Below are 126,076 nucleotides of genomic sequence, written 5' to 3' on the forward strand. Positions count from 1 at the left end.
GACCTCCAGCTTGCGTCCTAAAAAATAATTTAAAAACCAAGGTTCAAGTCAGTGTATGTGCCACATTTGGTGTAAGAAGAAAAGGGGGAAAAGAAGACACACACTTCTTTTCACAAAAAGGAGTACTTGAACGGACGGCCCACAAACTAACAAAAATAAAAAGGCTTTAAATTCTCCCCAGGGGGAGGGAAGAGCGAGGAAAGTACATGTAAAAAGTCCAGCTTTCATGCCATGGAGATATTTCACACATTCAAAATATGAGTTCCCTTCATGGCACAGCGGAAACGAATCTGACCAGGATCCATCCATGAGGTTGCGGGTTCGATCCCTGGCCTCGCTCAGTGAGTTAAGGACCTGGCATTGCCGTGAGCTGTGGTCTAGGTCGCAGACAAGGCTCGGATCCAGCATGGCTGTGGCTCTGGTGTAGGCCAGCAGCTGCAGCTCCAATTAGACCCCTAGCCTGGGAACCTCCATATGCCATGGGTGTGGCCCTAAAAAGACAAAAAAAAAAAAAAGTTAAAACAGGAGTTCCCGTCATGGCTCAGTGGTTAACGAATCCAACTAGGAACCAGGTCCTTAACCCACCTCGCTCAGTGGGTTAAGGACCTGGCGTTGCCTTGAGCTGTGGTGTAGGTCGCAGACGCGGCTCGGATCCCACGTGGCTGTGGTTCTGGTGTAGGCCGGTGGCTACAGCTCCGATTCGACCCCTAGCCTGGGAACCTCCATATGCCGCGGGAATCGGCCCTAGGAAAGACCAAACAAATGAAAAAATGAAAAAATAGAAACTGAAGTTGGAAACAAGTAAAACCGAAGAGAAAAAGCTAAACCATCTATCAAATTGGTAGCACAACACACACACACACAAAGAATTGCTTCAAAGAAGTCTTGAACGCACAAAGAACAGCAAAGAAACATTCAGCTTTTCTCTACTTTTATTTATAATCTTGAAACTTTGTAACTATATGGTAGAATAAATCAAGTAATGAATGTTTGTTTACACAATCAGGATTTCAGATGCTCTGTGCAAAAGAGATACAAATATTATTTCAAAGAATTGGGGGGGGGTCTGCTGTCAGAAACACGGACAGAAGCTCCCTGCACGCACAGAGCGGCGACAAGTGACAGCGGCCCTGGCCCCAGCCCTGGGCTTTTCCAGCCCTTTCTAAAGACCTCTCCTCTAGGCCTGGGCCCAGCGCACACAGCACACAGCAGAGCGCTCCCTGCCAAGCAGGACAGCGGACAACCAGGCCACCGCCTCTGGAAACCTCACAGAGTGCCCTCGCCTTACGCTGCCCGCAGACCCGTCCCAGGTGCAGCCAAGACAGACACCCACCGTGGCACGTCCCCCCACCGCAGCACGGCTCGCCACCACCCACGGCAGGCCTGGAGCCCAGGCCTGGCACACGGCTGGCCCTAGACTCATCCCGAAGAACAGGTGCATGTCCATTAAAATCACCAGGTCCTCACCAGAAAACAGCTAAGGATCCGGAATTCTGGAAATCAGGAGACAGCGTGTCGGAGGGCCCCACAATGACCTCTTGGGGACGCAGACACAGGTCCTTATGTAGTTCTTCCCCAAGCGCCTGCGTCTTTACCAAATTTTCTATGATGGGTAAGAACTGACAGATCAGATGTCACTGGTTTGAAAGGACAGACTAATAAGTAAGCTATACCTTACAACGGCCACTTCTGAAACGGGCAGGCCCAGAAGAAACCCCATCGGATCTGTGGGTCAAGTGCACAGCCAAAGGCCAAGCCCTGACAGACCCTCCACATTCTCTTCCACTGGAACAGCAGCAAGACAGAAACACCCGGGGTGGTACCTCCAGCCTCTGACCCGCTGCTCACAGGGCTCCTGGGTCCAGGCGCTTCTAACACAGCGCGGCCAGGAAACGTCCCTGTAGCTCATGCAAAAGGCTACCAGGGCTCTCCCCGCTTCAAAAATAAGAAAAGCGAGGTGAAGCAGCCAGTGCCAGACCTAAGGGGCAATGGAGGGATGCAAGGGGCGCTGAAGCCCAGTGCCAGCCGCCTCCTCGACTGCACCCTGGCTCCAGGAGACGGCAGACAAATAAATGCGACCACAAACTGTAACTCCCCAACGGCGCTTCTCCCAAAGCGTCACGCAGCACCGCGGCAGGAAGACGTTGTTTGCACGGCTTTACCAAAACACAGTTTACAAAGAACAGAACACATCCACTTTCTTCGGCGGGGAGGCCCACCCCCAAGGCATGCAGAAATTCCGGGGCCAGAGAGCAAACTCCAGCCACAGCAGGGACAACGCGGGTCCTCAGCCTGCTGCGCCCGCGGAGCTCCCCCGAGACGCTCGCTTGACGTGCACAACCCGACGCGTCCGGACAGAAGCGCAGAGCTGTGTGACCACCGCGCCATCGAGACGTAAACATTCCGCCAACTTAAAACGTCTCCGGCATCACAGCGCCCGCACCCCTGGTCCAGGCGACGACGGTTTGATGGCTTAGCTTCGGCCAGGATTCCCATAAATGGATTCCGCCCACAGAAGGTCTCCTGCCTGGCTCTGCGCTCGGAGGGCTGTTCTGAGACCCCCGCGGACCCGTGAGGCTCGCGGAGCACAGGCCTGGGGGGCGGCGTGCGGGGAGGAGCGGGGAAAGCGCCCCTCGGATGATGAACAGGGCGCTGCCCGACAGGCCGGGGTAAACCGCCGTGGAGACGGTGTGAAGAGGGGTATGACTGAGTCACTCTGCTGTCCGGCAGAACTAACGTCACTTTCTATTCCAACCCGCTTCAATGAATCTTGAGAAAAACACCACAACACAGGGCGGCTGCTGACACGCCCAGCAGGGCCCGTGTGCACCTGCCGCGCTTCTCCCGGGGCCGCAGGGCCGAGAAGCCGCCCGCCCCCCGGCCGCACCTTGGGGGCCGCCTGCCGGCCCTGCCCCGCCTGGGCTGCCGCGCCCGGGCCTCCTGTGCTCCCCGAAGCGCGGCCTTCCTCCCGCGGCCTCAGGGCCGGCCTTCCGTCTCCCTCGCAGCGGGCGCCGACCCGCCACCGCGCTCCCTCGACCCCAAGTCCCGGTTACTGCTCTCCTTGGATGGCCTGTGCCACCCGTGTCCCAGGAAATCTTCTCCCGACCCACAGGCGCCTCCTGCCCCCTCTCTGGGTTTAGGACGCTGACCTGGGCGTGGACGCTGCGGCCAGGGTCTGCCGGGACCCAGCGGGCAGGGACCCCGACCCGGGACCCGGCAGCCTGCTCCGCGGCCCAAGACGCCCTCTCCGGAGGAGGCTGCCGCGCCTGCAGGGGTGGGGCCCGAGAGGACCCTCACCAGCCTCAGGGGCCATGTCCTCCGAGGGGTCTTGGTCTGAAACCACAGAGACACCGCTTCCGGGATGGAATCTGACTTGCTAGCGGGGGAGGGACGGCCGCCCCAGATGCTCAAAGACGGGCCCTGTCCTCTGCTGTCGGCGGGGCGCCCGCGGCCCCCCACGCCCAAGGCCGTCGCCCTGCAGCGGAACGGCTCGGGCGCTGCCGTGAGCAAGCGGGCCCGGCTCCCCGGGGTCAGCGCGGACAGGAACACCCGCCATCCAGTTCCCACCCTCAGTGCGGCGCCGGATTCCTCAGCAGGACCTCCGACACGGGGCCTGCCCGACCGACACACGGCCCAGGACCCTGGGCCCGTCCCTCCTCCTCCTCCACACCCTCCACCAAGGCTCGCCCGCCTCCTCTCCAGCCGCAGCGTTCGGCCCCCTGCCCACCCTCTCCCCGGAGCAGGGTGCCCCTCGTGCAAGCACCAAAACTCACCCCTGATCACCCCTCGCGTCCCAAGGCTCCTGGGGGGCTTGGCAGGACCAGGTCCTCAGGCAGAGACCCTGGCACTGGTTCACCTGAACCCCAGGCCGAGGGAGGGGCTTGCCTTTCGGGAGCCCGGGGTTCCAAAACGCTTTTCTCAGAACGCTGGACTCGCTGGGGACGGGGAAGAGCGACAGTCCCCCCGGAGACTGGATGGGGCAGGACCCGCCTCAGGCTTCCCTGCCTGGCTCTCTCCAGCCTCCCAGAGGCCGCTCCTGACAACTCTCCCCAAAATACCCCCACTCGTGCGAACAGCTGCCAGTAAAGAAACAGGTGCGCTTCCTCCACCTGATAATCGACAAACAAGCAACAGCCGAGCGCGTCCACTAAGATCTGCACAAGGACGCCCCCTCCCCACTGCTTGTCAACTGCAAGCCCTGACCAGCACTGAAAAAGAAAAGGAAATAAAAGGTACGCAGACTGCAAAGGAGCAAGGAAACCTTTCTTTATTCACAGATCACATGCAGAAAATTCAAAAGAACGGACCAAAAAAACCCACCGCACCGCACAACTCCCAGCACCAATACACGGTTACGGCAAGGTCGAAGGAAACAAGGTTAATACACAAAAGCCACCTGCTCTCCTATAAACCAGCAACGACCAGAGAGAATTTGAAATTAAAAACACAACCCCATTTACACTAGCACCCAAAAGCTGCAATACTTAGATATAAATCTAACCCACATGCATGTGTACAAACAGGCGTTGATGAAGGAAACGCAAAGGGGAGCTAAACCAGGGACGAGGACGCCACAGACACGGTCCCGGCCGGGGACACAGCGCGGTCAGGACGCCACTTCTTTCCAACTTGGTCTACGGGTGCATTGCCTTCCCAGTCAGCCCCGGAAAGTCGCCGGTCAGTATCAACAAGCTGCCGCTGAGGTGCACGGCGAGAGGAGGCGAGGGACCCAGAAGAGCCGACTGACTACGACGGGAGCAGAGCAAAGAGGTCGGACCACCTGCCTGAAGACCTGGCGAGGAGCCGGTGGAGCAGAGGGACCCCAGGAGGGAGCCGCCGCCTAGAGCCAGCTGACCCGTGACAAAGCAGCCAACGCAACCCCATCGAGCAGGGACGGTCTCCGCGACAAACGGAGCTGGGACCCCTGGACGGCAGCCACGCCAAAGACGAGCCCAGACACCGACCTCGGCCTCCGCGGAACGAACGCAAAATGGAGCGCGACCTCAAGGCAAAGCGCAAACGGTAACACCCTCAAGCATCACAACCCCCGGCCCAGACGGCTTGGCCCCGAAGACCTCCGCCACCACACCCGAGGCGCAGCCGGCGAAGAGAAACCCGTCGGCTGACCCGCAGGGAGATTAAAACATCTGCTCTGCAAGAGCAGCGACGGACAGGAGGAAACACCCGATAAAAGCCTGTCATCCAGAACACACAGAGAGCTCCTGAGCTCAGCTCGAAAACAAACCACCCATCAGAAGTGGGCCAAAGACGCAGCCGACACCTCGTCCAAGAAGAGACACAGGCGGCCCGTAAGCACAGGAAAGACGCTTTCCATCAGGCATCAGCGGGGAGGCAGAAGCGAAAGCAACGGGCCGGCGCGGTGGGACTCTCGGCCAACACCCGCAGCCCCGGCAGCACGGCCGGTGAGGACGTGGAGCGCCAGGGACCCTCGGTCACGGCTGCTGGGGGCGCAAAGCGGTGCGGCCACTTGGAAGGCCGCTGGGCAGTCGCTTCCGAAACCAATCCCGCTCTCACCATACGACCCGGCCACTCCGCTCCGTGGCGTCTACCCAAAGCAGCTGAAAATTTACGTCCACACAAGAACCGCACAAGGATGTTTACAGCATCTGTGGTCACAGCTGCCAAAACTCGGAAGCAAGCAGGATGCCCTCCAGCAGGTGACGGATAAACTGTGGAGCACCCAGACTGCGGAATGCTGTTCGGAGATAAAAAGACACGAACTACCAAGCCATGAAAAGACATGGTGGGGAGTGCCCTGGTGGCTCAACAGATTAAGGAGCCACTGTGCTCACTGCTGCGGCTCAGGTGCGGCTATGGTGCGGGAACTTCCACATGCGGCAGGAGTGGCCAAAAAAAGACACGGTAGAAAAACCACCAAACTGTGCGACTCCAGCTACATGATGTTCTGGAAAAGGCAAAACTACGGAGACGATGAAGAGGGGAGTGGTTGCCAGGGGCTGAGGAGGAAGGACAACCAGGAGGAGCGCAGAGGACCCCAGGGCGGGGAGACCACGCCGGTGACACTGCCACGTGGACACGCACCCTGCACCGCGTCCACATCCACAGCAGGTCCAGCACAAGAGCGAGCCCTCAGGGAGACTGGGGGCCCTGGGGACAATGACGTGTCGGTGCAGGTTCAGCCGTCACAACGAGGCCCCACCGGGGGGGGGGGGGTGCACGATGGGAGACTGTGGGTGGGTGGGCTCAGGGGGTATATGGGAAATCTCTGGGCTTCCCTCTTAATTTGCTGTGAACCTCAAACTGCTCTAAAAAGCAAGTTTCTTTTTTTTGGCGGGGGGGGTGCTTTTTAGCTCACACCCAAGGCATATGGAGGTTCTCAGGCTGGGGGTTGAATTGGAGCTATAGCTGCTGGCCTACACCACAGCCACAGCAATGCCGGATCCTGAACCCACTGAGCAAGGCCAGGGATCGAACCCCCGTCCTCATGGATGCTAGGGAGACTCGTTTCCACTGAGCCACAACGGAACTCTAAAATAAGCCCGTTTTTTTAAAACCTGCGTTTGCTGGTACGTGGAGAGCGCGGGGAGGTGGTGCAAAGCCCCTGAGAAGCAGCTCCTGGGTGGCCGGCTGACCAGGGTCTCTGCGAGACCACGCAGCCAAGTAAAGGAGCGAGAGAGGCACCAGCCCCAAGAGGAGGGGGCCAGACGCGGAGGAGACGGCGCGGGACGCCTCGCCAGGTCAGGAGGGGACGAGGGCGGCAGGAGGGGAGCCAGAGGGGTGGGCCCAGCTCCGTCAGGGGCTCCGGGAGGGATGTGCCCGCACAGCGACCGCAGACAGCAACGGGAGACCCTCTGGACGGCACAGTGCAGGGTGTGTCCAGGCTTTAGACGGAAGAACTAACGGCCAGAAGGTCCTTTCCCATGAACCTGAAGATGCTCTGGCAACAAGAGGGCCCGTCTGGTCCCACGTGCCCTCCCAGGGACAAGGGGTGCCGGGGCCCCCCTGGCCCCCACCCCTGCCACGCCCTGCACAGGGGCCTGCACACCTACTGTGTGCTAAGTGCTGTGGGGCACCGAGCGTCAGGGGGCTTCCCTTCTCAGGAAGGACCACAAACCAGCAGGCACAAGGCAACCCCTGCCAGACCAAAGAGGTTTCAGAGGGGTCAGAGGTGGACGCGCCAGGAGGGCCCCCACCATCCCACAGGAGGGGTCCTGAAACACGACTTGCACGGCCCGGGCACAGCTCTCTTGACACAGTTACGCCAAATCTGACACTGTCAGCCACGTCCAGGAAGAGGCCACGAGCAGGGAGAAAAGGGGAGAGAGGTGGTGACCAGGTGGCAGGCGCCCCACTCTCCGGGAGGGGGCACAAGAGCTTATCAGCCCATCAAAGACCACGTGCAGGGACGGAGACAACTTCAACGCTGCACCTGCAGGCTGCCCTCCTCCAGCCTCCACCTAACCAGGGCCTCCCCCAGGCTCGGCCGTCTGCGGAGCGGACAGGCCACAGACACCTCCGGGACCTGACTCAGCCACGGCACCCATGCCACCGAGCGCCACGCCGCCGTCCCCGTCAACGCCAGGCCAGCACGAGCCCTGCCCCCAACACAGGCGCCCTGCTTTGCTGGCAAAACCGACAGGTAACCCACAGGTAGCCCCACCTGTCCGGGCTGAGGACCCACGGAGAGGCCCGGGAGACACACAGTCCCGAGGAAAGCTGCCGGGCCTTGGGGCCCTCCTGGAATCACCTGGACGACGCACAGAAGTGTCAAGAGCGAGGCTCTCGGTGAAGGAAGGGGTGCCTGACATAGGTGCTGGCTGCATGCACGTGCGGAGGTCAGAACGTGACCCCTGCGGGCAGGAGCCCAGGCGCTGTGTCCTAAAGCACAAAGAGCCCCTGGAGGCTTCAGCAGAGCATAGGGAAGGGGGTGAAACAGGAGCAGCTGGGTGGCCGACGCCACGCCCGCCAGCATCCAGAGTGCCACCCGGACGGCTCGCGACACCGCACTGAGCATCCGCCTGTGGCTGCATCTAGAAGTCACCCTGAAAAGTCTCAAAACGCACCCCAAGGCAAGAACAAACGCCCAGGGGCCTGCCACCCAGACAGGTGAGGTCGGCAAGTGTGACGACGGCTCCGTGGCCCTTTATGACTAAACATTAGGGACAGAGGTGAAGGTCCCAGCCCAGGCACAGACCCGGCCCCACCCCCAGCAGCCACGTCCAGGAAGCGCGAGTCCATCCTCTGGACAACCTCACACGACACGGGCAGGACACAGCGACCCCGGCCGTGCCCCTGGCTGAGGCTACCCCAGGACACAGCAGCTTCTCTAGGACCACAAGTCCCCAGCAGGGCAGCCCCTGAGGCCACCAAGTCAACGCCATCCCCAAGCACAGCCTCGGAGCCCCATAGAGGAGCGTCTGGACTGTGAAGCCCCCACAGGCCCCGAACTAGGACCCTAGCACCAGGCAGTGGGTCTCAACTGCCCAGCATACAAGGAGGGCAGGGCTCAGGGCTCAGCCCCTGGGAGCCCAGGCCCAGGCCCCGGAGATGGGAAGCCCTGCCTGGACCCTGCTGAGCTCTGGCTCAGGGCTCCTTCCCGCCTCCCTGCAGCCCCACCAAAGGCTGTCTTTTCTGGGAGACCTGAGGGCTTTACGTGGACATTCTGAAAGGTGTTTCTTTTTGGGTTTGGGGTCTTTTTTTTTCGTCTTTGTAGGGCCGCACCTGTGGCATGTGAAGGTTCCCAAGCCAGGGGTTGAATCGGAGCTGCAGCTGCCGGCCTACACCACAATCACAGCAATGCAGGATCCAAGCCGCGTCTGCGACCTACACCACAGCTCACGGCAACGCCGGATCCTCCACCCGCTGAGCAAGGCCAGGGATCGAACCCACAGCCTCATGACTACTAGTCGGGTTCGCTTCCGCTGCGCCACGACGGGCGCTCCTGAAGGGAGTTTCTTAACTGCCAGACACACACTAGGCGACGGAGGCCTGACTTAGCTCATCAGCCCAGAGCGGCAGCGAACAGCCTGGAGGCCCAGCACCGCCTCGGCCAGACAGGCCGCCTGCGTGGAGAAGTCACGCCGTGTCGCCCGCTGCCACCCTCACGTGCCCCCCTGCTCGGTTCAGAAAGCAGTCCTTGGGGACAGGACCGTCCCACTGCAGCACAGGGCCCGTCTCGAGCCTGGTGCTCAGTTAACACTCGCTGACCCACAAGCGACCCGACCCCAAAACCGGGGCCCTGGCCTGAGCCACGCGGCCAGGCACAGCCCCGGGCACACCCTCCCGGGCACCAGGGTCCCGGGAGCTGGCAAAGCGCCAGCGGCGGGCCCAGGGGCTCCGGGAAGACGCGCCCCAGGCACCTCGCTCCGTGGACGTCCCCCCCGAGGCCCGGTCCCCGGGTGGCGTGGCCGTGCGGGTCCCAGCCCCTCGGTAAGTGGGAGCGGCCGCTGGGTCCTCGAAAAGCCACCCACCTCACAGGTCCCAGCATGTTCACCGAGCGAGGTCACCTCTGAGGGACCTGCCCCGGTGGCAGGAAGTCGGGGACGTGCAGCCCGGGCCCCACGCCGTTCTCAGCCATTTCCATAAACACGACGGCAGAGGGGCCGGCAACGTCCATCCATGACAAACCCCGCGTCACAAATCACTTACTTTCTGCCCCAAAGAGCCAGCGGCCTTCAGGGCGGCACCCTCCAGGCACTCTGCCCGCCACGTGCCCTGACAGGGGCTGCCCCCTCCCCACGTCCTCCCCCGAGGCAGCCCTCATGCGTGGGGGCCGCACGGAGCCTCCCTCAGGGCCTTAAGTCCCGTCAAAGGCCAGGATCCCCTCTCCCCAGGCTCCCGCCTGGCAGTCAACCATCAAGCACCTCTGATGTTCCCTCTGGAAAACGCAGCTCGAACACTGTGTGCCCCACAAGTACGCGGGTCCCCACCCCCGCTGCCCACCGGGGGATGCTCCACCTTCCCCCGTGTCGCCGCGCCCCCAATCTCAGCCACCCCCAGAGGCCCTGTCCTCACCCCGTGCTGGAACCCATCAGCAAGTCCTGCTGTGTGTCCTCAGGCTCCACCTCCCGCCCCATCCAGGCCCGCGCCCACCACCACCCACCCTGCTGCCCATCCTGCGGCGGCCACCTCAGCCCCCTTCCAGTCTGAACACGGGGCCCTGAACACCGCGCTGAGCCCTAGAGGCCCTCCCAGCACCTGGGATAAACCGGGGCCCTCGGCCCACTGGGCACAGTCTGGTCCAGCCCCGTGCCGGCTCCTTCTCTGCCAACCCAGGTCCCGGCCCGCGCGGCCTGGTTCCGCGGGCCACCCATCCCTCACGCCTGGGGTGAGAAACCGTGTCGAGCGCTGAGGTCTGCTCCGCCTGGTGCCCGGCCCAACGGAGCCCGCTGACGGCAGGTGCTCTGCCGACCGGGCAGCCAGGCTGCAGCCCAGCACCCCCGGCTGGCTCAGCGGCTCAGGACACGCCTGGAAGGCACAGTGCAGTGGGCCCTCGTCTCCATCAGCAGCCCCACCGCCGAGAGCTTCGCCCCAGCCGGGGAAGAAATGCAAGGTAAACCTGGACACGACCTTCCCAGGGCCGTCGTGAAGCCCGCCTCGCTTTCTACAAGTCGTATTTGGCGGTGTTTCTAAAAACCACGCTTTTAAAGGGGTCAATGGTGGAGCCCCTGGAAGACAACCAGTCCAGTACCAAAGCCTTGAAAACGCTGGGCCCAGCAGACACACACAGAGGGAACACAAAGACAGCCACCTAAGAGTCACGGTGACAGACCCGAGGACGGCAGCACAGCAGCTGTCACAGGACCTGTGTCGGAGAGCTGGCTGGAGACTGGGGTGCAGGGGGGTGCGCCTGAGACAAGACCGGCCACACACGCCAGACCCCAAGACCCTGGTTCTGCCCAAGGCAGACGTCCTCCCGCACCCTCACAGGGGCAACGACACCCCCACCCGTGAACCATCAACAAGGCGGGGTCACGCCTCATCTCACCGTCCGCCTCAGTTTCCCTTTCTTTCCAAACACCCCCAACGAATGAGACTAACTTCGCAGTCAGAGCAGGTGGGAGATGTCGTTTTCAAGTGACGAATGATTTTCACGACAGTTACGTTTAAAAACCAAAGGCTGCTTCCCTTTCCACGTCCCTCTGCATAAGCTTCATGAAGACGGCTCCTCTGAGAGGCGGAAAAGCCCCTTTAAACACCTTTCCTGAGCAGGTGTCCACATGCCTGAGTGCAAAGTCCGAGAGCGGAAACAATGCCTTCGCCCTGCACCGCCTCCACCCCCACGATGCTGGACGCGGGTGGCACGTACCCCCCCCAGAGCTGTCTCCCGGCTGTCCCCACGGGCCTTCCCTGCCATTCCAACAGCGGGGCACACGGCTGACAGGCCGCCCCAGCACTGGGGAGGAGGGCTGAGGACTGCTGGACTTAGTGCCCACTCCGTGCCCACTCAGACCAATGAGCCCCCAAAACACGTCACCTCGGAGGCACAGGCCCTTCTTACGGCTTTCCCGTAAGTTCTCAAGTCTGACCTCCAGTTTGATGGGGTCCTAAGAACTGTTCCAGGATTTCTCCAACCTCAGAGCTGGCAAACATCCAGACACAGGGCCCCCGGGGGACGTTCCCTAGTGTCAGTGCGGAGGTCTCCACCCCTCCCTTCACCGGGTCGCAAGCCTCACACGTCTGGGGCTCAAAATCCGTGCACATGGGGTTCCCTCCCAGGCCACGGGGAGGAGGCAGCAAGGCTCCATCGAGGCCGCAACTTCGGGAGGGAAGACAAAAGCCCAAGTCAGGCTCCCGGGCCTGCAGAGCTGTGGGGGGCTGGGGGCTCGGGGAGGGCGGGGCGGAGGGGGGGGAAGCAGCGTGGCTGGGGGGCAGCCAGAGCAGGAAGGAAGCCAGGGAACAGGGGCATCTACAACTTTTCCGATCAGGGCAGGGGAGGAGCCTGAATTGGAGACCCCTCTTCTATGGCTTTGCCGAAGCTTTCAATTTCTTGGTGGAACTATTCAAGGATATGTAAAAATCAAAACTTGTCATTCGAAGCACTCGTAGGCCTACCCTAAAAACAGCAAGTTTCTGAAGTTCACACCTAACCCCACTCACTCGCTCGCTCGGCTTCCCGGCGTTTCAGAGCAACCACCCTGAGGGAGCCGCTCGGAAGGGCGCTGCTGTGCGGCTTCCAGGCCGGGGCTCAGGCACCTCCGGCCCCGCAGGCAACGGCGCGGGTCCGTGGCACCGGGCACTCAGCACCCAGGACGGAAGATCCCGCCGCAAAGAGCCCCCAGCTCCGGCTTCTCCTCCTTAAACTGTTTTACGGCCACCAAAGGCCTGAGGAAGGAAGGGGCTGCCGGCCTCCTGCCCAGGACAGACTTCGGAGGCGAGAGCCCTAGACGGTGACGGACTCCCCGGACGATCCGGAGAAGCTGAGACCCCAGCTCTCGAGCGACGGAGGACAAGGAAGAGGGCATCCGGGAAGCAGGCATCACCCAGAGCAGGGCGAGCTTCCCCAGAGCCCTTTCCAACCTCTGCGCCGAGACTCTCAACAAGTCTTACGTACGTTCTGACCGACGCGCACACGCCCGGCGACGTCCAAGGAGGAGCCTTCCTCACCCTCGCGCCGCCCCCGCCCGGCCCGCTGCTGCCCCGACGCTGCCACGGGCCCGTCAGCAGCCGCCTTCCTCTGCCGGCAGCTGCGAGGGCACAGGTGCGCCCGCCGCCTTTCTAGGGCAGGGTCTGAACTGGGTCAGCCCTGCTCTGAGCGGGCACGGCTGCCGGGCCCCGCGCCCACCTGTCAGAACCGCGGGGCAGGTGCGTGGGGAGCCCTCCCCCCAGGCCCGCAGCCAGGAGGCCACGTTCCTCAGCCAAGCCCTGTGCACAAGGCCCTGGAACCTTCTCTTCAAACGGCGCATCCCGCCCTCGAGCACGACCCGCAGTGATGACCCGCAGTGAGGGGGCGCCCGCCCGGGAGGGTCTGAGGGACCCCTCCTGGTTGCGGCGAGCACGTGAGGAGCGTGGGGGTTCCCATGCGGGAGACGTCACCCCCGTCCACGTGGCCTAGACGGCTGGGTCCACCCGGGACGACGGGGCCGGCGCTGCTCACGGCCGGGGCCGCCTCCAAGCCGGCGGGCAGCAAACTCTGTCCTAGGCGAAGCGGCGCCAGCTGGGCAGCGCCCGAAGAGTCTCTTTCTCTTCTCTGTCCAAACGCCACGGTTACCTCGTGTATCAAGAGGAAAACCCAGCCAAGGCCTCGGCCTAAAGTGAGGTCCACCCTCCCTGCAGAGAGCTGCGCCCCCGTCCCCAGGTCTGCCACCCACCTGACGGCCTCAGCGACTTTCTCGAGTACAGACCAGGCTCCTCGGTCACTGAGAACCCATCCAATCTGGGGCTGGTTTTGTGGGTTTTTTGGATTTTTTTTTTTTTTTTTTTCCTTTTTCACAGCTGCAGGTTCCCAGGCCAGGGGTCAAATCCGAGCTGCAGCTGCCGGCCTACACCATAGCCACAGCCACGCCAGATCCTTAACCCGCTGAGTGAGACCAGGCATCAAACCTGTGTTCTCATGGATCCTAGTCAGGTTCTTAACCCACTGAGCCACAGCGGGAACTACTGGGCATGGTTTTGATGGGAATAAAGCTGTCTTTTAAATTCTGCTTCTTCTACAGTGACACACTGGCTGAAAACAGGTAGAAACAGAATGGAACCCAAATGGCAGGTGAAGAAAAGCTACTTGAGAGCAGTGGGCACCCTCAATCCCAGCACAGCTTCCCAAACACCCAACCACCCTCCAGCGGGGAGACTGGGGCCCCAGGGAGCCAGGTACTCTGTCTGAGGCCACAAAGCTAGAGTAACCTCAAGAAACGAAACCCAGAGTCCTAGGGACACCCCTGTGCCAAAGCACCTGCTGCCAACACCGGCACGAGAACTTCCTGTGCCTGCCTCTGCCGCCGAGCGCTCCACCTGCGCCTCCCACCTCGGGGCCCACCCTCCCAGAACTCAACCCTGACCAAACAGCACGCTCAGCTCCCCCAGACTCTCTGTGGGCACCCCCCAGCAGATCCACCCAGGCTTAGACTCCGTCCTCCCGAGCCCAGCGGGCTCAGGAGTATTCACTTCACGTCAGCCCCATGCAGTGGTTCCCGAAGCCCAGGCACCCGGGCAATGATGACGAAAGGCCTCCGGCCCTGGAATGAGACCCACGCTTGGGCCAAAGCCGAGAGCCACAGGGGAACAGGTTCTCTGCAGAAGCAGAGCAGAGGCAGGCTCCTGAAGATGCAAATCTGCCAAAAGATAACCTTTAGAAATGAGCATCTCGAACGCTAACACCTATCTGAAAAGATCTCTTAAAACCATTTACGCACATGCTAATTTTGGTGTCATATCGCTTTCCTCTACTTTCAACTATAATCATAATATTACCTTGATGTTAGGACTACTCTAAGCTGTAAAGAGCTAACTAGGGCTTTCCGGTGTTCCTGGGACCACTGCCTTTGCTGCAACATATCTCTCTGAACACTTACGTGCTCGGGTGATTCCCAAAAGTAGATCAAATCACAGCTCTGGTACCTCCAGACAAGCAAGTTAATTACAATCACATAAACCTCTCTTTACAAAACTGCCCTGACCAAGAACGTCAAGACTGAGTTTGCTGAAGCCAAACTCAACACGAGCTCGTGGCGGGCTGTGAGGGTGAAACACGCAGGCCAGACTGGCCCTCCGACACCTGGTGAAACCCCTGTCCCTGTCCCTTCCCCCTCGGACCCTGCCCTACAGGAAGGGAAGGCTCTAGAAGGGGCAGGCCTCGACCCCAACTGCCAACAATCCACTGTTACTCCACTTGACCCCTCTGTGTAGCTCTGAGAACCCTGCCTGCCCCAATCCCAGGTCGAAGTAGGAATGACCTCTCAGGCAAGCAGCACTTACTTCCCTAAGTTACTTCCGCCTCCGCTTTATACATCTTTGCGACGAGATGGTTCAACAAAGAGGAGACATCAGGTAGAATTTAATATTCTCTGGTCCATCAGCTACACGAATGTAACTAGAAAACTCTCGGTCTATCATTTACAGAACAGAGTTAATTTGTACTAGTTGAAAGACAGTACCATGGGGCACTGGTACTAGTTTTAACTGCATCCTCTTCTGCTTCTGCTGTTCCTAAGAGAAGCAAAGTAATCAATCAAGCTCCGAATCAGCAGATCAACTGTGGGGGAGGGGCAGCATGAAATGAGGGATGTGAGCCTCATTTTCTGGAAAGCATTTGACCCCTTCAAGGCACAGCGCTCAGCATTTGTCACCCAAGTGTCAACCTGTTCTCTGCTCTCACATACACAGAACTCCTGCAAAGACTCAAGGGAACTCGTGCCAAGTCACCGCTTTTCAACCTTTCCAAGGGGTCGCCTACATGTCACACAGACCTCCCGAACACAGATGCTGGGACAGGAGGTGAAAGCGAGTCCAGGGTCAGTCACGACAAAGAGAGCAGAGGGGCCCTCCCCGCCCACGGCAGCCTCCCCGCAGAAGAAGAAAGGCAGCGGGGGCTTCACCTGCGCAAAGGCTCAGACCAAGGGGATCCCGTCAACCCAAAGCACCCCGGGGACAGGCAGAGCAGCCCGGGCGTCACGGCCCCACAAGCCAGGCAGGGCGCCAGCCTGGGGCCCTTCGCGGACAAGCTCACGCCAGTTTCCAATAACAAAAGGGCAGCATGGGGCACCACCGGGAGGGCGTCTTAATAAGTAGCTAAAAAGTATTTTGACACCTTACATAACGTGCTACAACGACGAATTCCATTTTTTTAAACATTACTAAAGATCAGCCGTGTTTTCCACTAAAAGGTCAAAATACACATAATGAGCAAAACAGAACCTTGGATAAATCACTCCCACAAACTTGAGAACAAACGGAACGGAAGGGGCTCCCCACCCGGTCAGGTAACTTATTCGACGTGGTCTCCTCCTGGGGGGGGGGGCACCATCACCCCAGAAACTCAGTTCTCAGCTGCAGCCTTTCCTCCTCGTGCCCAACTTCCCCACCGCTCCGCACCTCGTGTCACTTTGATGGGGAAACCTTCCCCCCTAAGACGCTGAAGTCCCTGCAAGGTGACCACGGGCTCACCCCAATGCACGAGGGGACACAGACAGAGGAGGTGCTGTTTCTACTACTTGCGCCACCGCAGCGGCCGCTACACCAGCACATGTTACTACACGCGGGGAGGAGCGCTCCAGAGTCCACGCAGGCGAGCCGGGGATGGAAGGGAAAACACGGAGCCGGGAATCCCGACACAGAGCGGCGTGACGCAGAGGGCCGGCGGGGACCTTTCGCGAGTGAACCTGAAGAGCCCCAAGGGGACACCGAGGGGACAGGAGATGGAGCGTGGGATGGAAGACGCTCCTTGTCCGCCTGCACCGGCTGCACCCCCGCGCCCCACTGATCACAGGGCACGTGCCCCCCCCACCCTGACTCCAAGGTGATGAGGACCGGGGTGACCCGATGACACGGTGGAGGAGGACACTGTGAAAAGTGACACTGTGGCTACGGGAAGTGCTGAAGCACGGCTGCAGAGCAGACGTGAGGCAAGGGCTCCGACCAGGAAGGGCGTGAGCCCCAGGACTCCTCCAGGCTCCCCTGGGAACCCTGCCATCCTGGCGTCCAAAGGGAAGCCAGAGCTTTCCAGGCAGACCTGCCCAGCCTCGTGGAGGGGGCATCTCTGCGCTGAGCTCGCCAGGAAAGGGGGGTCCCTAGCTCATCATCAGGGGAACCAATCACAGCCCAGAATGATAAAACACAGGAAGGTAGAGCAAGGACACAGACCAAATGCCTGACCCCAGGAACCAGGAGAGGCAAAGGCCCAGCGTGGGAAAGCCAGGGGCCCGGTGAGACCCCAGCGAGTTGTCCCCGCAGCACCGGCTGCCACTGCTCCCCAATGTGGGGACTGGGCAGCGGCACACAGGGGCCGGGAAGCCGGGAAAAGTCCCACTGGCCAGGCCGAGAGCCTGGCAGAGAAGCTTGGCAGCCCTGCCCCAGGTCCCATCGCATGCACGCTCGCACTCTCTCTCTCACCCCGGGACTGTCCTAAGCCTGGACAGAGGTGTGCCTCCGCTCGCGGCAGGCCACTGCGAGACCCGTGCCCCCCGCGTCCCGCCAGCCCTGCAACTTCCTGGACTCCCAGCTGGGGCGGCACACACCCGCCGGCAGGCAACGCAGCCACTCACCTGGGGGCAGCTGGAAGTTCTGGACGTTGGTCGGGTTCTGCGGCGGCTGCGGCAGGCGTGGGGCTAGGACCGTGGGCGTCAGCGTGGCCCGGATCCCGCCGGTGGTGACCGAGGGCGTCCTGGGCAGGCTCTGGGTCACCGCGCTGGCCGAGCCCTTGGGCAGCCCGGTGGGAGTGCCGGGGGCCGGCGGCGGGAGGCCCGCGGCGGCGGTGGCGGGCAGCGCCCCTTGCATAGTTGGCCCGAGGATCATGCCGGCCCCCGCGCCGGCCGGGCAGCTGGCCGCCAGGGTCTGCGGCGGCGGGGGCGCCGGCTGCAGCGCGGTCTTGGGCGAGTCGGCCTTGGCCACCTGCGCGGGCGCGGCGGCGGGGCCGGGCTGACTGTTGGCGGCGGGCGCCGGGGCGGGCGCGGGCGCGGGGGCCGAGGCGGGCGCGGGCGCGGGGGCCGGGGCGGGCGCGGCGCTGCCCCCGTTCTGAGCGGCCGCCGGGGGTCCGGCCGGGGGGCCGGGCGGCCGGGCCAGGCTGGCGGCGGCGGGCGGCGGCGGCGGCGGGGCGGCGGCGGGCGCGGGGGGCGCGGGGGGCACGGCGGGCGCGGGGGGCGAGGGGGCGCGGGGCGCGGGCGCGGCGGGGGCGCCGAGGAAGGGCGGCGTCTGGATGACAGTGGCGGCGGCTGGCTTGGGCGGCGGCGGCGGCGCGGGCGCGGGCCCGTTGTGGAGCAGGCTGACAGCAGGTGCGGCGGCGGCGCGGAGCGAGTTCCCCAGCGCGGCGCTCCCATTCAAAGTTTGCGCGGCGCCGGGGCCGCCGGGCGGGCCGTTGCGGGCGGCGGGCTTGGCGGCGGGCTCGGGCGCGGCCGCGGCCCCCGGCGCGCAGGCCCCGGCCGCGGCGCCCGGCCCGGCCCCGGCCCCGGCCGCGGCGCCCGCGCCGGCCTCGAGCGTGTTCAGCTTCGCGGCGGGCCCTGCGGGAACAAGCGGGCAGCGCGGTGAGGACACAGGCCCGGCCGGCGGCCGCCCGCGCTCAGGCCGCGCCGCGCTCTACCTGCGGGGGGCGGCTCCGGCGCCGCTGCGGGCGCGCCCTCGGCCGGCACGGCTCCGGCTCCGACATGGTTCCCGAGCGCGCCGGCGGCCGCGGCCCGCGCCTCGGGCGCGCGGGGCGCGAGGTGGTGGTGGTGGGCCGCGCTGGCCGCCAGCTGCGACTCGAGCGAGCCCACCAGGTCGCTCACCACTTTCTCGTCCACCTCGCTGTTGAAGAAGACCTCGTCCAGCAGATCCGAGCCCGCCGCCATCTTTCCTCCTCGGCCCGCCGCCGCCGCCGCTCGGCCGGCGCTGGGCGGGGAGGAGGCTCCGCGCGGGCAGGCGGGCGGGCGGGCGGCCGCGGGGGCGGGCGGGGGGCGGCGCGCGCCGGGCGGGGCGGGGGCGGCGGTCGGGCGGGGGGCGCGGGCGTCCTGGCGGGGGGGAGGGCGGCGGCGGCGCGCTGCGCAGGCGCGGCGGCGCGCCCGCCCCCGCCCGCCGCCCGGCGCCTCGCCATTGGCCGCGGCGCCCCCCCGCCCGGCCGCTCGGCGCCCGGCGATTGGCCGCGGCGCGTGCTTAAAAGGCGCGGCCAATGGCTGCGAGCGGCAGAGGACGGGGCGCGGGGCGGGCGGTTGGGGTGCGGAGGGCGAGTGGGCGGCGGGCTCCGGCGCCGGTGGGCCGGTGGGGCTGTGGGGGTCTCCGCCGCCAGGCGGGCCGCATGCCGACAGCCGGGAGGATGAAACGGGCGGGGACCGCGGCCGGGGCCTGGTGGGGCGGCGGCCGCGATGACTCGCTCTTTGTCTCCGCTCGCTCCAAAATGGCTGCGGTCGGAGCTGATGGGAGCTCCAGGCAGGCGAGGGAACGGGGACGCTGTGTTCCCCGGACCCCGGTGCCCCTTAGCGCAGCCGCCGTGACTCGCAGGGGCAGGGCGCCTCGGGAGGGCACGGGCGAGGTCCGGGGCCCGGGGCCGCCGGGCGACCTGAGCGCCGGCGCCACTGCTGCGGGCCGGGCGCGGGCCCGTCCTCGGCTGGCGCCCAGGTCTGCCCGAGGCCCGGCGTCTCGCGCGGTGAGGCCGCTGCTCGGGCGGCGGGGCGGGGCGGGGGTCGGCGCCCAAGGCCGCCGGAGCCGCGCCAGGGTGACTCACTTCATCCGGCGGCGCGGCCCGGGACGCGAGTGCCCTAAATTACTGGGTGAGACGGCGGCGCCGGCTAGGACCCGCAGCTCCTGTAGGGAGCCGTCCGCCTGGAGCTGCTCCTCGGGTCCTTGTTTTCCGCTCTGTCCTTTTGACAAAGTAAGTTGTCGAAAAGAACCGTGCGAGCACCTTCTCTATAAAATGAGTTCAGGTAAAGTTCTCTCCTGTGTTTTTTGTGTTTTGTTTTCACCGGAAGATGGTATTCTGGGACATCCCTAGTGGTTTCCTTTGCTCCGCTTTTTTGGGGAAACCCAGAAAGGCCTCCCATCTCCGGCTCCTGCGGGCGAGGCCGCGCCGCGGTCGCCCAGACCTCCGCACAATGAGGGACGCTGTTGACACAGAAGGGTTCTTTTCTGGCCGCCTGAACAAAGGAGCCCGCCGGCCCCCGCAGGCCCAGCTCGCGGGGCGGGTTCTAGACAATGAGCGTGGGGCGTGGAGCCTGGAGAGGGGCTTCCCCGGGGGACGCAGCAGGGGGAATCCCTGCAGAGGGAAAGTCGGGATATTGCACCCCAGCTTGGGTACCCAAAGACGGGAAAGGAAAGGAGTGGAACAGACCTGGGGTGGGGACCTCGCGGCCCCACTGCGCCTTGAGCCCAGCGTGGGCGGACAGCCTGGTTTTCCAACCAGAGCAGAAATGTGCAAAATCTCCTGAATCATGCAATCGTCCAGTGTTGACAACCCCTTAAAAAAGGTTAAGGTAGACCGAGCAAAAGCGTCAGCAGGCTGACTTCAGCCCCAGGCGCGACCTGCGTAGTGGGGAACCGTCTACGCGCTCAGATGGGATCGGGGGTAGCGCCAGGCAGATGACTGCATGCCCGAGACGGCAGGGCCGTGAGACTGCGGACGAGGTGGCCCCTCACGTCCGCCCCTCCAGCCACTGAGCTTTTCAGCCAAGGGGGCTGGTGGTGCCATCTCCGGCCACGCCTGTTTCCCCACGGCCTTCTCCGGAGGCCTGCCAGGGCCCCCCCCGCCCGCCCGCCCGCCTCGCCCCGTGAGTGCGTCCCCCGCCACCGGCCTCCGCGGGCGGGGCTCAGCGTGCGCCACCCCGCGCGGCTGTGACATCACCCCCAGAGGCCTCCGGGGCACCCTCCAGGCCAGCAGGAAGTGTAGGAGGTGAGGCGACGGTGCGCCGCCGGTCCCCAGCGCCCCTTCCAGGGCTTCGGTGCCCCCCTACCCCCCCTCAGGAAGGTGGGAGCTGCAGACAGCTGAGACGGCTCCCCGCGGGTGGCCGCAGCAAGGCCCGCCCTGGGGGGGGGGGGGCGGGGGCGGAAGCCACGTGGCTCCTCCCCTCCTCCTGGTGGGGGGCGGGGACGTGCTGCCAAACTGTTAACCTTGGGTTCCCTGGGGACGTGGAGCATTTTCTTTGAACGTCTCCGAGTGGTTTTACTTCTTTCCACAAGCAGCTGCGACTTTTGCCGCTTGAAACAAAAATCCCACCCAGCATGAAAAGAAAACAGGGACTCGAAATGAGCGTAAATATAAGCCCCGGGTTTTAACACAGAAAAATGTTTGCCGTACCGCGCGCAGAGCGCAGAACCCCGGACAGGGCCGCCTCGCCACCTGCAGCCGTGCGAATGTGCAGCACCGGGAGCTGTGAGGGACGTTTAGGCTTATTAAGCAGGGTATGTTTTCAATAGAATAGAGACGGCATCAGACGCTCCCTTAAACATAAGCATAAACATAACCTGCTGTGTTCCTGCCGTGATGCAACGTGGATCCGCGGTGTCTGGGGAGCGCGCTGGGACGCAGTTTCCACTTCCCGGCCGGGCTCCGTGGGTTGAGGATCCGGCGTTGCCCACAACCTCGGCTTAGGTCTCGACTGCGGCTCCTATCAGTTCCCTGGCCCAAGAATTGCATATGCTGCGGGGCGGCCGATAGTACTAATAAAGAATAAGGATAAACCACGGGTCGATTTCAGTGTTGCTCTGGCTATGTGAAAGCTACTCAATGTTTGTTATGTCACCGATGCTTTTGTTGTCTCCCAGAAATCTTCATAATAAAAGAATTTCCAAAAAAGACTGTCAGCTGGTGGCCCTGCCCTGTCCCCAGTCTTATTCACCCGGCCCCCTGCCCCAGCGCTGCAGACTGGGCTGTGTGTGCAGGGTCAAGTTTGGGTCCTCATCCCAGAGGGCAAGATCAGGAAGGCAGAACCTTCGTAAAGGCAGGTTCATTGGCTTGTTCGGCGGGTCATAACGTCACCACTAATGGGGTTGAAATAACAGAAAGTGTATTGGCGGGAGTTCCCCTTTTGGCTCATCGGGAATCAATCTGACTAGAATCCACGAGGATGCACGTTCGATCCCTGGCCTTGATTAGTGGGTCGGGGATCCGGCATTGCCGTGAGCTGTGGTGTAGGTTGCAGACATGGCTCGGATCCTGCGTTGCTGTGGCTCTGGTGTAGGCGGGCAGCTCTAGCTTGGGTTGGACCCCTAGCCTGACAGCTTCCTTATGCTGTGGGTGCGACCCTAAAAAGCAAAAAAAAAAACGTTATTGGCACGGTTCCAGAAACCAAAAGCCCACAGTCAAGGTATTGGCACTGTCACACACCTCTGGAGGCTGAAGGCGAGGAGCCGTTCCTGCCTCTTCCAGCATCTGGCGCCCCAGGCATGCCTCCCGACTCTGCCTCTGTAGTCACAGGGCCTCAGCCTCCTCCCTGGGTCCTTTTGGATTTAGGGTAAACCCTAAATCCAAAGTGACTTAATCTCAAGTTCCTTAACTAACTACATGCACAAAGACTCTTTTTCCAAATAACGTCACGTGCGGGTCTAGGTGGACGTGAACTTGGGGACATCATTCACCCCAGTACCCCACATGCCCGGTTTGTCGGTGCTGTCATCTGCCCGGGTGGCACCAGTCATAACCAAACTGACCCACCCGGTGCTCCCTCTGCCCCCGCTGAGCCTGTGCTGCAGACGAGGGAACTGACGCTCGGGAAGATCCCGTCCTTGGCCCAAGGTCTCTCCTACTGGAGACGAAAACCCAGGACTCCAACCCTAAAGCCGTAGGCCTGGTGCCGCTCTTTCCAGGCTGCTGTCCACGCAGCCCCCATCTACACAGCCCTTGAGCACCACGGGTCAGATGTCCACTCCTAAGCTATAGTCAGAGTCAGGCCTGCCGCCTCTGCAGCGGGGCTGGATCTCCTGGAGGGGGCCTCTCCACCAACTCTCAACACATTCCTTTAGAGCCCCGTCTTGGCCGACGCCCATGGAAGGCTAATTACAGCCACTGTGGATGGAGTCTACTCAACCCAGAGAGGAGACTGTATCAGAGTTCCGGCAGGAACTTCCCTCTCCAAAAATCCCTGGACAGGTCAGCCTTCCTGCGATGTCTCCTTTGCCAGCCGACCCTCCCTGCTAAAACGGTCTTACTGGAGTTCCCTCTGTGGCTCAGCAGTAATGAACCCGACTGGTATCCATGGGACACAGGTTCAATTCCCTGGCCTCGCTCAGTGGGTTAAGGATCTGGCGTTGCTGTGAGCTTCAACGAGGCTCAGATCTGGCGTGGCTGTGGCTGTGGTGTAGGCCAGCAGCTGCCGCTCTGATTCGACCCCTAGCCTGGGAACTTCCATATGCCGCAGGTGCAGCCCTGCAAAGCAAAGGAAAGTAAGTCTTGCCTTCACGTGACAGGAGCCTGGGGGCGTCTTGAGTCCCCTTCCACCTGGAAACCCGCACACCACCAGGCTCTACTTCTAAACACGGGCACATCTGGGTGGGTTCTGAGAATTGCTTCTTTCTTTGGTTAATTAACCTCCAGCATACCTTGCCCCTCATTCAGCTCAAATGCTTGGTTTATAAAACCCAAGCCCCAACCCCTGAAAACCCACCTTCTTGAAACCTTTAGCTGCATTGCAGGTGCTCTGGGAGAGGCAGCAAATTACAGGTTTTGCCGTTGGGAAGGTTCATTCGGTAAGCAGTGACTGATGGGGTGTATATACAGCTATTAGGGCCCACTGAATGTCAGTTACCAATGAAAAAATTCAACTTTTCCAATGACACCATTTATAAGAGCATAAAAAAAAGCAAATACTGGAGTTCCCTAGTGGCTAGCAGGTTAAAGACCTGGCATTGTCACTGCTGTGACTCTGGTTTCCACTATGGCTCGGGTTCCACCCCTTACCTGGGAACTTTCACATGCCACGGGTGCAGCGAAAAAAAAAAAAATGGGTTAGGAGACTCAGTATTGTGAACATGTCATTTCTCCTCAATGCAATGTACACATTCAACACCAGTGGGTTTTAAGATCCCAGGCACGATTTTTTCACCGAAATGGACAAGCTAGGCTTCCGTTTCCAAGCTGTAAACTCCTACTGAACTAACCTCCCTTGGACGGTACTGTGAACTCTGGACAAAATACAAAACAAGGCGCTTAGAGTCATCAGTGTGAGCACAGGAAGATGCTGGAGAGGAGTGGGCACTTGGAAGAAGGGTTCAGACGGTGAGCTTCCTGCTGTCCCAGGTTCTAGCCAAAGGACAGGCCTGCAGTTGGACGAGCCCGGAGATGGAGTTGGGGCAATGACACCTGGAAAAAACTGGGGCATCCCAGAAGGGAAGCAGTGAGAGAATGGGAGACCCAAATTCTATTTATAACCTGGGCCTATGTCTCCCAGTGACATTGGAGCCCAGGCACAGGGCAGACTCCAAACAACTTGGTTAAGAATAAAAGAACAGAGGCGTTCCCACTGTGGTTCAACGGGTTATGACCCCCGACTAGTATCCATGAGGACTCAGGTTCAATCCCTGGCCTTGCTCAGTGGGTTAAGGATCTGGCATTGCCGTGAGCTGTGGCATAGTCTGGCAGCTGCAGTTCTGATTTGACCCTTAGCCTGGGAACCTCCATATGGCACGGGAGTGGCCCTAAAAAGCAAAAAAAATAAAATAAAATAAAATAAAATAAAAGAACACTACTGTCCAAGGGATGGCGTTTGCTATCTGAGCCCTGGCAAGTCCTCTGCCAGGTGCCAGCACACGGAGGTGTTAAAATCAAAACTCAAAACTCCTAGAGTGGATGTAAGAGAACAAAACAACACAAGTGTTCAGGATGCCGTCCGAGACCCCTAAACAAACAACGAAAGGCGAGCTCTAGCCATTCTCCAAAATACGTAAATAAATTAAAAAGTAATGGCAATTGACCCCGGTATGACCCAGATGATGGAACGAGCAAAAAAGATATTAAAGTAACCACCGTCAGTTTAATCACTCATGAAAAGAAAAATAAACCTTTTCCTTGCTTTTCAGGGCCGCACCTGCAGCATAGGGATATCAAACAGGAGCTGCAGCCGCCGGCCCACACCGCAGCCACAGCAACTCCAGTCCAAGCCGCATCTGCAACCTACGTCACAGCTCACGGCAATGCTGGATCCTTAACCCGCTAAGGGAGGCCAGAGATCCAAGCTGAGTGCTCATGGATGCCAGCTGGATTTGTTACTGCTGAGCCACAATGGGAACTCCCAGAAAAACATACTTTTAGGAGTTCCCGTCATGGCTCAGCGATTAACGGATCCAACTAGGAACCATGAGGTTGCGGGTTCGATCCCTGGCCTTGCTCAGTGGGTTGGGGATCCGGTGTTGCCATGAGCTGTGGTGTAGGTCGCAGATGCGGCTCGGATCCCGCGTTGCTGTGGCTGTGGTGTGGGCTGGCAGCTACAGCTCCGACTGGACCCCTAGCCTGGGAACCTCCATATGCCGTGGGAGTGGCCCTCGAAAAGACCAAAAAAAAAAAAAAAAAGAAAGAAAAGAAGAAAACATACTTTTAACAAGTTGAAAGGCTGGAATTCCCATTGTGGCTCATCAGGTTAAGAACCCCACGGAGTGTCCATGAGGATGTGGGTTCAATTCCTGCCCTTGATCAGTAGGTTAAGGATCCGGTGTTGCCACAAGCTGCAGCATAGGTTGCAGATGTGACTCAGATCCCGAGTGGCTGTGGCTGTCGCGTAGGCCGGCAGCTGCAGCTCTGATTTGAGCTCTAGCTCGGGAACTGCCACATGCCGCAGGTGCAGCTGTAAAAAGGAAAAGAAAAAATGAAAGGGTTTTTTAAAAATTGCAGCAGACAAGTGCTCTGGTGGACTAGTGGGCTCACGCTCTGGTGTTAGTGCTGTGCCTCTGGTTCGATCCTTGGCCTGGAAACTTCCACAGGCCTCAGGTAGAGCCAAAAAAAAAAAAAAAAAAAGTCACAGGCACAACGCTGTGGGACCTTACACTACCAGATATCATGACTGATAGTAAATGGATGTTGGGAAAAGAACAGATAAATGAGAGTCTGAAAAGACTCGGATACACACACACAACTTATGTGTAACAAAACGGACAGTACCCTGCCGTGGGCGGAGAATGGTCTTTTGGACCAACTGGCCACCCAAAGGGTGACACATAAATCTTGACCCAAACCTCACACCACACAGAAAACAAACTCCAGCTGATCGAAGACCTAAAAGTAAAAGATAAATTAATAAATGTGTAGAAAGAAACATGTTTATAATCTCGGCGCCGGTAAAGATTTTTTTAAATAAGCACAAAAACTGCTAAACCTTTCCATAAGGGAAAAAAATTGACAAACTGGACTACATTAAGAACTTGTCATTAAAAGACACCATTAAGGGAGTTCCTGTTATGGCTCAGCGGGTTACGAACCCGACTAGTATCCAGGAGGACGCAGATTCGATCCCTGGTCTCACTCAGTGGGTTAAGGCTATGGCGTTGTGGTGAGCTGTGGTGTAGGTCGCAGATGCGGCTCAGATCTGGTGTTTCTGCGGCTGTGGTGTAGCTCCAATTCGACCCGTAGCCTGGGAACTTCCATATGCCTCAGGTGTGGCCCTAGAAAGCAAAAAAAAAGGACACCGTTAGGAATTCTCTCTGAGGCGCAATGGGATCAGCAGTGTCTCTCCAGAGACAAAGGTTTGATCCCCAACCTGGTGCAGCAGCTTAAAGGATCTGGCGGTGCTGCAGCAGCAGCGTATGGCTCAGATCTAATCCCTGGCGCGGAAACTCCATGTGCCGTCGGGTGGCCAGAAAAGAAAAAAAAAAAAGAATGGCGAGGAAAAACAGGTATGTCACTGTGATGGATAGAGAGGACGGTCGGGGTGTGAAAGGCACCCAGCCTCATGGGTCACCAGGAAAATGCAAAGTGAACCACTGCAGACCCGCCAGAAAGACCAAATTCCAAAGGACCAACAGTCCCCAGTTGGCAAGGAGGAGGGGCAGCTGCTGTGAGAGTAGGAACTGGTTCACCCGCCTTTTCATTCACCGGCATTAAGTGGTGTGTTTGGTTGGTGAGAGCGTGTTGTGTGTAGTTTTTGGTAAATGTCACACTGGAGGGAAAGTCGGAGAGGAAATAAGTCCGGCTCTGGGCATCCTCAGCTTTCTGAGCTGCAAAGCCCAAATCAGGGCCCTCATCCTCTAAGGTTAGGAAACTGGCGCCCAGTGACGCCAAATGACTTGCCTCCAGGACCGGACAGTGGGAGCGCACAGCCCGTATGCCACGTTGCCCGACTTCCTGCCAGGGATCCCCAGGAAAGCAAGCTCCTCTTGTCAAATCCTTTTTCTTTTCCTTTCTTTCTGTCTTTTTGTTTGTTTGTTTTGTTTTGTTTTGTTTTTGCTTTTTAGGGCCCGTACCTGCAGCATCTGGACATTCCCAGGCTAAGGGTCTTGCTACCAACCTACACCACAGCCACAGCCAGCGGGATCCGAGCTGCGTCTGCGACCTACACCACAGCTTACGGCAACACCAGATGCTTAACCCACTGAGCGAGGCCAGGGATCGAACCTGCAAACTCATAGTTCCTAGTCGGTTTCGTTAACCACTGCGCCATGACAGGAACTCCAAAAAAATTTTAAATAAATAGAATTTGCTTGATACCTATTAAAATAATCGATAACAGTTATGGATTAAATACAGAAAGCAAAACCTCAGCAGATACAGAAAAGCAGAACAGGTGGCATTCCTGCTGTGGCACGACAGGCCGGCAGCTGCAGCTTTGATTAGATTGACCCCTGGCCTGGGAACTTCCATATGCCTCAGGGGATGCTGTAAAAAGAAAAAAAAAAAGACTCAATAATAACCATATAAATACAATTTTCTGATGCCTTGTCATTGTTTATTTTTTATTGAAGTATAGTTGATTTGCAATGTCGTGTTAGTTTCATGTGTATAGCACAGGGGTTCAATTATATGTGTATGTTTATACATGTATATCTCTCTCTATATATAGATATACATAGATTCTTTTTCAGATTCTTTCCCCTTACAGGTTATCACAAAATTCTGAGTAGAGTTCCCTGTGCTATACAGCAGGTCCTCGCTGGTTATCTATCTGATACAGAGTCACGTGTAGATATTAATCCCAGCAAAACACACAAAAACCCTCAACAAGATAATAGCAAGTTGAATCCAACAATAGATTAAAAGGATCATACACCATTATCACGTGGGATGCAAGGATTTTGCAATATCCACAAATCAACCCGTGGGACACACCACATGAACAAATCGAAGAATAAAACAGCATAATCATCTCAGTAGATGCAGGAAAATTTTTTTTTTTTTTTTGGTCTTTTCAGGGCCACACCCACGGCATATGGAGGTTCCCAGCCTAGGGGTTGAATCAGAGCTACAACTGCCAGCCCACACCACAGCTCACAGCAACGCCAGATCCTTAACCCACTGAGCAAGGCCAGGGATCAAACCAGTGACCTCTTGGTTCCTAGTCAGATTTGTTTCCACTATGCCACAACAGGGCCTTGCTCAGTGGGTTAGGGATCCGGCGTTGCTGTGGCTGTGGTGTAGGCCGGCCGGTGTGGCTCCAATTCGACCCCTAGTCTGAGAACCTCCGTATGCTGCAGGTGTGGCCCTAGGACAGACAAAACAAACAAACAAAGAAAGAAAAAACTCTCCAGAAAGTGGGCCTAGAGGGAACAGACCTCAGTGTATAAAAGCCACATATGAGAAGCCAGCAGCTAAATGGTACCCAGTGGAGAAAAACTGGGAGCATATTCCCTCTATGAGATGAGGCGTGACACAGGGATGCCCACTCTCGCCCCTTTTACTCCACGTAGTTTTGGAGTTCCAGCCACAGAGCAGAGAGAGAAATGAAAGGAGGATGGCCCAGCGGGTTAAAACTAGTCTCCATGAATACGCAGGTTCAGTCCCTGGCCTCGCTCAGTGGCTTAAGGACCTTGTGTTGTCACGAGCTGCTGCGGAGGTCTCCGACGTGGCTCGGATGCCACATGGCTGTGGCTGTGGTGCAGGCCGGCAGCTGCAGCTCCAGTGCAGCCCCTGGCCTGGGAACCTCCGTGTGCCGCAGGTGCGGCCCTAAAAAGAAAAAGAAAAAGAAAACAGGGCTCGGCCTTGTCAGTCAGTTTGGGCCACGGCTGCGGCCTGGGTTCCATCCCTGGCCCAGGAACTCGCACAGGGTGGGGCCAACAAAACACAAATGGGCAGAGTGGAATTGGCATGTGGAGAGATTTGTAGAGAGCCCGGGAGTGACCCTGACACGCGTGGGCAAAGGATTTCTGAGACGGCGCCGTGATGATTCACTGGGGAAAGGAGAGTTGTTTTCTTGTTTTGTTTTCCCCAACAAATGTGCGGGGAAACCTGGACACCCATTGGCAAAGGAAGGAAGCAAGACCCCATCTCACACTAGACACAAAGTTCACTCAGAACTGGCCAAAGACCTAAATATGAGGGCAAAAACTGTAAAACTCTCAGAAGAAAACCTCATATAGACCTTGGACTGGGGACGACTTTTTTTTATTTTTATTTTTTGGCCATGTCCTTGGCCTGTGGAAGTGCCCGGACCAGGGATCAAACCTGCACCACAGCAGCAACCAGAACCACTTCAGTGCCAACACTGGATCCTTAACCAGCTGTGCCACAGGAGAACTCAGGTGATAGCTTTTTTGATATGACACCTAAATCACAAACAACATCAGCAAAAAATACAAATTAGACATCATCAAAATTTAAAACTTCAGGAGTTCCCGTCGTGACTCAGTGGTTAACGAATCCGACTAGGAACCATGAGGTTGGGGGCTCAATCCCTGGCCTTGCTCAGTGGGTTAAGGATCCGCGCTGCCGTGAGCTCTGGTGAAGGTTGCAGATGTGGCTCGGATCCCACTTTGCTGTGACTCTGGTGTAGGCTGGCAGCTACTGCTCCAATTAGACTCCTAGCCTGGGAACCTCCATATGCCACGGGAGCAGCCCTAGAAAAGGCAAAAAGACCAAAAAAAAAAAAAAAAATTTAAAACTTCTGTGAGTTCCCTGGTGGCCTAGTGGTTAAGGATCCAGTGTTGTCACCACTGTGGCACAAGTTCAATCCCTGGCCCGGGAACTTCTATATGCCTTGGGCTTGGCCAAAAGAAAAAAAATTAAAATTTCTATGCTCCAAAAGACAACATCAAGGTTTCTTTGGTGGACAAATAATATAATTTAAAAATGGGGAGAGGGGAGTTCCTGTTGTGGCTCAGGGGGTTAAGAATCCGACTCGTATCCATGAGGAAGCAGGTGGATCCCTAGCCTCTCTCAGTGGGTTAAGGATCCGGCACTGCCACAGGCTATGGTCATAGATGTGGCTCGGATCTGGCGTGGCTGTGGCTGGGGTGCAGGCTGGCAGCTGCAGCTCTGATTCAACTCCCAGCCTGGGATCTTCCATAAGCCACAGGTGCAGCCCTAAAAAGAAAACAACAAAAAAAGAAATTTTAAAAATAATAGCAATAATGGGCAAAGGGTTTGAATAGACATTCTCCAAAGGAGATAACACAAAAGACCAATAAGGACAGGACCGCTGCTCGGCGTCTGGGCGGGACCCAGGTGCTCAGAGGAGGCGGGAACCAGGCAAGAGTCTCCCAGAGGCGGGTGTCACTCTGCCCAAATCGGCCGAAGTGAAGGTGCCGAGGGCTGTCCCAGAAGGGCAGGCTCCACAAGCACTGACACTCTGCGCAGATGCAGGGATGCGCCACTGCCCAGCCGCAAGGAGCAGGGGGTCCAGGCAGCCTCCAGCTGGCGGCTTGGAGCCCAGGTGACACCCTCCTCCGGTGGACAGCAACCTCTTCTCCCTGTGAGACCCCTCCGAGGGTGGTGAGCGTGGAGCTGCCCACCAGGTGGGCATATTGCCATCCCTCCTACCCAGTCCTGTGGCCTCCTCTTTCCCTCCTGCAGGTGTTTCTCGGAGGAGCCTTTGCCTCCTGAGCTCCAGCTCAGCTTCTACTTCCTGGAGAAGAGTCGGGGGGATGAGAGAGGGGGAGGTTGGGCCGGGGAAGCAGGCAGTGAGGATTCGCAGACTGGATCACTCGCCACCACGTCAGGGAGGAGAAGGCCGTCCCTGGCCCGAGGCGCAACTGCCAGCACTTTCCCTGGGGGACTCTTGGAAGGAGCTGGTGGAAAGGCAGCTCTGGCCGGCAGCCCGCCCAGCAGGGCTGATTCCAGCGGATTCCCTTGTTTGCAAAGCGGAGGCGGGAGGAGATAATGGGGCCGGAGGGTTGTTAACTACGTTGCATTGACTTAGAGAAGCTAATGACAAGCTGAGAGCAATTAGACAATCGAAAACTAAGTGTGAGAGCCAACAAGTCTCATCAGCAGCTTCAAGGAAAGCCTCCGGTCTGGCAGAAGCGCAAGGAAAACCCAAGTTCAAATTCAGACTTGAGAGCCCGAATGGCTGAACGTCACAGACGCCTGAGCGCTCAGCTGGGGGCAGGACAGTGGCGGCAACAACGTCAGGAGCCTGGTTGGGACCCCAGGACCCCCAGGGGGCAAGGACTCCTTCAGAGAACTTTCACCGCCTGAGCCTGCAGCAGGGAGAGCCAGCCTCCCCCCCCCCCCGCCCCCCGCCCCAGGGAAGCCATGCAGAATTCTGCCCCCAAGAGACAGCAGGTGTCTGTCCCCATACCGTCCCCTCCCCCTTACCAGCCTCCATGCCTGTAACCAGAATTAAGTCACAACACAGCTGGGACAGTTCTGGAGGAAAGGGGCTGCCTCTCAGAGGAGCAGCAGGGCTCAGCGGGCATGGGCAGCAGAGGCGGGGAGGGGTGCCTGCGGGGTTGGTGCCCGGGTGCTCCCTGCATGGCTGTCGCCGTGACTGGACTGAGCAGCTCCCCTGGTCTAAGAAGGAACAGCAACGGGGCTCAGACCTTCAGGACCGAGGGTGTGGGTCACACCCCCAGGAAGGTCCCTGGGACCTGCAGGTGACAGCTGAGGAGGGGAGCGGGCTGGACAGTGGAGGCCCGAGACCAGCGGCACCAACTGGGGAGGTACGTCCGTGGACCTCCTTCTGTCTCCCCCAGGATGACGGGCTGGGGTCCCCCCCCACATGCAAGGGAGGGGAACCGTGGGCACGGGGACGGGGCGTGTGTCCCAGGGAACTCCCTGCCAAAAGTGACTCCATGGGAGTTCCCTGGTAGGCTAGTTGTTAGGATTCTGCGCCTTCACCGCTGTGGCCCAGGCTTAGCCCCTGGTCTGGGAATTGAGATCCCACATCAAGACGCTGTGGCCAAAAGTTAATTAATGAATTAATGAAAAAAAGAGAGACGCTCTGCCCAACACAAGAGCTGGGCTGACAGCCCCCTGCCATTGGCTCTTGGGGTCCACCCCAGGTCTCAGGGAGCTGCCGCAGTCAGCCGCCAAGCGAGGCTGTGGTCTGAGGCCTTGCGTGGCCCTCCCCCCGGACTCCAGAAGTCCCCTGGGAACCCTTTGGAGCCTCACTCTTCGAAGCATCTGCTTCTCTGAGACCGTCCCACTTGGCTGCTCTGTGATGACAGGCAGGCAGGCAGGGAGGGTTGGTTCGTTCACTCTGCGAGTATTTGGGGAGGCACGCTGGAGGCCAAGGCCACCCCATCCCGGTTTGCACCTGGCTCTAGTAGGATGATGGGCATGGTTCTGAACTGCCCTGTCCTCGCCCCCTGTCCAGGCAACGGGATCATGTAGCGCTCGCTCCAGAGGGCGGCAAACCACTCTTCGGTCCAATTTAAATGACTCCCAATTGTGAATCACTGCTCTGGACGGATAGAGAGCCAGGTGACAAAACGTTAGCAGCCCTCAAAGCACCAGACCCAGGTTTTAGAGGGAAATTCTGCCAGATGTTTGAGAAACAATTAAAATGGTTATTTAAAATTTTCCAGAACATAGGGAGTTCCTGTTGTGGCACAGCAGAAATGAATCCAGGAGTTCCCGTCGTGGCGCAGTGGTTAACGAATCCAACTAGGAACCATGAGGTTGCGGGTTCAATCCCTGGCCTTGCCCAGCGGGTTAAGGATCCCGAGTTGCCATGAGCTGTGGTGTAGGTTGCAGACGTGGCTCGGATCCCGCTGGCTGTGGCTGTGGTGTAGGCCGGCAGCTGTAGCTCTGATTAGACCCTTAGACTGGGAACCTCCACATGCTGTGGGTGTGGCCCAAAAAAGAAAGAAAAAAACCAAAGTGCTTTTCAACCCCAAACTCAGCATGTCGCATGAGGAGAAAGCACTTGAAGCCCATCAGACATGTGTGCGTAAACGGCTCAGCACGACGCCGCGCACACACTCAGCAGCTGTGAACTTCCGCTGATGTCCTTTCTCCTCCGAGGGCTCCTTCAAGATGTTAGCTGATGGGCTTTGCTCTTCTCTGCAAAGATGAGAAGAGCAAACACACCTCGTTTCGCTACGCTTCGTGGGACGAAAAAATTGCATGTTTGTGCACGTGGACGTCCTGTGGCAGCCCCACGTTTGGCGAGACCATCAGCGCCATTGCCCCAACAGCATTATTTAATTTCTTCGTTTTGTTTTGTTGGTGGATTTTTTTGGGGGGTGCTCACACCTACAGCATGTGGAAGTTCTCAGGCCGGGGATCAAACCCGAGCCATTGCAGAGACGATGCTGGATCCTTAATTCGCTGCACCGCAGAACTCCAGCAAGTGTAACTTTTACATACACTGCGAAACCAAAAACCGTCCCATGACCTGTGTGTCAGGACCTGGATGGTGAGGACGGGCCTGAAGATCCGGAGCAGTGAGATCTGGGGACCCGGCTGCAGGCCTGTGTCTCACGAGCAACATGGCTGAGAGGAGAAAAGCGGGGCCCCGTGCAGAGCAGCCCCCGCGAAGCTGCCAGGAGCCGGCCGCCTGCTCCCCCCAAGGCCTGCCTCCTGCTCACCTGAGCTCCCTGGGTGACTGCAGGATGGGGGCCTGGACTCCTGGGGCCGAGGCGGTCATCTGGGCAGAGCAGAGCCTCTCATCCCCGAACGAAGGGACAGCCCAGCTGGGACACGGACGCCCTGTCCCCAGAGAGCATCAGTGAGGGCGGGGTCCCCTCGCACGTTGCCGTGGGCGCATAGGGAGGTGCGGCCACTTTGGAAAACAGCCTGGTGGTTTCTCAGCGCTCAACATAGACTCACCATATAAGCAAGCAGTTCTCTCTCTCTCTCCCTCTATAATTTTTTTGGGTCATGACTGCGGCATGTAGAAGTTCCCAGGCCAGGGATTAAACCCAGGCCACAGCGGTGACAACCACTTAACCCCACTAGGCCAACCAGGGAACTCGCCGAGCAAGCAATTCTACTCCAAGGTGTGCACGGGAGAAACGGCCGCATCCATCCACACAAAACCTTGTACACGGTGTCGGAGTTCCTGCTGCGGCGCAGCGGCATTGGCAGCCTCTTGGGAGCACCGGGACCCAGGTTCACTCCCCAGCCCGGCACAGTGGGCCAAGGATTTGGTGTTTCCGCAGCTGCGGCTTAGGTCGAAACTACGACTCAGATCTGATCCTTGGTCCGGGAACCCCATAAGATGTGGGGTGGCCAAAAAAGAAAGAAAAAAAAACCCCCAAACCTGGCACATGGCGTTTGCAGCAGCTTCATTCAGAAGAGCTGACAAGTGGAAACAACCCAAATGTCCTCGGCTGGTGAGTAAGTAAGCGACATCACACGGCGGAGTATCATTCAGCTATAGAAATGAAGTCCTTGTCCAGGCTGCCGCCTGGATGCGCTCTGAAAACATTCAGAGGCATTCCCGCTGTGGTGCAGGGGGTTGAGGCGTTGCCACAGCTGTGGTGGAGGTTGCAGCTGCGGCTTGCATTTGATCCTTGGCCCGGAACCTTGCATATGCCGCTTCCATGCGGCCACAAATGGGAAACATTTACAAATGCACACAGAGCGAAAGGAGCCAGGTTTGAACGACTCCACGGATGAGGAACATCCAGGAGAGGCAGACCCGCAGCGGCTGCCCAGGGCTCAGAGGACAAGGCAGCAGGGAGTGCCCACCAATGCCTGCAGGGCTTGGGGGGCTGTGGGGAGAAGGCTCTGGAATGAAGCAGTGGTGACAGCTGCTAAACACCCTGAAATGAACACCTCAAGTGGGTGAGTTGATGGCATGTAACCATGGACCTTAACCATGTGGCTAATGCAACAGATAAACGAAGGGACAAGCACGAGTTTGGTCCAGCCCGGCGTGGAGAGAGACCGCACTCTGGCCCCGAGGTTCCAGCAGCTGAATGCCCTCTGTCAAGACACTGCCCCCACCGCAGCCAGACGCCCCAGGCGAGTGTGGTTTCCGAGTCCAGAGCTCGGGAAAGGCAAATATGTACTCACACGACTGTGCTCTCCGCTATGAGCCACGAGCCGTGGGGATGTGTTTTTGGCGCCGTCCCCCACCCAGCTGCCGGAACCTCCTGGGAAAGCTGGAAGCAGCTCTGGACCCAGAGGCCGTCTTCCTGGAATAGAGCTCCCTTCTCAGCCCAGCCACACGCTGCTCCTCTGGCCACTCACGCCCCCGGCCACCCTGCGTCCTGTGCCCTGAGCTCTGAGTGCACCGGGCTTCTTGCCACGGAGCCTTTGTGTCTGGAGGGTGAAGGCCGCCACAAAGGTTCACGGCGGTGGCGGTGGCGGTGGCAAGCTGGGCCTTCACGTGAGGATGCGACACCCCAGCCAGGTGAGAACCTCTGTGTGACAGGGACCCTCAAGCTGGAAATTCCTGGGCCGTCACTACAGGTGATGAGATGCTGGGGGGCGGCTGAACTATCCCTACTGCTTCTTCTGCTGCTTCTTTTTTTTAACTTTCTTGCTTTTTAGGGCAGCATATGGAGGTTCCCAGGCTAGGAGTCCAACCAGAGCTGTACCGCCAGCCTACGCCGCAGCCACAGCAATGCCGGATCCAAGCCACCTCTTTGACCTACACCACAGCTCACGGAAATGCTGGATCCTTAACCCACCAAGCAAGCCCAGGGATCGAACCCACGTCCTCATGGATTGGAGTTGGGTTTGTTTCTGCTAAGCCACAACAGAAGGTCCTCTACCCTTCTTTATTTTTTTATAAATCTTTTTTTTTTTTTTTTTGCTATTTCTTTGGGCCGCTCCCACAGCATATGGAGATCCCCAGGCTAGGGGTCCAATCGGAGCGTAGCCACCGGCCTACGCCAGAGCCACAGCAACGCCGGATCCTTAACCCATTGAGCAAGGCCAGGGACTGAACCCGCAAGCTCATGGTTCCTAGTCGGATTCGTTAACCACTGCGCCACAATGGGAACTCCCCCTTCTTTATTTTTTAAATTTTTATTTACTTATTTATTTATTTTTGGTCTTTTTGTCTTTTTAGGGCCGCCCCTGTGGCATATGGAGCTTCCCAGGCTAGGGAATCAGAGCTGTAGCTGCTGGTCTATGTCACAGGCTCAGCCACGCCAGATCCAAGCTGCATCTGCAACCTACACCACAGCTCACAGCTACACCAGATCCTCAGCCACTGAGCTAGGTCAGGGGTCGAACTCGCAACCTCATGGTTCCTAGTCTGAGTTGTTTCCGCTGCTCCACGACAGGAACGCCTCTACCGCTTCTTTATTTACATGACTTCATTCTCAGGGCTGTGGTTCTGCCAGGCCGGAAACTTGTGCTGTCAGGCGGGTGCAAACACAAGGGCCTGGCTTTGGAGCTGACCTGGAGTTCACATCCTAAGATGCTCCCCAGGGAAGCCTCTGGGTTCTATGGCAACTCCCTGCACCCTGCACCCTTTGGGTGGGGTCCAGACAGGACAGGAGGAAGTACCTTCCCCATGGCCGGGCTTCAGCCCCAGCTCAGCCTGCATCCGGGCTCCTGGAGAGTGCGAGCTCCTTGGCTGAGAAAAGCACATCCGGTCTCTCCCAGGGCTGAGCAGGGAGGGCTCGGAGGCAGGTGTCCAGGTCAGCAGCCCAAAACTCGACTGGAATCCCAACAAGGCCGCTTTCTGGCTGTGTGACCCTGGCCAAGCAGCTGGCCCAGGCTGGTCTCCTCACCATTAGGTCCCGGGCGACTGCAGAGAGGACAGGGCTTTGCCCCTGCCTCTCTTGCCCTGGTGGCCCTGTCTGTGTGGCCAGTCTGGTCTGTGCAATGCCCAGACCGGTCCAATCTCCTGCTGGCAGTCACGGGGTTCAGCTCTGCTGTGAAAACATTTCAGTGTGTGCTGGGTCTGCTGCCAAACAGATATGCATGTCACCACTGGGCTCTGAGAGCCATCTTGTATTGATAAGTAAAAACGACGGAGTTCCCACTGTGACGGGGTGGCTTAAGGACCCAGCGCTGCTGCAGCTGCAGCACAGATCACAGATGTGGCTTGGATTTGGTTCCTAGCCTGGGACCTTCCACGTGGGTGCAGCTGTGGGTGCGGCTGAAAAAGGAAAAAACAAGATGTGTTACAGGAGTTCCCTGGTGGCCTAGCAGTTAAGGACTCGGCATTGTAGCTTCTACGGCTCAGGTTCAGTCCCTGGCTCAGGAACTCCCATAAGCCATAGGCATAGCAAAAAAAAAAAAAAAAAAAAAAAAAAAAAAAAGCTTCCACTACGGCACAATGGGATCATTAGAGTCTTCGGAGCACTGGGGTACAGGTTTGATCCCCCGCCCAGCACAGTGGGTTAAGGATCTAGCATCGCCGCAGCTGTGGCTTAGGTTGCAGTTGTGGCTGGGATCTGATCCCTGGCCTGGGAACTCCATGTGCCAAGGGATGGCCAAAAAAAAAGAAAAAAAAAAGTGGTCTATTTAAAATAATGGACCACTACTCAGCCATAAGAAGAATGAACTAATGCCATTCACAGCAACACAGAGATTATTAGATTAAGGGAAGCAATCAAATCGCTTTGCTGTACAGCAGAAATTAGCACAACCTTGTAAATCAGCTGCTCCTGAGCTCCTCAAGCCCTCAGTGTCCAGAGGCTTCATCCTCGCCAGGAGAAGAAAGCCCACAGGCCTGTCCACTTTCCCGTTTCCGGGATGTTCTCTAGGCACTTTCTCCCTGTTTCTGAGGGGCTGCCATGCTGCACTCTGACCCCGGGAACCTGGTGACGGGTCAGCCAGCCATCGACTCTGCTCCCCGCTCCCATCCAGCTGCACCTGGGAAGGGGGGCCGAGGCCCGGGGCGGGAGAGGAGCCGCAGAGGTGAGGGAGGGAAAGAAGTGGAAGGTGGGGTGTGTGGGGGGAGGAGATGGAGGAGGAGGGACGGGGGAGAAGCCAGAGAAGGGGAAGGAGGGCCAAAGATGTGGAGCCTCAGCCCACCGTGCTTGGGAGCGCAGCTCCTCGGGCCCCGGGCGGGGGCGCAGACCTCAGGCAGAACCCGGCTGGGCAGGACCAACCGTCCCCCCTCCTGCCCTTACTCCCAGCCCCTCAGTCCCTGAGCACACCTGCCTCGGGCCTCGCAGCCCCTTACCTGCCCGGAAGACCCCTCGTAAGAGTCCCTTCAAAGCCAGCCCTGCCCAAACTGCCCGCACTGGAGGAGGGGAGGGGACAGGGGAGGTCCTGCCTTGCTGGCATGTCCCCTGCTTTGGACCACAGACTCAACTGCCGCTTTATCTATGGACCACCGAGCTACTGTTAGCATATTTTGAATCAAATCATCTTTTTTTTTTCCTCTCTTTCTTTTCACGGCCCCACCCGCAGCATATGGAAGTTCCCAAACCAGGGCTGAATCGGACCCGCAGCTGGGGACCACGCTACAGCCATGGCAACACCGGATCCTCAACCCACGGATGGAGGTCAGGGATTGAACCTGCATCCTCACAGGGACAGCGTCGGGTTCTTAACCCGCTGAGTCACGCCGGGCACGCCATCCACTCACCCGTCTTGTTTGGCTCCTCCTGAGCACTGATACCTGTGAAATCAGCGGCCGGGCTGGCATTCCTTCTCGGGTGCACATCAGAGTCACGGAGTGACTTTCTGGGGAGCTGGGCCCCTCGTCTGCCACAGGACACTAGAGGTGGTGGAACCCCAGGCAGAGTCCGGTGTCCAGCCCTGCACACCTGTCCATAGTAAGGGACACGCTCCCCACACTCAGCAGGGTCTTAGTAAGTGGCTCACGATTGCAGTGGGAATCTGGACAGCTGCTTCTGTCATCCTGCACACTGGCCGTCTCCCGTGGCCAGGCCCCCAGCGCCTCTCAAAATCCCATGGCCAGTGTCACTTTCTGGGTCCTCACAGCCACTGGTGAGACGGGCAGGACAGCTGCAATCTCCCTCTGGCAAAAGGAGAGATGAGTTCCCGTCGTGGCTCCGCAGAAACAAACCTGACTGGCATCCATGAGGACCCAGGGTCGATCCCTGGCCTTGCTCAGTGGGTTAAGGATCCGGCGTTGCCCTGAGCCGTGGTGTAGGCCAGTGGCTACAGCTCCGATTCAGCCCCTCGCCTGGGAAGCTCCTTGTGCCGCAGGTGAAGGAGAAACGAAGGCAGAGTCCAACTTGCAGGGGTTTTCCAGCTTCTCAGCTCCTCTCTCTGCACTCCCAGGCTCAGTGATGCCCAAGGTGGTAGTACTGGAGGTGTGCGCCCTCGCCTGGAAAACAGACAACAGCAATGGACTCCTGGGCCACGCTCAGGTCCGCACACAAGCACCCCCCAGGCCTTTCGTCAGTGCCCTCCGCTTTGGGCAGGTCACCAAGGGATGACCAGCAGGGCCAGCGTTCCTGGACCAGTGCACCGTGTACATTTTTAGCCTCTGCCCCACCTGGATGTTTGCACTGTGACTGACGCTCTCGGGGAACCACCCAGCTGCAGCCCTGGGAAGCTGGGGGCTCAGAGGTCCTCAGGAATTGCCCGGTGCCCTGGGCCTGGAGCTCAGGCTCCTGCTCCCCTCCCAAACAGAACCAGCTCCTATCAGGGAATAAGGCATCCCCGTGCCTGGCACACAGGGGCTTGGGGCGGGAGGCGTAAGGTCCAGATCCCGTGATCTTGAGCAAGATCTAGACCGGGAAGCGGGGGCAGGGGAGGACCTCGGCTGTGCAGGGGACCACCTGGCCAGATGGCTGCTGAGGTGCTCAGGACTCCTGTCGGTGCGCCTGGGGAAGACTGCTAAGTGACAGTCCTAGCTCACGTCCAAGGACAGGGCCCCCCACCCAGGCGCTGGGCTCACCCAGGGGTGCTCCCCTCACCAGCGCATTTCCCAGGAGCAGAGAAGCAACTGGAGGAGGCCCAGGGAAAGCTTGGCAGAAAGGCTTTTCCATCTTGGGCTTCTTCTGTGCTCCCTTTTCTCAAACTCAATACCACTTCCTTACTGTTTTGGGGTGCTGGTGGGACCGCAGGGGTTCACAGAGGGCGGGAGTCTGGAGGGTCTGCAACTTGCCTGTGGGCGACTGCCCTGTGCTGGGTGGGTTTCCTCTGCAGGATTTTGAGTCAGGAGCGTCAATGGGTCCCTGGGCTGAAAACAGCTGGGATCAGCTAAGCCGAGCCGATTGGGCCTGGCTTCTCCTTAACACTTTACGGGAAAAGTTAATGGTGGGAGCTGAGCTTGGCCCAAGCAGAGTGATAAGATGAGCATGCCAACCACTCCTGGGGTCAAGAAGACCCCGCAGTTACACGTGCGCAGTAAGACGCCTGGGGTCAACGAGGGAGGGGCGCCAGAACATAAGAAGTCCTTTTTACTTTTGCTTTTTAGGGCCACCGTCCTGGCCTGTGGAGGTTCCCAGGCACAGCGGTCTAATCAGAGCTACAGATGCTGGCCTACACCAGAGACGCAGCCACACGGGATCTGAGCAGCGTCTTCCACCTACACCACAGCTCACAGCAACACCGGATCCTTAACCCACTGAGCGAGGCCAGGGATTGAATCCGCAACCTCATGGTTCCTAGTCAGATTGGTTTCCTCCGAGCCACAGCAGGAACTTCCATAAGAAGCCTTGATACCGTCCCAGAACCCCTTGCTCTGAAAACCATCTTTGCCAAAGACCTGCACACATACTGGGGAGAGTCCGGTGTCTGGTCAGGTGTGAGAAATAAAACAAGATAATTGGCCAAAGAAAGACAAAGACCTGGTAGAAATGTCCTACACAAGGGATTTCCATCACTCCATGGCCTCCTGCCCCTCTTTTCTCGAGTGTGTGCTACTGCTCTGCTTCTACTTTAAGTGCTTCTCTGTATTGAGACATTAACATAAACTTGAGACCAGTTTTCACAGTCTCTGCCTCCTGGAAACATTCTTGCTTTCAACAGGGGGCAAGAATCACGGCAATTCTGCTACTAGCCTCTAGCTGGTCTAGTGGCTGGGATTCCTGGTTTCCACCCAAGCGGCCCCAGGTTCAATTCCTGAGCAGAGAAGTACCATCTCACTGCGAGCCATCACCCACTGCTGTCTCTCCAGATCAAGACGGGGGGGGGGGGGTCAGAGGTCTGTGTGCGCAGCGCCACAACTTCTCTACAGTGGCTTGTACTTTTTTTTTTTTTTTTTTTTTTTTGGTCCTTTTAAGGCCACACCGTGGCATGTGGAAATTTTCAGAGCTACAGCTGCCAGCCTACGCCCCAGCCACAGCCACTTGGCATATGAGCGGCGCCTGGGATCTACACCACAGCGCATGGCAACGGCAGATCATTAACCCACTGAGCGAGGCCAGGGATCGAACCGCGTCCTCATAGACACTAGTCTGGTTCATTACCGCTGAGCCACGACGGGAACTCCCAGCTTCCACTATTTCCTCTGGCCCTTAAAGCAAGAAATACTTTACACCTTGATCAAGTACCCATTTCAACACATCTAAGTGAAATAAACGCTTCACAGAGCAACGGCACTCTATGCGGTGAGCTCTCTGCTATTTCTCTCATTCCGGTTCATTTCTATAAAATGCTGGTCACCCTCCCTGTTTTTCAGAACCCAATGCTGATCCCTGATCTGATGTCAGGAGGGACAGAGAGACAAAAAGCAAGCGCCCACGTAAGCGCTAATGGAGTAAAGGGCTGTGCAGGGCAGAAGACGGTCTGGCGAACTGGAAAGGGACGGTCTGCTTCTCCATTTTGCCGCGAGGCCTCTGGGCTGGAGGCAGCAGCGAGCAGGCCAGGTCAGGCGGCCCTTGGAAGCCCTGGCGGGGCGGCTGGGATTTATTTTAAGGGACAGGGAGCGCCACCGCCGCTTGGGGGAGGGGCGGGATTCAATGAGACGATGCGCTCAGCACATTATATTTAGCGGCTGACGCGCCGGGAAGCGCTAGTTCCCCGCAGTTACTACTGCGCCCCACCGGCGGAGGAACCCCTTCCAGCCTTCACCACACCGGCAGGGACCCCCGGCCCCTGCCTTTGCCCCCCCGGACTCCCGATCTTCACTCCACGGATGGTGACCTCGTGGGCAGGGAGTCTGACCCGCTGCCTTCACCCCCGCCCTGGGCAAGAGACCCCTGGGGCCTCATTTTCACCCCAGGCGCAGTGACTGAGATCTCCGTGGGCAGGGACTTCGCTCCCCGGAGAAGGGACCAACCCCCAGCCTTCGCCCCTGGGGGAGGGGAGAATTGGGGCACACGCCCCAATTTCTCCAGCCAGGGCGGGGGAAAGCTGCCGGGCACACTTTCGTAGGGGGGAAACCTAAGACCCGGGAAAGGCGTCTACAAGCTCCCGGAGCCTAGGTCCGGAGCAGACGAGCGCGCAGAGCGCGCGGGGCTTCCCGTCCCCGCCCCTCTCCACACACACACGTGCGGCTCGCCCCCCAGCCCCGTCCCCGCCCCGCGCACGCGCACTCCGCCCCAGTCGATTCCCACCCCTCCCCCCAGGCCCGCCCGCCAAGTCTCGTGCTCCCACCCCGCGCGGAGCCCGACGGGAGCGGGCCGAGAAGTGGGGCGGAGAGCAGGGGAAAGCCCGCCCCGGCCGGCGGCGCTGGGTGCGCAGGCGCGGAGCGCGGGCCCGCCCCCAAGCCGGCGGCGCGGCCATATTTAAAGGGAGGCCGGCGCGGCGAGCCAATGGGCGGCGAGCATGCGGGGGCGGGGCGTGGCGGCGCAGGCCCCGGATGTGGCTGCTGCGGCCCCTCCTCCCCCGCGCGTCTCTCACAGACCCCGGCCGCGCGCTGCCGCCGCCGCCGCCGCCGCTCGCTCGTTCGCTGGTACCCGCGCAGGCCCTCGGGCGGCGGTGAGGCGGCGCCGAGGCACAGGGGCGGGCGGCGAGGCGACCGCGCGGAGGCGAGCGGGCCGGGCCCGGCTGGCCGCCGCCATGAGCGGCTCCTCGGGCACCCCGTACCTGGGTAGCAAGATCAGCCTCATCTCCAAGGCGCAGATCCGCTACGAGGGCATCCTCTACACCATCGACACGGACAACTCCACCGTGGCGCTCGCCAAAGGTAGCGGCCCCGCGGCCGCCCCAACCGCCTGGCCCCCGCCCCCCGCCAACAGCCGGGCCTGCGCCGCCGTCCTCCCCGCCCCCGGCGCGCCCCCTCCCCCGCCCCGCTCCCCGGGCCTCCGCGCGGCAGCCGCCGCGGCCCCTCGGGGCTCGGCCTGCACAAAGGGCGCCCCGGCCCCCGGCCCCCGGCCCCCGGCGGCGGCGTTATTGTGCTCGGCCGGCCCGCCCAGCCCGGGCTTGGGGTGGGGAGGTGGGGCGGGTCCAGCTCCCGCGGCGCCGCCTCCTCCGCGGCGCAGCCCACCTCTGCAGGTGGGGGGCCGGCGTTGCCCGGCCGCCGCCTCCCCACCTGCCCGCGGGCGGAGGGGCCAGCTGGCGCGGAGCACCCGGCCCCTGCGGGGGAGGGGCGGGGCGGGGGGCCTGGGAGTCTCCCTGGGGCCTCCCCAGAAGCCTGGGGTTGGGAAAGCCCGACTCCTGCAAGCTTTCTGGAACCTATTAAGCGGCTGGGGCCTTGAGCCTGAACAAATACCACGTCTTAATGGATTCTCCTGCCAGGGTAGGAGCGTCGGCTGGCGGCTAGGAGCGCCCATTTAAATAGCTTTCCTGCCCTTATTCAGACGTTCCGCCTGCGGATTCACCGTTTTGTGGCCGACCCCTCCCTGCAGGGGCTGGTGGCCGCAGCGAAGTCCCTGGGAGACTAGAGGAAGATGGCTGTGTTGAGGCTTTCCCGGAGTCCAGTCTTTCTGAGGGTGTGGAGGCGGGAGGTGGCCTCAAACTTTCTTTGTCTTCCTTCGGGGAAGGGGGCTGGTGTCATTCCCCGCCTTTTAGGAGCACCGAGGGCAGCCCGGTCTGCAGAAACCCTGTTTGTCTACCGGGGCTTGTCGGGCTCGAGACGCCGTGCTGGGCTTTTAAGGCTCAAGGCACAGCACACAGGCTTCTATGTCAGAGGGAGTCCCAGGCCTTCGGGTCGCAGTTCGTTGCCAGCTCTGGGAATGGCTCGTCCTAAAGCCTGGTGGTGAAGTTTGGATAGACTGCGTTGGTCCGGGAGAGTGTAGCTCTATGAGGGAACGTGGTCGTGTGTAGTCTTGCCTTTTGACTGCATTTGGCTTGAGATCCTGGCTGGAGAAACGGAGGCCCGGAGTAGCCCCTGGTCCTCAGCAGGAGTGTGTTCAGACTAGGTAGAGGCTGCCTGGAGCCCAGCTCTGCCCCAGAGACCCGAGAAGGAGATGCTTGTTTGGGCTCCTTGAACCCTGCCGATTGGGTCAGTAGCCTGGAAACGCGGCCCCCACCCCCACATGGGCGCTGGCGCTGCGGGGCCCCGTTCACAGCCCCTTCTCCCGCTGTTTCCGTCGCGGCTCCTCCCAGGCTGGTTGTGGGCAGAAGGGCAGGGATAGCACGACGTGCTGGCTCTTCTCAGAAGGAAGCAGACTCCTCGGGGGTGACGTGTGGTGAGGTTTCTGTCAAAAGGCAGCCCTGGGGCTGTTGAATCTGCACAGTCAGATGTGCACGGGGTCTGCAGAGCAGCTGTTGTTTGGCTGGGAGCGCTGGTGGCCGTCTGTGTTGGGACGTGAGAACGTTGAGCTCCGTGCGACTGTCAGGCTCTGAGTTGACCCGGCACCTTTTGGAGCTTTGCCCGCCGGGGTCGCGTAGGGATCGTCCACTGGGCGGAGCCGCTGCGGGCGTGTCGGGTGGCGAAGCCGGTGCCTGGGGGCCAGGACCGGCTCCGGGAGGACAGCGACTTAGCCCCTTTTTCCTCAACTCCAAAGTGAGGTCCTTCGGCACTGAAGACCGGCCCACGGACAGGCCTGCCCCGCCGAGGGAGGAGGTTTACGAGTACATCATCTTCCGGGGGAGCGACATCAAGGACATCACGGTGTGTGAACCCCCGAAAGCCCAGCACACGCTGCCCCAGGACCCCGCCATCGTTCAGGTGAGTGCAGCACCTGTTCTGTCCGTCGTGGGCCTTGTCTCGGAGGCACGCTGGTTTCCAGGTGGAACTCGGTGTCGTCTGGCCAGAGGGCTCCTCTCGAGGAGCAGCTCTTCGAGAAAAGGGCTTAAGTTTTGTCTGGGCTGTTGGGGGGGGGGCAGTGTCTTTAGTCGGGCAGCACCCGCGCTGCCAGGACGGTGTTTGTCCTTTGGGGTCGGCTGAGCCTGAAGCCCCTGTGGCATGCTGTGAGCGGCAGAGATGCTAGCGGGGACTTGGGACAGCAGGGTTGGCTCTCCCAACTCCGTCCAGCTGTTAACGCGGCGGCGTGGGCACTGAGTCTGCAGCTCCCACCACAGGCCTGCCTGCTGTGCCGCGTGCTTGCCCGGGATCGCTCGGGAGTCCAGGTTCATGCTTTCATGACTTGGACATTTGGATGCTCACTGGCTCCTTTGCGGTTCGCCCTGCAGGAGGCTCCTGGGCTGGGTGTCCCCCCCCAGAAGGTGGGGGCTTGTGCTCTGGGGGCACCTGGAGGAGCCCCAGGCCAGATGGAAGGTTTGGAGTGAGGGTCCTTGGGAACTTGAGGAAAGTACCAGAGCCGGGGCTTGGGGGACAGAGGGGCCTTTCTGTGCCTGAAGGCGGGGGGCCAGAGGCAAGGGGCGTGGGAGCAGTTCCCAGGCTGCACGGCCACGCCCCTGCGTGTCGGGGCAGGGTCACCGTGAGGGTGCCGTCTTCGTGTCCTCTTCAGAGCCTAGCCGACCTGATGAGAGATGGTGCGGAGCCACCGGAGGGACTGAGCTAGAAGTTGGAGCTGAATCACCGGGGCAGGTGGGGAGCGGGGGTGGAGTATAAAGACGGCGGCCTTGAGCGCCCGAAGCCATCCCGGAAGCTCCCGCGCCTGCAGTGCTGGCTGGCGGGTCGGGCAGGGGGACAGGAGGGCCTTGAGCTGCTCTCACGTGCATGTCTCGTTGCTCAGTCTTCCCTGGGCTCGGGCTCGGCCTCCTCCTTCCAGCCACACGTGCCCTACAGCCCCTTCCGAGGAATGCCGCCCTACGGCCAGCTGGCCGCCAGCTCCCTGCTCAGCCAGCAGTATGCCGCCTCCCTGGGTTTAGGTGAGTAACTGCCCCTCTCCGCCAAGCCGCCTGTGCGGTGACATCCGGGCGGTGCGCCCCAGGCCCTGAGGGTGGGGACAGGGCGCTCTTGTCCCATTGGGCTTGTAGTGGGCTCAGCGCCTCATGCAGCGCACCTGGCTGGTCAGGGCGCTCAGTAATGACTCAGTGGAGGGCGAGAGGGGCAGCGGGCCGAGCTTCGGAACAGGTGCATCGAGTCGGAGTTCACTCACGGGGTCAGCTTGGGTCTGGGTGGAGGTTGTGGCACGTCTGCTTCAGAGGAGAGATGGTTGGTCTGCAGTTTCAGAGGGTCCTCGCCACCCGTGCTCTGCGGCGGACGTGGGAGTTCTCGCCCGCGGCCGCCTGTCCCGTCCTTGGCTGTCCTCCCATCAGGGCCCGGCTCAGGAGTTGAGTCTCCCCGGGGTCGAGTGACCCTGGAGTAAGGTCCTTGCCGCCACGTGTGGACGCTCACCCTGGCCGGAGGTTTGCAGTGTGTCGAAACCACGGAGGTGTAGGCAGCGCCCCCTTCGCTCACTCAGTTATGTGCTTCTAAAAAGCGCATCGTCTTGGTTGCTGCTCCTAGGCTGCAGGGGCCTGTCTCAGCCTGGCTCCCAGTTTCCGGAGTAGGTGTGGGTGAGCAGAGTGTCCTAAGAGAGGTCGCTTGGCTTTTTCCAAGCCTGCTGCGCACGAGACGAGTTTCTCACGACTCATCCGTATGCTTTCTTTTTGCTCTTTCTCCTTTATCTTCTTTTAGAGAAGTTGGTAAGCCCCCCAGCCTCGGCCGCGGCTTCCAGCCCTAGCTCTTCTCCGTCTCCACAGCCCGTTTCAGAGCTTGACTTGTCCTCAGAGCCACGCCAGCTCACTTCCAAGGGTAACAGCAGTTTTGGAGAACTGCATGCTGTCTCGCGAGGCCTCCTGAGAGCGAGGGGTAAACCAGTAGACCAGAGGGCCAGCAGCCGTAGCAGATAACTTGAGATAATGTGTCGAGCCCGGGCCTCGATTAAGCTGCTTCTGTTTGGTTCTGCGTGTGTCCCTGACTGGCTCCCGCGGCGTAAGGAGGGTCAGAGAGAACCTGCAGTGGCTCTGGTCCCTCTTCCTGGGCCCAGGCTGTGCTGTGCCCATGCCGCGTGGGCGACCGGCCTCTGCATGGAACACCATGTCGCGGGGCTTCTGCTGCCCTGCGCGCGCTCCGGCTCGCTGGCTGGGGAGGGGGGGCACGCACGATGCTCTGGGATCCGTGTGGCATGTTCCTCACCCATCCGGGGCACAGAATCGGGCACTTCGTGTCCTTGTAAGCAAGGCACCTTCTTCAAAGTGGGCAGACAGGCCTGAGCTGCTGACCCGGTGGACAGCGGGCCTGACCCCCGGTCTGTTAACGCGGCTGTGTCCAGCTGTCTGCGGGGCTCGGCTCGGGGGGATCCCTGGCCTTCTCTCACCTTTGCGGAGACCGTCCCGGGGATCCCTGGGGCTTGGGTTGTGGCACTCGGCTGCCGTCAGTCTGCTCTGCACGTGTCGCTGTTCTGCCCGGAGGAAGAAGCAGTGAGGTCTCTCCCCCCGAAAGATCTAGGAGGAGAGCTTCTTGTTCTTAGGACTGTTTACGTAAAACCGCCTCCAGGGTGACAGAGTTTGTTTTAACTGGTCTGTTTTTACAACAAGCCGGTGAGCCCGCGGTCCCCGCCCTGCTCAGTGTGGTGGGAGCAGGAAGCAGCTGCTGTGTCTGCGCAGGGAAGGCCCTGCCGAGTGAGGCACTGGGCCAGGGACGTGCCCCGAGTTAATTAACCCCCATCGGAGGGACACTTCCGAGTACCTCTCGGTGTGTAGACCCTGCCCCGGGGGTTTTCGATCTGGTTACGAGAAGGCTGCCAGTCTTTTCTCTGGCTTGTGTCCCGGGTGAGGAAACGGGTAGAACAGCCAGTCTCCCCTCGTGCCAGGAGGCCCCTTTAACACAGCTGCTCCACAGCCAGGGCTCGTCGCCAAGCTCTGGGCACCCCCACCCAGCGCCAGGTTAGACCGCGCCCCCAGATCCCGGAGCAGGGGAGGCGGCTGCTGGGATGGGGCTCCCTCCGTCTCTGTGGCGGCTGCCCGCCGAGCGGGACGTCGGGCCCGGCCCGGGCGCCTTCCTCGCCGGCGCGGCTGGGAGCCCGCCCTTGCCCTGTGCGGGAGTGCAGGCCGCTGCCTCTCTGGCCGGCTCTCATCATCACGTCACCCTCTTGATTCTGTGGTGCCTGGAGCAGAGACGGCGGGGTTCTAGAATTTAACCTGAGAGACTGACCACTGCGTTTTGTGGAAGGTGCCGGACGGGGGTGGTTCTTGTCCAGCACGGACCAGAGGGAAACGTGTTCTCAGACGGTGAATTGGCCAGCATCTTGGGACTGTCGAGCCCCGTCGGGGTTAGAGCTTCTGTGGCTTGGGGCGCTGTTTCCAGACAGCTGAGAGGGGCTCGTTGGGGCGGGGAGCCTGCCGGCCTTTTGCTGCTGGGCTCGCGCAGAGGGCTGGCCTGGCATGGCGGGGGGCGCGCTAGCCAGGTCTGCTGGACCCTCTCCGGGCGCGGTGGCGTGTCTCCTGCCAGGCGCCCTCGGGGAGGGAAGGGGCGAGCCTTTCTCCTCTGCTCTGCTCTTCAACGCCTCCTTCTCCTCGACTCAGGGGCTGGTTTTCCGTCCGTCTCGGTTGGGAAGAGCCCCATGGTGGAGCAGGCTGTCCAGACTGGCTCTCTTGACAACCTGAACGCCAAGAAGCTGTTCCCCAGCAAGGGCCCGGCGGGGACTCAGCTCAGCGGGCGCGCGGCCCCGCCCAGCAGCAAGACGGCCAGCGGTACGGAGTGCCCGCTTCCTTGGGGTCTCCTCCGCGTTCTCGACGTGGCTCACCGCTTCCGGGGCTCCTTTTTCATTTGAAGTCCCCCACCCCCCGGGCCCTGGGCCCTGGGCCAGCTACAACTGCCTGTCCCCGCGGTGCCGCCTGCCCCCCTCGTTGGGCTCTGCTTTGGGGGCGCTGGCCTTACTCCCCCTTTTGCACCTTAGATGCAGTTCAGCCTCCAGCTGCGCAGACTTCAGGGCAGGTGAACGACGAGAACAGAAGACCTCAGAGGAGGCGATCGGGTGAGAGCTGCTGCCTGCGCCCCAGGGCACCGAGCACCACCCAGGCGCGCTCTGCTGGCCGGGGCTGCCCACCTCCCAGGCCGACCGTGTCCGGGCCAGGCTCGGCGGCTGCTTCCACGTGCTCTGCCCCGCTTGTCTTCTGTCCCATGCGCGGTAACGGCCAGCCGTGGCTGTCCTTGCTGCTCACAGGGAACAGACGAACAAGGAATCGCTCCAGAGGGCAGAGCCGTCCCACTAACGTCAAGGAAAACACAATCAAGTTTGAAGGCGATTTCGACTTTGAGAGCGCCAACGCCCAGTTCAACCGGGAGGAGCTGGACAAAGAATTTAAGAAGAAACTGAATTTCAAAGGTCTGGAGTTTGTCCCCACCCGGCAGTGTCCATGGAGCGGGTCGGGGAAAGACGGCGACGGCGGGGAGGCGGGCTGCTGGTCGGTGGGGAGGCCGCGCCGGCCCCGGGGGGAGTCTCGGGTGACGTGGGAACGGTGCTCGGGGCTGGGGAGCACGGCCCAGGGACGGGCTAGAGAGGTGTCCGCTGGCACAGGCCCCTCCGGGAGGTTCCCCTGCGCCCGGGGCGGTGGGGGGCTGCCGGGCGGGCCCCGCGAGGCCCTGTCCCGGCGGAGGTGCTTCGCGGGCCCCTGGCCTCTCAGCGCCTTCTCCTCCGCGCAGAGGACAAGGCGGAGAAGGGGGAGGAGAAGGACCTGGCCGTGGTGGCCCCGAGCGAGGAGGCCCCCGCCGAGGAGGACCACCTGGGGCCCAACTGCTACTACGACAAGTCCAAGTCTTTCTTCGACAACATCTCCTCCGAGCTCAAGACCAGGTCAGGCCGGGGCTGGGGACGCGCGCTCGCCTCTGAGCCCCGAGGCCGGGGCTGCTCTCTCGAAGACCGAAGCCAGCGCCGACGCTCAAGGGCCACCGCTTCGGGTCCTGCTCGCGTCTTTCCACAGCGGTTAGATTGGGCCCGGTGCCAGCCGTCGGTGGTGGCGTGGGGAGCCCTGGCAGTCACGGGCTCTTCGTGCTCAGCGGCCCCTTCTGCGTGAAGCCTGGGCCCACGGCCCCCCGCGGCGTGGCCACCTCCACATTCGGTCCTCTCGCGCCCGGCCCTGATCTGCTGCTTGGTCTGAGCCTGGTGGCCCGAGGCCCTTGTTGCCTGCGGCAGCATGTCCGGGGTACCTCCTTGGTAGAGGCCGGGCCCTCTGTCATGGGTGCCCGACCGCTGGTGCCCACATGCTGCCCCAGAACAAGCTGGACAGTAAGCAGGGTCTGTAGCGGGGTCTGCAGTACAGAAACTCGGAGCCGCTTGTTGTGTGAGGGCAGAGGCAGGCCCAGTGTGCGGGACACGGAGGGCACAGCCGAAACAGCCGGGGTCCCCTCCGCCCTGCCCTCCATGGGCAAGAGGGACTAGAAGATGCGTGCACAGGTGACAGTGTGTGAGGGAAAACCGGGCCGGGGGGTGGGGGGGTACGGAGAGTGGCCCTGAGGTCTCGGGAGGGTTCGGAGCCAGCACGCGCAGAAGCGAGGGGCGGGGCGGAGGCCGGGTCGGGCAGGGGCCTGACCGCGGGAGGGGTCCGTGCCAGGTTCTGTGGGTCGTGGTCCCTGCTGGCTTTCATCCATGAGCCTTGGGGGCGTCGTGACTTCTGCAGTTTCGTTGCTGGTAGTTGAGAACACACTGAGATGGGGCAGGCACGAAGGCCGAGTGGTCACATCAGATGCTTTTGGGGGGCGCCGGGGAGGAGGAGGGCTTGGCCTCAAACGTGTGCTTCAGGTGGGCTGCTGGTTTGCTGGTGGGATGTGAGCAGAGCCAGGCTGACCGAGGGCACGGTTGCTGCCACCTCAAGCCAGGAGGCCCGGGCGCGGCAGGGCAGGGGTGGGGCTGGGTGTGTTGCCTGAGAGTGGCTTGTGATCAGCCCCGGGACACCCAGCGCTGGCACAGGGGGGGCTGCCGCGCGGCACGGGGGCGGGTGGTGCCGAAGCGTCGTGTTCCTGGGGACCCTGTCTGTCTACCCCGCCCCTCCTCAGCTCCTAGAAACTTTTTGGAGGGGTCCCCCATCTGCTTCAGGTCCTGGAGCCTTCCCCGTCGCCGGGGCTGCCCTTGTGGCATGCGGGTGGCACATGCTGGCCTTAGATGACGTGGGTGTGAGAGTTGCACCCCAGCAGCCCTGTCCAGAGGGAGGCAGGCCTGGGTGGGAAACGGGGCTGGAGCCTTTGCAGTACCGGGTCCTGGCTGTGTGGCCCCCATCCGCGCACCTGTGCTTTCTTCCTCCCAGGCGTGTGGGAGGGTCTGGAGGGGGTGGCTGCGGTCAGGTTCACGTGCTCTGTCTGTGGTTCAGTTCCAGGCGAACCACGTGGGCAGAGGAGAGGAAGCTCAACACGGAGACCTTTGGGGTGTCGGGAAGGTTGCTCCGGGGCCGTAGTTTCCGGGGTGGATTTCGAGGGGGCAGGGGCAACGGCACAGCCCGTCGTAACCCAACTTCCCACAGAGCTGGGACCGGCAGGGTGTAAGGAGGCGGCTGCTGGTGAGTGAGGGGCTTCCGGACCTCTGGGGAGGGCGTGGGGATGGGGAGGCCCCGGTCGGAGAAGCCGGGAGGTGTTGAGGCCAAACTGAGGTCCCTTGGGATCAGCCAGTGGGGGAAGGGGGGCGGCGGGCTGTCCGAGTGAAGGTGCAGGTGCCAGGGGGCTGGGTGCTTCCTACTGGGGGAGGTGGTTACAGCCCCAGGGGCCCAGGCCTGACCCAGGGTCAGCATCTTAACCGGGTCCAGGGACACCCGTGTGCCTTTCAGGGTCTGGGTGGTAAGCGGGCTCCAGGGGTGCCCGGTGCTGCCCTGCCCCCTGCCAGGTGGTGGGACCTGGAGCTGCCTCCCCTGAACCACCGCGGTGCCTGCGGGTTGCGACGGGACGGTCCGCGAAGCCCTGGCCGGGCGGCCCCTGCTCACGGTGTCGGTCCCCCTCGCAGGTGCTTGGAGCAGCGCGTTCGCGGGCGGTGTCCGCGAGGACGACGAACGCTGCGCTTACGGGGCGACGTGCGGCGCTTGGTTTTCCGGGTTTGGAAGATTTTCATGCCACGACTTACGTTTTGGACAGAACTGAACTTGGATGTGGGCTGAGTGAGCACCACGTGTTTTGGGGAGAGCGTTCATAGGTAACCTCTTTGAGGTTTCTTGGCCTCTCTCCTTTTTAGTTGCGTACAGCCTGATTGTACGGTTTTGGTATTTTGCAGACAGGTTTCTAGAGCGAAAGTTTGGTCCTCGTTTTGTGACCTTTTTGGACAGCTTTGATTTTTAAAGTGGAACCAAATTTCATTTGGCAAATGCAGCAACCAAGCACATCTCTGTAACCCATTTGGCCGCTGGTGCCACAGGTGGGGCCCAGGAGCCAGGCCTGGGCAGCGTGGGGGCGCGTGGGGGCGGGCGGGCCTGGGGCAGGGGAAGTGGGGAGCCCCGCGGATCATGTTGTACCAGCCGAGCTGGCGTCGAGGGAGGGGCTGGCGGGTGGGGCTCCTCCAAGGGTAGGAAGGGCCTGCAGCGGGAGCTGGGGGCTGTCACTTGGAGCCTGGCTTCCAGAGCAGTCAGGGTTGAGGGTGAATGCCTAGGACCAGCGCCCCCGTGGCCTCCCTGCCCCCGCTGCCCACCCCTGGCCCAAGCCAGTCGCTGTTGGCCTCTGGCAGGACACTGTTCAGTGTCCCATCCACTTGGAAGCGAGCCAGTCTTTTTTTGCAAGGTCGGTTGACCGAGAGCTTCTTTTCTCAGTTGTAAATAGTTGTGTGTTTTTGTTTGACTGGTGGGTGGCGGGAGGCGGGGAGTATAAATTCGCTGCATGAGTAACGGTCCGACTTAGTAGAAGCATGTGCCCTCAGGTGACAGGGCATCGCGGGTGAGAACACCTTGGTGACTAAATCCCTTCAGTAGCTGTAAAGGTTTTAGTTGTGCATTGATTAAGTTACCGTAAAAGCTTAGGTTTATTTTTGCAGCACTCAGTGGCTAAGCGTTAGAGCATAGCAGTGGGCTGCCCGGTTGGAGTCGTGTAAACTTGTAATTACAAATAAACATGCAAACCTTGGAGACTTTCTGCTTCGAAAGTGCCCGCATCGCCTCCCGCCTGACACGCCCTCTCAAGGGGGGTGCTCCTCAGGCCTTGAGCTGGTGGGACTCGGGACGTCTGGTGTCCTGGAGCGAGGCCTCCAGGGGTGACTGCTGCTGTTCTCCAGACTTTGGACATAAACTAGCTACAAAACCGGTTTCAGAAGTGGCCCCTTTGCTGCTTCAGTGCAGCGTCCACGCTCCCCAGAGTCCTCACGTTCTGATGTTTCAGGACCCGTCAGGGGCGGGCAGCAGGCCAGCGTGGGCCAGCCTCGTGTCCCGGCCCGTCACCTCCTCCCCGCAGATCCTGAGCACCGGCAGTAGTTTCAGAATTTGACTACATTCTCGGCAGCCTTTCATCTGGTGAGCTCTAACGTCCTGACCCAGTCAAAAGAAAAGCCTTCCATAGTTTAGCTGCCACATGCAGTTAATCTTAGGTAGGTGATGCGGCAGCTGAGCGAAGCGGCTGTTTCCCTGCTAGAGAGTCTGAATACGTTAACTCCTAGTTTACCTCCTGTGACTAACCTTGCTCTTGAAAATGCAAACTGATAGTCACATGGACAGCTAGACTTTAAAATGTATGTGGGCCTTTTTACTCCTCTCCAGAAGCCCGAAACCCAGAGCAGGAGGACCTGTGGGGAGCAGCAGGGCCCTGAGTCCTACCAGGGTGGTTGGAAGAGACAGGCAGCCCCAGGGCCCAGGAGCCAGAAAGCCGCACCATCTCCAGCCGCAGGGCCCCAGCTGTGCAGGTCAAGGGCTGGTTAGGGTTTTTTTGTAAAGGCAAAACGCTTACCCTGCCCCTGGGCTGGAAGCTAAAGGGTGATCTTGCTCATTTAAAAAAAGCAAGGGCGGGGAGTTCCCGTCGTGGCTCAGTGGTTAACGAATCCGACCAGGAACCACGAGGTGGCGGGTTTGATCCCTGGCCTTGCTCAGTGGGTTAAGGATCCGGCGTTGCCATGAGCTGCGGTGTAGGTCGCAGATGTGGCTCGGATCCCGCGTTGCTGTGGCTGTGGTGTAGGCCGGCAGCTACAGTTCAGATTCAACCCCTAGCCTGAGAACCTCCATGTGCTGCGGGAGCAGCCCTAGAAAAGGCAAGAAGACCAAAAAAAAAAACCACACCCAAAACTTAATGGAAACAAAGACTCCACCTGTCCAGCTTCCAGAGCCACGCAGAGAAGCTGCTAATGTGCTCTGTCTGGTGCAGTGGCCGCCGGCCGCAGGGGCCCGAGCACGTGAGATGATGGCTCACGGAGAGGAAGGGGACGCTTCCTAACTGCATCCCTTCCACTCAGGTGGCCCAGTGGCAGGTGCCGTCCATCCGCAAGAGTGGCCCGGAAAAAAAAAAAAAAAGGTGGGAATTCCCGCTGTGGCTTCTGTTCTTGCTGATGGCACTGGTGGTATGTGATGGCACTGGTGGTATTTCAGGAGCCCTGGGATGCAGGTTCGATCCCCAGCCCAGCCTGGACAGCTTGCTGTAGCTGTGGCTTGGCCCTGACCTCTGACTTCCACGTGCCGTGGGGGCACAGCTAAAAAAAACAAGAGGCAGAAACAGCAGGAAATCTCAAGGCAAAGCGGTGTGTTGACCTGATCTGCTAAACCAGAAAATCGGGACTGGGCTGTGGCTGCTGCTCCGCACATGAATTCCAGGGTTTAAACCGAGTGCTGCTTGCCGTGACTTCGCATCTTCATTAAGGACGTGAGCAAAGGCCCACGAAGAAGCATGCTGCCCTGGTCCTCAAGGAGGGACCCCAAGTTTCGGCATCCGCGGCGCCTCCGCCCGCAGCAGGTGGACCCCGTGAGGCCCTCTCAGCCCCCAAGGAGGAGCCACGCTCACCCTCCGCCGTCTAGAGCCTGGCAATACGGGCCAGAAGGAAAGTGCCAGACCCCAAGGGAGTGCGCTTTCTAAAGGACTGTCAGCACCTCAAGGACTGGACGCTGGAAGAAAGGTTAAAAACGTGCAGGTTTATTGTAGGGCACGCGTGGACAGTAAGACGGGAGGGGAGACGCCTGCGTGTCATTCTGAGAATCGCCCATGATGTAAATTTAAAAATCACTGCGAGCGAGCTTCCATTCATCACGACGCCTTCTTCTGCTTCTTCTTTTCGTTCTCTTCTTTCTCTTTTTCAATCTCAGCAACGTACTTCTCAATTTCCTCAGGATTTAAAATCTACCAAAAAACGGTTTATGGTTAGCTCCCCAGGCCACATGGGGGCCCAGAGAGGGAGCCTGGCTGCCCCTCCGGGAAAGTGACGCCACCACACCTGACCCCGGGAACAGCAGGCGCTGAAGTGCAGGTGTTTGTTTGAAGAGCAGAAGTGAAGGTGCACAGTGGTTTCCGCTAAGAGGTGGACACGGGATGATTTTTGTTGTTGTTCTTTTAGGGCTGCACCCGCGGCATATGGAGGACCCCAGGCTAGGGGTCGAATCTGAACTGTAGCTGCCGGCCTACACCCCAGCAACAGCAACGCGGGATCCGAGCCGCGTCTGCGCTCTGCACCACAGCACACGGCAACACCAGATCCTTAACCCCCTGAGCAAGGCCAGGGCTTGAACCCGCAGCCTCATGGTTCCTGGGCGGGTTCGTTTCCACTGTGCCACGACACTGGGATGAGTTCTTTTGAACTCGTGTTTGTGGGGTTTCCTTGGAAAGAACTTTGATGCAGAATGGCCTGTCCCCACCCCTGCCCCGACCACAGGCACGCACAGCAAACCACGTCAGCAGTTACCTTGAGGGGCTGATCTCGCCGCATGACAGCAAGTTCAATGTTTTTGCCGCCTGACTGCACCACCTGGGACGGGAGTGAAGGGCGTGAGAATCAGCTCAAGGCCCAGTGGGCTAAGCCTGCCCTGAAACGCCGTGGGCAGCCCAGCCCCCACGCCCCCCACAGCTTGTGTCCCAGCTGCACGTCCATGTGCCAAGTTCTCTGCGCTGCTGGGCCCGTCCTGCACGGCGGGGATGCGCCTGACCCTGCAGCCCGGACCCAGCGTGGCCTCCCAGGCACACCCCCGATGCTGCTTTGCTTTCACCCACCAGCACCCCCAAGTCCAACCCAGCTGCCCCGTCCAGGCCGTCCCTCCGCCCAGCCCAAGTTCCACTGCCAGGGCACGGGCGTCCTCACCGTCCTGCCCAGAGCCCAGACGGGCACTTACTTCCAGCAGGGCCTTGATAACCAGCTTAATAGTCAGACCGTCCGTTTCAATGGCTTCGTCGGTGTAATTCTTCTCCAGAAACTCACGCACAGATTTGGCGCCCCGGCCTATAGCATTGGCCTGGAAGGGGGAGGTGCCACGCAGCGTGTGGCAGTCTGGAGCTGGCCCGAGAACATGCTGCCCACCCCCCGTGGGCCACTGCTGCCCTGCTCCCGCTCTGCTGCCATGGGCTGAGGTGAGGCAGCCTGGATGCCAGGCCCTGCCCTCTGGCTGCTTTTTGCAAAGGGCTCATTGGGGCAGTTCTCCATGAAGAACGAGCCGCTACTGATGAAAGACGCGTACCTTGCACCGCGCGGTCCCTTTCTCCCAAGTAGCACACCTGCTGACCACAGCTCCCATGACAGCTAGTGTGTGCACACACTCACCTAGGCCAGCTCAGAGCTGCTGCTACCGGCAGGATGGCCCGAGGGCCCCTGCTGCGCCAGGGACTCACCTTCCAGGCGTGGTAGGTCCCTGAGGGGTCCGTCTGGTAGAGTCTGGGGGTGCCGTCAAAGTCAAAACCCACGATGAGGGCGGAGATCCCAAAGGGCCTGCGACCGTTGCTCTGTGTGTAGCGCTAGTGGACAGACAGACACAGGACGGTTGTCTTGGCACAAACTCCCCAGACGACCCAAGTAAAACACACATGGTGCTCCCAGACACTGGGTTCAGGAAAGGGGGGGCCCTAAAGCAAGCCCACATGCGGGTTGTTCGCAGTTCAGGTGAGACATGACACGGGCCAGCGGCTTTCAGCATTCCTCACACCCTGGCTGCACGTCCCCCTGGAGCACGGCCGGGGCAACCTGGGGCTACTTTGCCGCAGACACACTCAGTTCACAGGTGACCAGAATGTCACCAGGGTAGGGGGACTGTCAGCGCCTCGCACCTGCCTGGTGACTGATCATTGGGGAGGGCATGACAAAAGCCACAGCGTTTCCCTCCAGAGATGAGCCAACATCACCTCGTAAGAAGAAAATTTCAGGTACCACTAGGCGAAGGATGGGAAGTTACACGAGGCAGGCGAGGACCACCCCGTGAGGCTGCTGCTGAACCCCTGTGACGCACCCGCAGCAGGACACTGACTGGTGATGGCCCCGTGACGGGAGCCGACCCAGGGCAGGCGGCGCCTACCTGCTTCAGGCTGGCGATGTAGCGGGTGATGTACTCCACAGTGACCGGGTCCTCCACGGTCAGCCGGTGGCTCTGGCACTCCACCCGCGCCCTGTTGATGACTATCCGTGCGTCCGCGGTGAGGCCTGCGGTGACCGGAGAGCTAGCCTGAGCCCCACCTTCCGGTCAGTGGTCCAAACCAGCAGTCAACCTCTGGCAGCTTCTAAGACCGGCTCCCGGTTCCCAGCGCGGCGCCTGAGTGACTGGCGGCGGAAGCAGCAGCCCCCACGCGCTTCTCTGAGAAAGCTGGGCGGGCGACCAGCACGCGTCCCGGGACAAAGCAAGTCAACCTCTGGTTTGGGTAAACCGGGCGCTCCCTGCCGAGGAGGGAGATGAGCGGAACCACAGGAGCTGACCGCACCTGACAGCAGAGCGCCGGACGGCCCCACCTTTCCCACGGCGACATGCCGCTGAAAGCACGGGGCCACCGCACAGCCCCTCACCCCGGGGCGTCTGCTGAGAGCCTGTGCGTCAGCCACCGGAGAGGGACCCTCCCGCCCAAGAAGCGGGCCGCACCTGTTTCTTGGAAACGGTCTGTTCCCCGGCGTGGGCGTCCCCGGCAGCGCTTCCCCGGGTGACCCTCGTAGGAGGCAGGAGGAGAGCCCCGGCCCCAGGCTCACCCGCGAACGCCATGCAGACGTTGTCGTCCAGGGCGCAGATCTTCCGCACGGTCCGCTCGTCCTGCAGCCTGGCCACCGACTTCTTCTCCACGCCGAGGACGACGATGTCCCTTCCGCGGACGCCAACCTTCAACGGGCATCACCGTGGCACTTAAACGTGTGACGCGATCCCAGCCCAGAGCACGAAGAGCGGCTGTTGCCGTGGCCCCATGACCACTGGGGCAGGGGGCACGCACAGCCTGCAAACCGTGGGGCTGGATCCGCTTGTGCACAACTACCTCAGGCGTCGCCAGCCAGGTGCCCACTCTTGGGCCTTAGGCTTCAGTTTCAGTTCAACTGAAAACCACCACCGTGTGTGACCCACGTGTATGTGCCCCTTCAACCCCATGATTCGGAATTCGGCGTAAAGCCTTTAGGCCTGAGTCCTTAACACAGAAATAGCTGTCCTGAAAGCAGTGTTGCGTGGCTGTGAAGTCACACCCAAACCCTCCCCGCTCCCGCACTTCGGTAACCTGTGTGCACGGCAGTGGGCAAGTGCCTGATGTGACCAGGTGGACGTGTCAGCTACCCCCGGGAGGCCACTGGCTGTTTCTGGCTGTCGCTTCGCAGGTAGAAGGATGTCTTACGCACATGGGGAAAAAAATCACGATTGCCTGTCGACAGCCCTCAATGGGAACAGCAGCCGCTGGCGCATGAGACGGTCACTGGGCAGAGCGACATCCGCCCGAGCCCAGAGCAGGGCTTCTGAGCCTCAGGACGGTGGGCACCGGGCCCGCCAATTCTTGGATGTGAGGGCGGCCCGGCTCACTGAAGGATGCTTACCGTCCGCCCGGCCTCTGCCTCTACAAGTCTCCTGGCCGTTGCCAAACGGCCCCTGGGCTGCAGAGAAGCCCTGGTCGGCTGTGTTTCCAAGTTTCAAGCAACTTTCCTACAAACTGACCTGGTCTTTAAAGCTCCCAAAGACAAGAAGGCCCTGCTCAGAGGCGCTGGTTAAAGAAAGGTAGCCTGCCGGCGGGCCCCACATGCAATGGGGGCGGGGGGAGACAGGTGTCAGGCGACTCCCCCACTAGTCTCTAAGCTGAAATAGGTCGCAAGGTGGATTTGGGGCCCCCATTGCAGAAGAGGTTCAAGAGATGAAAATACTTCCAAGATTCACAGAATCGTGTGTTTTCTCTCTGGCCAAACCTCTGACACACCAAATAATAAAATAAAAACCATCGTACAGTTTAGCCAATAAGCAAACTGCCAAGCGTACTGAAGGCACCATTGCATTTACGTTTCAAACCGCGGCCTAAACGACAGCCGCGCTCAGGTGCGAGGGGACGAGGGGGGCGGTCACACCCGGAGGGGCCTGCCAGCTGCGCCGGGCTGCCCGGGGACGGCAGGGCTGCTGCTGAGCCCGGCGGCCGCCCTTTGTCCTCGAAGCCGGCCCACTGCTTTCCTGGTCGGGGAAGCCCCCTCACTGGGAGCGGTCCGCATGCCGTTCGCGCAAGTCATTTGGTGCCTTAAGGCGCGTTCCGGGTAAGGGGCTGGCCCGCCGCTCGGAGCCCCCCCCACCCGCCCAGCCGCGGCCCCCGAACCCCCAAAATGGCGCCGCCGGCAGGCGCGCTCGGCTCCGGACACCGGAGGAGCCCCAAGGCCTGCGGTCTGCAGGCCACGGTCCGCAGCGCCCCTTCCCGAAGCAAGCCCCACGTGACGGCTGCCGTGCGCCCCCCCGCCCCTGTGCTACCCGAGCCCGAAGCACTCGGCGCCGGTCAGCGCGGCCTCCCCAGCCGCCCGGGCCCTGCCCATCCCCGGACGTGCAGGCCCCGCGGGGCCGCCGCTCACCGCAGTCGAGCCCTTCTTCACGGCCTCCTGCGCGTACTCCACTTGGAAGAGGTGGCCGTCGGGCGAAAAGACGGTGATGGCGCGGTCGTAGCTCATGCCGGCGGGGCGACGCGGCCGGACCCGGGAAAAGCGCACACTCACGGCCCGCGCAGCCCGCGATTCACGACGTCGCTGCGCCCGCGCCCGCGCCCGCGCCGCGCGCCCGTCCGCCCCCGGCGCCGCCGACTGCGCTGCTGGCGTAAGGCGGGCGTAAGGCGGCGTCGGGCGACGTGCGCGCGCCGGGGCGGGGCCGGGCCGAACCACCGACGGCCGGGCGCGGGGGGCGGTGCGGCGGCGGCGGCCGCGGCGGGCCCGGCGCGGAGCGCGAGGCGGCCGCCCGGGGGCGCCGCGCGGAGCTCGGTCTCAGGCTGCGGCGGCGCGCGGAGCGGCGAGGCGGCGGGTCCGGAGGCAACGCGGCGACGGAGGGGCGGGCGAGTCCACGGCGCAGCACCCCCCGCGCCCCCCGCCCCCCAGCGACTGCGGAGAATGAGCGCCTCTGGCCGCCGAGCGCAGCCGGAGAATAAACCCCGATGATCTCGGGCTGATCCTGCGCCCGCGACCATGTCGGTGGCCTTCGCGTCCGCCCGGCCGAGAGGCAAAGGGGAGGTCACGCAGCAAACCATCCAGAAGGTGGGCTGGGGGCCGCGGTCCCGGGCTGGGGGCCACGGGGTGCGGGCGGGCGCTGGGCCGGGTCGAGGGCAGCCGGCGGGCGCGGGGCGCGAACAAAGCCGGGGCGCAGCCGACCGCCGCGACCCCGCTGGGGCCCCGCGCGCGCTCTGTGGCCAGCGTGCGCCAATGTGGGCGGGGGTGCGCGGGGGCGGTGGGTTGGGGCGCAAGGCGGCGCGTGGGGTGGTGTCCTCGGAGCCCAGCCCGGAACGACCCCGGGCCTCACCGGCCACAGTGGGGACGCGCCGTCTTCTGGGCCCCGGGCCGCGGGGCAGGAGCGCAGGGCGGCAGGACCGGGTGCCCGCAGGGTGGTGTCCAAGGGATGTTGTCTGCAGGGTGATGTCCGCAGAGCCAAACCGGGGACGACCCCGGGCCCCGCCGGGGACAGTGGAGACCCGTCGCCTTCGGGGCCGGGGTGCGGGTGCACGGCGTCCGGACCGGGCGTCCGCAGGGTGGTGTCTGCGAGCCGCCGGGTGCGCCGAGGGGACCCTCCTGACTGGGAAAGTGGTGACGCTGCGCCGTGGGCGGCCCCCCGCCCCCGCGCGCAGTTTGGCTGGTGGAGGGCGCACGGGGCACATGGGGCGACGGGGATCCGTCCCAGCCGCCGGCCCCGCCTGCCATTTAGGTGCTGGCATTACGAGGCACAAAGAGGTGCATCCAGAGTGAGGGCGCCGGTCTTGCAGCCCCGCAGCCCTTTAAGGAGCGCTCCACGCCTCGGGGCCGGCTGGCCGGCCGCTCTTATTGGAGTGTCACGCTGCTTTTCAGCCTTGACACTTCGCCAGCCTCTTCACCTAACAAAACTTTACAGACTGGTTTTACAGCCTTGCCTGCGTGCTATAAGTTTGGCCTCGTGGTTTCCTAGACATAACCTTCACGTGGGTTTGGGGACATTTTAATACAAGTCTTAGGTTTTGAAATGGAAATTTAAAATTTTTACTGCTTCTGTTTAGAAGATAAAGCTCAGGAGAAAGTGGCTCTCGACTCTTCCCCTTTGAGTTCCTCGATGTCGGGTAGCCAGGTTGCTCTCCTTTCTAAGCTGGGTTCTCCGAAGAATCCCTGGGTTTCCGGGAACCTTTTATGTCCCTCTGGGATTCACCTTCTCCCGTGATGATGTTTCAGGGCTTCTTTTTGCTGTGACTGGTTTTGACGAATGAGGAGCCTCTGTAAACTCTAAATAAAAAGCAGTAGAAACACGAGGGAAAACGTGGGGCGTTTTCACTTGTTTAGTCCACACTTGAGTGGTGCTCGCTCAGTAGGGGCCCGATTCTCTGGGCCGGGCCCATCTTGATGCGCGTCACCGCTTGCAGTGGTCACTCTCATCCGCGGCTGGTGGAGAAGGAGAGCGGCAGAAGGAGGCCGAGTGCCTGCGGGTAAGTGCTGGAGCCAGGAGGCCAACCCAGACAGTGGCTCTCGGCTCGGGTGGGCAGCCCGGAGCTCCTCTGGGGACCCTGGATTTTTAGGTGAGCATCGTCCCTGTTCCCAAAGCCACCTTGGCATCAGTACTCATCCACGGAGCTGCACTTGGCGCTCGCTCCCTGTTGAAGTTCCCCAGATTCTCTGGGCCAGAGTGTGTGTGGCCACGCTGGTCCCAAGTATCCGAAAGCCTGTGTCCCAGGGCAGAAGGTCTGCCAGCTGGCCAGTGGAGAGGAGTCTTCAGCTTAGGCTGTCGTCTCACGTGCTCTGAGAGGGCTGGGCTGGGTACTCACTTCGATGTTTGGAAGCGTTCTCCTACTGGTGTTCTGAGAGCGCGTGAGAAATGTGTTCTGTGCTCGTGGGAGCTGTGTCCACAGCCTGTGCTCATGCTCAGAGCATTGAGAAAAGCCAGGGGTTCTACAGCAGCCTACTTGGTAGTGGCGCAGCAGAGAGTATACACTTGTCCTGAGAGTACATTTGGATGGGAGCCTGTCAGGCAAACTCCTACTCAGCCTTCAAGGCCCCACTGAAATGTCCCCTCCTCATGCCCCCGTGGCAGTCACGTGAGGAATGCTGTGCTTTGACATGTCCCTTGGGCTCCCAAGTGTTTGGATCATGGACCTGTTCTTGTGTTGCCAGGCTGGCACAGTATCTGGCATAGTTAGTGCTTCGTACTTGCTGGAGCATCTGTGACCCTGGTTCCATCAGTGGAAATTTTGGATTAGGCAGGCATATTTGTCTCCTGTGGCTACCGTAACAGATGACCTCAAACGGAGTAGTTTGGAGCAGCAGAAATTAATTTTCTTGCAGTTGGGAGGGCCTAGAAGTCCAAAGTCAAGGTGTTGGCAGGGTTGGTTCCTTTCTAGGGTCCTGAGGGAGAGTCTCTGTGTTTCTCTCAGATTTGGGGGGTGGCTGGCCGTCCTTAAAGCCCCTGGGCTTGTTGGCTTTAGACGTGTCACCCCAGCCTCTGCCTCCGTCTTCACGAGGCTTCTCTCTGTCCAGTTTCCCTCTTCTCCCAAGGACACCGGTCAGAGGATTTAGGGCCCACTCTAATCCAGTATGACTTCAGTTTCACTCGGTTACATGTGCAAAGACCTTATGTCCAGATGAGGCCGTGATCACAGATGGCGGCTTAGGACTTGAACTTGTCATGGTGAGAGACACAGTTCAACTTGTGAAAGAGGATGTGGGGGAGGGGTTCTGCAGACAAGGAGAACCAGGGCGGGGGGCTGGGGGCGGGGGTGGGGGGTGGGAAGGGGCTCAGAGATTGAGGACATCATGGGTGGTCCTGCAGGAAGCTGGTACAGGCACCCAAATTGTCAGGGCCCCGAAGCCAGCCGGAACTGGGGGACCTGGGCCACGCGCGAGAAGTTTTGCTTTTGGGGACGGAGCACAGCGCTGGTGCAGGTGACACAAGGCTCTGGTGGGAACCCCAGGGGATGTGAATTTGCCGGCGGTCCTGACGTGGAGGTGGGCAGCGTCCCAGCAACCCTCCCTGCTTTGGGGCCGGGGCCTGAGCCCCCGCGCTGCCAGTGGACTGGGCTGCGGGGCTGGGCCGAGGCCCGTCGGAGAGGCCCCTGGGCGCCCAGCCTCTGCTGGCAGGCAGGTGCCTCCCTCGCCCCGTAGTTGCTTAATAAAGTAGTAGTTTCGGCGTCACCGATGGTGTTGGTTTCGTCAGCTGGAGGGTGGGATGCTCTTGTCCTTGGCCGGGGAGGTGGCCCAGGGGGCTGATAGGCAGGTGGGCAGCGGCGTGTGTGCTGGCACGGCTCTGGTGCTGGAGATTGAGACCAGCAGGCGGCTGTCCCGTCCCCGTGTGCTGCGTGCCCAGGGGTTGAGGTGGGGGGCCCAGGTGAGGGGTGACCATCTGGGTTGGGGGTGGCCTGTGTGCAGTCAGACCTGAGACTTGTCTTAAAGAAGGTGGCTGGGGGTTCCCGTCGTGACGCATCGGTAACAAAGCCAACTAGGATCCATGACCATTCGGGTTCACTCCCTGGCCTCGCTCCGTGTATTAAGGATCCGGTGTTGCCGTGAGCTGTGGCGAAGGTCGCAGACCCCGCTTGGATCCCGCGTGGCTGTGGCTGTGGTGCAGGCCGGCAGCTGCAGCTCTGATTCAACCCCCAGCCTGGGAACCTCCATATGCCACAGGCACAGCCCTAAAAAGCAAAAAAAAAAAAAAAAAAAAAAAAACCAACTGGCCAGAAGGTCCCGCTGTGTCACTGTGGGGTTGGAGGCATTTTGGGAGCGCTGGGCCGCAGGTTCGGTCACCAGCCGTGCACGGTGAGTTGAGGGTCCGGTGTTGCTACAGGTCCTGCCTAGGTTGTGCCTGCAGCTCCGACCCAGTCCTGGCCTGGGAACGGCATGTGCCACAGGGCGGCGAATAAATCCCAAGACGGTGACTCATTTGTCAGGGGGATGAGGGGCCGTTTTGAAAACTGGAGCTGTCCTCACAAGCGGGGACGGCCTGGGACGCTGAGCCTCCCCTGACCTGGCGGGCAGTGGTTCCTGGAAGCGCTGTCCCTGGGAACAGAGGCCTGGAAGGCTCTCCTGGGAGCTGTGGTGGCCTCGCGCTCCGGTCCTCAGGCCCGCCCTGGGGCGGGGGTGGGGGGGATGGGACCCCATGGAGCGTCAGGGGCGCCCGGGCCAGGGTGCTGCCCTGAGAGCACTTGGAGCTGAGTCCTGGAGGCTCTGAGTGCAGGCCCCCTGGGGTGGGGAGGGCACAGCCCCTGCCAGGCCTCCGGCGGCGCTGCTCCGGAGCCGGCGGCGTCCCGGGAGCCCTCTGGTGGAGGGTGGGGCATCTGGACCAGCTCTGCCCTCTCCTGCGCTGGGAGGGCAGGAGCCCCAGGCTCGCAGGGACGCTGTCCTCCGGCCCAGCACACGGGCCCGTGCTCAGGCCCTGAACCCCCGGCGCCACGGAACAGGCTGGGGGCCTTGAGAGCCGTGGTGGGGACGCCTGCAAGGGAGCATCACGGAGCAGGAGCCTGCCCCCCTGCCCCCCGCCTCCAGACCCCATACACAGCTACCACGTGGGCACCCCCCCACTCCCGCACCCTCGTGCTGTTTTCATGGCTAAACCAAGTAGCTACATTTTTTTAAATTAAGGAATAGTTGACTTGCGCTGTGGTGCCACTTTCTGCCGGACAGCACGGTGACCCCATCACATGGGCGCGCCCGTTCCTTTTTCTGCATCGTCTCCCGTCGTGTCCCTCCCGGGAGACGGGGTGTGGCTCCCAGGGCTGCGCGGCGGGGCCGTCGCGCCTCTGTGCTAAAGGCGCCCCTTAACCCCAGACTCCCTGTCCTCCCCGCGCCCCTCGTCCTCTTCGTTCTTTCTTTATTTCTTGGCTGCCCCGAGGCGCGTGGCGTTCCTGGGCCAGGGATGGAACCCCAGCCACCGCAGTGACACCGCCGGATCCTCAACCGGCTGAGCCCCAGGGAACTCCAATCCTTCTCTTCCTAAGCGCGTCTCACCCGTTCCGCGCAGCCTTTCTTCTGGCGGCAGGAGCCTCCTCAGCTCAGGTGTCCGTCGGGGTCGTGGCCTCAGGGCTGCTGTTCTCGGGCCCCCCCCACCACGTCCCGGATTCTTCAGTCTTCTGCGCCGCTCTGAGGCCTTCCCTTCCCCCTTTGGCATCTGCTGCCTTGTTCGGGGGACCAGTGCTGTGGGGGATCCTGAGAAGAGGTGTGTGAGGCACGGACGTTTAGAAGAATCCTCTTCCCTTCCCCGGGTCCCCAGGTTCCCACGGTGCCTCGGTGGCTCCCGGCGCCTCTGGCCTGTGTGTAAGGGCTGGTTTTGCCGGCGTCGTTTGCGATTAAGGTGCGGGCATGATACGCCTTCACTCCCCACGTCTAAAGATCGCTTTCCTGAAAACGAAGGCGTAACCGCGGCACGAGCGCGGAGTGCGGGCCGTGGTCTGACCCGCAGGCCTCCCTGCTGCCCCGTCCGCCCCGTCTGCGCTTCGTGGCAGAAGGCCCGTCACTCGCTCCCTCTTCTCTCTCTAACGTCGATGCTCCAGAAGCTCATGGTTCAGCTGGTGACCCCCTGGGTGGGAGATGCGTTTCCCGGTCTGTGTTGAGGAAGCGTGTCGATTCCCACGCTTTCCCACCGGCGGCACAGCGGCAGCGGTGGCGGCGTCCCGGCAGCGGTGGGACACAGGTACGCAGGTTCCATCCCCAGCCCAGCGCAGTGGGTTAAAGGATCTGGTCAGTGTTGCCGCAGCTGCAGCGAAGGTTGCAGGTCTGGCTGGGCTCTGCTCCCGGGCCTGGGGACTCCATCTGCCGCAGGGGCAGCCGAAAAGGACCAAGTATGTTCGTTCCACCTTCACACCGCCTTGGGGTCAGGCGGGGTCCTAGCCCAGCGTGTCTCCGCGGGACGTCACACAGGCCCCGGCGTCACTCCCGCGGGTCCTCCCGTGTGGCTGCTCGGGGCTGGTGGCTCTCCTCCCCTCACTCCCAGGACCTTTCTGGGCCCCGGTGTGTTTGTCAAGCTGGGCCTTCCCTCCTGGAAATGCGCGTTCTTCACGGTCTGAGCCGTCTCCGTAGTTCCTTTAGGGCGCTTTGCCTGCTCGCTGACGTTCCCCAAGTCCTGGAGGGGTGGGTTGTGGCCGCAGGGATTTGTCTTCTGGTCTCACCACCCTGTTTTCTATCGGTCTTTGCTTTGCTGTCGGGAACTTTTCTGCCACTTCATCAGCCCTTTTTTGCCGTGGTCACTGTATTTTAAACACCCCAGAGTTTTTTGTTTTCTCTGCTGTGTTTAATAGTGTCTTTTTTTCTCCCCCCACCGCCCCCCGCCCTGGCACTCACAGCATGAGGAAGTTCCCGGGCCAGGGATCAAAGCCATGCCGCTTCGGCAGCCTAAGCTGTTGCAGCGACAGCGTGGATCCTTAACCTGGTGAGCCACCAGGGAACTCCAAAGGCATCTTTTTTTGTTTTAGTTTTTTTTTAACGGCTGCACCTGCAGAAGTTCCCAGGCCAGGGATTGAATCTGAGCTGCAGCTGTGGCAACGCTGGATCCTTTAACGCACCTCACCTGGTTGGGGGTTGAACCCTCCACAGCAGCCTGAGCTGCTGCAGTCAGGCTCTTAATCCGCTGAGCCACAGCAGGAACTCTGCATTTTTTTTTTCAGATAAGTCCAATAACTTCTTTAATTTTTGAGGGTATTAATAGTAATTATGGTTTTCTCTCTTTTTGTATTTAAAGGGTTCTTCTTGTGTAATCATTTCCCCAGCTTTTGGCTGCTTTTGCTTGCTCCGATTCACGGGCTTCCTGGGTGGGCTGGTGTGGTGGCCCTTTTGAGGACCAGGGCGCTAGTAAGAGGGCACTGAGGTCTCGGCTGCCCACGTGTCTGGCACTTGCCTCCCAGGCCGGTTACGGTCCTTGAATCCCCTGCCGGGGTCTCCACCTTCTGAGCCTGGTGGGTCCCCAGGGTGGCCTGTGTCACAGCTGGTGCCGTGGGCACTGCCCAGTTACTGTTCTGACATTTGACTTTGCTTCTTGAGCCCGCTGCCTCTGTTCTGTCTCTGTTCTCTTGTCCCTCGAGGGGCTTCTGTTCCCATCGCTCGCTCCTGAGGGGTATCTGGAGCTCAGCGGGTGCCCAGTCCGCTCTTTCACCCACGTGTCCTGGCCTTTTCACGCCACTTTACTGACCTAGGACTTTGCTTAAAAACCCCTAACAGAGTAGCAGTTTCTCCTGCTTATAAAGACTACACAGATGTCCGTGATGGCTTGTTAGCACCTTGTCCCAGGGTAATGCCGACCTGTTTGCATCACCCCGACATTAAGCATCTGGCTTCCCCCTGTTTTGAACTGTTAACGGGTGATGCCAACATGAAAGTCCTGTGCTGGAGACGTCTGCATACCTAGCGTGTGTCCTTTGGGGAGAATCCCTGCCAGCCCCTGGAAGTTCCCTGGCCAGGAACAGTGGTGACCTGGGCCACGGAGGGACACCACCAGACCCTTAACCTACCTCGCCTCCAGGGAGCTCCGAGCAGGAGCGGGCACGGTCTGTTGTGGTGCCTTCCTTTCTGAACCTGGACGAGTCCTCCCTGTGGTTTTCATCAGCTGCTGCAGGTGGACTCTGCAGGCTGCTCCAGGCCCGCAGCGCCCCCGGCGGTTCTCCGTCTGGGGCCGGCTCCTTGGCTGGGCTGGGCATTGCTGGACTTAGGGCATCGGCTCTGCGGTGCAGAGAAAACGGTAACGCGAAGCGTTCAAAGTTGTAACTGAGAAGTCACAGAACAAGAGAAACCAACTCTGGAGGCTCAGGGGCCGAGGGGAAGATGTGAGGCTGGCGGGGGCTGCGCTTCCATCTCCCTGCGATCAGGTTGGGCCCCGGGCTCCGTAGGCGCAGGATCTGAGGTCCGAGCGCGGGAGGACCGAGAAGGAGAGTCTCTGGGCAAAGGCCCTCTGTGGACAGCAGCGCGGCCGCCAGGGCTCTCCATCTCCGTGCCGCGTGCCCCGCGGCCTCCGCGGGCCTGCCAGGTGCCACCCCCCAGTGGCTGTCCGGAAGAGGTGCCTTCGTGGTCTTGGAGCTGCCCGGGGGCGCAGGCTGCCTCCCCCAGGACCCCCCCACTCCCTGTGGCAGTGACGGAGGGTCTCGCTCTCCACATGGGCTCCGGGGTTCACGGGGGTGGGGTGGGGGGGGTGGAAGGTGCCTGGTCCTGCTGGCTGGGGCTGAGAGCCGCCCGGCGCTGACGGCCGGCCCTGCCGGAGGGATGAGCAGCAAGCCAGGGCCTTCCTGCCGGGCAGGCCGCCTGCAGACCGGGTCCTGGCACTCACGCCCGCTTCTCCTTCAGATGCTGGATGAGAACCACCACCTGATCCAGTGTATCCTGGACTACCAGAGCAAGGGCAAGACGGCCGAGTGCACCCAGTGAGTGTCCTCCTGCCGCCCGCACCCCCGACCTCCCCTGGGCTGGGTGGCCTGAGCCGTTGGGCCGCGGGGCCAGCTGAGCGGCCATGCTCCCCCGGGTCACCCCCAAGGAACAGTGGGCAAGTTTGTGGGAAGCCCAGGCCGGCCACACCAGGGACAGCAGACCCCTCTAGGTGTGACCTTGGGCGACTCCAGGGCTGGACACAGAGTGGGCGCACGAATGGCCGTTGTACCGCCAGCGTGTTCCTCCACTGAGCTGAGCCTCCCTGCGTCCTCCCAGTGCCTCTTCAGAGGCTGAGGCTCAAGGTGGCCCAGTGCCCGGGCCTGGAGGAAGCTCAAACCCTGGCAGCCCCTCCTGGCTCTGAACAACCCACCTCCCGTCTCTGAACAGACCCTGTGTTAGCGTCGCCCCCCAGCCCTGGCCTGTCCTGGGTGCCTTACCTCACCTCACCTGCACCCTCGCCCGCAGGTACCAGCAGATTCTGCACCGGAACCTGGTCTACCTGGCCACGATCGCGGACTCCAACCAGAACATGCAGTCCCTGCTGCCCGCCGTGAGTGGCCACCAAGCCCGGGGCGGCGGGGGGGCTGGGGGGGGGCAGAGGTGTAGAAGCATCGTGCCACACCTTCGGAGCTGCTGTTTGGTCCAGATCGGGCGGGGGGTCCTGTAAGCTGCTTCCCCTCTACATCCCGTGGCCAGAGGTGGGCCTGCGGGGGAGGGGGAGGAGGAGGGCCCCCGCCCCAGGAATGTGCTGCTAACGCACAGGACATGCTGTGCAAGGGCCCTCGGACCCCGGGGTGGGAGGAACAGAGACCACCAGCCTGCCGAGACCAGGAGGGTGGGAGGTCTGTGCCACAAGCCCATAAGGACACAGCTGGTCGCCAGCAGAGCAGTCCCGAGCTTCAGGAAAGGGGGCCCAGCTTTGAACCTCCGCGCATGTGTTGACAAGCTTGGTGAACACGTGGCGTGTCCCTTCCATCCTGGCCAGAGGTGTTCCGGCTGGTCACTGGTGGTCCGGCTAAGCATGAAAGTGGGTCCATCTTAGAGGCGTTTGCCAGGTGCCCATGAAGTGTGTGGCTGCAGGTCTTGGGGCGCCTGAGCCCCGGAGTGGCTTCTGGTGGCGGTTCTCCGAGTTAGCCACCCGCTCAGCAACCTTCCCTTTGCCACAGCCGCCGACACAGAGCATGACGCTGGGCCCCGGGGGGCTGTCGCAGAGCGGCTCCAGCCAGGGCCTGCACGCCCAGGGCAGCCTCGGCGACGCCATCGGCGCGGGCTTGCCGCCCTCCTCCCTCATGCAGGCCCAGATCGGCAACGGTGAGAGGCCTGGGTGCAGTGGGTCGGGGCTGGCTCCGGGGCGCAGGGTCACTGCCGAGGGTGACAGTGGCCGGCTGCCGCCATCCATGGGGGACCTCGGCCCCCTGGAGGTCCTGCTGCAGGTGCATGCGTGCAGTGAAACATGGGGGCACAAAGCCGTCATTCCAGGTCCTCTGCTGGCACGGCAGGGCGGGGGCACGTGCGGGCCCCTGACAGGAACGGAAGTGTTCTGTCCTTGGGTTAAGAACCATTAACAGGCGTCAGGAGCTATTAGCAGCAGCATCGTGGGGAGCAGGCAGCTGCCCCCCTCCTGCCCCCGTCGCAGTCACGTGCCGGATTCCCAGCGCCCTTGACCGTGGTCAGCCTCCCTCCCACGGCGGCCGGAGGGAAGCGAGCGAGCGTGAGCGGAGGCAGGGCCGCCGTCAGAGGGTTCAGATGCCCCCCCCCCCCCCGCCGTCCCGCAGGCCCGAACCACGTGTCGCTGCAGCAGACGGCGCCGAGCACGTTGCCCACCACCTCCATGAGCATGTCTGGCAGCAGCCACGGCTCGGGGCCCGGCTACAGCCACTCGGGACCCGCCTCGCAGAGCGTGCCCCTGCAGGGCCAGGGCACCATCAGCAACTACGTGTCTCGGGCCAACATCAACATGCAGTCCAACCCAGGTACCGCCCTGCCCGGCCCCACCACCCTCCCGCAGGTGTGCAGGCAGCTGCCCCGGGGACGGAGCCCGGGGGCGCCGGCCAGGTGGGTGGGGGGCTAGGTGGCTGCCCGTGGCGGCTTCGGGGAAGGCTCTGGGGAGGGGTGGCATGTGCCCCACTGGGAGGACAGTCTGGGGCTCCCATGGGTGGGGAGCCGGCGTGGCCAGAGTGCAGGAGCGGGAAGCAGGCAGGGCCAGCTGAGGGGCCAGGGGGAGCCCCGTGAGCTGGCTGTCCACCGTGGCAGTGGCTTGGGACCTTGGGCATTTGGGAAGCATCAGGTCCAAACGGGGATGGCCCCGAGTGTCAGGCAAAGTCCAGAGAGGACCTGAGGCGCCTCCTTGGTTTATTGAAAGCGATCTACTTTGGATACGTTGAGTTGAATAAAATATGTTGCTGCACTAGCTTCCACCTGTTTCTTTTGGCTTCTCTTTGTGGCTCCTCTCCCGTTGTGCTGGTCGGCCCTGCCCTAGAGGGTCCTGAGCAGGGGTGACAGGAAAGGACAGGCTGTGACAGGGCCCCTGCCAGGGGCCTTCGAGGCCCGGCTCTGGGGGTGGGAGTGACACACTCCTCGGGGACCAGCCTGGGGGAGTGAGGGCTGGCATTTCACTCACGTTTTATGAGTCGCCCAGAGGTGCACTGGCCGGAAGGGTGCTGTGGCCTCGAGAGGCTGGCCTTGGTGGGGGGGCCCAGGCCGGGGAGGGAGGCGCCGCCCCGGGAGCTTCTCGGGGTTATTCGGGGTCTGTCGTGTCGCCCAGTGTCCATGATGCACCAGCAGGCGGCCTCGTCCCACTACAGCGCGGCGCAGGGCGGGGCCCAGCACTACCAGGGCCAGTCCATGGCCATGATGGGCCAGAGCGGGCAGGGGAGCGGCATGATAGGGCAGCGGCCCATGGCCCCCTACCGGCCCTCCCAGCAAGGTAAGGCCCGCCCTCAGTGCCTCTGTCTCCGTGGGAACCGGTGGGGGGTGGCACAGAGCCCTGGGCTGTGACAGAAGCCGGTGCCGTCCCCGGGGTGGGTCAGGTGCGAGCCCCCGTTGGGGGCGTGTCCATGGGGGAGCGGGGCCGGGATGCGAAGTCTGGGGTACCAGGGGCTGGATGGGTGGCAGAGGCCTGGGGTCCCCTGGGCGGGCATCCCCCAACTGGTGGCCCGCTGGGGAGATTCTCGGGTGCAGGAGTTAACTCCCAGTGCTGTCTCCCAGGCTCGTCCCAGCAGTACCTGGGTCAGGAGGAGTACTACGGCGGCGAGCAGTACGGCCACAGCCAGGCCGCCTCGGAGCCCCTGAGCCAGCAGTACTACCCCGATGGTGAGCTGCGGCGGTCCCAGTCCAGACCCCGTCACCCCAACACCCGCTGGCAGAGCTCACAGAGCCCCCTTTGGGGCTGGGGTGGGGGCGGCCACCCTGCGCTGGGGGGTGAGGTCCTTTGAGTGGACGGATGGAAATGCCTTAAAAAGTGGACATAAAAGTTGTGAGTTCCCTGGGGTGCAGCAGCATCTGCAGTGTCTTGGGAGTGCTGGGACGTAGGTTCAATCCCTGGCCCGGCACAGTGGCTTGAGGATCAGGCGTTGCTGCAGCTGTGGCCTAGGTCATGTCTGCGGCTCGGATCTGATCCCTGGCCCGAGAACTACACAGGCTGCGGGGCGGCCAAAAAAAATTGTGCAGCGCCTTCGGGACGGTGACAAGCCTGAGCTGACTGTCCCGTGTCCCTCACCTCCCAGCTGCTCGGTCAGTCTCGGCAGGCTCTTTGCCTTTTCTGGGTCACCGTTCAGGCATCTTTAAGTAGCCTCGGGTTTTGTGGAGGTGCCATTTAAAGTGGCCGTAGAGGCTGGGTGGGATCTGGGGAGGACCCCAGGCAGGGAACGGTGTGAGCTGGCCGGCTCTCGGTGTGGGTGGTAGGGAGGTGGCTGAGGCCAGTGCCAGGCAAGCCGTGAGCCCTCCGTGTAGCAGTGACCAGGCCTCGTGGGGGTCGTGTGCTCCTGATGGGATCCCACAGAGCAGTGTGGGACAGTGACCACGTAGTGACGTTAAGAGCTGCGGACGCCGCCCTTATCCAGCTTCACGCGGCCCCGGGAGCAGGGGGGCCGCGTCCAGCTGCGACTCTCCTGACCCCAGCGGCTGTGTTCCTGGCTGTCCCTGCCAGGTCTGGGTGGTCAGGGCCCTCCGCTGACTGCAGGGTGTCCCCATCTGCCCACAGGACACGGCGATTACGCCTACCAGCCGTCGTCCTACACAGAGCAGAGCTACGACCGGTCCTTTGAGGAGTCCACGCAGCACTACTACGAGGGCGGTAAGGCGGCCGCGGGCTCCTAGCCGGGTGTGCCCGGGGTCTGGGGCGGTGTCCGCCAGTGCCTACGTGTTTCTGAAGCAGGAGGGGCCTCGGAGTCCAATCCACCACCTGGTCCAGGCTCAGCCTCCTCGGTCAAGGCCATCCGTTGTTCTAAACTCGGGTGGGCGGCCGGCAGGGACCCAGGCGCCCTGCCCCCTCTGGACCCGAGCCGCTGGCACGTGTGGGGGGGTGTTGCTGCAGTGGGTGTGGCCTGGGCATTGCTTCAAACACCTGCTGGCCGATAAGGCGCATCTGGGGGTGGGGGTCGTCCGGTGCAGGGTCAGATGGAGGTGAGGCCACGACGTGTTGGCCGTGGCCGCCTGGACAGACAGCCCTGCTCGGTAGTGCTCGCCCATTCCTCTGCCGTAAGCGCTCCCAGCCCCACTGACCTGAAGCCGTCCAGGTGACGTCCCTAAACATAGATTTGGGAAGAAACAGGCACAGGCGATTCACAGCCGCTGCCAGCTGGCCCGTCGGGTGGAGGGACTTCCCAGCGTCCTCAGGAGGCCCCCGAGAAGAGGGCATGAGCGCCCAGGGTGACGTGATGTCCAGGTACCCACCTGGGTGTCGGGAGCGGGGAGAACGGAGGGGCTGCCGGGGGTCCTGGAGAAAGAGGACAAACGGTCCATGTGGGACGGGTGCCTTGAAAAGTCGCGTTTGACTTCCGGGGTGATGTTTTCCTAGCGGTAAAATCGCAGAACAAAACCGACCGTCTTAACCATTTTAAGTGCACGGTGCAGGGGCGTTAAGTGCGTTCCCATTGTTGTGTCCGCATCCCTGCCGTGGTCTCCGGAACCTTCTCAGACCCTGGCCCCCGCCTCGCCCCCGGCCCCCGCACTCCTCTGGGTCCCTCGGTGGGGGGGGGTCACACAGGGTTTGTCCTTTCCCTCAGCAGCACCTCTCCAAGGTCATCCATGTGGGAGCAGGTGTCAGAACTGCCTTCCTTTCTGAGGCAAATTGACCACATTCAACTTGCCCCTTCATCTGTTGATGGGCCCTTGGGTTGCTTCTCCTTTTGGCGATTGTGACTCGTGTTCTAGGAATGTGGGTTTACAAACATCTCTTCCAGGTCCCGCTTTCGATTCTTTGGGGTGCAGGCAGACCTCTCAGATATTTGGCTCGAGACCATCAGGATAAATCAGAAGTTGCAATAGAGAAAGTCACCTGAGTTTTTTGGTTTCACAGTATATACAAAACTAAAAAAAACCCAATGTATTTAACTTAATTTAAAAATAGAAACCCTGGGAGTTCCCATTGTGGCTCAGCGGTAACGAACCTGACGGGCATCCATGAGCATGTGGGTTCGATCCCTGGCTCTGCTGAGTGGGTTAAGGATCCAGGGTTACTGTGAGCTGTGGCGTAGGCCGGTAGCTGCAGCTCCGGTTCAACCCTGAGCCTGGGACCTTTCATGTGCTGTAGGTAAGGCCGTAAAAAGAGAAAAAGTAAGAAGTGAGAGTTCTCGCGCGGCCGGGGTGCTGGAGGTGCTCTGCCGAGACCCTCTGCACCCCTGCGGACGTGGCGCTGCGAGCGGCTCGGCGTCTGCGGGCTGCGCTCTCCCACCTGCGCGCTGTCTCTGCGTCCACAGCGCCCCCTGCCTGCCGCGGCCGCGGGGGCCGCAGGCGGGTGCTGTCCGGTGGCTGCACCCCGGCCCCGCTCTGCTCTGCAAAAATCCACAGACAAAGCTGAACGGAGAACAGCGGAAAACGGCACTGGAACAGGGCAGTGAGCAGTTTTGCACAGGAAGCTTTGGGAGGTGGTGCCTGAAGCAGGGACAACGCCGAGCCAACAAGGGGAGTTTGGCGCCTTGGGACGTGTGAAGGCTGCTAGTGAAGGCTCTTCCCCTCTCTCCGGGGAAGCAACTGAAATGAAGGAAGCTCTAGCAGAAGCTCTAGGACTTGTCAACACATCTTGCTGTGAAGATGGGTGGCGGGTCTAGACGCCACGCAGTAACCCTTCAGAACTGGATGAACGAAGGGGTGGAGACGCGTAGGAGAAACACACAAGCTCTCTCGGGAGTGAAAGGGGAGCCCTGAGTAAACAGTTTGAAACAACTTAATCCGGCATAACTGTCTTCAGTTAGTGGTGGATAGATGTTTTAAAAAGCAGCTTTTGGCAAAAGAAACTACGTACAGGGTTACCAGAAAAAAAGACCCTTGACTTCCTAATGGCCTCAGGCAGACACTGTGCACCCTTTGCACAGCCCCCTGTGAGGTTTAGGCTCGGCTCCGGTCACAGTGTCCAGAATTCTTGAAATTATCTGGGGTATTATCAGGAAATGAGGTACCTCGAGGACACCCCTGTCACCTCAAGCCTCGTGTGTGTAACGTGGTAACTTGCTCCCAGCCGTCCTGGACCTGGGGCAAAGCTCTTCATGAGCTTCCCGCCGGAAATAACGGGCTGTGGAGAAGAGTTTGTGTTCGTTGCACGGTATCGACAAAGAGTGTTACTGCCTTCGTTTCGCACTATGCTGTGTTTCTGCTGCTACGTTTATACAGTGAAGCAACAGCCTTGCAGATAAACAAGGACAAGTTTAATAACAAAATACTCAACTTAGTTTTTAAAAAAACCCAAAAAACGAGAGTTCTCTTGTGGTGCAGCGTGTTAAGGACCTGACGTTGTCCCTGCTGCGGCTCATGCTGCTGCTGTGGCTCGAGTTCCGTTCCCGACCTGGAAACGTCGCCGTGCCACAGGCATGGCCAGAAAACGCACGAAAATGAAAAACAACTAAAATCATTACAATGGTCACATCAGCAGTCACAGGTCACCATCGCAAATACAATGAAAAAGGTGACTCAGAGACACGGCGTGAACAAAAATGCTGCCAGGAGAATGGCCTCGGCGGGCTCGCTGCAGACCTTCGACCGTCGAAAGACGCCGTGTCTGCACAGCCCGGTGAGGCGCGCTGTGCCCCTTAAACCCAGAAGCGGAGCGGCCGGCTCGCGGGGCGATCCTCTGTTAGTGTTTTCAGGAGCTGCCGTATCGTTTTCCACAGCAGAACGGACGTTTCGGGACGCGTGATGGGAGATCACAGACAACTCCGAAGCCCAAGGGACGCGGCCCCGGCGAAGCGGCGTCTTCCCGCCTGCGTGGATGGAGACCTGGGCTCGGCCCCGGCCTTCTCGCGCGGGGGAGCCCGCCTGCTTGGGTGGCTCTGCAGGGCTGGGGGTGCTGCAGCGGCCGTGGCCCGGCGTCACCCTGGATGCACGAGAGACATCATGACGGATGTAAGCCAGGGAACCGCGACGGCGCAGGCTTCCCCAGGTAGACTCGCCCGCAGGCAGCTCGAGGGTCCCCGTTACCTTTGCACACTGACTGTCCGTCCTGGCGTCGGCTGAGCTGCGTGAACGGGTGGGGCTTCTTCCCAGCCTTTTCATGCCCCGCGACGTAGGCGTCGTCTGTGTGACAGTCGGTCTTGCTTGTCTTAGGACCAAAACGGACACACCTGTGGTCACCTGGTCCTCGCAGTGACTGGGGCTTATCTACCTCTTAGTCCTCACGGTTGGAAGCAGGAGTCAGTGAGGGAGCCTTCTCTGCATGTCACCTACCTCTGGCCTTGGACGCCTCTCCAGAACAGTCCCTGAGACAGGACCCGGGGCCACGGCAGCTTTGTGGGCTCAGGAGGTGGCACTGAGGCATTTGTGAGGCTTGAGGGATCGGCGGCCCGTCGGGAAGAGAGGCAGCCACCCCTCAGCCAGCTTGACCGGGCGGCACCTGGACGAGGGCAGGACACCATGCAGCACGGCTCCTGATGGCAGGGCTGCCCTGAGGCGTGGGCAGCGGGAGGCTCAGCAGGTGCCCACGCAGGCGCACCCTGCGGGGCCAAGAGTCTGCTTGTTTGGGCCATTTTCAGAAGGGTTGCACATTTGAAAATCAGAGTCTGCTGCCAGGGGCGTTTGCGCTCCTGCGTGTCCGTGCTGTGAAGAGAAAGCGCCCCGGGGACCGGCGGCCAGCGGGGCTCGTCCCCTCCAGGATCGTGGGCCCCCCGGCCTGCCCCCCACGCTGCTCTGCTGCAGGGAGCCCTGCGGAGCGCGTTCGGCAGAAACGCTCACCCGGACAAGCTTTTTGAAGTCTGAAGTGTATGTTTTGTACCCTCGTTGTGGGTGACGCAGTCTTGCCTTCCATAATTGATGAGAAGTTTGCTAAAACATTCAGTGGCTTCTTTCAAGGCAAGCGTGGCAGATGGCGCGGTTTCCTCCTGGCGATGGCAGTGCTTTGTTCCACCTTCTTGTTAATGACGCCTACACGGGACCACACCTGTGTGACATGGCACCAGTCACCCCTCAGCGGGTGGCCTGCCAGGTCTTGTCTGGGGGGGGCATGCGTGCCCTGCGGCAGGGACGTTGGGTGGGAGCAGTCAGGGGCGGGCTGTAGCCGACAGAAAGACTCGTCCCCCAGGGGATGGGGAACCTTGTGGGGCACGGCTGGCCGGTGCTGGGGTTGTTCACAGGCGGTGGCACCCGTGGGGTCTGTGGAATGACAGGGTGCTGGCGTAGAGGCCCAGGGCCAGGAAGGGGCCGGGCAGGACAAAGGGTCGTGGGGGCTGCCCCAGCAAGTGGGACCCGGTTGTCGGGGGGTCCTGGGTGCGGAGCGCTCCGAGGCAGCCCGATCGTCCCGATGGCACTTCCCTTCCTCTCCGTGGGGTTTGCAGGAGCCAAGGCTGGACTGAGCCGGTGACCAGCGTGACATGTCCAGGGCACTAACATGGCAGGTCCCCCAGGTTGTTGCCAAACCAAAGCCGGGGCTGCTGACCCGCAATCGGTAAAGCCAGTTTCCCGACACGGGGTCGTGGGGAAGGAAAGGGCAGTGTTTAGATCGGGGACAAGCGAGCGGTCCAGGCGGCGGGTGCTTAAAAGGCCGAACTCCTCGAAGGCTTTCGGGAAGGGTTTTTACAGACGGGGTGGAGGCGCCGTGGGTGCGAGATCAGCGCGGGGCCCTTCCGATTGGCTGGTGGCCAGGGAATCAGGACAGCGTTCCTGGTTCCAGCCTGTCGGGCTCCGGGTGGGCAGCTTATGCAGGCAGCTTCTCCCCCTGGGCGGGGGTCTCGGTATCTGCAAAATGCCTCAAGGACATGGTTCAGAATATTCTCCGTAGCCCCTGGCTTTGCTTAATGGCTAAACTGTAATGTCTTGCTTGACTGTTTTGCTTTCTTCATTTTCTCCCTTCTCTGAACGTATTCTTTGATGAAAGATCTTCTGTGGACAAAAGGCAGGAGGAGGACGTGGGGGGGGTTCTGGGAAGGCCCCCAGGTCCTGCTCGGCTGCAGGTTTCCTGCCAAGGGTGCGGGACCGGTGTGTCTGGGTGCTGCCTTCTGTGTAAAAGCAGAGGGTGCCCAGGGGGCGTTCACACGCATGCTGGGAACAGACGGGAGAGATGCCCAGGACAGCGCTGGAGATGCCGTGGGGGCGATGAAGCTGGGCTGGCGGGCCGGGCACGAGGGAGGCCCTCCCCCAGACCTCTCCGAGGTGGGCTTGCCCTGTTTTTTATTTTTTAATCTTTTTTTGTGTGGGGAGGTGCACCCACGGCACGCAGAAGTTCCCGGGCCAGGGATTGAACCCACGCCACAGGAGAGACAGTGCCGAATCTTTAGGCTGCTGCGCCACCAGGAAACTCCAGTTTTCACCTTTTCAGATCTCCTCAATGTATCTGGGAATTTAGAAGTCAAACTTGAAAATGTTAAATATTATTGGGTATCACTGAAAATCAAAGCCCAGACCCATCCACACCCCTGTGGTTGCAGCCTGTGGTTGCAGCACCGCTGTTGGGGGCGGGGGGGTCCGCCTTTCTCTGGACAACGAATGGCAGCCGCCTGGGGGTGGGCACTCGGGACAGCGGAGGTGATTCCACCTGAAACGGCCACCCCGCGGGTCCCTGAGGCCCATCCTTGCTCGAAAACTAGTTTTTTTAGATGAGTCTTTTGTGCATTTGCCCCTGACTGTTTTGCAGCCGTGTTCCTGCCAAGTTTAAATAAGCAGAGCATTTAATGACAACATCGGCCTCTTTCACAAACAAGTGGTTCCTTTTTTCATGGCTTCGATTCTTTCTTTTTTTTCTTTTTCTTTTTTTTGCGAGCTACACCTCAGCTGTAGCAATACTGGATCCTTAACCCACTGCGCTGGGCCGAGGATTGAACTGGCGCCTCCACAGAGACAGTCTGAATCATTAACCCACTATGCCACAGTGGGAACTGCACAGCCACGAATCTTTTTTTTTTTTTTTTTGTCTTTTTAGGGCCATACCCATGGCATATGGAGGTTCCCAGGATAGGGGTCTAATAAAGCTACAGCTGCCAGCCTACACCACAGCCACAGCAGTGCCAGATCCAAGCTGCGTCTGCAACCTACACCACAGCTCACGGCAACGCTGGATCCTTAACCCCCTGAGCAAGGCCAGGGATCAAACCCGCAACATCATGGTTCCTAGTCAGATTCGTTAACCACTGAGCCACGATGGGAACTCCGCTCCTACTTTGTTCTTTTCCTTCACAACCAAAACCGCAGTTGACCAGCTGCTCGGATGCCCTCACTGGGAGGCAGGTGCTTCAAGCCTGGTCCTGTCCTGAGGCCTCGTAACAAAGTCCCCAGACAGGCAGCTTGGAGCAACCGAGATGGATCTTTTCGAGGTCCTAGGGCCAGAACCAAGATCAAAGCGTTGGCAGGGCTGGCCCCTGCTGGGGGCTCTGAGGGAGGGTCTGTCCCAGGCCTCTGTCCAGCTGTGGGAGATGCTGGTGGTCCCTGTGCCGGGGGCGTGCAGACTGGGCCCCATCTCTGCCTCCGTCATCACACGGCCTTTGCCTGCGTCTGTGTCTAGATCTTCTTCTCATAACGACACAAGTCCTTGGATTGGGCCCAGGACGGCCTCCCCTTAACCGATCACATCTGCAAAGACCCTATTTCCAAATGGGGCCACGTTCCCAGGTTCCTGGGGTCAGGACCTCAACATATCTTGTGCGAGTTGGGGGACTCACTTTACCAAAACTGGTATTGGTCCTTGTCTTAATTGCATTAACCTTTTCATTTTGGCTCTGTGTTTGTATTCCTGTAAGGTGGTAAGAGAAAGTGTAATAAAATTTTGAATTGTGAAAAGAAGAGGTAGTGAAGCAGCGGGCTCAGTCGATCCCAAAGTGGCCCATGCCTCGCGGCACGTCAGAGCTGCCATTGCTCCCTGGAAACGAACTCGTGTCTCCTTCCCTCTGCAGGAAACTCGCAGTACAGCCAGCAGCAGGCGGGGTACCAGCAGGGCACGGCTCAGCAGCAGACATACTCCCAGCAGCAGTACCCCAACCAGCAGGGCTACCCTGGGCAGCAGCAGGGCTACGGTAAGGGGGCCTCCCCGTGCAGACCGTGCAGTGACCCCGGCACTCCGTAGGTGCAGTCGCGGATGTCCAGAAAAGTTGCCTGGAGGGTTGAGGGTTCCCCCGTTGTTGACCTCGTCCTTTTTCGGGCTCCCATGGTCACAGCTAAGAAGCCAGTGGTGGTGTGTGGCCATGGCTGTGGCAGTTTCTTCGGATCTCGCTGGTTTGCTGCAGGTCCAGGACCCCGTGTAATGTCGGCCCCGCAACTCCCGGGGCTGCTACAGTTCCTCGGACTTCCCTGGTCTTTCTTGACCTTGGCACTTTTTTTTCTGGCTGCACCTGCGGCATGTGGAAATTCCTGGGCTAGGGATCAAACCCGCACCGCAGCAGTGACAACGCAGGATCCTTCACCTGCTGCTCCACCAGGGAACTCCCTGGCCTTAGCGCTTTTGTGCAGGGCTAGCAGGCACTTTGAGGACCCTGCCGTGGTTTGAGTTCACCTGGCCTGGGGTCTGGGTTTGCAGAAGCAGCCCACGGCGCTGCACTGCCTTGTGGGCGTGACTTGCCTCTGCTGAGGCTGAGCTCGCTCGCGCAGTCAGGGATGTCTGCCTGGCCCCCGCTGTCAGCCTCGCCGCCTTCTCCAGACTGAGAGTCACCAGTCCAGCCCCACCCAGGGGGCTGTGTCCACTTGGACTCTCTGGTCCTGTGGGGAGGGTGGGGCCCTCCTTGCCCCGTCAAGTAGTCATCGTTTGCTTGTGCCCGGGGAGGGGGGGCTCGTGGGTGTTATTTTCGTCCTCCGTTGCAGTGCAGCTCGCCTTTATCTTGCTTGGGCTGGCTCAGTCCTCCTCTCGGGAGCTCAGTGGGGGCCTGTGCCCCTGGGCACACCCCGTCCTTTTAGTTTTAAGAACTTTCTTATTTTGGGGACTGCAGTGTTTTCCCAGCCGCAGCCCTCAGAGCAGCCGTTTCTGGAGAATGACTCGGCCTTTGTCAGTTCTCCCCCTTCCCCATGGGGTGGTTGCTGTCTGCAGTGACCGCTGTGACTGGTGCACCCTGGTCCCAGGAATCGGGCGCGCAGAGAGTGTCCCCCAGCCCCGTTCCGGTGGGGCGGGGCCCTCCCCGCACGGGTGCCAGGGTCTCAGGGACTCAGGAGGACGGGGCCATCAGGGGGGCTCAGGGCTCCCGTGTGTGTTCCAGGGCCTGCCCAGGGCGCCCCCTCGCAGTACCCCAGCTACCAGCAGGGACAAGGCCAGCAGTACGGAAGCTACAGAGCGTCTCAGACGGGCCCGTCCGCCCAGCAGCAGCGGCCGTACGGCTACGAGCAGGCAAGCCTTCTGCATGTTCCCAGACTCGCCGTGTGTGTCAGACGTGACCAGGGTGGCCTCTCTGGTCACGAGCAGTAATGAGACGGGTGAACTGGCACCCAGGGCCCTTCCAGAACGTCGATGCTCGGCGCTTGTGAGGTTTTCAGAAATTACCCGTGTGTGCATGCTCCCGTTGGCCACTCACAGCTGGCACTTTGTGTCCTCAGCTATTGCCTCTGGAGCCTCGTCCTTTGACTTCAGGGGTTCCCCATGTGCCCGGTGGCGTTGTGGTCCACTGTGGGCTTGGGGGACAGTGACCAGACAGAGCTTGGGGTGTGCGTTTCGCCCAACAGAGCCTGCAAGCCAGGAGGGAGCCGCGGCCAGTGGTTCTGGGAGGAGGCCTCGGGGGCAGAGGGACAGGGCAGCGGGTGGCATGGCTGGCTTAGACCTGCGGCCCTCCCTCAGGTGACAGTGAGCGGGCCTGGCATCACTGACAGGGACGGGGCAGCAAGGGTGTCCGACCTGCGCAGAGCTGTTCCTCTGCCAGGACGGCCTGGCCTCGCCCACCCCAGGACCCTGGTGCCGGCAGAGGGGCTTTCAGCGAGATCCGCTGGTGACTGGATGTGTGGTGGGCGGCAGAGACGGGTGGGGTGACCCCCAGGATTTCAGCCTGGGTGGCCGGAGACAGTCTGGGTGCAGAGGAGAGAGTCAGGGAGGCAGAGGGTCAGATGCCTCTCAGACACCCACCGGGAGGCGCTCAGAAGGGCCCTAGAGCAGGAGTGTCGGCCCTCCTGGTGGGAGAACCCACGGGGGGCAGAGGGGGGAATGAGTGCCGGGGGCGCCTCAGGGGAGGTGACCTGGGGCCAGAAACGAGGATGAGGGTGACCCAGGGCAGGAGGAGGCTGTGCAAAGGCCCTGAGGCAGCTGGCCTGGTCAGGGTCAAGTGCCTGGTCAGGGTGGGGCCTGTGGGGAGACCCCGTGGGCCGAGAATTCCCCTGGGTGTCTTGGGAGCGTCCTTTGCAAGAGGTGGTTGTCCACTGGTGGCCTCCTGTGCTGGGTCAGTGGCACTGAGCACAGTTTACAGGCCAGTGAAACGTCCAGGCACCGTGTGGACTGTGGCTGCTTTTCTCAGGTAACTCAATAGGTAAGGTCCGGGATTTATTCATTTACGTATTTATTTATTTTTATTTTTTATGTTTGTTTTTTGCTTTTGAGGGCTGCACTGTTGGCACACGGAATCTCCCAGGCTGGGGGTTGCATTGGTGCTACAGCCGCTGGCCTACACCACAGCCACAGCAGCATGGGATCTGAGCCCCATCTGACCTACCCTGCAGTTCACAGCAATGCCAGATCCTTGACCCACTGAGTGAGGCCAGGGATTGAACCTGCATCCTCATGGATCATAGTTAGGTTCTTAACCCGCTGAGCCACAACAGGAACTCCTGGTATTTTTATTTATTTATTTATTTATTTGCTTTTTAGGGCCGCAGCCACTGCATATGGAGGTTCCCAGGCTAGGGACCAAATTGGAGCTGTAGCTGCCGGCCTACGCCAGAGCCACAGCAACGCAGGATCCCAGCCATGTCTTTGACCTACACCACAGCTCATGGCAATGCTGGATCCTTAACCCACTGAGCAAGGCCAGGGATCAAACCCGCATCCTCATGGTTCCCAGTCGGATTCATTTCCGCTGCACCACCACGGGAGCTCCTGGTATTTTATTTTTAAATGCTTCTCACCCTGTCCCCTAGAGGGAAAGGATGGCCGGTTATACTCAGAGACTGAGTTTTCAGCACAGAGACCCAGGCCCAGGGATGGGTGGTCTGAGAAGCAGAACTTCTTGGCCGTTGAGACAGCGGATTGGCACATTCTCAGGACGCCGGGCTTTTGGCAGCAGTGCCGAGGTCGTTTGTGACGGGGCAAGGCCCCGGCAGACCTCGCCGTTCACGGCAGGGCCAGGCTGGGCTGCAGTGCCGCACACAGTGAGCCGCTGGGTGACGGTGTGACCTCTGACCCCCTCTGACCCAAGCCAGTAGCGAAGCTTGGATGGAGGCTTCCAGAAGGCCTGGTGGAAACGGGCAGGAGCTGTTTCCTTGCAGGTCCACTTCCATCTTATCCTGGGTGTTGGCTGGCGGGGTGGGGGGTCCGTCTTACTTGGGGGCGGGGGCCTCTCCCGCAGGACTGTGGAGGTGCAACCTGTGTCTTGTTCTCTTGCAGGGCCAGTATGGAAATTACCAGCAGTAAGGGACAAGCGTCCGTGTGGAGCCTCGCGGTGGCATGACTGTCCGGGGACGGACAGGCTGGTGACAGTTCTGACGAGCTGTGACCCGTGGGTTGCGCCTTCGCCCCACACAGCGTCTGCATGTGAGGCGGGCACATTTCATGCTGGGTGTGACCGTGAGCGTGCACCGCGGGTGCCAGAGGCGCTTTGATGGTGTGACGCATTTGGTGCTGTGTATAGTATTGTATGTCCGTACAACGGAGACGTCCTCCCTTTTTGTCCCCCCGCCCCGGTGTTTCTAGCTAGCTTTAGGGGTCCTTTGGTCACCAGAGTATTCGGTGCCCAGTGGTGGACGCACCCACACGATGCCACGGGCCACGTCCTCATAGAAACAGACCCTGTCGGACCGTGGGTCGTGAGCGTGTCTGTCACTGGCCGCGCCGCAGCTGGGCACGTGTGCACAGCCCCGGGGTGGGTGGCAGCCCCTTCTGTGCCTCGATGGGGAGGGGGCGAGAGGCATCCTCTGTGAGTTGAGTCAGTTCCTGGTACACGATGGAAGGATTAACAGGCTTCATTTGAAGAGGCTCTGGACGGCTGTTTCCAGAGCGCCCGCGTTCCCTGTGTCTCTCACCGATCCCGTTTCTCCGAAAGGTGACGTGTTTTTGTACGAAAAAGTAAAGCGGGGTCAAAGACTGTGGTCCAAATGCGTGTGAATCCGTGACGGCAAAGCGGGACGAGCCTGAGCCGGGGGGAGGCTCTCTGAGGGCAAGAGAGGGCAGGTCACTGGAATTTCCTCGGCTTGGGCCCTTGTTTAGCTAACGGTCATTTCTGGGACTTTAGTATTTAATAGGCCCAGTTCTAAATTTACAATTTAAAACGTAGACACCCAGTTTTCCAGGCAGTTGGCAAGCGTCTGTTTCGCACCCTCTCATCCAGGACGGCCGTGTTCCCATCTCCAAGCAAGCGCTCTTTTTCTTTTAGGGATGTCTGAGATTCACATCTCATTTGTAAACAGAACAGCGCCGAGTTTTACAGTGTTCTTCCTTGAGAAGGAAAGGTCTTTTATCAAGAAATTCGAGTCATTTTTTACATTCCTAGGACATCACATCCCATTTAAATTCTGTGCAAACATTGAAGACAGCTCACGTGGAAAAGTCAGGTCAAAGAAAAATTCTGCGTTTCACTAGTAAGTCACATGGACATTTCATCACCCTGCACTTGGGCAATAATATCCCTGTTTACTGTGACGCCGTCAAAACGTGTTGGGTAAATGCTGACCTATTTCCAAGACAACCAAGAAAATACAAGAACTCTCCACTTCTTGGTATATCAGCTCTACTGAAGGTGATGGTTTTAATCATTTTAAGTTTTACGTTTTAAAATTTTAAAGTCGTTCTTTATCCAGAGTTGAATGCTTTATGGTTAATAAGACGTTTTTCATGTGTTTTTACTGGAGTGAATTCTGACAGTCCACCTGGGAATGTGGAGGCAACTGTGGTTGCCGTTCTACAGCTGAAGAACCGAGGCTCAGAGGACAAGGACAGCCCGTGTCGCCTACAAGTCCTGCTCTAGGACCTTCTCCCCGCTTCTGTGGAGACAGAATCACACAGACATGGGGATAGAAGTGGTTATTTTGTAGACATACGGGTTTTAGAAAAACCCTTAATACTGCTAAGGGCTTAAAAATACATATCTAGATTAAATTACTGCAATGAGAGAGTCCTTAATTGCTAAATGACACAGACATTAGCAGTTTCATTTGGGGAGTCATTTCCCCTGATTTTGTTATGTTCTTTCCTGACAATTTTCCTAGAACTAATTTGCAAGTTCAATTGGGGATTAAAATTTTCCCTTGAAAATGTTAAACATTTCAGGTAACTGAAAATAGTTTATTTGTATTCCTTGCCAATCTGGGAATATGCCTTTTATTTTTTTTAAGTGCTGTATTAATACTTTTTGAAGGAAAAGGACGCTTAAAATTTTACCCCGAAACTTCAATCTGAAATGTCTTACATTAAGAATTTCTTGAATGTTGTGTATATATTTTTAAAAAAGCACTTTGTGAAATAGTTTGTACATTTATTTCCTAATTTATACATGATTTTTGGTGTTGATATATTTAATGATTAATAACAAAATGTTTATTTAATGTGTTGTCCATTCTTATGTAATATTGTGGGGAAAGTGATGCCAGCAGCTCCTTTTCGTTCTCTGTATTATATCTTCTCTTCTGTAATATGAATGTCTGCAAAGCTTAGGCTACAATGAGTTGTCTGTGCAGTGTGCTTGGTGGTGCTTGTTTTTGCCACTGCTTCGGCAGAAGGCCGGGGACGGTGGGAGCAAGCCTGCAGACGACGCTCCTACTTCCTGCGCTTGTCCGGAGTCTGACACTGACCCGCCAGTGTGCAGAAGTGCTGACCTGTCCACGGGGCGGGCGTGCCGAGGACCGGGCATCCGGGCGGGAGCGGGGCCGGAGCCGGTCCAGGTTCGCACGCGGCGCGGCCGTGGGGCGTCCACACAGACCCGCACAGAGGGCGGCCTGACTTTCGGCCGTGGCTGCACCTCTGGGCGGAGTAAGTCAGACGGGCTCATTCGTGAGCGCGGTAAAAACCATCCTTCTTGGTTCGTTTCTTTTTTCCGTCGGAGTTTGGCGTCGAAACCGTTTATGCTTTTGGTGTAATCTGTCAATAAACCGGTTCTTCGAAAACCACCCTGGAGACTGTTCCGTGCGGCAACGCGGGGAGCCGGGAGCCTACTTTCCGCGTGGACGAGGACCTGAAAGGGGTCCCGCGCGCGCTTGCGCGAGGCCCCGCCCCCGCGGGCCCGGACGGGGCGGTGGTCCCGCCTCCCGCGCATGCGCGCTGGGGACCGCCCCCGGAAGTGGTGTCCGGCGACGGCCCAGGCCCCGGAAGTGACATGCCCTCAGGTGGGTGCTCGCGGGCGGTGAACCCCGGGACCTGGGGATCTTAAGGAGGGCGGCGGGGTGGAGGAGAGGCGCAGGGCTGAGCGAGAGCCCCGGCCGCTGGCTTCCTGCCTCCTCTCAGCCGTCGTGGACGCGCGTCCAGGGGGCCCCGAGTCTTCCCCGGGCGAGGGCCGAGTGTTACTTCCTCCCGGAGGTTGCTTTACACTCACGAGTGGTGCGCGGTTGCACGGAGCAGCGGGCCCCTGTGGGCGCAGCTCCGGCCGGGCTGGCCGTCCCCCGACGGGTCCTGGTCCGCGGCGGGCTTCGCGGGCTGAGACCCGCTCGGTACCCGTCTGCGTCGCGGCGGCTGCGGACACAGCGGGGTGTCCTGCTCCCGGGCTGCAGGGGGGGGAAGGCCTGTCCTTAGGGCCACGTCACTGAGTGTAAAGGAGAGGTCCTCTTAAGAGAAGATGCTTTGAAGTGCAAGTTAGTTCTCGGGCAGGTATGTTCCAGCAGAGTCAACATGTCAGAGGTTAAGGAGCACAAAATGGGTTCTTGTAAAATGACGCTTGTCTTGGTTCTCTTGGATGGTGGTCCCGTGTACATACGTCAGTTTGAAGACATTTGGTGTAAAATACAGCGATGCCCAGGGGGCACTGTGTGACAGCCTTTCTGAGCCTCAGCCTCCACTGCTTTAAAGTGGGCATAAAAAAATGTAAGGGTCAGGAGTTCCCGCTGTGGTGCAGCAGCTAAGGATGCGGCCTTGCTGCAGCTGAGGCATAGGTCACAGCTGCGGCTCAGGCTCGCCCCTCCCCCAGGGAACCGCCCTATCCTCTAAAAAAGGCATATGGAAGATGTGTGGCTAAAAAAAAAAAAGGGTCAGAAATCACGGCACTCTCACTTTAGGATAATTTAAGGAGGGCTTGTAAAGGCCCTGCTTAAAAGGGAGCGTGTAGTTCGTGCTTTATCCTGGAGCTCCTTGTCGGTGGAGTTGCTTCTACCCCTGGACCAGGAGAGGGCTGTGTCCGTGGCTTCTAGGAATCTGAGGGGAGCAGGGAGCTCAGCATCTGGCCCTCCTGCTCCTCACCAGACTCTGCCTGAGCGCAGGGTAGCTGAGGGCAGTCTCGCAGGGCAGGCTCTTGACACTGAGCAGGGTGGAAAGTGGGTCTAGAGAAGCAAATGAAAAAACCAGCGAGCAGCATCGCCCGCACAGGCTTGTTGTAAGGAATACATTTTTAAACTTGCATAGTAGCATATGGCTCCAGGCAGGGAGTAATGAGTACGACCAGCAGAACTGAGCTTAGCACTTTCCTGAACAGATTGGCGCCTGTGCTGTGCACTGAGCACCTTCCCAGCATTTCTTAAAGTCCTCGTCCTGTGATGGTGAAGTCTGTCTGACTCTGAACCCCGGGCTTTCACCACTGTCCTGCTTTTTATTTATTTATTATTATTATTTTTAAATTTTTGTCTTTTTGCCATTTCTTGGGCCGCACCCGCAGCATACGGAGGCTCCCAGGCTAGGGGTCGAATCGGAGCTGTAGCTGCCTACCTACACCAGAGCCACAGCAACTCGGGATCCGAGCCACGTCTGCAACCTACACCACAGCTCACGGCAACGCCGGATCCTTAACCCACTGAGCGAGGCCAGGGATCGAACCCGAAACCTCATGGTTCCTGGTCGGATTCGTTAACCACTGTGCCACGAGGGGAACTCCTGTCCTGCTTTTTATACTCTGTTAAACTGGGCCCAGGAAATGAATGCTCGTGCGAAGAGTTTGAGTTCGCTTCTCTGAGATCCCACTGCACAGGGCAAACCAGCACTGACCAGTAGAACCTTGTACATAAGTTGCACCCTCTACACAGGGGTGCAAATCTGTGCTCTTCAGTGTCGTACCCATTGGCCATGTGTGACCATGAGCACTTCAAATGTGTCTTGTGTGATCAAGGGACTGAATTTTTACGTTTAACAAGTTTTTAGGGAGTTCCCGTTGTGGCACAGTGGTTAACAAATCTACCTAGGAACCGTGAGATTGCAGGTTCAGTCCCTGGCCTTGCTCAGTGGGTTAGGGATCCGGCGTTGCCGTGAGCTGTGGTGTAGGTTGAAGACGTGGCTCGGATCCCGCATTGCTGTGGCTCTGGCATAGGCCGATGGCTAAAGCTCCGATTAGAGCCCTAGCCTGGGAACCTCCATATGCTGCGGAGCGGCCCTAGAAAAGGCAAAAAGACAAAAAGACAAAAAAAAAAAAAAAACCCCACAAGTTTTTAAACTCAATCCTGTGACTATTGGTTACCTTACTGCCCAGTGAAAGTAAAGCATTAGAAGGAAAACAAAGACCAGGAGTTCCCGTCGTGGCTCAGTGGTTAACGAATCCGACCAGGAACCATGAAGTTGCAGGTTCAATCCCTGGCCTCGATCAGTGGGTTAAGGATCCAGCATTGCTGTGAGCTGTGGTGTAGGTCTCAGAGGCAGCTCGGATCCCACATTGCTGTGTCTCTGGAAAAGACAAAAAAAAAAAAAGACCAAATAGTGTGAAACACAATTGAACTTGTCCACCTGGCAAGGGAGAGCCACTGCACATGTTCAGCAGGGTTTGTTTTTTGTTTGTTTGTTTTTTTTTTTTTTTTTTTTTTGTCTTTTTAGGGCTGCACCTGTGGCATATGGAGGTTCCCAGGCTAGGGATCAAATCTGAGCTGTGGCTGCCCGCCTACCCCACAGCCACAGCCATGTGGGATCCAAGCCGCATCTGCAACCTACATCAGACCTCAGGCCAACACCAGATCCTTAACCCACTGAATGAGGCCAGGGGTTGAATCCATGTCCTCATAAATACTAGTCGGGTTTTTTAACCACTGAGCCACAACGGGAACTCCGAGTTCAGCAGGTTTTCATGAACAGAAACTGAAAATATGGAAGTTCCTGTTGTGGCTCAGCAGGTTAAGAATCCGACTAGTATCCAAGAGGACGCAGGTTCGCTCCCTGGCCTCACTCAGTAGGTTAAGGATCTGGCGTTACCATGAGTTGCGGTGTAGGTCGCGGATGCAAATCAGATCTGGTGTGGCTGTGGCTGTGGTGTAGGCTGGCAGCTGCAGCTCCAATTCTACCCCTAGCCTGGGAACCTCCGTATGCTGCACCTGCGGCCCTGAAAAGGCAAAAAAAAGAAAAGGGGAAAAGGGGGAAGTACTCCACGTTAGGCAGCTTCAGGGTTCAGCCTCCGGTTGGCTTTGCCGTGGATCCTGTTCGTTTGCGTTCCAGGTTTCCTGTTGCCAGTGTCCGAAGCCTAGTTTTGAGCACAGCAGGGCCGGATGGCGTGACTGCCCCGGGCTTAGCTCTAGGTGGGCTTGTTTGCAGTCAGACGGTGGGTCTTTCCCTTCGACCACCTGCGGTTATGCGCCCCCCGCCCCTCCCGTCTGAGCTGTGCGACCTTGGGTCCGTCGAATCGCCTCTGCCTCGGTGTCTGCACCTTTCTCTACAGAGTTGTTGTGAGAACTAAACGCATTAATCCCTTGGAAATAGAGCAGTATGTTGCCAGTAGTGAGGTAGAGGTCTTAAATGTTCACTGCTAACCTTATTTCTAGATGCTTGTTGTAATTGGCATCACCGGAAATGGGATTGTTCCCTTAATTTCATTTTGTTTGCTGCTCATAGAGAAGGACACAATCGATTTTTTTTTTTTTTTTTTTTTTTTTTTGGCTGAGTCCACGGCGCGTGGAAGCTCCCTGCTGCAGTGACAACCTGGATCCTTAACCCGCTGGATCCTTTTTTTTTTTTTTGCTTTTTAGGGCCACACCCATGGCATATAGAGGTTCCCAGGCTCGGGGTCCAATCAGAGCTGTAGCCACCAGCCTAAAACCACAGCCACAGCAACGCAGGATCTGAGCTGCATCTGCGACCTATACCACAGGTCATGGCAGCGCTGGATCCTTAACCCACTGAGCGAGGCCAGGGATGGAACCCGTGTCCTCGTGGATGCTAGTCGGGTTCGTTAACCACGGAGCCACGACGGGCACTCCAGGATCCTTAATTCTTAACAGGCCTCCCCACAGTGGACTTGAGTGTATTAACCTTGTAACATGCAGCCTGGCTCCTTCCTGTACTAGTTCTAATCTCTGGCAAATTTCCCTGGGATTTGCTGAGGAGACAGTCGTATCTTCTGCAGTTGTACGTCTCCTCTTAAACACGTGTCTAAAAGGCAGTGTTCCGTGGCTGTGGGGGCACCCCTGCCTTCTTTAGGCCTTCGCTAGATGCCCTTTCTCAGGTCGGGCACCTTCCCCCGCTGCCCCGGCCCCCAGTCTGCTGGGCGGTTTCCTTCCCCGGCCCCAGGCGGGTGCTGCCTTTTGTCAGGTGGGGGTGGGGCCGGGGGTGCCCACTGCGGGCGAAGCCTTGGGCTCGGCCTGGCGTGTGACCCTCCCCACCGCCGGGCTCGGGTGGAGGCTCGTTGAGGACTGGGCGCCTTGTTGAGGGACGTGGGGCTGTCGTGTCTCGTTTCATGTTGTCAGGTTGGGGCGCTGGGCTTTCACGGGCCTCAGAGGGTGAGGTGGGTAGGGATCTCACGCCTTGAGTCCCTGGGACGTTTTGTGTAAGGTTTGGCTCTGGTTTCTGCCTTGAATGTTGGATAGAATTTACCAGCAAGCAGTCTGAGTCTGGAGTCTTCCTTCTGGAATGTTCTTTCAAAACAAATTCAACTTCTTTAGTAAATGCAGCGCTTTTGAGATTTTCTCTTTCTTCGTGTGTTTCTTTGGCAGTAGTGGTTTTCAAGAAATTTGTCCTTGGGAGCTCCTGTTGTGGTGCAGTGGAAACGAATCCGACTAGGAACCATGAGGTTGTGGGTTCGATCCCTGGCCTCGCTCAGTGGGTTAAGGATCCGCCGTTGCTGTGGCTATGGCGTAGGCCAGCAGCTGTAGCTCCTATTTGACCCCTATCCTGGGAACCTCCATGTGCCCTGGGTGCAGCCCTAAAAAGCAAAAAAATAAACATTTTTTTCTACTTTTATCAATTGGATTATTTAGAAGGGTGTTTAATTTTCAGATAGTTGTTTTTTCTAGGTATTTTATTTTATTTCATTTTTTGGGTTTTTAAGTCTAGGGGTCCCCACTGAGCCACAGTGGGAGCTCCCCTTAGGTATTTTGTTGGTGGACTTCATTTCTGTTGTGGTCGGTGCATACACTCGCGGTGACGTTTATTGAGGCTGGTTCATGACCCGCGGTCTGTTCTGTCTTGGTGAATGTCGCACACGCACCTGCAGATGTGTGCGCCCCGCAGCTGCTGGGTGGACTCTTCTGGAAACGTCGGTTAGACCGGCAGCGCCGGCAGCTCTGTTGACATAGTCTGTGTCTTTGCTGACGGGGGTGGTTTTGTTTTTCAGCTTCTTGTTTGGTCACTCCCCGAGAGAGCGGCATCAAAATTTCCCGCTCTCGTTATGGAATGGTCTGTTTCTCCCTTTAATTCTGTCACGTCTGCTTTCTGACTTGGAATTTCTTCTTAGGCTCACGCACATTTTTATCTGTTAGGCCTTCCTGAGGAGTGGTCCCTGTTGTCACTGTCACATGTGTGGTAACGCCCTTTTTCTGGAAGGCCATTCATCAAGTTCCGTGTGCGGTTAGGCTCAGGGACACTGTTTTTATTTGTTTTCTGTTTGTCCCTCTTTTTTGCCGCCTTTCCTTTGGATTGTTGGGAGAGTTTTCAGCGCTCTGTTTCGCCCATTCATTGGCCCTCGGGGTGCGTCTCTGACTCCTGTTTTACTCGGCCTCGCGGAAATGCACGCAGACCCAGCCTCTCAAGGCCGCCTCCGTTTAAGATGGTGCCATTTCGCAGAAATGCACAATTGTTAGGCTGTCACCTGAAGCGGGCGGCCCGTGGACAGTGGTGTAGACAGTCTCTTCTTCCCACAGTCGTACACGTTTTAAGACGAACAAGGGAGGAAGCCGCCTTTTCTATTTACCAGTTCTGCTGCTCTCCTCTCTTTCCTAACGATCAGGGCTTCCCGCTGGTGGCATTTTCTTTCGAGCCGAGGGGCTTCTTGAGCCCTGCTGTAGAGACAGGCCCCTCGTCTTCCTCCGGCCAAGCGGCTCTTACTTCCCCTTCCGTCCTGAGGGATATTTTCACTGGCCGTGTGATGCTGGGTGGACTTTTTTCCTTTAGCACTTTAAAAATATCTTTTCAGGAGTTCCCATCGTGTCACAGTGGAAACGAATCCGACTAGGAACCATGAGGTGGTGGGTTCCATCCCTGGCCTCTCTCAGTGGGTTAAGGATCCGGCATTGCCATGAGCTGAGGTGTAGGTCACAGACGCAGCTCGGATCCTGCCTTGCCGTGGCTGTGGTGTAGGCCAGCAGCTGTAGCTCCGATTGGACCCCTAGCCTGGGAACCTGGAGCAGCCCTAAAATAGCAAAAATAAATAAATAAAAAATAATAAAAATATCTTTTCAAGATGGCTTAATGCAGTGTGGGGTCCTGGAGCAGAGGAGGGATATTCATGGGGAAACGAAAAATCCAAACGCCACCTCTTGTTTAGTTAATTTCCCAGCAGTGTTGGTTTCCTGGCACGGAAGATGCTCGTATCAGTGGAACCGAACACGATGTGTATGGTAACATGGCCTTTTCTGTAAACCTACAGTCATTCCAAAGTAAAGGTCTGTTTAAAGAATGCATGTGCAGGAGAGGACAAGAGGAAGGTGCCCCCCTGGCAGGGCGGCTTAGCTGGCGGGGAGAGCCCCCGTGGGAGGAGGCGAAGGTTTGAGCGAATGAGCAGAGGTGTCGAGGATACAGCAGCCGGGTTCTGACAGTCTGAGCATGGAGTTGCAACGACGGAGAACATTAGACGGGCCGTGTGGTGCTGCACTGGAATCGGACAGCGGGGGTGAACTCACAGTGTGTAGAACAGGCTGCTCCGTGCCGTCGGTGGACCGATCGGTGCAGCCGTGGCTGCAGAGGTGCGTGCTGGGCGTGTGCGGGCACTCGCCTGCGCCCGTGCCCGGCTCTGTCCACAGAGGGACCTGGGGCGTCGAGACACCACTCCTCTGAAAGAAGTAAAGGAGTGGAGGCTGGTTTCAAGGTCCGAGCAGAAAGTGCTGGGTGAGCCTGGACGCTTCGTGCCTGGAAGCAGGGGCCTGCTCAGAGGTGACCGGCACTTGTCTGAAGGACACCGAAGCCAGCGTGCTGGGTCTCCGCTGGCCACACTGGAGACGGCTTGAGCGTCACACTAAAGGATAGTGGCGGAGTGCAGCTCCCCGAATAAAATCGGAAACCGAGCTGGTGGCACGAGCAAAGGGGTGGTTTATGGTGAGCGGATCTTGCTGGGTCTCAGGGCGCATCCCGCGAGGTCCTCATAGCTGCATGGGGAGGGAGCGCCCTGACGGCGATGGCGGGAAGCCGGGCAGGGACCCCCTGGGCAGGGACCCCCTGAGCCGGGACCCCTGCTAAAGATGCATCGCCTGCGTCTTGGCCCCAGGGGCCAGCGGGCGGGAAAAGTGAGGCTGCGCTGCAGAAGGCCTGTCCCGTGACCTTCCCGGCGTCGAGGGCACGCGGGTCAGGGAGCGGCTGCAGAGGCGCCACAGGCAGGTGCAGCGGGTGACCCTGAGCAGCGGCCTTTGCGTGGAGCCGCTGGGGGACAGTCAGCCACAGCCGGGCTCTGAGTGTGGCCGCTGGCCGCGGACGGGGGGTGAGGGGGGCGGTCCGTAGGGGACGCCCCTGTCCGCAGGGAGGCAACTGCACTGTCCCGGGGGGTGGGGGTGGGGGGCGTCGTGTCGGCCGCTCAGCCTCCAGATGCAGGGAGACTTCCCTCTGGTGGTCTTCCCACATTGCGCCAGCTGTGACTGTTTCCGAAGGACAAGCGGAGCTTCTGAGTGCGGCGCCGGCGCCGAGGGAAGAGCTCCCACCAGGGGGGCATTTCGGCCGGGGGTCCGGAGCAGGTGCTCACAGCAGGCCTGGAAAGGGAAGGCGAGCTCTGCTTCCTCACCTGCTGTGACGCTTATGGTGGCCGTGTCACTGTTTTTTAAACAATGCGTGTGTGTGTGTATCTTTCTGTACATCTAACTTAGACCTAAAAATGGGCGGGAAGCCTCACTAGTTTCCTCGCGTGTGGCACACGTGTGCCCCGGGAGGGACATCTGGAAGTGGGTGCGTGTTCGGTACAGAGGAAGGGCTGTGGTTTCCTGCAGGGCGGGGTCCTAGACGCCCCTCGTTGACCCCCCACCCCACCCCTGCACCTGAAAGATGCTTAATTGTCACCCACTGTTTAAGGAACGAGTGATAGTGTAAACTTTTTTTTTTTTTTTTTTTTTTTTGGCTGCATCCGAGGCGTGGGAAAGTTCCTGGGCCAGGGATTGAACCCGGGCCGCAATAGTGATGCCAGGTCCATAACTGCTAGGCCACCAGGGAACTCCTAAATGATTTTTGGGGGGGGGGCTCTTTTTGCCTTTTCTAGGGCCGCTCCTATGGCATATGGAGGTTCCCTGGCTAGGGGGTCTAATCAGAGCTATAGTCACTGGTCTACGCCAGAACCACAGCAACGCTGGATCCGAGCCGCGTCTGTGACCAGCACCACAGCTCTCAGCAACGCCAGATCCTTAACCCACTGAGCAAGGCCAGGGATAGAACCCGAAACCTCATGGTTCCTAGTTGGATTCGTTAACCACTGAGCCACAACGGGAGCTCCCTAAATGATTCTTAATCAGTGAGAAACGGCTCATGCTTAGTGATCGCGTGGGCCAGGCACCGCTGTTGTGTGTCCATCCTCCCTGCCCCGTCCGTCTACAGAGGAACTTTCTAGGTCACAGTGGGGAGAAGGGGCAGAGGTGGGAGCCTGCTTGCAGAGCCTGGGGGCTTCCCCACTGCACTCCGTCCATAACACCTCACTGTGTTCCAGCTGGACCACTTCAGGCTGCACAGGATCACATGACAGCGTCTGAGTAGATGGGTGTTTTTATCTTTAGGATTTTTGTGTGTGTGTCTTTTTCTGTCTTTTTAGGGCCGCACTCATGGCATATGGAGGTTCCCAGGCTAGGGATTGGACCGAAGCTATAGCCGCCAGCCTGTGCCACAGCCACAGCAACACAGGATCCAGGCAATGCTAGATCCTTAACCCACTGAGCGAGGCCAGAGGTTGAAGCTGTATCCTCAAGGATACTAGTCAGGTTCATTTCCGCTGAGCCACAACGGGAACTCCCTAAAATGTATACACTTTCAAGTAGACATGTTTCCAGGGTGGAAACGGTGCACCACGATGGAACTCCAATTTTTAGGAAATTGTGATTTGAGGTTCAGATTTCTTTTTTATTTTATCTTATTTATTTTTTTCAACCACACCCGAGGCATGTGGAAGTTCCAGGGCCTGGGATCGAACCTGCACCACAGCAGCGATTGAAGCCACAACCATAACAACGCGATCCCCAATCCACTGTGCCACGAGAGAACGCCCCTTTTTATTTTTTATTTTATTTTATTTTAATTTTTGGCAGTAGCCTGCAGTGGTTTGATACAGGATCTCAGGTCCCAGACCAGGGATTGAAGCCAGGCCGCGGTGGTGAGAGCACCAAATCCTGACCACAGACCGCCAGGGGCTCCCTCAGATTTCCTTTGTAGTATCTTCATTTAACAGAAATTCGATATTCTATGGGGCATACCCAGAGTGGTGGGAGTTACTCTGTGGCTCAACAGGTTAAGGATCCAGTGTTTTCACTACGGGGACCCCAGCTGCTGTGGCAGCAGGTCTGGTCCCTGGTCCAGGAACTCCCACGTGCCGGGGTGTGGCCACAGAAAAGAGGAAGGGAAAACAGCTGCAGGTTTATTGATTTCCCTCCTTGGTGCACAGATCTTGCCCCTGGCAGCCTAGAGGCTGACTGGGCAGAGGGCCCTCAGTGACTCGGGCGGGAAGTGGTGGGCGGCCCAGGAAAGTCACTTGTTGGCGCCTGTGTTTGTTCCAACAACACCCCTTAAGGTCCTCGGGTGCTGGGTACGCCCACTTCCTTAGCTTCAGGTTCCGGCTTAAACCCCATGTCTGATTTTGCCACTTTGATTTTTATTAGGGAGCCATGATCCCTCCGAGGCTTTTCTCAGCCAGATCCTGGGCCGCGTTGGAGGGCGTGCGGCGCTGGACTCCGTGGGCACGAGCGGTGCCTGGGCCCGGCCGGCTGTTTCCAGTGCATGCTCCTTCCAGGCTGCTCTTGGTCGGCTGTGCCCACCGCGCCAAGCACCAGGAGCCCTCCGGAAAGAAACTGCTCTCTGAGAAGAAACTGGTGAGCCACTGCCCGGAAGGGATGTGCCCCTCAGGAGGCAGGGGGCGGTGCCACCTGGTCCTCCTTGTCCTGACTCTGTTGTCAGGAGGCGCCAGCACCCTGGCAGTGAGTGAGACGAAGGCTTGTGGGTTCCGAGTGCTGTGCCAGCCCACACGCAGCGGGCCTGGCGGGGCCCAGCGCGCCCAGATAGGCGACTAGGTCTTCCTTTACAGCGGGGGACGGGGCGGGGGGCGGGGGCGGACCTTTAGGTTTACGGCTCTGAGAGCCTCATGCACGTTTTTGTTCTGTTTCCCAAAACCAATGGAAAACATGAATGATCTTTAATTAAATTCAAGAAAGTTTGCTGCCTCCCGAGTAGGGTCCGAACAAGGCTCGGTGGGGCGCAGTGCTCCCTGCGGGAACGTGACTTTGCCATCCGTGGGCGCTGGTGGTCCTGTCTCGCTCCTGACAGGGAGGATTGAACCTGGGTGTCACCTTGGGGACAGTGCCCATCAGCTTGGCTTTTCCGTCCCGTTGACTTTGATCGTGTTCGTCGTGACTCGTCCTTGAAATGGTCATTCATGGTTTTCCATGAGGTGGTGCCAGGGAATCTCAAAAACGTGTGTATTTTCCTTTAAAAGAAAGACCTGGTCCCGGAGTAGTGGAGGGAAACGCAGGTGCCCAAGTCTCCTCGGAGTGGCTGTGTGGGTGGCACGCTGCCCGCGCAAGAAGCAGGCAGGCTCCTCGGGATGGGCTACCTGGGAAGCTGGGGGGTCCCCGACCCTGCCCTGGCCTCAAGCAGCTGAGCATCGTGTGTGTCTGTGTGTGTGTGTATGTATGTGTGTATGTGTGTGTGTGAATGTTTGTGAAACACTACCTCGCTGTAGCTCCTTAGGGGTTCGTGCGGCCCTTCGTGCTCTCAGATCCGGCGCTGCTCGCAGTGCCAGTCGGAGGATGAGCCCGCCCAGTGCTGGAGGAAGCCTGGGACCGCCGTGCTCACTCGTCGCCCCCCGCCAGGCGGGGGTGCAGATTCCCGTTGGTAAAGACCTGTTGTGTCAGCGCTGTGTTTGCATGTGGAAAAGGCTGGGAAGGTGCTTTACTCAAGCACCGTCTCTCTAGGTTGCGGGGCGGGTTCCGTGCTGACCGCTGCTGACCCTGCTTTGCTGATGAACGTTTGCCTCCACGTCCCAGTGATTGAGGGGGGATGCTCACATGTGCCTTTGGGGACAGAGGAGCGACACTGATACCGCGAGCTTCTAATCGTACAGCCTGTAGAAGAAAAGGTGGAAAAGGCCCGTTGAAATGGCCGCTCGGTCCCCAGAGGGACCTGGGTTCTCAAGGACGGGCGCCCTGCTCTCTGCAGAAACGGCATTTTGTGGACCAGCGCCGGGTGCTCGTCCGGGGCGGCCGCGGAGGCGACGGCGCGAGCTGCTTCCACAGTGAGCCGCGGAAGGAGTTTGGAGGCCCCGACGGGGGCGACGGCGGCAGCGGCGGCCACGTCATCCTGAAAGGTGCCCGGGGCGGCTCGGGGAGATGCGGCGTCTGTCCGCTGTCTGGGTGGGAGGGTTTCACCTTCGGATCCAAACGGGAGCTTGAATTCAGAAATTGCTGTGTGGGGGAGTTCCCGTCGTGGCGCAGTGGTTAACGAATCCGACCAGGAACCATGAGGTGGGGGGTTTGGTCCCTGCCCTTGCTCAGTGGGTTAACGATCCGGCGTGGCCGTGAGCTGTGGTGTAGGTTGCAGACGCGGCTCGGATCCCGCGTTGCTGTGGCTCTGGTGTAGGCTGGTGGCTACAGCTCCAATTCGACCCCTAGCCTGGGAACCTCCATATGCCGCGGGAGTGGCCCAAGAAATGGCAAAAAGACAAAAAAAAAAAAAAAGAAATTGCTGTGTGGGAAGTTCCCTGATGGCCTAGTGGTTCAGGACCCGGTGTTGTCACTGCTGTAGCTCTGGCCCCTGCTGTGGCTTGGGTTCGATCCCTGGCCTGGGCACGTCCATATGCCAAGAGCACAGCCCCCCCAAAAACAACAAAACAGAGATGTGTGGAGATCATTTTATTAAACTATGTGGATGTTCGCATTTAAATAATCCACCGAAACCCAACTTTGCTGGATTGTTGGGTTTTGCTTTTTGGGGTTTTTTGGCCGTGCCTGCAGCATATGAAAGTTCCCAGGCCAGCAATCAAACCTGCACCACAGCAGTGACTACACCAGGTCCATAACCCACTGTGCTGCCAGGGAATTCCACAGGTTTTTGCTTTCATTTTCTAATTCTGGGAATGCAGGGAATGGAATATTCTCGTACCGTGTGTCAAAGGGTTAAATCCGTTACACTCTCGGTAAAGTGCTGAAAGAGAATGGCTTGCATTCAACATACATTGACCACAAACGCTTAGCAAACTGGTCAACTGAGTAACCACTCACAGCATAATAAAGTACAGCTGTTTTCAACTTGGTCATGCCATTACGGGTAATTTTGAATTTTTTAGAAATTGTATTTTTTGAAAGCAAATAAGAATTGAACTTTTTCCACAAATCACTGCTAGTTTAGTAACTTTCGTTACAACCTCATTCCATGTTCCATGTTCCCGTACGCTTGCATTTATTTTGCTTTTTAGGGCCGCACCCGCAGCATGTGGAAGTTCCCAGGCTGGGGGTCCAATCAGAGCTGCAGCTGCCGGGCTACACCACAGCCACAGCCACAGCCACTCAGGATCTGAGCCGCGTCTGTGACCTACAGCACAGTTTACGACAACACCAGATCCTTAACCTACTGAGCAGAGCCAGGGATGGAACCCGTGTCCTCATGGATACCAGCCAGTTCACTCCTGCTGAGCCACTCCCGGAACTCCCCGTGCTCTTTACCTGGAAAACAGACATGGAACGACACGAAACGGGTCTGCTCCCAGCACAGAGGCGGGTGACGCTTCTCGCTCTGACTCCTAGTTGACCGGCAAGTCAAGTCCCTCTCCTCGGTCCTGTCTCGGTATCAGGGATGTGACGGAGAAGACGGCGGCAGGAAGAACTGCTCTGGGCGAAACGGCGCCCTCCTCTACGTCCGGGTAGGCCTGGCGGCTCAGCCCCGTCCCCGTCTGGACCTTCGAGCTCCAGGCCCGCCGGGTGGGCCCCGGGGCTTGAGACGCGCCTCGTCCTCCAGGAAGGCACCGGAATGAGGACCCCGTGCTGGCCTGATGCGTGTGCCCGGGTGACCCCTTCCGATAGCAGGAGATGATCGCCCCTTGTAGAGGGGGCACCCAGGGCGGCTCCTCCTCCGTCCCCAGAGCCCCATGGGGGGCGGTGTTCCCTCAGCATCCCCCTGCTCCTCTGGCTGCTTTAGCGGCACCGTTTGGAAAAGCCATGTGTGCAGTTTGCCCGGAGCGTCATCGGCCCCCAGAAGCCCGCTGGGGCCGGGACCTCTCCCCGGACGCTGTGCCTGAGGGAGGCGGCTCCGTCGTGGTTTCCCCTAAAGGCCTCCTTCTCTCCAGGTCCCCGTGGGCACGTTGGTGAAGGAGGGCGGCCAAGTCCTGGCTGACCTCTCGCACCCGGGCGCCGAGTACGTCGCCGCTCTGGGCGGGGCCGGAGGGAAGGGCAACCGCTTCTTCCTGGCCAATGACAACCGAGCGCCGGTGACCTGTACCCCCGGGCAGCCCGGGCAGGAGCGAGTCCTCCTCCTGGAGCTCAAGACGGTGGCCCACGCTGGGATGGTGGGTGTCGCCTGAAGGCCCAGGCGGGGAGGGGGAGGCCTGCTGTCCCTGTGGGGGGACCGGTCGCTCTCGCGGGTCCCCGCCCAGCCCAAGCCCCGCGCCTCGGTCATCACAGACGGCGGCGGTGGTGGTAGTGGTGGCGCGTTCCCATGCTCTTCCAGGTTGGATTTCCCAACGCGGGGAAGTCGTCGCTTCTCCGGGCCATTTCGAACGCCAGGCCTGCTGTGGCTTCGTACCCGTTCACGACCCTGAACCCCCACGTCGGGGTGGTTCACTACGAGGACCACCAGCAGGTAGCAGGTGGGCACGGGCTCCCGGGGTCGGGCTGATGGGGGGGTCGGAGCCCTGCTTCCGTAACTCTCACACATGGTGCTCTCCTTACTTTAAAAAGCGTGGCTCTCCGTCAAAGTCGGGGTTCAGACCTGCTCCCTCCCTCCCCCAGGCTTCTCTTGGTGGCAGTTCAGGAATTTGAGTGTAAGTTTCAAACCCGAGGAAGTTACTCCTTTCACCGCCTCTATTCTTCTCTCATCCACGGGGAACTCAGCAGCATCAGTCATGTGGACAACATGTGATTTAAAAAGCTTTCCCTGTACCATTTTGAGAGAAGAAAACTTTTTCCAGAAGATAATGTACCCATTAAAAATAGTAAGCCTGCTGGCGATGCGGTTTGTATAGCACTTTATATTTCCAGAGGACGCTGTAGCAATTTCTATCGGTAATCAAATTATTAATAGATTACAGAAAGCCATTTCCCCTTTTTTGAATCATTTTTGAAGCCAGCGAGGCTGGAATGTGTTAAATGGTTCTTATTAGACTGATCTGTCACCGTGCCTGTCACCCAAATATTTCACAGCATTAGCACAACTGAAAGCTGGAATGCCTGGGATGGCAGTCGGCCTGATGAATCACCCCGGCGGGTAACCAGAGCCACTTGGGTTGCAGGGAGTTCCTTGGAAGGAAAGTCAGAACTGAGTCCCGGTCCCCTCCCCCGTGCTCTGTCCCCTCTGCAGTGGCCGACATCCCCGGCATCGTCCGCGGAGCCCACCAGAACAGGGGCCTGGGCCTCGCCTTCCTCCGCCACATCGAGCGCTGCCCCTTCCTCTTGTTCGTGGTGGACCTTTCGGTGCCAGAGCCGTGGGTGCAGCTGGACGACCTGAAGGCGGAGCTGGAGATGTACGAGCCAGGCCTGTCCCGGAGGCCCCACGCCGTCGTGGCCAACAAGGTCGACCTCCCTCAGGCCAGAGCCAGGCTGCCCCAGCTGCAGGCCCGCCTGGGCCAGGCGCCCATCGCTCTGTCGGCTGCCACCGGGGAGAACCTGGAGGAGCTGCTGCAGCGACTCAAGGAGCTGCACGACGACCATGTGGCCGTGGAGCTGGAGCAGGGCCGCCAGCCGCTGCGGTGGTAGCACTGGGAGGTGGGGGCCGGGCCGCAGCGACCGAGGGGGCCAAGCAGGAAGCTTCAGAGACGTGCGAGGAGGCGTTGCTGCGTCTGCCTCTCTGCCAGCCCCCTGCCCTCCCTCAGCCTCAGCCGTTTTGGTGGCAGACAACCTCATCCGGGGGCACCCGGCAGCCTGGGACCGATGCCCCGAGACGGGCTGGGCCGCGTTCACTGGCCCTAATTAGCAGGGACCACGTGGCTGGCTGACGTCACCAAAGGCTGCCGAGCGCACAGATGACAGCACGCGGACGGGAGCCAGCGTTCCCAGCGCTGACCCGCGGTGGTGGCAGCTGTCCCAGGGGCGGGCGGCTTTGCAGGGAAGCGCTGTCTGCTGCGGGGGGGCAGGGATGGGAGCGTTTGCAGGCGCCACCCTCTTCCCAAGCTGCTGCGTCTGAAGGAAGCAGCCAGTGTGACCCCCGATTGTCCCAGACAGCACCCGGCTCTGTGGGCGCCGAGCTCCACGACCGAATGCTCCCAATATCCGACCCGGGGACGCTTGGCCTCGGGCCCTCGCCGAACGCGCCCGGTTATTAACTGCGGGCTGCGGGCGGGGGCCTGGCAGCACCGTCCCGAGGTGGGCCCTGGCCCGGTCTGTGCTTGCAGGCGTTGGTGGGGGCCGCACCCACTCCAGGCTGCCCCGGCCACTCCTGCAGCAACATGGTCTGGAACCTTTGTTTCCTGCAGACAGTCTGACGATGTGAGAGACGTGTCCCTGACGCGAGGCGGCAGCGACAGAGGGCTGTGAGGAGGAGGCCCCTGGACCCTTTGAGGGTCAGCTCAGGGTCCCCAGGCGCTGGGAGCCCCAGGCGGCGGCTTTTCTGCGCGGGGGCTGGGCATGGCTCGAGTGATAAGCTGGTGCCTGAGCTCTCCGGAGCAATTCGGTTCTGATCTGACATCAGATCAGCAGCTCCAACAAGAGTCCTTCACCCGAAGCTTTTTTTAATGTCTTGTAATTTCAGAGGTCCTTGTGTTCTGGAAACCAGAGATGGGTTTTGCATCTGTTTGTTCTCCCTCTCAGGCCACCACAAAGGGTTTCATAGAGTAAAGCCAGGTCTGAGTAGCATTAATTATCCGTGGCCTTTCATCTTCACCGCATGCGCCCAGGGGGGCGGGGGGCACTCACGCTGCCTCCCCACGGCTGGCCCGCCACGGGCACTGGTGAGGAGGCGGGAGAGCCGGGCGCAGGGTGCGAGCCCCAGCAGCCTCAGGACTGACCCAGAGAGGCAGCGATGAGCATCTGTGGGCAGGACGTGTGAGTGGCGGCCGGTGTCCGGGACACTTAGGTTTCTTTCAGTTGGAAGACGGGTTTAAGAGGCAAGGGGCAGGTGCTGGAACACCTGCGTGGGAGCCGCCCCGTCCCGCCTCCCTCCAGCCAGGCCGGCCTCTTGTTTCCATAAGAAAGTGTCTGCTCTTGGATCTGAACAGCCGATGGATCGGGTCCCGTCAGCCCGGGCACCACCTCCCCACCCCCCGATGGGGCCTCGCCTTCTCCCGCCTCCGAGCTCCCGGGCTCTGCCTGTGGCCATGCCCACACCCACACCAGGTGGCCGGGTCTGTGAGGCCGATGGGACCAGGGCTCGGCCATCTAGGCAGGGTCATGAAGCTGGCACGGCCCTGGGTCCACCTGCCTCGCTCTCTGCCTCTGGACGGTGTTTCTGAGGCGGCGTCCCCCCCCATTGGTTCCACTTCTGGGATGATCCAGGCGCTGGCCTTGCCCTGAGGTGGCCCCTGCAGTGTCCTCGGCCCGCTGTTCCCGGTGGCACCCTGCTCTCCCCTCCCGCCTGCTTCACTCTCCCGATGGAGTCGCCCCCTCTGAGCCGCTCCTCAGGCCATCACTGCCTGCTCCCCGCCTTTCTGGAAGCAGGTCTGAGGATGGGGCCTTCATGTCAGGACGTAGAATTTCCCCAGGTCCCCAGTTTGCAACCCCCTGAGGCCCGGCGTTCCTGGTCAGGGCTCCCCGGACCCCGCCCTTCCTCCGCCGGCAGTGGGGTTTGGGCAGCAACGCACTAAGGACCCAAGGCTGGTCCCTCTGCGGCGGAAATCGGACTTGGCGCTCAGGCGCCTGCTCAGCAAGCCCAGCCCGTCCCTGCAGGTGCCCAGCTCTGAGCCGCCCCTCCCTGGCCTTCAACCCCGGCCACCCTACCTGTCTTGACCTGGAAGGTGCAGGGAAGGGGCTGCGTGTCCCACCAAAGGCCCCGGGACCACACAGCTTCCCTCTGCGCCCTCGGACCCAGCTGGCGCCCAGCATGTGATCCAGCCAGGCTGCCCTGCTGGCAGGCGACAGACCCCACTGAGGCGAAGATAAGCCGTCCGCACCACCTACCGCAGGGTCCGAGCCGCCTGTAGGTGGGGGTGGCTGGTGGGGCTGGAGCTCACGTGGCCAAGGTGCAGCATGGGCCCTGGACAGGGCTGCTCCGTCCAGGTGCCTCATTCGCGGACACCCCCGGGCCTGGTCAGGACTCCTGGGCTCAGCTCAGCTGTCCCCGGGCTCGGCGGCTCTGCCCTGGCAAGCAGCCCCTGCGGCCCTGCAGCCCTGGGGTGGGGCTGCTTCTCCGCCTGGACGCGTGCGCTCCCCGCAAGCCCAGCTTCGCCTGCGGTGGGAGGAGCGGTGCGTCCGCTCTCACCTGTTTGGTCGGATCTGTTCTCTGCTCTGCAGAACAAAGTCCCACCGTTTCTTGGCCGCCTGGAGGACCTTCCCAGACACCAGGTTTCGCGTTGCCAGTCCCTGTGGCGCAAACGCCCATCCTCAGACACCCCATGGAATGCCCCCAACTGGGGGCTTCCCTGCCCACCTGATCAAAGGCAGCCCCCCAAAGAGGCCCTGCCCCAGGCCACGCCAGCCCGTCTGTGGCACGTGGCTTCCTGGCCTCGTGCATTCGCACCCCCCCCCCGTGGTCCTCGAGACAGCTCGCTGATGGGGTGTGAGGACACACGTGAGCGTGGTGCAGTAATACACGTGTGTGGGCACATGCACACCCAAGTGTGTACTGATGGGGCACATTCAAAGACCACAGACCACTGGTCCACGTGGCTGCACTCAAGGTGGCCTGTGGATCCTGGTCAGACTGGGTGGTCGGGCTCGGGGGTGGGAGGTGGCTGTGCTTCAGGACCTGGTGGCGTCGTGACTGTGGGCCATGCGGATCTGCACCCATGATGAAACGCGCTGGACCAAGGGTTTAATGGGTGGGCTTCCCATCTGGGAAGAGGAGAAGGTTCGGGGAGGGGGGGCGCTGGTCGCACAGCAGCGGGCGTGCGCTCGATACCCTGAACCGAGCCCTCGAAGGCAGGTGAAGGGTCAATTTTCTGTTCTTTGACCGCAGTAGAAACACTGCACAAAGCTAAGCGCGGGCACTGGCACACGTGCACACGCAGTCCCGTCCCACATGCGTGCAGGCGCATGTGCAGTCCTCATGTTCTCCATGTTCTCCTTTCCAGGCCTGGCCGGTGCTCGGGCCCAGCCAAGGCCGGTGTCCCCTCTTCTGAGAGGGCGAGGGGCCGGGAGAGCAGAGGGGACCTGTGGGCAGAGCCAGGACTGCCTGAGGGGCGGCGTGCAGGAAGGGCGCCTGACGGCCTCTGTCTGCCGTACAAGCCTGTGATTCCTTGGAGACAAATCTCCTTGCAGAAGAATCGACGGGTCGATGTCTTCCCAGCACCAGGAAATCCCTCCAGGTTCTGCTGTGTCCGGGGCGGGGGGCAGGGTTTGGGGTGGTCGACAGCAGCTGTCAGTGGGGACAGCAGGCCCAGCAGAGTAGGGCATCAGTGGCCTGGCCCGGGGGTCTTCAACCTGCTCACTTGAGCCCCACCCAGGCCCTGCAGCCCTTCTCTCTGTACCCCCGGGAGCCCCCTGGGAGCCACAGCCAAGGACAGAGCAAGCCTCAGGGTCCAGAGGACCATGCTGCCAGGATGCCAGCACACCCCCCAGGGGTCCGGGCCGCAGCCAGCCACCCCTGGTCCCTGCCTGTCCCTTACGAAGAGCTGGATGGCGCCTTAGTGCCCAGCCCCTCCCCCGCAGTGTCTGTGAACAACAGGGAGGGTCACCGAATCTGTTGGATTTGAATCTCAGATTTGTGACGAAGAATGCTGCGCTTAGCTAAAAGATTGAAACTGCAGATTGCACCGAGCTTCTCTGTCTTATCTGATGGCCCAAGGGAGGGGTGAGGCCTTGCGGGGAGGGGGGAGGAGGTGAACAAGCCCTGGTCAGTCGCCAATGTGGGCTGAAGCACTGGGCCAGTCGGGGGCGCTGTGTCCATACACGGGGCCCTGCCTTCTTCCCCGTCCCTGGGGGGAACCTTGGGTGCAAAGGTTGCTCTGCTGGCTGTGCCAGGACACCCCACAGCAGCCCCCGCGGGCCGCTTCCCACCAGCTGCCCCCCAGTGGACCTGAAAGGGTGTACACCTGTCGGTGTGCCTGCCTTCCCCAAGACTGAGGGGTGCCAGCTGGCTCAGGGACCTCGGGGCAGCGTCTGGGGTCCAGAGCCACTGGCCCACTGGGGGTCCAACCAGGAGCTCAGCCCTCCCAGCTGGACAGATCTGGAGTCCTGCGTGCAGTCAGCCTAGCTCAGCCCAGCAGTTAGCAGCGGCTCAAGGAAGTGTGCTGACACCTTCCACCCCCAGCCCTTCACCTACCCACTTCCCGTCTGAAATAGCTGCATTAGCATTTGACTCCTTTGGATTTCAGGATTGCCCTCTGCTAAAAGGCAAATCTCCACCTCCCCCTGGAGTAGTCAGTCCATCACATTTTAGTATGAATTAATGGATTGGAGGGACTGGGGCGACAGGCAGATGGTTCCCAGGTCAGAGCAGGGCCTCGACTGACCACTGACGAAGGAAGCCCCTGGCCCTGAGGGACGCCGGGGAGGGGCCCTCGAGGAGAGGGTGTGCACATCACCCTGGCTTCTCAGGATTCGGGCTCTGCCTGGGGAAGGAGGGGGGCGGCAGCGGTTCCCCGCCCCCCGAGCTGCCCCGGCTCTTACACCTCTGCTCAGAACCAGGGTGCGCTGGGCCTTTAAAGATCACCCAGCATTTAAAGTGGAAGCATTTGAAGATCGTCACATCTGTCATGTTTGAATTTGGAAGCTGGTGGCTTTGGAATGTCACAGTCGCTTTTTTAGCCCAGCGCAGCTCTCACGGCATCACCGCCCCCCGCCTCTCCTTACATCCCAAAGCCCTCTCCTCGCTCCCTCCTCTCTTTTCTTCTTTCTCTTTTGAAGGTTATTTTTGTGCCCCTCTGGGATTTGTGTCCGACAAACTTCAGAGCGGAGGGAGGCGCCTCCTCTGGACACCCAGGGGCAGGCGGCCGTGTGCTGTCTGGGTGCCCTGTTTAATGGGGAAGGAGCCAAGGCCAAGGCAGAGGGCCTGGTTGAGGTCCCCTGCTCGGTGGCCCATGGATGGGAAAGACAGACTGTCACGGCAAAGGGCCTGGCATGCTGGCATGTCTACCCTTAGAGCGTGTGCGGTACTTTTTTCTTTTTCTTTTGTCACTTTAGGGCCGCACCCACAGCATACGGAGGTTTCCAGGCTAGGGGTCGAATCAAAGCTGTAGCCTCCAGCCCAGGCCACAGCTTCAGCAACACAGGATCTGAGCCACGTCTGCGACCTACACCACAGCTCACAGCATTGCTTAAACTTTTGATCCCTTTGCCAGGGATCAAAACCGCGTCCTCATAGATGCTGGTCAGATTCATTACCGCTGAGCCACGGCAGGAGCTCCAGAGCTGGTATGTTACTTTTAACACACCTAGTCATTACTTTCCTACCAGCGATCATTACAAATTATGTACTAAATAACTCCCTTCCCCGTTTTTTATGAAAGTCACAGACCTCCCATATCAGGAATGTTCCGCTCCCCTCCCCAACCCAAGACAGAGGAAGGCCAATCCTGGCCATCACATTACAAAATCTCATTTCGTGCCCATTGTAGGAAGGAAGGGCTATTTGGCAACTCATGAAACCTAAAGGTCCAACAGACAGCTTCAGGCCAGGCTGGATCCAGGTGCTCAGACAACAGCACAGGGAATCCGTCTCCATCCGGCTCTTTGTGTGGCTTTCCTCTGCTGTAGCTGTACCAGGTGCTCTCTCTCCATGGGGTGGCCTCCTGGGGGCCCAGCCAGGTCCCAAGACTGCTGATCTCTCACCACACTGGAGACACACGCCACCCCGCCCTCTCCCAGTGATTCTGACCAGCCTGGGACCCATGCTCATCCTGGAGCCCAGGTGGGATTGGCCCCCCAGACCCACTGGAGTACAGGGGGATGGTCCCAAGGGAAAACAGGGGCTACTGTCACCAGAAGAAGGGGTTCAGCGAGAGGCCTCAGGCATACTCAGGAGTGTGGGTGCGTCCTCAGAGCCTGGGACCCCACCCATCAGATGCCCTGGGGGTGCCACTCTGCAAAGAGAAGGTGGTGCTGAGAGCCAAGGGCATTGGGAAAACAGTCCTAAAGAAAAGTCATTGACTGTGACCTTGAGCAGGTGCCTCTGTTTCCTCATCTGTAAAATGGGAGTGATTTTACATTTTAGCATCCACTCTGGCTCAGAACCGTGCTGGACCACAGTAAGTGCTGTCCAGCATAACAGTCTAAGCACGTTTCCTGCGCCAGGCGCCACGGCTGTCCTTCCTGGGTGGGCACCAAGGGCCCCCAGCCTCAGGCTCCCCCACTCTCCCACCCACCTCCTGGGTGGCCTGCCCCTGTGTGTCCTCAAGAGGAAACTCAGGCCTTCTGGGGCTTGACACTGACCCTCTAGGCTCCCAGACCCCGGACGGCCCCACCCAGTGCTGGTCACCAGGGGACCACGAGGGCCAGGAAAGGTCAGGCCCGAGGCACCAGGAGGAAGATGCCCCTTTGTTCTCCCCAGCTCCGGCCATGGTCTGTCCCCCACCAACTGCCGCGTGTGGGCCGTGGGGCGAGTCACCAGCTCTCAGGGCCCCACAGAACAGGGAGCTGAGTGCTGCTTGCGGGGTGGCCTCGGGGATACAGGGCTCCAGGAAGTGTTAGCGGAAATGTTCTTTGCGCCCTGAGCCCAGCACCAGGGCCGGGGTGGGGGGAGGCAGTGGCCAGACAGCAAGTGGCCTCCCCCATCTCAGGCCTCCGGAAGCCCTGCCTCCCCAGAAGTGGTGTTGGGTAACCTGGCCTTTTATAGAAGCACAGGGATTGCCTGGCGGCGCCTGAGAGCATAGGGTCCTCACCCCAGGCTGGCAGGCCCCTCACCCAGCAGGTGCCCAGAGCCTCTTCCCAGGGGGCTCCCCCAGAGCCAGCACCAGGCAGGAGAGGTGCTGGACGTACAGAGCCAGTGCCAGCTTGGGGGCCCTGTCAAGAGGACCCGCCTGGATGGGAGCCAGGCCACACGCACCCAGGCCAGAAGCCTGTGTCAGGCCATTGCCCAGCCCCTCGGTGCCTCCTGGCCAGCCTCCTGCCCCCACTGGCCTGCACTGTTCCTCGCACAGTCCCGCAGTGCCTATTCTCAGGACACTTACAGGGCAGGCCACCCAGGCCAGACCCTCCCAGGCCTCAGGCTCTCTCTCTGGACTCCTCACTGCCCTCAGCAGCACAGCCGTACTCACCCTGGCCTCCAGCCCCAAGGGCCACTGCTGCCCCCCCGGCCCCTCTTCCCCCTTCACTGTTGGCTTCCTGCGGCCATCAGCTTGGCCTCTAATGCCTCTCCAGGCGCCCACCCCTGGGCACAATGGATGTTTGTGGAGTGAATGAGTGAAATGTCACCTCCGCAGACTGGCCCCCGTCCACCTGGCTTGCAAGCCACCCCCTCCTCTGGTCCCCCCACGTTCTCAGCCCCCATGGGAGTGGCCCTGTGCCCTTGTTTACCTGCCTCCTGGCACCCCATTGCCCGGGCGCAGTGCCTGGCACACAGTAGGTGCTCCACGAATGGCAGCTGCCAGCGTGGGTGGCACGTGCAGGGGCGCCACTCCCACCCAGGCTCAGCTTTGTCTCTCCTCCCAGATCCAAGCAGAAGGGCCCCGTGCGTGTTTGTTTGCTGCAGGAGGCGGCCCCTCGGACGCAGCGTCTTTCTTCTCTCCTCCTCCATCCCTGTGCCCGAGCCTGGGGAGCGGCGGTTTCCAGAGATTGAAGGCAAAATTGCTTGAAAGCCTGCACTTTTATCCTCCAATTTGTAGCCATTTAGCAGGGCTGGGCGGAGGGGCGGCCAGGGCTCTGGCTGTGTGGGTGGCACAGAGGCCCCTCGCTGCAGAGAAAGGCAGCCCTGGGGGCCAGAGCGGAGGCCACTGGCCAGCTGATCAGCCTCCCCATGTGGCCTCGGGGGCTGTGAGGGCTTCCCCAAGCTCCGGGCCCACAGACGGTGACATCTGGTGTCCCTGCCACCACCTTCCCCGGCTGCTCCTGCCCCAAGCTCTGCTCATGGCAGCGCTCAGCCCCTGGAGGAGATACCAGGCTCGCCAGCCACCCAGGAGGGGGCCCAGGAGGACGTCCTGCCTTGAGCAGAGGCGTTCCTTTCAGTGGAGTGGAAGGGGTGCTAGCTCAGGAATCCGGAGGAAGTCTTCCTGGCACCTGGCCACAGTGTGACAGTCACAGCCAACGAGAGCAGGGGACCTGAGACCCCCGGCGTGCGGCCAGCGGGAGCTCTCTGCCGGGGTCAGGACTGGGCAGATGCCATGGGGGGAGAACAAGAGGCTGTGCCCGTGAGGTCGGGAAGGGAGGGCCCTGGAGGCTGGAAAGGGGGAGGAGGTGGCATCTGATCCACCCAAGTTCGTAACCCCCCTAAGTTGGGCTGGACTTGCCCCCTTTCCGAGTTGACTCTGGGCACCTGGGGGAGGGCCGGTGTCTGCCCCCCACCCCGCGGAGCCCAAGGGTTCCGTGCCCACCGGCACTGTCCTTATCAGGTCCTCCTCCCGGGCCCCAGCCCCCTGGCCCCTGCCTCGGTGCAGGAAGCTCCTTGGCCCATCCCCCCAGCTCAGCTTCAGGCCCCACGCCCCTGGAGGCGGGGGGGAGGGGGGGGGATCACAGCTGTCCTGGGGGTGGGGGCTGGGGCCGATACTCTCAAGCCTAGAGTGAGTCCTGCACAATGCCATGCCACGCTACCAAAGGGGTTCCCCCCCGGGGGGGCACTGCCAGGCACGCATCTCTAGTGAGGACTAAACCTGTTAACCACTGCCCCCGCCTCTGCCCCCCACCACAGGTTCCCCTCCCCAGGTCCCTGACTGAGGTACGGGGGCTTGGCCACCCCCACGAAGTCCTCGGGAATCAGCACCAATAAAAAAATACACTTTACTGTGGACTCTGGGGTCTGCAGGGCAGCACAGCAGGTATGGGAGCTGGGCATGCAGGGCGCCCACTGGGTGTGTGGGATATGGTGAAGCAACCCCTCTGCTGGACCCCGGCCCCTGTCCCCTCCCCTGACAGCCCCAGGGGACTCTGACAGCAGATGGGGCAGGAGGGGCAGCCTTCCCGACGACCAGGCGGCCAGGCTCCAGCCGCTCTCAGAGCCTCCAGTCCGGCCCCGCACCCGGAGCTGGGGGCGGGGTGGGCAGAGACAGCTGGCACTGCTCGGCCGGAAGCAGCAGCACGAGGAAGGAGGGCGTGGGAGCCCACACCTGCCAGTCCAGCCCTGAGCTCCTCAGCAATTTTCTCTCTCTTGATTAAACATCCAAGGAACATCAAGTTCACGGACGCGTTTTCTTCTTCTCCGTCTTCCCTGAAACTCCCAGGATGGAGAAGCAGAGACGTGCCAGAGGCTCCTTGGTGGGCATCTGGCACTTTGGGTCACAGAAAGTTGGCAGAAAGAGGGATGAAGGGGCCTGGCCCCGGACTTAAGCAGGAGACAGCAGCGAAGCTAGCGTCCGGGGCTCGTCTGGGACGAGGCGGGTGTGCGGGGGTGTGCACGTGCGGGGCCAGGGCACCAGCTCTGGAGGCTTGGAGCACACGCCAAACGCTTGCTCTGGGAAGATCACCAAGCAGTAACTGCGAAGGGTGGACACCACTGGCCATCGCACTGTCCGTGGGGGGTGGACAGAGTGCCTGGGACCCCTGGGTTGGCCCTCTGGGGCAGAGCAGGACGGGGGCAGCCACATCCTGGTTCGGGCAGCGAGGGCCCTTCCAGACGGCCCACCGGGCTGCCTCAACTGCCAGCGGAAGGGATGAGAGAGGCTGCCATGGCCTTGAGGGTGGGCCGGAGACAAGGCATGGCTCAGCCCTGGGGGTGGCCGGGGGAGGGGGGCGAGGCCCGGCTGCTTGGGAAGCCAGGACCTGGAGGGGGCGGCAAGGGAGGGCCTGTCCCCCCACAGCCCAGGTGCCCAGGGAGGCCGGCTCACTTCCAGCAGTGCTCCAGGGAGCTGTGGGGCTGGAGCTTGAGCTTCTGGGGGCAGAGCAGCTTGGCGAAGGCTCGGCGGAAGCTGTAGTGGCACAGCGGGTAGAGGACGGGGTTGACGGCCGAGTTGGCCCACAGCAGCCAGAAGGACGTCTCGTACCAGTAGTCGGGGACGCAGCGGCCGTGGCAGGCCGCCCGGATGATCATCAGGAGTGTGTAGGGGGCCCAGCAGAGCCCGAAGATGCTCACGATGACCGCCAGCGACTTGGCCACCTTCTTGTCCCGCGAGAGCCGGAAGCGCTGGGTGACGCTCTGCGACACCATCTTCATGCGCTTCTCCAGGGACGCCGAGGACGCGGACGGCTTGGAGCCCCTCTTCAGCGAGCGCGGCCGCTCCGTGCCCCTCGAGGAGCTGCCGGAGCTGGAGGTGGGCGAGGCCGCGGCGCCCCCTCCGCTGCCGCCGCCGAGGGCCGCCTCCCTGGCCTCGGTGCCCGGGGCCCCCTCGCCGACCCCGACCCCACACCTGTGCAGCGGCACAGCCTCCCCGCACCCCTTCTGCCAGCAGCCCCAGCAGCTGGGCACGGCTGCGGGCGGGGACGGCTGGGCCTCGGGCGGGAGCTCCGGGGCGGCCGCCTCGCGCGCCCCGTCCAGCCGGACGCGGGTGCGCCTCTGGATGTTCAGGTAGATGCTGAGGTTGAAGAAGGTGACGCTGAGAAAGGGCGTGAAGAACTCGAGGGTGGAGGCCGTGATGAGGAAGTACCAGTTGTAGAAGAACTCGGCGTAGCAGTGGCCCTCGGGGATGGAGCTGCCGCCTGACAGGTACTCCCAGCTGAGGATGGCCGGGCCGTACAGCAGGAAGGCCAGCACCCACACCAGCAGCATCTTCCTCACTGCCCGCCGCGTGTCACCCTGCTGGGCCCGGTACGAGACCTGTGGTGGGACGCGCTGGGTCAGGAGGGAGGGGACTGAGCCCGGGGCAGCGGCTGCGGCCACCCGCAGCAGGAATGTTGGACCAGGAGCCCCCGGCAGCCTCTAGCCCTCTGTGCACGGGCTCCCGTCGCCTCCCGCCCCTCTGGGGTCCGTCCACCCCTGCCCCCCGCCTCTCCCAGTGCTGCATCGGAATCTGCAGTTTGTGCCTGGCTGGCTGTTACCGTCTCCCCGCCAGCTGCGTGCTTCCTGCAGTATCATCGTCCCTGTCTACTGAGTACCCGCCTTGAGCCAGGCTCTGTGCTGGGCACCTTCTGACACCATCTCACTTAATCTCACGGCCGCTCCCCCATTTTCCCCGTTCTCCTGATGGCTCAGCGGGGAGGGAGAGACCCCAGGCAGACCCGCTTCGGGGGCAGAGCTGGGGTGGAGCTGACTCTAAACCCACACTCCTCGCACTCTGCCCCACTGCCTCTCTAGGGCAGGCCCCTGGCAGAGGACCAGGGGTGCCTGATAATGCCGTCAGGGAGAAGATGAGTGGGCATCTGAGCGGCCCTGTGCCCACAGGCTACCACCACGGGCAGGCCGGGCAGTCTACGGCCCCCAACTCCTGGTGGCCACGCACGCCCAGGGCAGCTTGTGGAGCACACACCTGCCGGGAGGTATCGCCACGGGCCTGAGCCACATCCTCCCTCATTTCCGAGGACTTGGGACCTGCTCCAGGTGGAGGCTGCAATGACCCCTGCCTTCAGGTCCAGACTCTGCCTCCCGCCTGAACCAGAACCAGGTCTACCGGCAGCAAAGGGCTACCGAGTAGGCAGCGGGCCATGCCAGAGTCCCCGGTGTGTCCGGTCGGAGGCTAGTGGGGACGGAGCCCACCCCCGCACCGCCCACACCTCAGAAGTGCCTCCTGCTCCCGGAGATGCTCCCGACCCCCCCGGGAGTGAAAGCGGCCCAGACTCACGGCTCGGGTGACCGACAGGAAGCGGTCGTAGCTGATGAGCACAATGTTGAAGACAGACGAGGTGCAGAGAAGGTAGTCCACCACCAGCCACAGTTTGCAGAGGCCCCGCCCAAAGGGCCAGCGGCCAGTCAGCACATAGGGCACGTACAGCGGGATGCAGAACGCTCCTGGGGGGAGAGGAGGACCACGGTGGGCCGAGGCTGGCCAGTGCGGTGGGACAGACCCATTACAGCAGAGACAGACAGGACCTGGGGCCACTCGGGGGGCTCCTCTCTGGGGCCAGCAACCCTCCCTCCAGCTCTTTCCCAGACACACTCTCTGCTCTGCACCTGGCCCCCAGACCCGCGGGTGTCCCCTGGACTTGGGGACAAGAGGGTGATCCAGGCGTGGGGACCACTGGGCACGACAACACCCCCAGCCTCTGCTAGGTCATTCCCCCGGCTTCTGCCCAGCCCCCCAGCGCCCAAAGCAAAGATTTCCTCCCTCTCCTCTGGCCCCGCCGGATCCCAGCTCCCATCCCGGCCTTCGGACAGCTCCTCCGCACCAGCCCAGAAACCGAGAAAGCCTTTCTCTGGACTCAAATGGCACTTGGCCGCTGCCACGTGGGTGGGCGGCTCCCACAGCCAAGCCCGGCTCTGCGCGTCTGGCCGACGCACCTCGCAGCCCCAACAGGTGTCTGGCGCTCGGCCCCCTCCTTGCGCCCCGCCCCCCCCGCCGGCAGCAGCGCACAGACACGTGAGAGCGCGCTCCTCGGAGCACCTCCCCCACCCTCCGCCTTCCCCACGGCCTCCTCCCCCAGCACAGCTCTCAAAATCCCCCTTCCGCGTCCCCTCCCCCAAACCTCCCCCCAGCGCCCTCCCCACGTCCTGAGTCCGCTGCAGCCTTTGTTTGGCTCCGGCGCAGGAGCCAGCGCTGCAGCGCCTTGCGCCTCGCTGAGCGCCCGCCGGCTCGGGCCCTTCCCCGGGGACATCTTTCCCCAGCCAGGGTCCCGTGGCCGGGGAAGCAAGGAACTTCGCCCGCGCCCACCTCCCCACGAGTGCCGGACGCCCCCTCCGCAGGCCGGACCCCCTAGCGAGGCATGTCCCCGAGGAAAAGGCACCCTAGGTCCGCGCTCCAATCCCCGCTGGCCCGACCCGACTGGGCGCCCCTGGGCTCGGGCGGGGGCTGGGGGCTTTACCCACGAGGAAGTCAGAGATGGCGAGGTTGAGCAGAAAGAAGTTGTTCTGCGTGCGGAGGCTCGAGTCGGCCACGAAAGCGAGCATGACCAGCGCGTTGCCCAGCACCGTGGCCACGATGAGCAGCGCCATGAGCGCCGCCAGCACCGCGGTCCAGGCGGCGGAGAAGCCGCGCGCCCCGCCCGCCGCCGCCGCCGCCGCCGCCGCCGCCGCCTCGCCCGCCAGCGCCCCCGACGCGTTCAGCGGCCCGTCGGGCGGCGAGCGCTCCATGGCCCCGCAGGCTCACGCGGCGCCGGGGCGCGGGGCAGGGCGCGGACAGCCGACCGGGCGGCCAGGAGGAGCTCCGGCCCGGGAGCCTGGTTTTTGCGGGCTCTCGGCCCGGCCGGGTTCCCCGGGGGGTGCCCGGCGCATGGTCCGCGGGAGCCGAGGCCGGGGCGGCGCTGAGGGGGCCCGGCCCGGAATCTGAGCCGAATCAGGCCAGTGGCACGCCTGCTGCAGCCCGAGCGGACCCGGAGCGGAGCTGGAGCCCGTGCAGCTGCCGGAGCGTCCGTGCGCCCCGAGTGCCGCGCGCAGCGGAGTGCGCCCCGCGCCCAGCCCGCGGCCCCCCGCGCCCCGCGCAGCGCCCCCGCCATTGGCTGCCGCCCTCGCCCCGCCCCCGCCCCGCCCGGCGCCGGCAGCACCACGGACAGCGCCGCGTGCCCGCCCGGCCGCCGGAGCCCCAGCCGAGTGCGCACGGCGGCTGGCTGCGAGCCCGGCGCGGCGGGCGCCGGAGCTGGGGGCTCGCCTGCGGTCAGCCGGCCCGCGCACCCAGGAGCCAGTCTCCGGGTCGCTCGGCCTGCCCGGTGCCCGCGGCCCCGGTGACCCCTGGCCGGCCCTTGTCGGGAGCCAGGACGCCAGTGGGGGGCTGGAGCGGGCGTGAGGGGAAACAGCCGCCCCCGCGCTCAAGGGAACTTGCCCACTGGACCCCTCCTCGCTTTGGGCTTGGGGCGAGCAGGTCTCAGAGGAAGGGACCTCCCAACGAGAAAGGGTGGGAGGGGTCTCCCTGACCCGTGCCCTGGTCAGAGGTTCGCTCCACCCCTCTTAGGCCAGCGACTCTGGGTCTCAGTCTCCCCGTGGGCAGGGCCCAGCGCAGGGTCCAGGGTGACCTGCCAGGCGCAGACAGATGTGGAGTTACATAAGGGAAGATGGGGAACCCGGGGACCCAGCCGGGAGGGGAGCGGGCCCACCCCGGGCTCGGGCAGCCCCAGGGTGTGGGGGGAGCGACCATCCCCTCTGCAGGGAGCCCAGCCACAGCCCCCCCCCCCCGCCCCGGACAGTGCAGTGGGGTGGTCACTGCTGCAGGGACAGACGAGGTCACTGCGCTCAGGCGCAGCCAAGGTGGTAGCGCTGCGTTAGCGCCGCCAGGAGGGGGTGGGGGAAGAGAGGAGCGGGAGGGAGCGCCCCCGCCCCGGACATCGGCTCGGGAGAGACTGGGTCAAGGACGAGACACACACAGCGAGCCACACAGACCCCCACAGACCAGGGGAGCAGCCACCCAGCGTCAGGATGGGGACCCACGAATGGCAGTTAGACACACAGCAGGCAGCAGACAGCAAGGGAACAGCGCCCGAGGGAGAGAGAAGCAGCCACTCTGCTCTGTCGCCGGCGGCGCACTACTTCCGAAGCCTCAGAGAGGACAGAAATGCGTGTGTCTGTGTGTGGGGGTGGGGGCCGGAGGCTGGGGGGAGGGGCTGCAGAGGGGCCCCGGGCGCTGGCCCAAGGCACCCCCAACTTGCCGCAGCTCCCCGACCATGCTGGGAGCCTCCCCACCCCCTCGCCGGGAGGTGCTTTAGAAACTTTGGGTGGGGGGGGGCGCTGGGCTCCCTGTTCCTCTCCTCAGAGCTGGTCGAGGGAGGAGACCCCAGCCCCTCAGTCCCAGCCCCAGCGATGCACGAGTCTGTGGCTTCTTGCAGCCGGGCTGGGACGGGGTGTAGGGCGCCTGAGGACCTGCGGTAGCCCTCCCTTCTCCCTTCCGCCAGCGAGCCCTGCTCCTCTCGCAGGCTCGCTGCACCCCAACTTGCAAGGTGGGCGGGGCCGCGCCAGGGCCAGGTGCTGGTCGGTTAGGCAAAGCCCAGGTTGAGGCTTCCTGGCGTGGGCAGCACGGTGCTGCTGGACCCCAGGGCTCCCGCCATCCAAGCCTTCTGCCGCCCTCGGGCTGAAGAAGGACTCCCTGGGCTTAGCCCGCAGCTCCGCGCTGAGCGGGCCCCAGAGGTCCCCGCTCCTCCACAGCCCTCCCGAGGCTGCCTGCGAGGTCTCTCCCCACCTCCCAGGCCTCTGGACAAGGAGTTGGGTGGGGGTGGCTGAGGGGCCAGGGGCGGGGCCTGGCTGGCTCTCTCCTCGCTGGCTGGGAGCCCCCTCCCCAGCCTCGGCGTGGGGAATTCGTGTTGCTCACTGGGAGGGCTGGGTCGAGGGGAAGCCTGAGCCGAGGGCAGCCCCTTTCAAGTCTCCGTCGAGCTGGTGGTCCTTGTGGCTCTGAGTAGCCTCGAGCTTTCTTTGGTGGTCTCACCCCACAGCAGCGGGGATGGACTCCATTCAGACCCAGCCCTGGGGGCCCAGCTGTGCGACCTGGGGAGGTACCACGTTTCTCCGCCCGTGGAGAGCTTCCTCTCTAAGTTGAGGTGGCAGGAGAAGGAGGGCTGGAGTTGGCCCAGAGGTTTGAGGATGGCCCAGGCCGGGGGTGGTGAGCGCCCCCTATCGGCGCTCGACCTCGTTGCCCCCGCGGGCTCCCTGTACGGTGGGTAGGACCAGCAGCCTGCACCCAGCGCCGGAAGGAAGCCACCTGCCTTAGGTCCCACAAAGCCTGAGGCTCTGCTCTTAACGGCCACACTCTGGACCAGCCCTGAGTGAGGTCAAGGCCCCTGAGGCCAGCAAATATACCAGCTCTTGGGGCCTTGACCTTGGCTGGTCAGGAGCCTGGGCTCCTCTGGGCTGGGCCCAACTCGACCAGGGCAATTTGCCGTGCATGAGGCGGGTCCCCATTGGCGGCCCACAGGGCATTTTCTCTGAGGTCTCTGTCATAAGGAGTAGGCGTTCAGGCCCCGGGTTGGCAGGGAACCCTCCAAGACCCTGGGAAAGGCTGGCTGAGGGTGGGGGGGACAAGGGGCGGCCCCTATTCTCAGTTCACCCAGACAGACACCCCCATGAAGAATGGCCTGGGGCTAGAGTTTCTCCATTTGCCCAAACAGCCAGCATTTGGGGTTGAAAATGCCCAGTCCAACAAGGAGACCGTTGGGCAAATGCCCCAATCACATAAGCCCTAGATCACTGGAATCAGATTCCCTGCAAACCCCTCATGCAGGGGCAGCTCCCCCACTGACTGACGGATCCATCCTTTCATTCGTCTGCCCAGCAAGGTTTTCCTGGGCTCCCAGGGTCAGCTCTACGCTAAGCCCTTCCGGGGGGAGGGGGGGGGCACAGCGCAGTAAGTCAAGTGCGTGTCCCGTGCGTGGTTCAGGTCCGGAAGAGAAACCAAGCCGGGCTGGGGAGGCAGAGCATCAGGGCATGGGGCTGGGGCCACGGCTGCTTCTCTGGCATTTTGAGCCCCTTGGGCCCGGGCAACAGGGGAAGGAGGCGGAGGTTGGCTGGGGGCTAATTGGTTCCGATCAGCCGGAGGAAGTGGGGCTGCTCTACTCCAAGTGACAGGCGGGATTAGGGCCGTCCCGGTGCCTTGGCGCCCCTGTGCGACTCTTACTTTGAATGGACAGAGCAGCTACCCCAGCCTGAGGAGGAGCAGAAACTGGACCTCAGCCCCTCAGGAACCTGGTTGCCCCCCAGGACCCGCAGAGGTGACAGCTGAGGAGGGCAGCGGGCTGGGCGTGGGGGAGGGAGGCCGGCTGCAGCAGCGGGGCTGTCTGCTCCCTCCCTCTGCCTGTAGGGGCACTTGCCAGGAGGAGAGCAGGTGACCTCCCCCCCGGCGGCGCACTACTTCCGAAGCCTCAGAGAGGACAGAAATGCGTGTGTCTGTGTGTGGGGGTGGGGGCCGGAGGCTGGGGGGAGGGGCTGCAGAGGGGCCCCGGGCGCTGGCCCAAGGCACCCCCAACTTGCCGCAGCTCCCCGACCATGCTGGGAGCCTCCCCACCCCCTCGCCGGGAGGTGCTTTAGAAACTTTGGGGGGGGGGGGGCGCTGGGCTCCCTGTTCCTCTCCTCAGAGCTGGTCGAGGGAGGAGACCCCAGCCCCTCAGTCCCAGCCCCAGCGATGCACGAGTCTGTGGCTTCTTGCAGCCGGGCTGGGACGGGGTGTAGGGCGCCTGAGGACCTGCGGTAGCCCTCCCTTCTCCCTTCCGCCAGCGAGCCCTGCTCCTCTCGCAGGCTCGCTGCACCCCAACTTGCAAGGTGGGCGGGGCCGCGCCAGGGCCAGGTGCTGGTCGGTTAGGCAAAGCCCAGGTTGAGGCTTCCTGGCGTGGGCAGCACGGTGCTGCTGGACCCCAGGGCTCCCGCCATCCAAGCCTTCTGCCGCCCTCGGGCTGAAGAAGGACTCCCTGGGCTTAGCCCGCAGCTCCGCGCTGAGCGGGCCCCAGAGGTCCCCGCTCCTCCACAGCCCTCCCGAGGCTGCCTGCGAGGTCTCTCCCCACCTCCCAGGCCTCTGGACAAGGAGTTGGGTGGGGGTGGCTGAGGGGCCAGGGGCGGGGCCTGGCTGGCTCTCTCCTCGCTGGCTGGGAGCCCCCTCCCCAGCCTCGGCGTGGGGAATTCGTGTTGCTCACTGGGAGGGCTGGGTCGAGGGGAAGCCTGAGCCGAGGGCAGCCCCTTTCAAGTCTCCGTCGAGCTGGTGGTCCTTGTGGCTCTGAGTAGCCTCGAGCTTTCTTTGGTGGTCTCACCCCACAGCAGCGGGGATGGACTCCATTCAGACCCAGCCCTGGGGGCCCAGCTGTGCGACCTGGGGAGGTACCACGTTTCTCCGCCCGTGGAGAGCTTCCTCTCTAAGTTGAGGTGGCAGGAGAAGGAGGGCTGGAGTTGGCCCAGAGGTTTGAGGATGGCCCAGGCCGGGGGTGGTGAGCGCCCCCTATCGGCGCTCGACCTCGTTGCCCCCGCGGGCTCCCTGTACGGTGGGTAGGACCAGCAGCCTGCACCCAGCGCCGGAAGGAAGCCACCTGCCTTAGGTCCCACAAAGCCTGAGGCTCTGCTCTTAACGGCCACACTCTGGACCAGCCCTGAGTGAGGTCAAGGCCCCTGAGGCCAGCAAATATACCAGCTCTTGGGGCCTTGACCTTGGCTGGTCAGGAGCCTGGGCTCCTCTGGGCTGGGCCCAACTCGACCAGGGCAATTTGCCGTGCATGAGGCGGGTCCCCATTGGCGGCCCACAGGGCATTTTCTCTGAGGTCTCTGTCATAAGGAGTAGGCGTTCAGGCCCCGGGTTGGCAGGGAACCCTCCAAGACCCTGGGAAAGGCTGGCTGAGGGTGGGGGGGACAAGGGGCGGCCCCTATTCTCAGTTCACCCAGACAGACACCCCCATGAAGAATGGCCTGGGGCTAGAGTTTCTCCATTTGCCCAAACAGCCAGCATTTGGGGTTGAAAATGCCCAGTCCAACAAGGAGACCGTTGGGCAAATGCCCCAATCACATAAGCCCTAGATCACTGGAATCAGATTCCCTGCAAACCCCTCATGCAGGGGCAGCTCCCCCACTGACTGACGGATCCATCCTTTCATTCGTCTGCCCAGCAAGGTTTTCCTGGGCTCCCAGGGTCAGCTCTACGCTAAGCCCTTCCGGGGGGAGGGGGGGGGCACAGCGCAGTAAGTCAAGTGCGTGTCCCGTGCGTGGTTCAGGTCCGGAAGAGAAACCAAGCCGGGCTGGGGAGGCAGAGCATCAGGGCATGGGGCTGGGGCCACGGCTGCTTCTCTGGCATTTTGAGCCCCTTGGGCCCGGGCAACAGGGGAAGGAGGCGGAGGTTGGCTGGGGGCTAATTGGTTCCGATCAGCCGGAGGAAGTGGGGCTGCTCTACTCCAAGTGACAGGCGGGATTAGGGCCGTCCCGGTGCCTTGGCGCCCCTGTGCGACTCTTACTTTGAATGGACAGAGCAGCTACCCCAGCCTGAGGAGGAGCAGAAACTGGACCTCAGCCCCTCAGGAACCTGGTTGCCCCCCAGGACCCGCAGAGGTGACAGCTGAGGAGGGCAGCGGGCTGGGCGTGGGGGAGGGAGGCCGGCTGCAGCAGCGGGGCTGTCTGCTCCCTCCCTCTGCCTGTAGGGGCACTTGCCAGGAGGAGAGCAGGTGACCTCCCCCAGCGGCATGTCACCGCCTTTTCCTCTGCAGCATCTCCCCAGCGGCCTTTGCTGGGAACTCCTCCTGGGGGGGGGGGGGCAAACTCTGCCCCGGGGCGCCCGTGGGACTGGCTAAGCCTTCTACGAGGGGCCCCTCCCGGGCCCTGGAGTCTGAGGCTTGGCCCAGCTGTAGCCCACCTGCCCCTTCTGGATCTGGGGCCAGAGGAGCTCCCGGCCACCGTGGCAGAGTGGGTGTTGCCAGGGTCAGAGCCGAGGGTCGCCACCCTGCTGGTCCTGTGCTGTCCCAGGGCAGCAGGGTCTGCCTCCAGCTGCCTCACTGCACTAGAAAAACCTTTGTGCTTCAGCGGACTGCATGCCCTGTGCCGGCGCCCACAGCGCTGTACCCTGCTGCGTGGGGACACAGCCCACTAATGAGAACTAATGAGGGGAGCGTTGCTGCCCAGGGCCGGCTGCAGACACTTGTCCTGCTGCTTGCGGCCAAGGCGCCTTTGCTGGAGCACTTGTCAGGATTCTGGGTCCCGCGCGGTGACACCTCCTTAGTGGAACTGGAACTGCTCTTTGCTTTCTCTCTTTCTGCAGGAGCTCATTTGAATATGGGAATGCAGATTTTTCTTTTTTTGTGCCTTATCTTCTTTTTTTCCCCCCAGTGACATTCTCAGCCGGCTCCGGGTGCGTCCTGATGAGCTCAGGGCCCGGGTGTGATCAGAACGGCTCCCAAGGCCACAGATTTGGATTAAAAGCTGAGTCTGATTTTCCTTCCCTTAGGGACAAGGCTGAATTGGATCCAGGGCCCAGGTGGCAGGAAGGACAGAGGGGACAGGAGAACCAGGGATATCGTTGCTGCGGGTTGGCTGCAAATGACAAAAAGCTAATTCAAAAAAGCCTAAGAAAAAAGGAGCATTTATTGTTCCCCATGACTGAAAAGTCTGGGGGCGAGGGGATTTCAGACACAGCTGCATCCAGGAGCTCAAAGAAGAACTTCTATCTGTCTCTTCCCTGTGTTCATCTCATTCCCAGCAGGCATTTCCCCCTATGGTCTCTTCCTTGCAGCTTCAGGCTGCTCTCCTGTCAACTCCCCAGCAGGAAGACGGGACTGCCAACAGAACCCCAGAATTAGCCCCCTTGGCCTGGCTGGGACAGTGGTGGTGGCCAGCTGGGGCAGCATGGGGACGCCCAGGGGACGGCTGACTGGGATGAGATTCAGGTGACATTGCCTACATTGCTGGAAGCTCAAGCAACGCTGCCTTTGGTGGCAGTGCCCTGGGAGTCCACCCCCCACGGACCTGGGGGGACAGTGCCTGGGCATCGAGACCTTGGGGGGCCCGGGGATGATGCTAGGGACAGTGGGGGCGGCTGGGACTGGGGGCTGCGTGGTGGCCTCCCCCTGCCTGGGTATGTGTGCCTTCTGCTGCCTGGCTGCCCTGAGCACAGGGCGCAGTGGAGAGGGAGGATGAGAGAGTGAGCGAGAGCCTGCGGGCTGAGGGCGCTGCGGGGCAGATGTGGCCGCAGGGCCTGGGCAAGACGGCTCCCAAGGCCTCCCCAGCTCAGCCCGCAGGAGGGAGGCTGGCAGCCCGCCCCGCCTGGCCTGTGCCTGGCTCTCCTGGGACCCAGCTGCCAGCTTAGAGCAGGGTCACCCCCATCCCACCGCCTGGGGCCTTGGTCCTCATGTGGTGGGCGGGGAGGCTGGGGCGGGGGCTCAGAGGCTGCAGGGAGCCCAGACTTTGGTGAGGGGATGGAGGGGGCTTGGCCCTGGGTCAGAAATCGCCCCCCTGCTGCCCGTCCCTCCTGAGGACATGCTGATGGCGGTACTAAGCATGAGAGAGGGGCCTCCCAGGAGGGCGTCCTGGAGGAGGGCTGATCTAGGGGCCTGCAAACAGCTGCTGGGGAGGCGGTGCAGGGGCAATGGTGGGGGGTGGGGGGAGCCGAGGTAATAAATGCTCTTCTCCAGGGAGGGAGGCCCCTGCGCCCCCGGGGGGCCCTCTGCCAACCGAGGCTGAGGCTCTGGATGTGCCCACTTCCCCGCGCTGGCCGGGAAGTATTGGCTGAATGAATGAGTGAAACCAGTTGCGTCTATCCGGTTCTTCCCCTGCGCTAACGATGCCTGAGCCGTGGAGGTAGCAGGAGGCTGGGTGGAGGGAGGTTCCTCCGTGGTGCCTTCTCCAGAGGCCTGGCTGGGGCTGGGTGTGGACTGGCCTGGGGCCTCAGGAGGGCCCCCAGATCCAGCTGTGGGGGGCCGGTCCCAGCCTGGGAACCTCCACTGCAGCCCCAAGAGTGTTCCGTAGAGTTGCCCACGGCTGTGACCCAGCAATGGCCCGTGAGGGAGGCAGCGGAACTGAGCCAAGCTGGCACACAGCCTAGTCCTGCTCCAGAACCGCTCCAGGGCCTCTGGACCAGGGACCAGCTGGATGGGAAGCAGCGAACCCTGGGGGTCCTTGAGCTGGGCCAGGGGTGGACGCTGGCTGCTCTGTCCAGGGCCTAGCCCCGGGGCTTGTGGCAGTGGGTGGGCAGGTGGTGGGGAGGGTTCCCAGCTGTGCCCCACCCAGCCCCAGGGCAGCTGAGCTGCAGCCGCCCCCCCTTCCCCAGCCCCAGAGCTTCCTGCCGTGGACTTGGCCCCTCGGCCTTGCTTGTGGGGTGGTGGGGTGTGGGGTGGCGGGGTGAGGGCTGAGCCACTGCTTTGTCTGGACTCCCAGCCTGCCGCTGGCTGCCATCCGCCTGCCCGGGAAGGTCTGCCCTCTCCAGAGCCCGGCCTCTCCGTGCCCTCCAGGAGCGCCACCCTCGCAGCTGGTGGGAGCCTGAACGCATCGCCCCACCGGACCTTGCCCTGGCCTCGTCCACCTCTCGGGGCTCCTGTCCCCTGCTGGGCTTCTCCTGTGGTCACCAGGTGGGGTGGCCTGGTGACAAGGCTGGTGAGGCGTCTCCCAGTCCACTGTGCAGACCCCAGGCCTGGGGTTTGAGAGCTGCACGGGCCAGGCTGGGGGCAGTGCGCGTGCACTCGCGCGCGCACACACACACACACACACACACAGAGGCCAGCGGGGGCCTCCCTGTGGATGGTGCCGCCGAGGTCACAGTGTGGGTAGGGCCGTCTGTCTGGGGAAGGGAACAGGGTGGCCACTGGACTGGGCCTGCTGGGTGACACCCTGGGGCTCTGGCTGCTGTGATGCTCTGCTGGGGGTGAGGCCGAGAGGCGCACCCCCCCTCCCCAGACCCAGTCAGGGCCCCCAAGGCCCAGCTCTGGCCCTGGAACTGCAGCCCACCTCCTCTCCCCAGCACCTGCGCCCCTGCCCCCTCAGCCCCCAGGCCACCTTCTCCTGCAGGAAGCCCTCAGGGTCCCTCCAGGTCACCCGATCTCGCCCGGCCTGTTCTGTGCTGGGACCCAGAGCGTGTGTGTACGTGCGTGCGTGTGTGCCACACGTGCATGCTGCCAGCCCCTGGTGTGCAGTGCCCTGACGGTGCCTGGGCGCCTGGGCCCCCTTCCCTGCCTGCGGCCTTCGCCGGGGCTGGAGGGCCTGCCCTGGGAGCTGCTTCCTGCAGGAGACAGAGCCCAGCCCAGAACCACACCTCTTTAGCCCCCAGTCCCTGGGCTCTGGCAGCCCCCTGGGGAGCCTGTGCCTGTCAGGAGGGAGCCAGCTGACCGTCTCGGGGCCGGGGCGCCGGATCCAGTTGGCGAAGGCGTCCCTTGAGTCCTTGAGGAGGAAGCAGGGGCCTGGGGCGGCCCCCAAGGAGCATCTGGGTACACACATGTCTATGTGTAAGTACATACGTAAATGCCTGTGTCTGTGACTGTGCGTCTATACATGTGTGTCTGTGTGTGTTTTAAGTGTGTCTGTGTGTGTGCACACGCGGCCCCAGTGTGGGTGTCTGGTGTTCTTATATCTGAGTCTTTGTGTGTGTCCGTGTGTCTGTGTGCTCTGGGGGCTCCTGGAGAGAGCTGGGACTGGTGGGCCTCCCACCGTGGAGAGCAGGGCAGGTCAGAGACAGGTCCCCTCCCTGCAGGTCCTGGGCCAGGGCAGGGGTCAAGGGATTGCTCTAGAGGCAGCCCCCTCCCCTAGTCCGGGCACAGACCTCTGTCACTTGGCTGCGTGAAAACACGCACTTCTGCGCTCCATGCGCGCGCGCGCACACACACACACACACACACACACACACACACACACAGCTAGAAAACAACCCGGAAACAAGTGGGCAATGCCAGGCCCAGGTGGGGCAGCAGGCGCAGCACGTGGAGGGGCTGG

At 60.8% G+C, this 126,076-nt stretch overlaps 6 protein-coding genes and 1 long non-coding RNA gene across 30 annotated transcripts in view; 3 read left to right on the plus strand and 4 right to left on the minus strand.

Moving 5' to 3' along the window:
- TAF4 (TATA-box binding protein associated factor 4) overlaps positions 1-18,546 on the minus strand; it is a 106,605-nt gene extending 88,059 nt beyond the window's left edge. For 8 of the 12 annotated variants that reach the window (XM_085003309.1, XM_085003308.1, XM_085003307.1 and 5 more), the window contains exons 1-2: positions 18,212-18,459; positions 17,181-18,131 (exon numbers count right to left, since the gene is read on the minus strand). In XM_085003309.1, coding sequence (XP_084859435.1) covers positions 17,181-18,131; positions 18,212-18,458 — 1,198 coding nt within the window. In that variant the 5' untranslated portion in view covers position 18,459. Of the gene's footprint in view, positions 1-14,895; positions 14,987-17,180; positions 18,132-18,211 lie in introns of those variants that run through there. The other 4 variants (XM_085003312.1, XM_085003311.1, XM_085003310.1 and 1 more) reach the window with 2 other exon arrangements.
- Positions 18,547-35,845: 17,299 nt separating this feature from the next.
- LOC106506742 (uncharacterized) lies at positions 35,846-40,028 on the minus strand. 2 transcript variants are annotated; one of them, XR_014832030.1, is made up of 4 exons: positions 39,894-40,028; positions 38,400-39,107; positions 36,362-36,959; positions 35,846-36,209 (listed from the first exon to the last, which is right to left on the minus strand). It is a non-coding gene; the product is annotated as an uncharacterized LOC106506742 (long non-coding RNA). The 2 variants fall into 2 exon arrangements; XR_014832031.1 differs by lacking the exons at positions 38,400-39,107; positions 39,894-40,028 and adding an exon at positions 37,453-37,926.
- A 2,513-nt stretch (positions 40,029-42,541) lies between these two features.
- LSM14B (LSM family member 14B) lies at positions 42,542-53,043 on the plus strand. 2 transcript variants are annotated; one of them, XM_085003319.1, is made up of 10 exons: positions 42,542-42,860; positions 44,623-44,786; positions 45,757-45,892; positions 46,644-46,817; positions 48,533-48,700; positions 48,907-48,984; positions 49,174-49,335; positions 49,653-49,803; positions 51,314-51,499; positions 51,937-53,043. In XM_085003319.1, the coding sequence occupies exons 1-9, from the start codon at positions 42,734-42,736 to the stop codon at positions 51,483-51,485; spliced, it is 1,332 nt and encodes a 443-aa protein (XP_084859445.1). In that variant the 5' UTR covers positions 42,542-42,733; the 3' UTR covers positions 51,486-51,499; positions 51,937-53,043. The 2 variants fall into 2 exon arrangements, with proteins under 2 accessions (XP_084859445.1, XP_020933866.1); XM_021078207.2 differs by having other exon boundaries at positions 46,644-46,760.
- Positions 53,044-55,001: 1,958 nt separating this feature from the next.
- Positions 55,002-60,118, minus strand: PSMA7 (proteasome 20S subunit alpha 7). 2 transcript variants are annotated; one of them, XR_014831780.1, is made up of 7 exons: positions 59,866-60,029; positions 57,935-58,165; positions 57,380-57,735; positions 56,703-56,825; positions 56,210-56,329; positions 55,786-55,848; positions 55,002-55,226 (listed from the first exon to the last, which is right to left on the minus strand). XR_014831780.1 is itself a non-coding variant. In NM_001243652.1 (7 exon segments), coding segments are annotated over 7 exon segments (747 nt in total). In that variant the 5' UTR covers positions 59,962-60,118; the 3' UTR covers positions 55,002-55,133.
- Positions 60,119-60,385: 267 nt separating this feature from the next.
- Positions 60,386-86,703, plus strand: SS18L1 (SS18L1 subunit of BAF chromatin remodeling complex). Of its 4 annotated transcripts, none has more exons than XR_014832029.1 (11): positions 60,386-60,534; positions 68,767-68,843; positions 69,313-69,397; positions 70,014-70,158; positions 70,623-70,820; positions 71,612-71,773; positions 72,055-72,159; positions 73,049-73,732; positions 80,376-80,495; positions 81,666-81,793; positions 83,990-86,703. XR_014832029.1 is itself a non-coding variant. In XM_021078212.2 (11 exons), the coding sequence occupies exons 1-11, from the start codon at positions 60,466-60,468 to the stop codon at positions 84,014-84,016; spliced, it is 1,209 nt and encodes a 402-aa protein (XP_020933871.1). In that variant the 5' UTR covers positions 60,386-60,465; the 3' UTR covers positions 84,017-86,703. The 4 variants fall into 4 exon arrangements, 2 of the variants coding, with proteins under 2 accessions (XP_020933871.1, XP_020933870.1); XR_014832028.1 differs by having other exon boundaries at positions 73,049-73,141; positions 81,666-83,138; positions 83,200-86,703; XM_021078212.2 differs by having other exon boundaries at positions 73,049-73,141.
- A 167-nt stretch (positions 86,704-86,870) lies between these two features.
- MTG2 (mitochondrial ribosome associated GTPase 2) lies at positions 86,871-103,315 on the plus strand. Of its 6 annotated transcripts, none has more exons than XM_021078210.2 (7): positions 86,871-87,397; positions 96,919-97,128; positions 98,471-98,618; positions 100,054-100,169; positions 100,593-100,811; positions 100,973-101,111; positions 101,822-103,315. In XM_021078210.2, exons 2-7 carry the CDS (start codon positions 96,925-96,927, stop codon positions 102,214-102,216), a joined length of 1,221 nt encoding a protein of 406 aa, XP_020933869.1. In that variant the 5' UTR covers positions 86,871-87,397; positions 96,919-96,924; the 3' UTR covers positions 102,217-103,315. The 6 variants fall into 6 exon arrangements, with proteins under 6 accessions (XP_020933869.1, XP_084859450.1, XP_020933868.2 ...); XM_085003324.1 differs by having other exon boundaries at positions 100,973-101,104; XM_021078209.2 differs by having other exon boundaries at positions 86,871-86,919.
- Positions 103,316-111,456: 8,141 nt separating this feature from the next.
- HRH3 (histamine receptor H3) lies at positions 111,457-116,147 on the minus strand. Of its 2 annotated transcripts, none has more exons than XM_021078213.2 (3): positions 115,588-116,147; positions 114,411-114,577; positions 111,457-113,449 (listed from the first exon to the last, which is right to left on the minus strand). In XM_021078213.2, exons 1-3 carry the CDS (start codon positions 115,853-115,855, stop codon positions 112,520-112,522), a joined length of 1,365 nt encoding a protein of 454 aa, XP_020933872.2. In that variant the 5' UTR covers positions 115,856-116,147; the 3' UTR covers positions 111,457-112,519. The 2 variants fall into 2 exon arrangements, with proteins under 2 accessions (XP_020933872.2, XP_084859451.1); XM_085003325.1 differs by having other exon boundaries at positions 115,592-115,727.
- Between the last annotated feature and the right edge of the window lie 9,929 nt (positions 116,148-126,076).

The sequence above is a fragment of the Sus scrofa genome, chromosome 17, assembly GCF_054392235.1.
Source record: "Sus scrofa isolate SSC_HxYL_T2T_F1_AM1 chromosome 17, Sscrofa_HxYL_maternal_Yorkshire_Landrace_v2.0, whole genome shotgun sequence".
NCBI lineage: Eukaryota > Metazoa > Chordata > Mammalia > Artiodactyla > Suidae > Sus > Sus scrofa.

Coding starts and splice junctions, on each gene's coding strand:
- HRH3 (XM_021078213.2), bottom strand. CDS start 115,855: ATGGAGCGCTCGCCGCCCGACGGGCCGCTGAACGCGTCGGGGGCGCTG. Junction 114,578..115,587: donor CATCTCTGACTTCCTCGTGG/GTAAAGCCCCCA, acceptor CTCTCCCCCCAG/GAGCGTTCTGCATCCCGCTG. Junction 113,450..114,410: donor TCCTGTCGGTCACCCGAGCC/GTGAGTCTGGGC, acceptor GTCCCACCACAG/GTCTCGTACCGGGCCCAGCA.
- LSM14B (XM_085003319.1), top strand. CDS start 42,734: ATGAGCGGCTCCTCGGGCACCCCGTACCTGGGTAGCAAGATCAGCCTC. Junction 48,985..49,173: donor ACCTCAGAGGAGGCGATCGG/GTGAGAGCTGCT, acceptor TGCTGCTCACAG/GGAACAGACGAACAAGGAAT. Junction 49,804..51,313: donor TCCTCCGAGCTCAAGACCAG/GTCAGGCCGGGG, acceptor TCTGTGGTTCAG/TTCCAGGCGAACCACGTGGG.
- MTG2 (XM_021078210.2), top strand. CDS start 96,925: ATGATCCCTCCGAGGCTTTTCTCAGCCAGATCCTGGGCCGCGTTGGAG. Junction 98,619..100,053: donor CGGCCACGTCATCCTGAAAG/GTGCCCGGGGCG, acceptor TCTGACTCCTAG/TTGACCGGCAAGTCAAGTCC. Junction 101,112..101,821: donor GGACCACCAGCAGGTAGCAG/GTGGGCACGGGC, acceptor TCCCCTCTGCAG/TGGCCGACATCCCCGGCATC.
- SS18L1 (XM_021078211.2), top strand. CDS start 60,466: ATGTCGGTGGCCTTCGCGTCCGCCCGGCCGAGAGGCAAAGGGGAGGTC. Junction 68,844..69,312: donor AAGACGGCCGAGTGCACCCA/GTGAGTGTCCTC, acceptor CCTCGCCCGCAG/GTACCAGCAGATTCTGCACC. Junction 80,496..81,665: donor TGGGCAGCAGCAGGGCTACG/GTAAGGGGGCCT, acceptor TGTGTGTTCCAG/GGCCTGCCCAGGGCGCCCCC.